The sequence below is a fragment of the Muntiacus reevesi genome, chromosome 20 (assembly GCF_963930625.1).
Source record: "Muntiacus reevesi chromosome 20, mMunRee1.1, whole genome shotgun sequence".
Classification (NCBI taxonomy): domain Eukaryota; kingdom Metazoa; phylum Chordata; class Mammalia; order Artiodactyla; family Cervidae; genus Muntiacus; species Muntiacus reevesi.
Window position 1 is genome coordinate 50,585,231 of NC_089268.1, and position 139,018 is coordinate 50,724,248.

A 139,018-nucleotide genomic window follows, 5' to 3' on the forward strand; every position below is an offset into this window, starting at 1 on the left:
TGATCATGATCTTTTCCTGTTGCTCTTTTTAAACAAAACGACTTTTCCTGTCGTCTCAGGAGTAACAGAAAGGCCAGGGCAGTTTCAGGGCTGCATGTCTCTATAGCTCCCCACCACATTGCTCTCCCAAAGTGATTTTTTTAATGGCTTACTTGCTGAGGTCTGCTTCAGTCCATCTCCCTACCCCATTTTCACCCGGACCTTCTTGTTCCTTTGCTGCCGTCAATCCCGTATTCCATACTTTGGATTCCAAAACGGAGTTTTGTTTGCTTTGTTTTGGCCACGTGGTGTAGCATGCGGGATCTTAGCTCCCGGCCAGGGATGGAACCCGCGGCCCTGCAGTGGGAGCTCAGAGCCCGGACCACTGGGCCCTCAAGGAAGTGCGTGAGTGGGAGTTTTGACTTTTCAGTTTGATAGGGTTAGTTTCTTGGCCTGTTTTTTGGGGGGTGGGGTGGGGGCGAGAGGAAGATGATTGAGGGAGCCTCAGGGCTGTGGTCCCACCGCCCCTACCTTCCAAGGATCCTGGAACCAGTCACTTCAAACGTCTCAGTCTTCACGCTTCAGGCTCACTATCTGTTTACGTCAGAAAGTATTCATCAGGCACCTGCCCCGTCCGTGACTCTGTGCTGAGAAGGCAAACAGGAGCGAACACACCCCAGGCTTCAAGGAGCTTCCGCGCCGGGGTGGGGCTGGGAGTCGGGGCGGAGAGAAACAGCAACACAGCCAAGCGCCCAGGCTGCGGGAGATGCCATGGAGACAGTCACGCTGCCTCCTTGGTTTGAAATCAGGCCAGCTTCCCCAGAACAGCAGCATGCTCATCCCCCAGACCGGAAGGTCTGCTGTGATTCACGTATTAATGAGAACCAACGTTCTCGGAGGAGGAGGACGGTCTGCTTTGAACAATAGCTCTTCAAACAGCCACGCTGTTATTACGGAAGAGGCGGCTGTGTAATTATTGCGCCCCCTTCACGGAGCTGGGTGCCGCTCTCCATCCCCGTCAGCTGGGTCTCTTTTGTCTTGATCTGTTTTCCTCTCCCCGCTGGCAATCCTGACAGGTCTCTGGGAGGAGGCAGGACAGCTGGGCCTGCTGCAGATTCTAGCTCGTTCTCTTCGGGGGAGACACCCCCACTGCAGTTTTCCGTCCCTCCACAGAAAGAGCTGCACTGTGCTCTCTGCATTCCTGCCCTGTGACGCTCCTCCTGCCAGCAGTTTGCACCATCGTGCCCCTGTGTCTGGACGCCCCCCTGAAAGGCCAGGGGGTGGTGTGTGCTGCCTGGGGCGAGGGTAGAGGCTGCCTTCCGCCTGGCCCCACCCGGAGCCGCCTCGTGGGCAGCACCACGTGCGTGCCTTGCTTCTCTTCATAAGAGTGAACTTTTGTTTCCTTGAGTAGAATCCAACATTCAGCTGTGCAAAGCTCACGTTAGAGACTGTAAAGAGACGTGGAAGGCGTGGGCATCCCTGGGGACAGGTGGCCTCTCCTGGGCCCATCTGTGATGTCTCCCTACAGATCCGGGGGCTCGGAAGGGAGTCCTGAGCCCGGGAGGCCAGAGGAAGACGGTGTGAGCGAGGCCCGCCCCGCGCCAGCCCCGCACCTGCCCCGGGGGAGCCCGCCCGCAGTGGGCACAGCGCGGGGCTGCCGAGCAGAGGAGGGGCGGGCAGGGGCCGGGAGTGCTGGCTGACCCCGCTGCCCCTGAAGAGGCACAGGCCTCACACCGCGCCGCGGGCACCTGCAGACGCAGCCCCAGAGCCGCGCCTGGGCTCCGCAGCGCCCGGTAGCACTCCCAGTGGCTGTCGTCCTTGACGACACCCGAGGCAGGGAGAACCGTCACCTCCCGAACGCGAACGCGGCGCCCCTCGGGGGAAGCCCCCGCCCCCTCTCCTCAGGAGGCGCAGCCGGTGCCCAGGTCAGCGAGCAGGCGCTGGCGACTCCTCGGAGGCTAGGGGGGCTGTGGACACCCTCTGGACCCCCTCCCGACGTGTGAGCCTGCAGCCTGTGAGATGACTGGGGTCTGGAGAGAAAACCCCGGATTCTGGGTGACGTGGCCGCGACTCTGTCCCCAGGCAGCGGGGTCTCAGGCTGCTGGCTTCCCTCCAGGTCCTCCTGACAGCCCAGCACAGGGACCGGGGCGCTCCACCCCGGGGACCTCGGGAAAGGCCGGCTCTGACTCAGGCCAGCTGGGGTGGGGCCGCAAGTCCGACCTTTCTAGCCAGAGCCCAGGGATGTGCTGCTGAGCCGCTGGCCCGGGAGGGGCAGGCACGCGGGGCCATGTCGGTGGGCTTGAGGTCTAGCTCCCAAGGGCCGGGGTAAGGGTTTTCCTGTGGCATCAGCATATGGAACACGAGGTAAAACAAGGGGGCCGTGGAGCCTCTGACACCCCAGCGGTGTTCCCGCAGCCCCCCTGCCTGCAGGCTTCGTAGCCTGCCCTTATCGCTGCCAGCCCACGAAGCCTGTTCATGATGCTTTCCTGGACTTCCTTGGCGATCCAGTGGTTAAGACTCTGTGCTCCCAACGCAGGGGACAGCGGCTCAAGCCCTGCTCAAGGAACTAAGATCCTGCATGCTGCACGGTGCAGCCTTAAAAAAAGTTATATTTAATATAAAATTTTTTTAAATAATGCTTTTCTTCCCTCTCTTCATTCACTGAACAGATACTAAGGGCTCCTCGGAAAGAGGCTGGGTGCCGAGTGTGGGAAAACGTCGCTGGCCGTCAACGCCTTTTTGCTGAGCCGGGTTTGGGCGCGAGCTCTCCGGAACCTGGCAGGGACTCCTGCCTGTGGAGACGCCCGTGGAGGCGCCCTGCTGCCAGGCCCTCCGTCCTGGCCGCCCTGCCCTGGCTAGAGACGGCTGAGGACTGGAAATGCTCCGGGGGCCCGGGCGTCATCCAGGGAGGTGACCTTGCCCAGCCCAGCTGTCGGGACAAGGACGCCGGGCAGGCAGAGGTGGGGATGGGACCTCGCCCCGCACACAGAGGCGGCCGGCCAGGACCTCAGATCCGCTTCCTCCTGGAAGCCCTCAGCTTCGGGTTGGTGAGGTGAAAAGGCAATTCAGATGCTCCAGGGCCTCTGAAACAAGTTCTGTCTTGCTGCATCTCCTGTCTGGAGCAGCTGATCCTTCCTCATTTGGCAGCTTGGTAACCATTTCATTTTTGCCATTAAATTGCTAAAAAAAAAAGAAAAGAAAAGAAAAATCTGTTCTTTCTATGGGAAAAGCGTTTTGGAAAATATTTTATTTTCTTGCACTTTTCTTGACATCCTCCCTTCACACCCTCCTGTTCAGATAACTGGGGATATTTTTCTTTGACAGTACACCAAAAACTTAATAGTTGGTAGTTCTTCAAAGGTTATTTCTGATGTAGAATCTAAGATTATCTCCAGAAATGTTTTGTGTTCTATTAAAGGGGCAGATGGGCTTCCCAGGTGGTGCTAGTGGTAAAGAACCTGCCAGCCAATGCAGGAGACAGACGCAGGTTTGATTCTTGGGTCGGGAAGATCCCCTCGAGGAGGAAACGGCAACCCACTCCGGTATTCTTGCCTGGGAAACCCCATGGACAGAGGAGCCTGGGGCGGCGGGCTACAGTCCACAGGGTCACAAGGTCAGACAGGACTGGAATGACTTAGCACAGCACCAAGGGCCAGATAGCAGATGTTTTCCCCTTTACAGGCCGTGCAGTTTCTGTCACAACCGCTCAGCTCTGCCAGGGTGTCACAGAAGCAGCAAAAGACATAAACAAGTGCAGCTGTGTGCCTGTCAAAAATTGACAGAAGCTTATTTGTAATAAACTTTTTGTAAGTAACTGCTGACGTCTGCTCCATTACATTACAACCCTGCTGGGCTGTCTTGCACTTGGAATGAATGATTTTGACCATGCAGATGCCCTGGAGGGGTTTCAGGGACCCCCGGGGCTCACTGGACCACACTTGGAGAACCGCTGCTCCAATATTCTTGTCCTACAAGGTAATAAGCCTCTTAACAGGAGGGCTACTTTCAGTTCACGTTTGTTTCTTACAGCCAAAAGCATCTTAACTGATGAACTCCTGGGTGTCTTCTCGTCAGAAGTCAATACCAGCTTCTGTCTTGGGCCCTGGGAAGTTGTGGATTGACCATATTCCCTCCACCAGTTTACATGCCAGCAGGAGAGGAGAAATAGCAGACTCATGTCCAGACCTGAGAGCCCCGAGAATCCCCAGCAAACTCGCTGGGCCCCAGAACCTTGTCAGAGAGCTTCAGGAAGCGTCCATGTTTGCCCTGGGAAGGGCAGGGTCAGCGGGGAGAAGGCCAGGAGAACTGAAGAGATGTTGTTTAGACAACAGGTGTATTAGTGGGCGTCCTCCAGAGAAACAGAACCAATAAGGAGATTTGTCACCAGGAATTGGGAGCTGGGGAAGCCCCACCACCCTCCATCCTCAAGCTCCGGGAGCAGGGGAGCCGCTGAGGTGGCTGCAGTGTGAGCCCCAAGCCTGAGGATCTGGAGAGACGATGGTGCAAGTCCCAGGCTGAGGGTGGAAGACTGAGGTTCCAGCTCGAACAGTCGGGCAGAGATAGCAGGTGTCTCCTTCCTCCGTCTTTCTGTTCTACTCGGAGCTCGGTGCATCCGGGGATGCCCAGCACACTGGGAAAAGCAACCCACTTCACTGGGTTTGCTGATTCAAGTGCCGACCTCACCCAGGATCTCAATTACAGACCCTCCTGGCATCACGTCTAACCAGCGATCTGGGCCTGCCACGGTCCAGACAAGGGGACCCATATGGTGCACACACAGGTAACTATCATAACGGGACCAGGCAGGATAAGTCAGCACCAAACCTCTCCTGGGAGACAGCAGGGGACGTGGGTACCAAGAGGTGTGATCTCCGGTGGATGACGGTGAAGGGGGGGTGAGAGCCCCTCTCCGGACGTGGGTACCAAGAGGTGTGAGCTCCGGTGAATGACGGTGAAGGGGGTAAGAGCCCCTCTCTGGGATGCTCTGGTATCACATTCACCGCCTCTAACTTAGAACCAGCCTCAGGGAGGAGAGGGGAGGGTGAAACCCCGAGTTGACAGATGGTCTCCTGAATTGACAAAGATGAACCCACACTGACTAAGCTGAGGTGGTTGTTCCAGCCAACAGAACAGGGGGCTCTTGAGATAGAATTTAAGGTTGATTTTAGAAAACTTAGGACATTTAAAAAATTTTTAATAAATGTACATTTTAAATTTATGTGCTAAAAATTAATCTTCTCTAACAATGGACAAATTCAAAAATTTTGCCACCCTGAAGAAAAATGATGTATTGTGATCATTTTACTTATATTTCCTAATTATCACTGAGGATAGATATCATCCGTGTGTTACTGGCAGCATTATTTTCGAATCCACCACAGTGCTTTTGAATCATATGCAATTAACGTTCACGAAACAGGACACTGTAGGTTCTGAAGGGGAACCCAAGGCCCAGAAGTGGGTGCCACTGTTCTTACCCTTCAACTGAGATTTACAGTTTGTCCAGCAACAAAGAGAGCCAGCTAAGGCATGAACACCTCTCGTTCAAGCTGCCCTTGTGCCTTTTCACGCGTGTGCTGTTTGCCGTGCACACCCTTCTGCCTTTTCACGTGTGTGCTGTTTGCCGTGCACACCCTTCTGCCTTTTCATGCGTGTGCTGTTTGCCGTGCACACCCTCCTGCCTTTTCACGCGTGTGCACTCTTTGCCGTGCACACCCTTCTGCCTTTTCACGCGTGTGCTGTTTGCCGTGCACACCCTTCTGCCTTTTCATGCGTGTGCTGTTTGCCGTGCACACCCTCCTGCCTTTTCACGCGTGTGCTGTTTGCCGTGCACACCCTCCTGCCTTTTCACGCGTGTGCTGTTTGCCGTGCACACCCTTCTGCCTTTTCACGTGCGTGCTCTGTTCACACGGACACTGCACTCTGCTCTCACGCGCACACCTTCCTGCTCGTCCCATCAGCGGCTGCTGGAACCAAGGCCAGGCGTCAGGCTGAGTGTGCTCAGACTCTGGACTTCCGGCCTCTCCTCCCTCAGATATTCTCATAAGGTCAACAGGCACATCTTAGGATCTAGAGGCCACACGGGCCAAGGCTCGTAGTTCTCCAAGTGCTATTTCTTTTCTATGTTAAACAGCTTCAGTTTGCACGCCTGCGGGCGTCATCAGCATTTATGCGTCACTTTTATTAAAAACAAGATGGAACACGGGATAAAGAAGGCAGCCTCAAATCTCACCACGCTAAAGCAAGAGCATCCTCCTCGTTTTTCTTCTGAGTATCTGATCCTTCCTCAATAACACAGACTCACAATACTGATAGAACTGTATCATTACCTAAGCTCCTCCCCTGTGAGCACGGTGCATCCCTCTGCTACAAACAGGATAAGTCAGGAAAACACAAGTGTTACGGATTTGCATGATCCTTGGCTGTTGTAGAATTCAGATATCATCATATCTCTTTCTCCTTTCTTCATTTCTTTATTCGTTTATTTATCGGTGAATATTTAGGTGCTGGGTAGTGGGGTCCACACATTAATAACACAGACACAGTCCTGCCCTTACGAACCTCACAGTCCAGGAGGAGAGGCAGATCCATTGTGCATTTACCCATCTGAGCCAGGCACTCATCTCTGCATGAGCATCAAAATAGAGAAAACTAGCTTATTAAAATGGTTCACGAGCTACGTACAAGGGGCCAGCTGTGCCGCGGTTCCGCCTGTGTTTCGGCTGATGGAGTTGTTTCCTCGAGGCGATACAACAGAACCACGAGGAGGACCAGAAGATTCGCCCTCCACTCCCGGGGCTCCATCTCCAGACACCACTCCCCACTCTGCCTGCCGCAGGACAGTCAGCGGATACAAATGCTCTTTTGAAAGAAGAAAACAATTAAGCATTGAAAATGTGAGGACAAGAAAGCGCAAGATAAAAATAGAACTCCCCAGCCTGCTTTGAGAGCCGCATTTCTCACAGCTGGGTTTGAAGGCAGCGTTCTCACTAGAGTCCATCCTGTCTGGACTCTTCTTCCTTAATAAGGAGGAAGTCACCAAAACAGTAAGAAATCACCACTTTTCCAAGGGTGTCCCTCTAGGCCTGTTACAAGGAAATCTGTTTCATGTTTCACTGTTGTTTAGCTGCTCAGTCGTGTCCAACTCTTTTGCTCCCTCACAGATTGTAGCCTGCCAGGCTCCTCTGTCCATGGGATTTTGCAGGCAAGAATACTGGAGTGGGTAGCCATTCCATTCTCCAGGGGATCTTTCCGACCCAGGGAGTGAACCCACGTCTCCTGTGCAAGAGGCATCTCCTGAATTGCAGGTGGATTCTTTATCACTGAGCCACCAAGGAATCCCCAGAACTAATCATTGGTCCTTAAAGTAACTTACTTATAAAATAAAACTTGAAACCTACAAGTTGCAAGAATATCATCCAGCATGTCTTCCTCAAATTTCAACAGCCACTGATGTTTTTGCCCATCGTGCAGCCCTGGTGCGCGCGCACGTGTGTGTGTGTGTTTGCTGAATTATTTGAACACAGACCACGGATGTCACCATCCTGAGTCAGAGCACAGCTTCTGAGGACAAAGACACCCTCTCCCAGGGCCGCAAAGCTGCTTCCACACCCAGGAAGCGTGTCGTTAATGCACAGGACCCCCCAGCATCCCGCTGCACCACCCAGGGGTTGTATGCCAGCTGGACCTGATGCCAGCTTGGCTGCCGGGCACCGAGCCCTGCCCCCACTCTGCCTCCTGCCATCCAGGGTGAAAAGCCTGACTCGGGGATCTCACGGTCCAGAGAAGCACCAGGCACCTTCACTGGCAGCTCAGATCCCTGATGCGGACATCTTCTCACAGAGGCCACAGCCCTGAGCTTGCGGACCGCCAAGGGCCAGGCTGACGCCTGCCTGTCCCGCCCGGGGCCCAGCTGCGGCTGTGGGTGTTTCCAATGGCTGGTGAAGATGGCGATCGAGCATCACGGGACTGGACCCAGGCGTTCCGACTCATTCCCGCGTAAGACCCTGCCAACAAAAATGGCTCCCAGCAGCAAGGCGCGGGAGTGTGCCTTTCATTAAAATTTATGTCAGAAGAGAGGTGCTTGTAACAGCAAATGCACTTCAGCTTCTCAGAAAAGCGCAGGAGATGCTCTGGAGGCAGCGAGATCAGACCATTGCTGGTGGGGAGGAGGCTCTGCTCTGGCTCCTGCCCTTCCTCCAAGCCCTCCACCCCAAGCCTGCCTCGGGGTCAGGGCAGGGGTCAGACTCCTGAGGTCCCCACAGCCACCTGCAGGGACCACCATGGGGCAGATGATGATGAAGACAGAGCCCCAGGGTGGCCAGGCCCCACGGCACAGACGGTCGCTGGCCCTGGACCCTGTCGCGGTCACGAGAAGGTCAGGGCAGGATGGGCTTTGCAGAGCCTCCGCCCGTGGGGAAGATGGCCTGGGGTCAAGGGCACAGGCTCCTGGACGGCGGGTTCTCGGGCTGCGCACCCTGAAGGGAGCCTGCCGTGGAGGCAGAGCCTGCGGGAAAGAGAAAGGCAGGGAGGGGAACGAACGGGATCGGGCTCACTGCTCTGACCCGCGAGAGCCTCAGTGAACCCGGCCCTGCGGCCAGCACAGACATCTCGCTGGAAATGTAATCCCAGCAGCAGGCTCTGGGCACTCTGTTGTCGTCACATTAACGCCCTGACAAAGGGCCGCAGCGTCGCTGATGCAGGAAAAGAGGGAATGAGTGGACCCCGGATGGACCAGCCCCCGCTTCCATGCAGACAGTCCTGTGGGCTGTGTGATGGTTTCCTAGGAAACAGCATGGATGCGGAACTCAAGGAAATGTGCAGTCAGGCAGCAGGAGATAAAGCAGCTGATTTATTTTTTTGCTGGTACTGTGTGATTCTAGGCCATCTTCTTAACCCCTCTGCAGCAGTCTCCTTGTGTCCGAGGAGGAGATCTGATCTACCTCATGGGAGGGGGTGGGGGGGTGGTGTGTGTGTGTGTGTGTGTGTGTGTGTGTGTGTGTGTGTGTGTGTGTGTGTGTGTGTGTGTGTGTGTGTGTGTGTGTGTGTGTGTGTGTGTGTGTGTGTGTGTGTGTGTGTGTGTGTGCGCGTGTGCGTAAGCGCCTTGGCTGGCTGGAGGACACAGGGGAGCTCAGTGTGGATTTTCTCCTCCTTTCTACGCCCACTCAGCAGGCATCACTGAATAACTGGGATGCAGATTGGATAGAGCAGCAGCTTAGGTGACGGACGTGAAGAGACGCCTGTGCACTGGGGCCTGCCCTCTCCACCGCGGGGTACCTCTGGCCACCACATGAAGGAGCGTGACTAACCTGATGGGTGACTTCAAGCCAACGGTCAGACAGATGGTGAATCCTTCACTGGACCAACACGCCTGGCCACCACTGGCCCTCGGGAAGCTGCCCGGGACATGGAACCTCAGAGAGGCTGGTCCTAGACAAAATGCATTCACCTAGCCCTTGCATCTGTGCTTAATAATAAATGCTTTGTCTTAATCAAATTTGGGGGGTTTACATAGCAAACGATGGCAAAATAATCACTCTATGAGGGCATTCTTCCCGAGATGACCCACACTATCCTCACCCATATCCTGCTCCCCACTCTGAGAGCCGAGGAGAAGCCGGGTGATTTCAGCTTCAGGAGTAAATACTCACCATGTCCCCTGAGCAAGGCTTCCCCAATGGCTCAGTGATAAAGAATCCACCTGCAATGCAGGAGATACCTCTTGGCAGGAGACTCAGGTTCGATCTCTAGATTGGGAAGATCCCCCAGAGAAGGGAATGGCAACCCATTCCATTATTCTTGCCTGGAGAATTCTGTGGACAAAGGAGGCTGGAGGGCTACAGTCCATGGCGTTGCAAAGCGTCGGACACAACTGAGCGACCTAAGTACCTAAACTGAAGAGGGAGATCGCGCCTGGCGCCTCATGGCCCAGAGCCCCAGCCACAAGCCCCGCTAGAGATGGCCGGCACTCACAGTCAGACGGGCCGCACCTGATAGCTGGGGGCAGCGCCTCCCCCTGCAGCCGCCACCCCGGCCACCTGCTCCCTCGGTCCGTCTGCGAGCCGACTGTACCGCTGGCCTCAAGACAAACACGTCTCAAGCCAGCCCTTCTCTGCGCGGCTGCGGTGCCCACACGTCCACTGACTCTGTGGACCCCAGAGGCCACCTCACGGATGCCCACTTGCCAATCCAGCCCCTCCCAATCCCAGAGCGGGTTCTTCTCATGGCAGAGACGGGCCCTGCGTCAACGTCAACCTCTCAGACCCCCAGACCGGCCTCCACAGGGCTGTGCCGCACGTGGGCACCCCTTGAACAGCCCAGTCTTCACTGCCCATCTGCCTGACCCTAGGGCCAGGCCATTGCCCACAGCCTGTGAGTCACTGAAAGCCCAAACACAGAGGCAAATAGCTTGCATTCCGTCCACTGAGCTGACTGCCTTCCACCTCCTGCAATGAGGGTGGCTGCCCTCCAGGCAGTATGCCAGCCGCAAACCGGGCCGCTCTCATGGTCAACAGAGCGCTTTCTGCAGCAAAACCCAGGCAGCTGCAGGCCCGGGGTGCCTCAAGTGCTCCAGAACCGGTCCGCCCCCAGCAGACTGAAGACCCTCAAGGTGGGGGGACCAGCAGGGCCCATGGGCCCCCCGACTTCAGAGAGCACCGCAGGAGGACCTTCATTCCGATCCCATCGGTGTCTGCTTTATTTACCCACTAACAACTGCTCCCAGATTTGAACCCCACTGGACTTACCCTGGAGTCTCGTGGACCTTGGCTTTCTGCGCCTCTGCTTGACTATCCCCCTCGGAGGCAGCCCTGTGCAGGCTTGGCTCCGTTCAAGCTCCATCCTAACACCTGCTTTCACTTCGGTCATTTCAGACAGCCGCCGCCCAGGGACCACCCAGGGACAGACAGCCGCCTGTTACTCTGCACTTTCTGAGGCATCCAGGGAGCAGGCTCCCCAGGAGCTGGGGCCGTCATTTCGCAATTCCCTTGGTGACTTTTACCTCCAATAACTAACGGCAGCGTGGCTCCAGTTCCACACCTTAGCTGCCTTGAGGTCCCCTAGGAACCCCAGGTTCATCACCCCACCCTGTCACCCTCCCTCTTACCTTTCCGTGAGTCAGGGTCACGTGAGCAAATGCCACTGCTGGCACCAACCGTGAAGCATCGGGGCCAACGGTGAAGTCAGAGGGAACGGTCTCCAGGACTAGGCTTACTTCTGACACCAGCTGCAAGGGCAGAGGTCCCCAAGACGGCCCTTAGGCTGGACGGTTCACTGGGAGGCCTCGCAGAACTGACTGACTGCTGTTACACCCACAGTTCCGTTTGTTTACAGGGAAGGACGCAGACGGGAATCAGCCAGGGGCGCGCGCGAAGGGCCGAGCCTGGAGAGTGACCCGACGCCGTCTCCGTGGCCGTCCCACGGGGTCTCTTGGGCACATTTGAGGATGGCCCTGCCCACCCACCCGAGCCCGTCCCCGCCTCACCACACGCTGCAGGCCTCCTTTCACACTAGGTTCAATCACCTGCCCTCACAGAGACCCCGGGGGAGAGGCTAGAAGCAGGCCTGGAGCCGCTGGGGCAGGACACTCAGACACCCTAGGATCTGGGACGTGGTGCCAGGTTTGGGCGATAGACGTCAGGGTTCTACAAGACTCCCCTCCGGCAGGGCGTGGCCAACACAGGGAAGACCACGCCTGCACGTGGAACAGACCGTCACTCATTCGGCTTATTTATTGGCCCTTATCTAATCTTTGGCTTCCCTGGTGGCTCAGACGGCAAAGCGTCTGCCTACAATGCCGGAGACCCGGGTTTGATCCCTGGGTCAGGAAGATCTCCTGGAGGAGGAAATGGCAACCCACTCTGGTATTCTTGCCTGGGAAATCTCAAGGACAGAAGAGCCGTGTGGGCTACAGTTCATGGGGTCGCAAAGAGTCAGACATGACTGAGCGACTTCACTATCTAATCTTTAACCAAACGGCCTTCTTTTATCAGCAGGACCACTGTTACCTCTGATTTCGGATTCCAGGCACTAGACGACCCGAAAGCTCTCTGTGGCCGACTTTACGGAACTCGAGCAAACTACAGCTACGAGCCGCAGTGCAGAGTCAGGCCGCAGGAACAGGCTTTGACCTTCCTTCCTCGCCAGGTTCTCAAGAAGCCTCAGAGCAAGAGACTAAGGGATTCGGGGACCTGCCTGGTGGTCCAGCAGCTAAGACTCCATGCTCCCAGGGGCCCAGGTTCGGTCCCTGGTCAGGGAAACAAATCCCAGAGGCCACGACGAAGAGCTCCCATGCCGCAGTCAGACCTGGCGCAGCACCAAATAAAATGGTTTTACGCACAAGACTCAGGGCTCCGGGGGCTCTCACAGACACCTGAGTCTGGAGCCACTCAGCCGAGGGCCAGAAGCCCACACCTCCCACTCTCTGCTTCAGGACGCGGCCAGCACAGAGGACAGTCTCACCACAGATGTTCACGTCGTCACCAGAGAGCTCCAGGGACTCAGCAAACGGCCCTCCACGGTGGGCCGGCACTGGATGTGGTCCCGGCTGGCCCCGGGGGCCCTGGAGCAGAGGTCAGGAGTGACGACCATGCGTGTGTTCTCACGGATGTCTGTGCTGCCACCCGAAATACTGCAGGCGGAGCGATCAGCTCGTCGCCACTGCCCTTCTGTCTCTGCCCCTGAAATACCCTCAGGCCCAATATCCCAGAGTCTTCTCAGCAGCTCCCTTCCTGCGTTTTCCTCCCTAGTTAACCTAGGGTATTTGTTAAAATAACACGCCTGAGCACCCCTCTTGGGAAAGCCGCAGTCTCTAAACCCCTCCAGCAGCATCAGCTCAGGAACCGGATCAGCAGACGGCGAACAGCAGGGCCGACGAGAAACCGGAAGTGCGCCCAGCCCTGAAAACCAGCCGGACCCGTGTCAACCTCACACTGACCGTAACTCGTCCCTCGGAGCGTCTGACCACAGATGTGATCCGTACGAAACAGCAGGAGGAACGGCCAGGTCTTCACAGCTGCCCACGTCCTACCAGATAGCGGCCAGCCTCCCGCCTGCACCGGGCGCAGGCTGAAACAAGCGCACAGGTGAAGACTGTACCCTTGACGGCTCGGGCTGCTGATCTGCTGACGACAGAAAACACTTTCCTGCTGTAGCCAGTTGATTTGACACCGGCTTGGTCTCCCTGCCTCTCTCCCTGGCCACAAAGCTCCTGCTGGCCCTGTTCACACCTCCCATCAGAAAAAAACAGCCTATTCTCTGTGATTTTGGATGCTTGCAGATTTCTGAGATCAATTCTCCCTACAGTGATAGTCTTTTTTATTAATCTTGCTCCATACCTAAGAATGAATGTGCTTTATCTGACAACAGGGTCCTAGCTCTGGCCACTGCCCCAGAGGTGAGTGTCCATCTGCTGGGATGCTGACGCTCAGCCCTGCCTGGGGGCCAGCCTCCCAAGCTTCTGCAGCTGTGCCCCCCTCCTTCTCCAGGGCCCCTCCCCGATTCCCAGTCTGTCTCCCTGACATAGCTGATGCTCTGCGCATCCCCGAGCCCCTCCGCAGAAGCTGCTGGAGGAGCAGGGCGGCAGCTGCGGGCCTGTCTGCGGCTCCCCGCCTGTCTGACCACAGTGCCGCTATTCCAAGGACAGGAGAGGAAGGGAAGGGCCATCGTGCTGACACCTAGGATGCCAGTCCATCACGCGCTTCTTTCTCTGTCTCCAGTTTTGGGAAGTCATCAGCGATGAGCACGGCATCGACCCCACTGGCAGTTACCATGGCGACAGTGACTTGCAGCTGGAGAGAATCAACGTGTACTACAACGAGGCCGCCGGTGAGGACCCCGCACGCCCGGCCCCCTCTCCCCGTGTTCCGCTCTCTGGCAGCCCCAGTGTAGCAGGAACACACACACACGACAAAGAAAGGCTTCCTGCATGCATTTAAATGTCAGCTGCTCAGAAATACCCTCAGAGCCGCTGAAGTCCCCTGCATGCGGGTCATAACCAGGCGGGCCCTCACCTCCCTTTGTAGAACAGAAACCTCCTCTAATCTCCTCTTTGCCTCTTGCTCGAATTTTCTGGGATGAGCTCTGCCTGGAGAGGCACAGAGAGCAGGGTGGTGTTGTCTGACTGCTCTGCCTGCAGGTCTGAGTCCTGCTCTGTCCCCGCAGGTAACAAGTATGTGCCTCGGGCCATCCTCGTGGACCTGGAGCCGGGCACCATGGACTCTGTCAGGTCTGGACCCTTCGGCCAGATCTTCAGGCCTGACAGCTTCGTGTTTGGTACGTAGGGGTGATGTGTGGGCCCTGGCTCAGTGGGTCCCCTTCCTCCTGACCCCATGGGGATCTCTGCTGAGTGCCTGGGGGAGGCTGTGTGTCCACAGAGGCCCTGAGTCCCAGCCTCACTGTCCCTGGTCCATGGACTGTCAGCCCTCTGACGCCTGTCCACGCAGCTCAAAGGCCAGGGTCAGCCTGCAGAGGCTGCCGCAGCCCTCCCCCTACAAAGCAGAACAAAGAGCGAAGGGGAGCTTCCAGCAGCAGCTCACAGACCACCAGTCATTTCAGAGGACCCGTGACACGGGCAAGCCCTTCAAGGAGCCGAGGTCAAAGGTGCAGGTTGTGAGCAGAAGCCAAGCCGGCCCTCTGACCACGGGCGCCTCTGCCCTGCTGTCTGCTTGCAGCTGATTTAAGGGCTTTAAATACTGAACAAAGGCCTGAGCAAGCTGGCCGTGAACACGGGGCCCTTCCTTCAGAACCAGGTCCGGGCTCAGCCAGTAATGAAACGCCTTCCCCTGCAGTCCTGGCGCTATGGGCAGTGGGGCAGGAAGGGCGTGGTGCCTCTCCACAAAGACAGCCTCACGTGAGTCAGCAGAGTGAGGCGGCTGCCAAGAAGATGGTGCGCTTGGAGCCACGCTCGTTACAGCTCTCAACCAGAATCATCGACCCAGGTTCCTCCGCACCCAAACTGTAAAGGACCCAGCGTCCTGGGTCACGGGTCCAGGAAGAGCGTGGAGGTGTTCGTCCAGTGATAAGACACCTGGGCAGTGTGAAAACGGCAGGGGCTGACGAGCGTGAGGAGCAGAGCCTCCAGCTTAGCGGCCGGACCAGGACCCTAGGCTCCAGGGCCCGTGTCACCCGATGGGGGGAGAGTCCTAACGAGCATCCCTGCAGCTGACACCATCCCTTCAGGCCCCCTCACACGCCCCTCTGGAAGGAGGACCCGTCAAGGACACGCTGGAGACTAAGGAACCCAGCTTCCCCGACTCGGGCTTCCCTCATAGCTCAGCTGGTAAAGAATCCACCTGCAATGTGGGAGACCTGGGTTTGATCCCTAGGTCAGGAAGATCCCCTGGAGAAGGGAAAGGCTACCCACTCTAGTATTCTGGCCTGGAGAACTCCAAGGACTGTATAGTCCATGTGGCCCCCAAGAGTCAGACACGACTGAGCCACTTTCCCCAACTCGGGGCGGGGGCAGCCCAGGTGAGGAGCGCTCAGACCCCGGGCGGAACTCAACTTCCTTCCTTCCCCGCTCAGGCCCCGCTTCCTGGGATCAGCCCCCAACAAACTTCCACTCAAATCCTCGTCGCAGGCCCAGAAATAAATCCAATCTCCTACAGTCAGTTAGCCTCCGACAAGAGAGGAAAGAATATACGATGGAGAAAAGACAGTCTCTTCAGCAAGCGGGAAAGCTGGGCAACTGCGTGTAAATCAATGAAGTCAGCACAAACCCTCATGTCATTCACCAAGTAAACGCGAAATGGCTTAAAGGCTCAAACGTGAGACGTGATACCATAAAACTCCATAAAAATACCATAGAAGAGAACACAGGCAAAGCACTCTCTGACGTAAATCGTAGAAATATTTTCTCAGGTCTCCCAAGGCAATAGAAACAGAAGCAAAACCGAACAAATGGGACCTAATCAAACTTAAAAGCTTTTTCACAGCAGAGGAAACAAAAAACAAAATGAAAAGACACTCTACGAACTGGAAGAAAACATAGGCAAATAATGTAATCAACAAGGGGTTAATTTCCAAAATATATAATCTCTCCTATAGCTCAACATCAAAAAGACAAACAACAAAAAATGCAACTCAATCAAAAAATGGGCAGAAAACCTAAACAGACATTTCTCCAAAGAAGACACACAGCTGGCCAACAGGCGCACGACAAGATGCGTAACATCACTAATTGTTAGAAAAATGCAAGCGGTACCACCTCTCACCAGCCAGAATGGCATCATCAGAAAGCCTACAAATAATAAATGCTGGAGAGGCCATGGAGAAAAGGGAACGCTCGTCCACTGCGACGGGAATGTAAATCAGTGCAGCTACTGCAGAAAACATGTCGCTGACCACCTGAAACGATTCTGTAAATCGTGTGGCACGTCAATAAGCACACTAAATGTTTAAAAGAGCGCGTTGCAATCACACATTAACGAAATCCTCGCCTCAGGCCCGGGGGACTGACCCCAGACCCAAGGGCAGGCAGTGTTCACTCTTCTGCTGCAGAGTATATGACATGTTGCCCCCAGCCCAGAGGGGTGGCCTCCGTGACACGCTCATGGCGTCGAGCGGGGTACGGCAGGCCCTCTGCCCGGCCGCTCCACCCACAGCTCCATCCACAGCTGACCATCCCGGCCGCTCCATCCGCATCTCAGGGCCCTCGGGGCCCCCAGGAGGTCATCAGCGCCCAGTTCCCTGCAGTCCTGGCTCTGGTGTCCCTATTGGCCGGAGGCCATTCTGGGCTCCGGGGTGCCTGCCAACCCCGCCACGAGGCCCCCAGCACGGCCACCTGCAGAGGGTCTCCACTGGGTGGAAACTCGGGAGGCTTCTGCCGCCAGCTGGAGAAAATTCCCTCCTTAGAGGGTTCCTGTGATTAGGGAAGGCCAACCCTTCCTAAAGTCAGGTGATCTCCTGATTTCAAGGGGAACTGATCTGGGCCCCTGATGACACCTGCAGAGACATTAGCGCCTGATTGAACAACTGGGAACAGGTGTGTGCAGTCCGGACAGCGACCCGGGGGCCTTGGCGTTCTGCCTGCCACCAACGGGCAGCTGGGGGGTGAGCAGACGTGGCCTCTGGACGCTCTGGTTCCGACACCTGGACCTGTGCTCCCAGGATGTACTTTTCTGCTTACCTGCTGTGTGGCTTTGGGCACGTCTTTGTCTCTCTGGGCCTCTGTCCATTCAGGACAGGCTCTGGCTTCTTGTCAGGAGTCCCGTGCCGGTCCAGACAGGCCAGAGTAGGGGCGCCGTCTACTGTGCGTGTTGGGTCTTCAGGTCCCTGTGATCACAGGCGTCGGTGACTCTCTGGGCTCATGCTTGGAAGAGTTAACCCACTTGCTCATCAGAGTGAGGCCTCCTTTGATTGGTATTAAGATATTTCCCGGGCCCTGATTTTCATGAGCGGTGGGGATTTTGTGCTCAAGTTGGTGGAAGAGTCCCAAGAGGTGGGAAAAGCGAAAAGGGAAGCTGAGTCACCCTTGCAACTTCCCTCGACTGGCTCCGACACAGCGGTTTAAGTCTGCAAGTGCAGGAAGTCGGAATGGAAATTTCTGTCTCCCAAAGGCTGGACTGGGATCAGCAGCCCCGCAGGGGGAGGTCCCACTCAAACTCCCTCCTGAGCTTCCTGGTCCTGCCTTGCCGGCCCATCCTCCCGGCCCGGCGGGGAGGCTGGACAGCAGGTCTGGGCCTGTGCGAGCATCGCCTCTGGCGGACCCGCGGCTGACTTGCGGGCCGCCGTGTCCCCCACCGGGGCCAGCCTCAGCCTGCACCCCGTCCTTGCTCCATTCCTCCGACCTCGGTCCGGCATCTCAGGGGGATCCAAGTGCCGGGTGACTTATAAACCTACCCAGTCTCAACAGTCACCTGAGAGTCTGCGCGGTAGTCACGCCTCCCATGATTACAGAAGCCTGACTGTGGACGCCCAGCACACAGCGAGTCTGCCTGCCCCGTACTTCGCGCCTCCTTCCCGGACACTCAGCAACCAGGCGGGCCTCGGCCAGCCGCCCCCTGCTGGCCAGCGCGGGGAAGGGACTGGCCCACGACCTCTGGTTTCCTCCGTGGCCAAGTGCACACGTGTGCCTCCCCCCCTCCCTTTCAGAATCCACGGCTCGGTTAAATCTCCCTCGGACCTCCCCTTTCCTACCCGTCTCCATCTTCTTTAACCTCCTCCTCCCTTCTCGTTACCAAAAGAGTTTAAATTATTTCATTGTATCCAGACAGTGATACAGACTGTGAGGGACAGGCAAAGCCAATTTAAGAGTTTTGTGCATAGAAGATACTCCTCCTTCTGGAGGCACCACTCACATCATATCAAAAATATTTTTTTGAATTTCTATCGAGAGAACCCTGGCAGCAAGGGACACGGCATCAGCCTAGAGTGTGCTGCAAAATTTGTATAATCGATAATACATTTAACAAAATCGATCCATGTATTTGAAATGCTTCCCATTACTATTTTTCTAGCACATGCCAACCACGCATAGATAAAAACTGGTTATAAACAAGTAGAAATATTCCTTCACGATCAGATCAAGTATGTCTGGGACTTCATCAGCAAAGACGGGAACCGTGAGCAGGAAACCGTCTGGGGTTTCTCTGAAGACTCCTGGCTGCACAGCTGACGTGCTCCTGGCACCTGGACTTTTCCAGAACTTAAGACCTTCAGGTTGTGAGACAGATGGACACAGTGCCCGCTGCATCAGGAGGGCAGGTCGTGTTCTTCCATAGCTCGAACACTCAAAGGTCCAATAAACACTTCTAAACTGTACCTCAGTGTGATTTTTATAGTTAAAAAGGCGCTTCATATTTCAGTCACATCTTCCCTGGTGGATTTTACAAGTTGGGCGGTAGGTTGTTGTTGCTCCCACTGCAAAGACTATTCTAGAGAAAGCTGTGCAGACCACGGGTGGGGGGATAGCAGGGGGCTCCTCTGTCACAGGTGAGAACCCTGGCAGTGGGGAGGGGGTGCTGGCGAGCCAGGGAGCCCCCAGAGGGCAGCAGGCAGTGGTGGAGAAGCGGACGGGCAGCTGGCTGAATGCTAGCCCACTTGCTCCGCCTCTGCCCCGCACACCTGCTGCAGAGGACAGAGTCCGAGGCTCCGCGGGAACTCCTGGCCTCCTCACCTCAAGGAGGGGAACGCCGACGGCAATCTTTCCACGTCTGCCCTGAAACTGAAACAGAGCGAACCGTGAGCCTGGAGCTCCCGAGAAAGTGACCAGCACCCTTTCTGCACCCGGCTTGGCCCCATGGTCATCAGCACGGCTGGCCTCACCCCAAGTCTCTGGCAACTGAGATTTTGGCACAAGAAAGCCTGCCTTCAGAAGACAGGTGTGAGGGGGCCAGGAAGCTGGGAAGCGGCGGGAACAGCTCTCTTGGTCCCAGCCTCCAGGCCAGTCTGTGCCCTGGCCTCGGGGGCTCAGGCTCAGAACTGTCCGCACGGTGCCGGGACCCCAGCTGACCTCCAGACGCTCAGGGTTTGGGGGGAAGAGCAGCCAGTGGGGCGTCAGCTCACTCAGGAGTCCCATGACTCCCCATTCCCACGGCCCCTTCCTGCTGTGGACAGCCTCGTGGACTAGGGGCCCGGACGGCCGCGTGGAGGGGTGAGAGTACTACGAGGCACACAGGAGCGGCATCGCGGACACGGGCAGTGGACTGAGCCCTGATCCACGCAGAAGCGCCCCCTGGAAGAAAGGAGCAGCAATGCCAACTTCAACAGCTGATAGAACACTTATCCCCACTCTACAGACGATGCAACTGAGGCACAGAGAGAGTAAGCGACTTGCCCGAGGTCACACAGCCCGCAAGCGGTGGAGTCCGGATTCGCACCCACTCCAACCATCCGGGGCCTGTGCTGCTAACCCCTCAGGGAGTGTGGGGGTGGGCTGAGTGGGGGGACATTCAGCCCGGTCACGTGGACAGCCTTGGCCGTGGGAAGCAGAATTTCTTCAGAGAACTTGGTATGATCCAGGGATGCTAGGTTACAGGGAAAACGGTAGCAGTTGGAAAAAGGTAACATCATTTGATAATTTGTGGGTTTATGTATCATTTAAGTCATAGTGTAAAAATAACAGTATTTTTCATTCTTAATGCCCAAGGCAAAAATGATTGAAGTCATGATTAAAAGGAATAAAAACATCTAAATAACCCATGAAAGGGGGAAAAAGGAAAATATCAAACATCAAAATAGAACTAGAGGAGAGTGGGAAGACATACATCTCTTCTTTAGTATTTTATAAACTTTTAAAATTTTATACTCAGAAAATATGTGTATATGAAAGATATATTTACCACAAAAACATATATAATGTGTGTGCATATTACACATAGACAGTATACTGTAGATTTTTTACAGTTAAGAAAAGTCCAGATTGACAATTCTAGTAAAAATAATTCATACTGGGACATGAAACATTCCAGAAAGTAGTTGAAAACATTATTATATATTTACTCCAAATTATTATTGTGCAAAAATTTATAAACTTTGGTTGAGCTGACTATCTTCAAACTGGGGTTCAGACTCTTTATGTTTTAGGCAGTCACACTTCAAATGTTTTAAGCAAAATTCCCCCATCTTCATAAAGAGACACTTTTATTAAAAACCTGAACATGTGTGTATAAAAGAGCAGACAGGGCTGTTTTAGATGTTTCAGGGGAAAGAGATTGAGGAGCCCATCTCCTGGGCCTTCTCTGAGGTCACAAAGAGAGTGTTCCAGAATAACTGATACCATTCTCCTGCTTGGACGGTTCTCGGGTTCTCGCTACTCAGAGGACGCTGATGCTTGACACACAGTTCCCCTGGACCACATCTGTCCCTTACTGATGCACCTGCCAAGGGCAGCGGCCGCCCTCACAGGACCAGGGACTCAGGGCAGGTCCGCTGCAAGGCTCGCAGGGAGGCCGAGCGGGAGGGGACGGCGGAGCCTGCAGGAAGACGCAGGCCCAGCCTTGCGCAGGGAATGCGTGTCTTCCCTCTCCCGCCTGAGTTTTGTCTTGTCATCCGAGGGGCCTTAGGGGTGGGGGTGGCTCTAACACCGGTGACATCAGCCCAAGACAGGAACCGACTCGGGGCGGGAGGAGGTGGCTCCCCGCCCCCGTCGCCCTGCCCAGGCCCGGAGGAGCCCTTCTCTAACACAGGGGGACGTGGGGACCTTCTCCCCAGGCCTCGTCAAAGCCCGTCCTGGCGGGGGGAGGCTCGGGGCCCCACTTCCTCCTGCAGTCTCGGGGGGGCCGGGTCCACACGGCCGACTGCAGCTGGCGCGGAGTCCCCGGATGAGTCACCTGCGGTCGGGCAGGCGTCCTTTCTGCCCGTGTGCGTCTCTGACTGCCCGGCCCAGACACGGGCGGGGCTGGCACAGGCGGGCCGGGGGCACGCTGGGTGCAGAGGAGACGGCCTTTGCTGCCAGGGACGCCCGCGGCCTGGGCCTGCTGGAGCCAGCGCTGTCATTCATTCCCTGTCCCCAGACAGCCTCTCTCGTCTTCACAGTGCGACGAAGCCAGTTTCCAGGTTTCGGAGCCGGGGGCTGGGCACTCAGGTGACTTGCTTAACTGCCTGACTAGGAGGCAGGAGAGCGGACCCCGCCCCTCGCGGGAGATGCCCACCTGTTACCCAGTACCTCCCCTTCCTGGCTCCCAACCCCCCACCTTGGATGAAACAGCACAGGCCAAGGGGCAGTCAGCTCCAGAAGCCCTCTGTGAACCGTGCGGCCGCGGAAGCTACGTGGAGCAGGCCTGTCCTCTGCACAGGTTCTGGAAAGGCCCCGCTGGTCGTGAAGCGCCCAGGGCACGGCAGCTGGGGGCAGCGCTGGTGAGAAGCTGGAGGCCACACCCTCAGCACGCGGGTGCAGCACCAGCTGGGGGCTGAACGGTGGGCGCCCCGAGCTGCCCCTCCCCCGCGAGAGGGCGCCAGGCTCCTGCCTGGGCAGGGGGGGACCCCGAGGACTGGCTTCCTGGGGCAGGGGAGACAGAGCCGTGACTTTGCCCACCATTAACACGGCAAATGGGCCTAATATTTGTAACGACAGCATCACCTTGGGTTTTACAGGGGCATTTTTGCTCCATAAACTCGACCCGCTTTCATATAGAGCCTCTCATTTCCTACTCACAAAGCTGGCTGCAGGGCACCTGTAATTATCACTTTAAAGCTGGAGAAACTGGCCCCAGAGAGGAAAAGAGACGTCCTGGGAAACAGCAACCCCTGGTCTCTGCTGCCCTGGCCCCCAGTTCAGGACTGTCCCTAGGGATGATGAAGGCTGGGTCTTAACCTCATCCTGGCCAAGCCTTTAAAACTCCCCTGTGCTTTTGCTTTGTAGAAGGAAGTTCTATGCCTTCACTCACAAGCTTTGTGGCTGGTCAACCATGAGCCTCCTTTTTGAAGCTGTTAACTTGGGATGGTAATAATGTTTACTCCGGAACTGTAGAAATACCCTGTGAGCCACATAGGTAATTTAAATTTTTCCAGTAGTCACTGTGAATGTAGCAGTCATTTAAAAAACAGAAACAAGTGAAATTAATTTGAAAAATATGTCCAAGATAATATATTGATTAGTAATCAATATACAAAATTAGTAATGGAATCTCTTCCATTCTTTTAATTTCCTGAGTCCATGGAACTGGATGAGCATTTACATCAAAGCACATCTCAAGGCAGACTCCCGGGGCTCAGAGGCCACACGTGGCTGCTGGCCTGCAGCTGGACGTCCCCCTCCATAAGGTGGGCATGGGGACGAGGTGACATAATGCGCGGAAGGCACACGCGCCACACACACACACACTGGCCGCCAAGTTCCACGAGGAGGTGATGAGGACACAAACACACAGAGACACAGACACACACAGACACACACAGACACACACACAGACACAGACACACACACACAGACACACACAGACACACACACAGACACACACAGACACACACACAGACACACAGACACACACACACACACACACACAGACACACACACACACAGAGACACACACAGAGACACAGACACACACAGACACACACAGACACACACACAGACACAGACACACACACACAGACACACACAGACACACACACAGACACACAGAGACACACAGAGACACACACACACACAGACACAGACACAGACACACACACACAGAGACAAACACAGAGACACAGACACACACACAGACACACACACTGGCCGCCGAGCTCCACGAAGAGGCGATGGGGACACACACACACAGACACACACAGAAACACAGACACACACAGACACACACAGACACAGACACACAGACACACACACACACACAGACACACACACACAGACACACAGACACACACACAGACACACACACAGACACACACAGACACACACACAGAGACACACACAGAGACACACACACAGACACAGACACACACAGACACAAACAGAGACACACACAGACACACACACAGAGACACACACAGAGACACAGACACACACAGACACACACAGAGACACAGACACACAGACACACACACACACACAGACACACACACACACAGAGACACACACAGACACACGGACACACACACCGTCACAGAGACACACACAGACACACACAGACAGACACACAGACACACACACACGTAAACATAGACACAGACACATAGAGACACACAGACACACACTCACACACACACTCACAGACACATACGCAGACACACACACAGACACGCACACAGACACACAGACACACAAAGACACACAGAGACACACACAGACAGACACAGACACAGACATACACAGACAGAGACACACACATGTCAAGCTCCATAAGGCCGCCATGGGGACACACATACAGACACACACGTGTCAAGCTCCATAAAGAGGCCGTGGGGACACAGACACACACACACACACACACACACTCACAGACACACACAAAGAGACACACATGCAGACACGCACACAGACACACAGACACACAAAGACATACAGAGACACACATACAGACAGACACAGACACAGACATACACAGACACAGACACACACTCACCGACACACACAAAGAGACACACACGCAGACACAGGCACAGACACGCACACAGACACAGACACACAGACACACAGACACACAAAGACATACAGAGACACACATACAGACAGACACAGACACAGACATACACAGACACAGACACACACTCACCGACACACACAAAGAGACACACACGCAGACACAGGCACAGACACGCACACAGACACAGACACACAGACACACAAAGACACACAGAGACACACACACAGACAGACACAGACACAGACATACACAGACACAGACACACACATGTCAAGCTCCATAAGGAGGCCATGGAGACACACACACACACACACGTCATGCTCCATAAGGCCGCCATGGGGACACACAGACAGACACACACTTGTCAAGCTCCATAAAGAGGCCATGGGAACACAGACACACACACACACACACGCACAGACTCACGTACGCGCACAGACACACAGACACAGACACACAGACACACAGACACACACAGACACAGACACACACACAGACACACACAGACACAGACACACACACAGACACACACCTGTCAAGCTCCATAAGGGGGCCATGGGGACACAGACACACAGACACACACACACACACGCACAGACTCACGTATGCGCACAGACACACAGACACAGACACACAGACACACACACAGACACACACCTGTCAAGCTCCATAAGGGGGCCATGGGGACACAGACACACAGACACACACAGATACACGCACGCACGCACAGACTCACGTACGCGCACAGACACACAGACACATACACCCACACACAGAGTTTTCGGCGGTCGAGCTCTGTAAGGAGGCCTTGGAGACACACACAAGGAGTTTTCCACATTAAGCGCCCTAGGCAGGACAGCCAGCGCCCGGTGCCTTTTCCTAGTTCCTCCCAACTGGGCCCCTTCCTAACGCGGGCAGGGGCGAGAGGGCCCCCCAGCAGCCCCGCGCCGCTCGGCCCCGCCGGGGACCCCCACTCCCCCGCCCTGCACCCCCTCCCGGCTTCACAGCCGCCGCGATCCCCACGCCGTGAAGACAGAGCCGAGGCCGCCGGGCCGGGACGGCCCCGGGACGGGAGCGCGCCCCGGGGACCCCGCGCGCCGCGGCGGGCGGCCGGCACCTCGCGCCGCGCCCCGGCTCCCCCTCGCGGTGCCGCAGTCCCCGCGCCGCCCCCGCCGTGACGTCACCGGGGCGGGGCCCCCGCCTTAAAAGGCGCGGCGCGGGCGGCGGCGGGGTCTGCGCCGAGTCCGCCGGTCCGCGCTCAGTCCAGGCCCGCGCCTCCACCCGCTCCGCAGCCGGCACCATGCGCGAGATCGTGCACATCCAGGCGGGCCAGTGCGGCAACCAGATCGGCGCCAAGGTGGGCGCGGCGCGTGGGGCCGGGAGGCGGCGGGGCCCGAGGGCGGGGGTCCCGGAGGGACGGGGAGGGGGCGGCGGGGCCCCAGGGTGTGCCTGCGGCCGGAGAGGGACCGGGGCGGGAGCTGACCCCCGGGGAGGGGCCGGCGGGGCCGGAGGGACGGAGAGGGGGCGGCGGGGCCCCAGGGTGTGCCTGCGGCCGGAGAGGGACCGGGGCGGGAGCTGACCCCCGGGGAGGGGCCGGCGGGGCCGGAGGGCGGGGGTCCCGGAGGGACGGAGAGGGGGCGGCGCGGCCCCAGGGAGGAGACCAAGGAGGGGGCGGGGAGGGGCGGCGGGGCCCCAGGATGCCCGCCCTGGCCGCAGCGGGAGCGCGGAGGGAGCGGACCCCCGGGAGGAGCTCGGGCGCGGGGCGAGGAGGGGGCGGCGGGGCCCGAGGGCGGGGGTCCCGGGGGGCCGAGGAGGGGGCCGCGGGTGAGAACCCCGGAGGGACGGAGAGGGGGCGGCGGGGCCCCAGGGAGGAGACCAAGGAGGGGGCGGGGAGGGGCGGCGGGGCCCCAGGGTGTGCCTGGGGCCGGAGAGGGACCGGGGCGGGAGCTGACCCCCGGGGAGGGGCCGGCGGAGCCGGAGGGCGGGGGTCCCGGAGGGACGGAGAGGGGGCGGCGGGGCCCCAGGGTGTGCCTGGGGCCGGAGAGGGACCGGGGCGGGAGCTGACCCCCGGGGAGGGGCCGGCGGAGCCGGAGGGCGGGGGTCCCGGAGGGACGGAGAGGGGGCGGCGGGGCTCCAGGGTGCCCGCCGGGGCCGCAGCGGGAGCGGGGAGGGAGCGGACCCCGGGAGGAGGTCGGGCGCGGGGCGGGGCCGGGCGCCTCACAGCCGGCCCTGGCGCTCGGGGCTACTCAGCTGTGGGAGTTTAATTACGGCTCCGGACCCGGCCCTTGTGAGGGACGCGGTTGGTACCTCCCCGGTAAATTAGCCTCTGAGATTCGAGTGGGGGCTTTGGTGGTGAAAATCCCGCGGCCTCCTGCGGAATTTATTTTGCATATATTGTCTGCAGTGCGAATGAAAAAACTGCAGTGTCATTGGGTGACAGATGCTCTGGAGGGCTCCCGGGATCCGATAGACGGGGCGCGCCCTCCAGACGGGGTGGCGGGTGACGCCGGAGTCTGGCTGCCGCGGGCGCGGCGGCAGGTGGCCGCCCCGGCCGAGCCGCCGCAGTGGGCGAGGCCCCGCGGGCCGGGTGCCCGGTGTGGGCGGGCGCCCGCACAAGGACGTGGTCTCTTTCACAACCGCCATATTGCCCACCCGCCCCCCGCCTTTCCCGATGCAGACGCACGCTGCACCCTGCCCCTCACCCCCCATTCCGCCTCTGCAGTCAGTGGCCCAGGAGCCCCGCGGATGCCCCTGCCTCACGCGGCGCTGCTTGGGGGGCCGGGTCGGGTTTGCGCCAGGACAGGGCGATCCCTGCAGGCAGCCGCAGGGCGGGGTCCACCTGTCCTGGGTCCTGCCAGGACCCGTCTGTCCGCTGGGATGCTGACGCTCAGCCCTGCCTGGGGGCCCAGCCTCCCAAGCTTCCGCAGCTGTGCCCCCTCCTCCTCCAGGGCCCCTCCCCGCTTCCCAGTCTGTCTCCCTGACATAGCTGATGCTCTGCGCATCCCCGAGCCCCTCCGCAGAAGCTGCTGGAGGAGCAGGGCGGCAGCTGCGGGCCTGTCTGCGGCTCCCCGCCTGTCTGACCACAGTGCCGCTGTTCCAAGGACAGGAGAGGAAGGGAAGGGCCATCGTGCTGACACCTAGGATGCCAGTCCATCACGCGCTTCTTTCTCTGTCTCCAGTTTTGGGAAGTCATCAGCGATGAGCACGGCATCGACCCCACTGGCAGTTACCATGGCGACAGTGACTTGCAGCTGGAGAGAATCAACGTGTACTACAACGAGGCCGCCGGTGAGGACCCCGCACGCCCGGCCCCCTCTCCCAGTGTTCCGCTCTCTGGCAGCCCCAGTGTAGCAGGAACACACACACACGACAAAGAAAGGCTTCCTGCATGCATTTAAATGTCAGCTGCTCAGAAATACCCTCAGAGCCGCTGAAGTCCCCTGCATGCGGGTCATAACCAGGCGGGCCCTCACCTCCCTTTGTAGAACAGAAACCTCCTCTAATCTCCTCTTGGCCTCTTGCTCGAATTTTCTGGGATGAGCTCTGCCTGGAGAGGCACAGAGAGCAGGGTGTTGTTGTCTGACTGCTCTGCCTGCAGGTCTGAGTCCTGCTCTGTCCCCGCAGGTAACAAGTATGTGCCTCGGGCCATCCTCGTGGACCTGGAGCCGGGCACCATGGACTCTGTCAGGTCTGGACCCTTTGGCCAGATCTTCAGGCCTGACAACTTCGTGTTTGGTACGTAGGGGTGATGTGTGGGCCCTGGCTCAGTGGGTCCCCTTCCTCCTGACCCCGTGGGGATCTCTGCTGAGTGCCTGGGGGAGGCTGTGTGTCCACAGAGGCCCTGAACCCCGGCCTCACTGTCCCTGGTCCATGGGCTGTCAGCCCTCTGGCCCCTGTCCACACAGCTCAAAGGCCAGGGTCAGCCTGCAGAGGCTGCCGCAGCCCTCCCCCTACAAAGCAGAACAAAGAGCGAAGGGGAGCTTCCAGCAGCAGCTCACAGACCACCAGTCATTTCAGAGGAGCCGTGACACAGGCAAGCCCTTCAAAGAGCCGAGGCCAAAGGTGCAGGTTGGGAGCAGAAGCCAAGCCGGCCCTCTGACCACGGGCGCCTCCGCCTTGCCAGCTCACAGCAATTGATTTATCAATGAGAATTTACAGAAGGTTCTTAGTTTTAAACCAGTTGGGTTTTGTTAAACTACTTTCTTAATTAATAACATGATATGAACTAAATGTTTTGTTGTATTAGATCTTCAGTGTTTCTGAGGATCACTGATATATAGAAAACTTTTCTGTAGGTAGAAAGTCTTTCTGAAAAAGAAGGATCTTTCATCTCTAAAACTAATCCAGAGTTAGGAAGATAGAATCTGGAATTCCTTACTGAAGTGTTAGCCTCTGACACTGTCCTCTCCCTCTGGCAGGCCAGAGCGGCGCCGGGAACAACTGGGCCAAGGGCCACTACACAGAAGGCGCCGAGCTGGTGGACTCCGTCCTGGACGTGGTCAGGAAGGAGTCCGAGAGCTGTGACTGTCTGCAGGGCTTCCAGCTGACCCACTCGCTGGGGGGCGGCACGGGGTCTGGGATGGGGACCCTCCTCATCAGTAAGATCCGCGAGGAGTACCCCGACCGCATCATGAACACCTTCAGCGTCATGCCCTCGCCCAAGGTGTCGGACACGGTGGTCGAGCCCTACAACGCCACCCTGTCCGTGCACCAGCTGGTGGAAAACACGGATGAGACCTACTCGATCGACAACGAGGCGCTGTACGACATCTGCTTCCGCACCCTGAAACTGACCACCCCCACCTACGGGGACCTCAACCACCTGGTGTCGGCCACCATGAGCGGGGTCACCACCTGCCTGCGCTTCCCGGGCCAGCTCAACGCCGACCTGCGCAAGCTGGCCGTGAACATGGTGCCCTTCCCGCGCCTGCACTTCTTCATGCCCGGCTTCGCCCCGCTCACCAGCCGCGGCAGCCAGCAGTACCGGGCGCTGACGGTGCCCGAGCTGACCCAGCAGATGTTCGACTCCAAGAACATGATGGCCGCGTGCGACCCGCGCCACGGCCGCTACCTGACCGTGGCCGCTATCTTCCGGGGCCGCATGTCCATGAAGGAGGTGGACGAGCAGATGCTGAACGTGCAGAACAAGAACAGCAGCTACTTCGTGGAGTGGATCCCCAACAACGTGAAGACGGCCGTGTGCGACATCCCGCCCCGCGGCCTGAAGATGTCGGCCACCTTCATCGGCAACAGCACGGCCATCCAGGAGCTGTTCAAGCGCATCTCGGAGCAGTTCACGGCCATGTTCCGGCGCAAGGCCTTCCTGCACTGGTACACGGGCGAGGGCATGGACGAGATGGAGTTCACCGAGGCCGAGAGCAACATGAACGACCTGGTGTCCGAGTACCAGCAGTACCAGGACGCCACGGCCGACGAGCAGGGCGAGTTCGAGGAGGAGGAGGGCGAGGACGAGGCCTGAGAACTTGTCAGATAAATCGTGCATCCTTAGTGACTTCTGTTGTCCTCAATCAAGCATGGTCTTTCTATTCGTATACTATGGTGCTCAGTTTTGCCTCTGTCAGAAATTCACTGTTGATGTAATAACGTGGAACTCCTCTGGAAATTGCAGTATTGTCTAAGATATCTATACTAATAAAAAAGCATGTGTCCAAAATCTGTGGTCTCTCTTTATTGCAAATAATTTTTATTCTTTCACTAAATGCTTCCTTTCTAAGTATGTTTCTGGGTTTAGTAACTTTTAATAGGATTTTTATTTTCATATTTTTAATTAATAGCCTTTCTGCTCTTTTAGTAAAGACAGGCAAGTGTTGAACGTGTTAAATCACTCAGTCATGTCTAACTCTGAGACCCCACGGACTGTAGCCCTCCCCGGCTCCTCTGTTCTTGGGATTTGCCAGGCAATAATACTGGAGTAGGTTGCCATTCACTTCTCCAGGGGATCTTCCCAAACCGGAGATTTAACTTGGGTCTCTCCTGCATTGCAGGTGAATTCTTTACCATCTGAGACACCAGGGAAAGAGGCAAGCAAGCAAATTTATTTCCACTGGCCCCACGTACTCAGGGACGAGCACGCAGGAGTGTGAAGGCAGAGTGGGAGGAGGTGCCACGCTGACCTTCTCCCCCGGTTTGCTCTGATCCCAGCAACCCCGTGAACACGTGGGATCCAGGGCCCTGGGCGGGGGCCGTCTTCAGCTTCCTCATCTCTGTGGACAACATGGTGACTCCAGAGGCCAGTGCACGCCTGCACCCCTCCGACAAAGGGCACCACGTACATTCAGCTCATCTTAGAGCAGCAGTCGTGAACACTACACATGCTTATCCTCACCTGAACGGAAAGTAAATCACGACAGGCATTTATTTAAGACAATGGGAGAAAATCACAGTATGAAAAGGTCAGATTCAAGCTCTGTAGCTATGAAAGAGGACGCTATGTCCTCAGTGGTACTGGCTTAGGAGCCGTCTGGGGGGGAGCACAGGGAGCCTGGTAGGCCGGTGAGCTGAGGGCTGACCCGCGGGCCCAGACCTCAGCAGACCACGCGTCCTGGGACACGGTCACCGGAGGAAGTCTTCCGCTAACTTGTTGAATTCGTCTGCGAAGCGTAAATGCAGGTTGTGCTTGCCTTCTGGCATCAGATGGAACCTGCAGGAAACGCTGACGATTAGCGGTGCATCATTAGAAACCCGCCGCCCTCCCTGACATTTCACGAACACCTCACTGGGCAACTGCCCCGTTTTCTTTTCCCTGCGACCTCCATCAGGGGAGAGTGTGAGGTCCATCTTAAGGGATGGTCCTAGAAAAGAAACTCAGGAGTGAAGGCCCGAGGCTGCCTTAACAGGGAAGGGGCGCACGCTCTGCATCCGGAGCCGAATCAGGTGAGGAGTGGTTTGACTGGAAACCTGACTGAGGAGCGCGTGCGATCTGGTGGTTACCGAAGGGAAAAAGTGTCTTAATCAGACTGGTTTTAAGAGGATTGGAAAGACAGTAAAAAATACGAAGTGTCCAGCATCCACCGGCCTGGAGCTCCCTGGAGTGTCTGGGTGGTGGGAAAATGCGTCAGAAGGCGCCGCCCGAGCAGGCCGTGCTGAGTGCTGGAGGACTGGGTGAGTCCGCCCACGGCCGGCCCCACGCAGGGCAGCGCCCCCCGAGGCTGCGGGTGGGGGTGGCCGGAGCCCCCACCGGCCACACCCTGGATCTGCGGCCCTCAGGACACCCCGCCCGCCTCGGGAGGCGCTTCCTTTCAACGGGGCTCCTCAGGTGTGGATGGGCTGCACTTTCCTTCATAAAGGCAGGCTCTGAGGTCTAGGCTGCATTGCTGCCTGTAACAGTGCAGACAGTGAGCTTTATAGAGGCTCCACGATACACGTGCAGCTCTGACGTGCTCTGTCCGCTGGCAGTGGATGTTGAAAGGGCTGTATTCAGGCAGAATGCCAGTTAGCACATGGCCTGCTTCTCTGCATTCCACAGCAGGGGGCTGGGAGCTCCGGGACCTCGGTGAACGCCAGGGAAGACTCACGGGTTGCGGGCGGGGGAGGCTCGGAACAGAGCCGTCCCTGGGCGATGCCGGGTCTCTGGCAACTGAGCACATGGGGCAGGGGGGTGAGGGGGTACCCACGCTGTCCAGATCGCCGGCTTGCAAGGAGGGTCTGCGGTCGGTCTTTCTGAGGCCCCGGGGAAGGTTGGTGATGCCATCAGCAGTAGCCGAGGCCTTCCCCAGTCAAGGTCAGTGCTGCTCAAAGAGAAGAATGAGCTGTCCTCTAGACGGACAGGGCTCTCAGGAGGCTCATGGCCTCCACCCTCAAGGGACAGCAAGAGCCAGCCACCAAGCGTGCTGGCAGGCAAGGGGGCACTGGGCCGCCCCAGGTCTCCCAGCGTGGACCGAGCTAGACCTTGACGCGGAGCCCCGCTTTGAGGGGGCCAGCCCTCTTCCGTCCTTTGTGGAGACTCCCGAGCAGGCCCGAGGGCGCCATGCCACTGCCCGCCCGCCGCGATCCCCGCGGCCGTCTCGGGCCCTGACCACCTGTGCCCACACCAGCGTCCCGTCCACAAGGGCGGCTGCTCTGTGCTGAGTCCCTGCTGTGCTGAGTCCCTCGGCTGTGCCCGTACGGCCCCCTTCATTCCGCAAGAAGAGAGCGGGCGGGCTGGTAGACACCACTGAGCCCATCCAGGAAGCGGACACAGAAGCCCGCACGACTGTTTCTGGGCGCGGTTCTGGGAGACAAAGGCGTTGGTTTCACAGCTGGTATCTGTTTGCAGGTAAAACCTCTGAGGGGACAGACTGTGTCTTTGTTTCTGGCAAGGAAATGAAGCCCCAAGTTCATGGGAAGCACCCTGCACTTAAGTGGCTCCCTAGGGGTCAGGCGGCCTGTGAGCACAGTCGGAGGAGGACCTTGGTGCTCAAGGAATCAACCCTCTTGTGGGTCCAAAATGAACCACCATGTTTTAGCTTCTTGCCTAACCTACAAGGCTCCCCTGGCAGCGGAAGGGCGCAAGCGTAACATGCCGGCCAGTTTCAGACAATCATCGCAGCAACACTTTCCTCTCGACTCAGCTGTTCCAAAGAATCCTGCTCTGAGAAAACGACCTTCCATAAACGAATGTACTGAAACCACGAACATCTGAACGGTAAGGGAATATTTTTCTCCCATATTGATGTATTCAGTTGCTAGGAGATGGGTCTGGAACAGAATTCCTAAATTAAACTTTCTTGCAGACTTTTACTGAACCTGGCTCTCTAAGGGAACACACGTCATTTATCGTGAGTGTCAGTGTGCAAAAACTTGTCGTTTCTGAAGAGAGAAGACACTTAACCAGGTCAGAAAGTGTGTGATTCAGCCCTCTCACCATCACATTAAAATAAGAGCACGTCTGTGAGAGGCAGCCGTGTTGGGGAAGGGAAGCAATATATTACAAGGGAAAAAAAAAAAGATCCAGGACTTGTCATTTACTAGCTATGTAACCTTGGAAGATGACCTAACGTGTCTCAGCCTTGATTTTACCCCATCTGTAAAATGGGGACAATATTTTTTTCCATGATTTTGCTGTAAAGTATAATTAGATATTATAGTAAAATAAGATGCCTTCTGAAATATGAAATGCTGTTTGCAAACAGAAATTATACAAGTTTATACTAATGATATTTTATTGCAGAATAATAAGCATGTTTCCCACATTTAAAAACTCTTTGTTAAAAAAATCTGTTTGTTAAAATCTCTTGGGGAATAAAGCACACAATTAGGAAGTGGAGGGCCTGTGTCCGAGTCTGCTCCTGGCTCGGGGCCGTCCAGGCAGGCTGGCCTGCTGTGGGCGCTGGGAGTGGCTCACGCTGGGGAGGAGGAGGATGTCCTTAGGCCACTTAGGATGAGGCCATTTTCAGAAGAATTCTATACAACTCCAAAGACGTCCTGGGGAATGACGACAGTGTCTCTGGAGTGAATCGCAGGCTCTCAATGGGTCAAGGCTCCCTGGGTGTTAATTGTGAGCCACGATCTCCCAGCCAGACCTTACTTTCTCCTTCAGGATGTGCATCACTGCATATCGGGGAAACATCAGGTTTATTCAACATGGAATATTCATCTTGAAGTAAGTACCAGCAGAAGCTGGCTCTCACATCAGCTCGAGTATTTAAACGATAAATTCTGCTCCATACAGAAATGATCGAGACTGAAGACCAGACTCCGCTGACACGTCTCGTTAGGCTTGCCAGCGTGCCTGGGGCCGGCGGGCAGACCCTGCTCCCCTGTGGTTCTGAGGAACGGGTTCTCCTATGATGTGTACATGTTTAAGGCTTAACGTGAAAAGTGTCCAACATGATTTTAAGCAGGAAAAAACAGGAATCAAAGCTGAAGACAGAATACGACTGTATCTATGTTAAAAAATACTAGAAAAGAGGAACACACAAAAGTGCTAGTGATGAAAGTATTTAAGTGGACGGCAAGCGGCAGGCGATTTGCTTCCCTGATTTGATTTTATGGACTTGCTGGGCAGGTGGTGATTTTACAGTGAGAACTTCCGAGGGGCGGATGGCTGTTTGGGTTGGTGCCACCAGGGCGGGAGCTTCCAATCCTGCTGCCAAAACCCAGGGGACCTGGGTCCCTGTTCCCAAATGGGGTGGAGTACACCCTGAAAGCCCAGCCCTCAGCCTTTGCCTCCTGCAGTGCCTCCCGTTTGCCTCCCAAGGCCCTGGCGCAGAGCACTGGCTGCAGCCGGACTCACCGTGACCCTCTCACGTGTCTGTGTAAGAAGTCGGCATGGAAACGTGGGACCAGAGGATCCTTCTCGCCGTGCATGATTAAGGTGGGGCACTGGACCAGGGGGAGCAGGTCCCGACAGATGCTCCCTGCAAGACACGAGACAGCTCTCCTGAGGCCCGGGGCGGACCCCCACCCCGCCAGCATCTGGCCTGGATCAGACGGCCCGAGTGCTTCCAGCTCCGCCAGGCTCCAGGTTTCCCTCTGCTGGCCTTTTTCCTTTAAGCTCTACTAGTGAACAAGGAGTCCTGGCTGATTTAGATTCATAATTCATATAAAACAGCAGTTAAACAAAAAACCTGCAAATCTTTGTATTATATGAGGCATCTGAAAAACTTCTCCCTTGAAATACAGGGGCCTCGGCTGGCCCTCCAAGTCCGTGTTCCTCACGGCAAAGCCACAGCTTCAGTAGGACGGAAGCTGCCTTCCACCCTGACTGCCCCCCGCCCGCCCTGGGGAGACCCCAGGCCCTGCCCCGAGGGACGACAGCGTTCCTGGGCAGCAAGGCACAGGCCGGGCTCCAGGTCCTGACCTGCTGTTTCCCTGAATCCACTTGGACTGCAGCCACGTGGCCAAGCCAGAGCACACACCCAGGCCTGTCTGACGCCAAACCCGCGATGCATCCCCACGCTACGCTGAGCGACCGCAACCCCGAGGACTGGACAAGGGGCTGGGGTCCACGGAACCGGCCCCGCAGGGAGAGAAGTCGTTTACTGTCAGCCTTGCCGTAAGATGATTCCTGCGGTGCTGGATTCTCCGTGATGCCTTCTCCCTCCCTTTCTCTTTTGCAGTAGACCTCCTTCTTTAGAGTTTGAGGTTTACGGCAGAATCGCGAGGCAGGCACGGGCACACGCCCTGTCTCCCGCCGCCCCCATCACCAACGCCCCATCAGACATCTGTCACAGCAGACACGTCACCACCACCCCGCGTCTGCGGTTCTCACGCCGTGGGTTTGGACAAACGCAGGATGACACGGATACGGCACAGTGATACTACACAGAGAGCTTTCATTGCCCTGAAGTTCTTCTGTGTGGTTGTTCTAAGAGGTGTATAGTGGGATCTCGCTGTTTGGTCTCTATTTTAATCAGGTTGTTTTCTTACTGTTCAGTTTTAAGAGTTTTTTTGCAGGGACTTCCCTGACAGTCCAGAGGTTAGGACTCTGCGCCTCCACTGTGGAGTTCCATCCCAGGTCGGGGAACGAAGACCCCACAAGCCTTGAGTCCTGGACCCCCGTCCTTCGGGAAATAGTCACTCCTGTCTGTGGCTTGTCTTTCCAGCCTCCTGAAACATATTTCGGCCCTTTCTGTGGGTGGACACTGCTTTTGAACAGGATATACTTGTTTTGAACTTATGGCAACAAAGTAACATTTCCAAATGTCCTTATTATGCAAGTTCTGACTCTGATGGATGACTCATTCTGGAAATGACTACTGGGGGGACAAAACTGGGCCCCAAACCGTAACTGTTTGGTAACTTGATGTGTTTCAAGGTCAGATCCCACCTACTCTCTACTCTTTTGGCAATTAGAAAAATGAGAGCTTAGAAATGAAACCAGCTCTAAGAACAGACTTTAATTCAGAGCTTCTCTCAAGGGTGCCAGTTCTTGTTATCAGAACACACCTGTCACGGCTGAAACGACACAGCTTAGCTCGGAAGACAGGAAAGGACTGAATCCTTTTTCCTCGTCCTGACTCCACTGGGGCCGAAGGTTGTGACAGAGACCCCCCTCCCCTGCCGGGTAACAGAGGCGGCAGTGGGCTGATGCCTCTAGATGTGAAAAGGGGGAAGTCTACGTTGCCATTGTTTGTTTTTGAGCAACCATCCTGGAGTTAGAAGAGTGTGTGAGACTTCTGGAGACAAAGGGGAAAAGACCAGCGTGCTACGAGAGTCAACAACGTGAACTCTGTACACACGTCTGTCTCTGATGCCAGGAGGGTGTGCGGCACAAGAACTTGCCTTTGTACACAATCACCCTCTGTTCACGCGTGAGTGTGGAAGGATGGTGGGCGAGTGTGTCAATCCCCAAGGGATTTGCGAGCATTAGGGGGACTCAGCCTCTCTAACCGGCAAAGGGACCGTTAAGTGGCTCGTGTGACCTACCGTCTGGAAGATGCTTAAATTGCTCTATGCCATCCACCCACTTTTCACAGGTTCTGGCAAAGTAGTCGAACCCATAGAGGGCTTCCAGAGGCTTTCTCGTCCTCTCACTCCACTTAGAAACATCCCGGATACCTGGAAGACAGACAGACATGTGGGCAAGGATGGGTTTAGCCTCAGACTAGAGCTCATCTGTGAAAAGCCCAGGCGCGGTGCGCCTGGAGCCGTGGCGCTGGCTGCCTGTCGGTGGGCACGCTGCCCGTCCCCGTGTGGCTCGCCAGGCTCCACCCCGGTCGGCCGGCCTTCCCTGACCTCCCGCGTCACTGCCCAGCATGGTCGCCTCCGCTGGCTTCTGCAGCCGCGGTGAATGCCGAGCGCTGTCAGGGCTCCGCTGTGTTCTGTCCCCCACGGCGGCCCTTGGGCAGCAGCAGATTCTGACTGAGGGAATGAAATCAGATCTAAAATAATGGCTTCTACTAAAGGTATAAGACAGAAGCGGATATTCCCCTAACTGGGGTCATCAGCGTAAAAATGACATTACTTATAACAGAGATTTTCTGAATTGCATTTAAACACACTGAGAAATGCATAAACATCATTTGCTCCAAGTTCTACCACTGGAGAAACTGTAACTACTAACTACAAGCTGTCTCACAGATGACTCTCTGATGGGAAAGGAAATGATGGCTTCAGAATGGATAAGCGAATTCAATCCCTTAGCCCAGTTTCTCCATTTTTCTGTAAAACACGGTGACTGTGGAGATTCTGAAGCTCCGGAGCACAGTGAACAGTGCTCACTCGGAAGGAGGAGCGAGTGAAGTGGAGGACTGGGAGGGGGGCAAGCGGTGGAGGAGGAGGATGGAGCAGGCGGTGGAGGAGGAGGGTGGGGAGGGGGAGAGGGAGAGAGCGCCGGGAGTGGGGGAGATGGGGAGGACGAAGAGGAGAGAGTGTGCGGTGGAGGAGGATGGGAAGGGGAGAGCAGGGAGGGGAGAGCGCACAGTGGAAGAGGACGGGGAGGGGAGAGGGGGAGAGCGCCGGCGAGGACGGGGCGGGCTGGGGGGGAGGACGGAGAGGAGAGAGTGCTGTGTGGTGGAGGAGGACTGGGAAGGAGAGAGTGCATGGTGTAGGAGGAGGGCAGGGAGGGGGGGAGGGGGAGAGGGGGAGAGGGGGAGAGGGGGAGAGGGGGAGAGTGAGCTGGAGGAGGACGGAGGACGGGAAGGGGAGAGCCGGGAGGAGAGAATGCACAGTGGAGGAGGACGGGGGTGGGGTGGGGGGAGGACGGAGAGGAGAGAGTGCACGGTGGAGGAGAAGGACGAGGAAGGGGAGAGTGCGCGGTGTAGGAGGAAGGCGGGGAGGGGGAGAGAGGGAGACCGAGCTGGAGGACGGGAAGGGGAGAGCCGGGAGGAGAGAGTGCACGGTGGAGGACGAGGATGGAGAAGGGGAGAGTGCGCGGTGGGGGAGGACGGGGCGGGGGGGGGGGGGGGAGAGCGCACAGTGGAGGAGGGGGGGTGGGGGGGAGGACGAGGAGGAGAGAGTGCGCGGTGGAGGACAAGGACGAGGAAGGGGAGAGTGCGCGGTGGAGGAGGAGGGCGGGGAGGGGGAGAGGGAGCTGGAGGACGGGAAGGGGAGAGCAGGGAGGGGAGAGCGCACAGTGGAGGAGGACGGGGGGGGGGGGGGAGGACGAGGAGGAGTGCGCGGTGGGGGAGGACTGCGAGAGGGGAGCGCGCAGCGCGGTGCGGGAAGACGAGCAGGAGGGGAGAGCAGGCATGCGGACGGCCAGCCCAGGACCGTGGCTCTGCCCTTGGCCGTGGAGTGGACCACACCCGCTGCAGGCCCTTTTGTGGTGGACAACTGGCTCTGTCATAACATATAATTTCTGCTGCATTGCTGGAGTCTGCAGTAATTGATGAAAACGAGTATGAGCGTGTGTGTGCGTAAAAGACAGGCACCCTGAAAACACAGCAAAGACTGGTAGGACCACTCCAAGGCAGGGCTGCCTCCAGGGAGGGTGGCTGTTCGCTGCGGGACGGTGGGCACGGCTGAACCGGGGCCCACCTGACACCATCCATGGTTCCCAGGGGCAGCAAGTGGACAGCTCTGAAGGAAAGCATTCTTGAGTTATGCTTACCATTTATTCTGTTTGTTTTCAGACTAAGGGTAAGCAATTATTTGCTGCTAATCAGAAAACCACAAAGCAATCAGAATCTTTATAAAGCTAGTGAAACAACTAGAAAAATGAAAGAAAAAGCTTAAGAAATTATGCAGAATCCTACACACAGCAACGAGGAGATGGAGATGAACAGAAACAGGGAAGTGGAGATGGTCTACAAAGTTCAACCAGTCCCTGGAAGGGCAGGGAGGAGGGGGGAGGAGGGGGGAGGAGGGGGGGAGGAGGGGGAGCAGAAGTAAGTGGTGGACACCTGCTCAGCGAGGAGACCCCCATTCCCCGAAGGAGGGTTTTTTGTGTTTTGTTAAACTCTGACAAACTGGGGAAACGGTTTGGGAGAGGAGGGGCAGCCGTGGGGCGGGGCTGGGGTCACCGAGGCAGGTGCAGCTGCTGGAGGCCCAGCAGCTCCCGAGCTGGCAGCTGGACGCCCTGACTGGGGGCCTGGTGGGCGAGCCAGCTGCCTGCACGGGGCCTGGGCAGGGACGCCAGCCTGTGCCCGGCCCCCACGGCGCCAGCCGCGTCCACTGGAGCCTCAGCCGGACACAGACAGGCGGTGGCCAGGCCCGCGGGCTGCAGTCTGCCAGCTCTTGCTCGGGCTCTGAAGTCCTCACAGGTAGCCTGAAGGACCACCTTAGCACGTGTAAGCAGCACAAGGGTTCTTCATCAAAACTAAGGTTTCCCACCTGAGTACAATGTTCCCTTCCACACTCAGGGAACCTGAGATGAGGCTGTAGGTAACATTCATGTCAACCCCCCTCCTTCCCAGGTCCCTAGCACAGCAGGAAACGTAAGTACTTATCAGCCTTTTCCTGAGTGTCACTTCTGGAAACAGGAAACTTTAAAATGCAGACTAGTTAAAGTGCACGGCTCTGCTGAGAAGGCTTCATCCTTCCATGACCTGTCAGCCCATGCCCAAGCAGCGCCAAGCGGAGGGACCTACCCTGGTAAATCTCCGTGTCCTGCTCGGTCACGTAGGCGTTGGCCCCCCAGATCACCATCTTGCTGACATACGAGGGGTACCGTGCGGCCGCGATGAGGGCTGTTATCCCCCCGTCGCTCCACCCCAGCAAAGAGACCTTCTTAAAATTCAGCGTCTGTGGCAAACAGCAAAACGCAGAGCACGGTTAGGGCCCCTAGCTGCAGAGAGAGCCTGAGATCAAGAACGCCTGGGATCGAGACAGCTGTGGCGTGTCCGCAGGTGTCAGAGAGCAACCCTGGAGCCCGCCGTCCGTGACACAAACGGCTCCTCTGGGTCTGCTGTGGCGAGAACACGACTTTCACGGACGCCTGAGCGTGCGTACAGCATCCAGTACTGTTCCGAATCGGGAGGGAGCTGCATCTTCAGGGGGCATAGTATCTCCTGGAAAAGGACACGGTGGGAAGCAGCTCTACTTGGTCGTGACAATGTGTGTGTGTCCGCACAGGCCTGAGTGAAGATGCTGAGGACAGGTCTGCAGATCAGAGAGGGACTCCTGCGAGCTGCTAGAGGGCTGGGGCCACTGCATCTGGCCAAGTCACTGACTGCAGCGTTGGGAAGAACCGGCCGCAGGACGCCTGGGATAGAGGAGACACAGCAGTGAGGGTGCGGGGTGCTACTCAATCTTTGGGTGAGCTGGCCAGGCTCCAAGAATGCGCTTGACTGGGTGAATGGACAGAGGTTACACCTGAGAGATGCTCCCGAGCAGTTAAGAACTGAATGACTGGGAAAGTAAATTACCAAGTATTAGTCCGAGACATCTGTCGACGGGACTGTAGACTGGCGTGACTCCTGTGGGGTAAACTTTGGCTCCATCCTGTATCTTCCATCACGCAGGAAGTCATCTCCTAAACGTGCACGGAACTCACACACACGCACCAGGGCAGGCCCACAAAATCCACAGCAGCGCTATTTACAGCAGAAAATAAGGGCCACAATGTCCACGCACAAGTGCTCAATGCGCTTCCTGTATAATCTCACACACACACACATACACACACACACACACACACACACACACACAGCAGCTTAGGAATAATGCATCTACCATCAGAAGACAAAGGAATTAAGACACAGTGTGTCCACACAATGGAATGGATGCTAAGTGCCTATTACAAACTGAAGTATATCTGTCCTTATTAACCTGGAAGTGTCTCTGTGATAAAGTGTCCAATGAAACAGTAAGCTGACTTTTGGACTCTGGGAGAAGGCGAGGGTGGGATGTGTTGAGAGAACAGCATGTATATTATCTATAGGGAAACAGATCACCAGCCCAGGTGGGATGCACGAGACAAATGCTCGGGCCTGGTGCACTGGGAAGACACAGAGGAATCGGGTGGAGAGGGAGGTGGGAGGGGGGATCGGGATGGGGAATACATGTAACTCCATGGCTGATTCATGTCAATGTATGACAAAACCCACTGCAATGTCGTGAAGTAATTAGCCTCCAACGAATAAAAATAAATGAAAAAAAAAAAGAAAAAGAAACAGTAAGCTGGAAAACCATTAGGCATAGAAGGATGCCATCAATACAAAGTGTGTATCTATATATGTCCTAGGACCACCCACAAAGGCAGAGCCTCAAAGCCATGGTAGCGGTGTCTCTAAAATCTTTCCTCTCTGTATCTATCTGAACCCTCTGAGTGTCTATAGGAGTTACCCTCCAAGAGACAACAAATAGAAACAAAATAAATGAAGACAGGCCCAGCCTCCTTCCTCCCAGCTCTCCCCCAGGAGACCCACCTTCATCAAATCAATGGCATCTTTTGCGTCTCGCTCAAAGAAGTCCACTGGGAAATCCCGATCCGGGGGTCGGGAGTGTCCGTATCCGCGGGGGTCCCAGGCAACCACCGTGAAGAGCTTCTTATTCAGGTTCTCAATCTGAGGTCCGAAATCTGTCTCTCCACTGCCTATCAATAAAAGTGGTCATCCGGTTACACTCCAGTGAACGCTGTCACTGCTTCAAACACACCGCAGCAAAGGCAGGAACAAGGGACGCGGAACTGGTTTCCAGTCAAAACAGCAGCACATTTGCAACCGGCCGCGCAGCCTGGCAGAGAGGGAACCCGCGCCCTCTCCTGCGGGAGCTCGGGCCTGCCCCTGCCTCCCCCTGGCGGCCACGCTGAGGACGCACTTCTTCCCTAGGTCCTGTATCACAAATATTCCAGCACGCCTGGTATCTTTTCAGTTTAACTGTCCTTTTTATTTAAAAAAAAACAACAACTCATGAAACTGCGTGGAAATAAACCTACTGATACAACGTACTTATGGGTCATTTTTTTTAACATGACTGTTGCAAATGAGAGAGATCTTAATAGTATCTGTAGACACATTAATGAGATTTGATCCAAATTATTCAAAGCCAAATTCTAAAATCCCAGATGTCTTTTACTAAGCTAATGAGAACAGCCTTGGAGATTTTATTTTCAGGTCATAACTAGAAACCAGAAAATTAAACTAAAACTCTGAAATGACGGAGGGCAGGATGTGGAGGGAATAAATCAGTGTGCTTCACGACAACAGTATGTGAATATCAGCAAGTAGAACAGTGTTCTCAAGCCGGTGGCGGACTTGACTGGCAGGCAGAGTTGCCCGGTGAGGTCCACACAGCGGAAGGCCAGACTCCCAAGAAGCCCAGTCCAGGGGCAAGTCAGCGTCTCATTTCTAAGCTCTGCTTGGTTTCTGTGGACTCACAGCCATGGTCACACCTTGCTTCAGAAACTGGCGATTGTTAGAAAATGTCTTTCAAGATACTGTAGGATCATTTAACATCATCAAGGACCATCACGTTCCCTGACAAACTGTACCTTCTCAACCCCAGGTAAACCATCCAGAAAACCCAACCCAAGAACAAACTGGAGTTCCGTGCGAACCTAGTGCTCTGACCTCGGAGGCTGCTCCCGTGAGCCCTGAACTGGGGGGACTCCCAGGGAACTGCCTGCAGGAGCGGCAGAGAAGGTGTGAGGGGGCAGCAGCGGGCCCAACACCACTGTCGGAAACACGACACACGCTTCCTGGCACACACCTGGAGACCAGTGCCAAGAGCGCTAAAACCGCAAAAAGCGACTTTAAAGAGTAGCTCCAATACACATACCTGAGAGGGAAACACGTCAGCACCGGCTGCCCGTGGGAGGGGAATGGGTGCTGGGGGACAGAGGTTCAGGGCAGAGACTTGCTGCTTGATGTCTGAATCAGGTTAATGTTTTACACAAGCAAACATTAAAATTGCCAAAAGCTTTTTATACCAGGATAATGGCAGCAGTATTGAACCAAGGGCCATCTATGCTGGCAAACTTCATCGCTTTGGCTCGGGATCAACCACCGGAGCAAACGTCCTCCTGTACTACACTAGCTCGAGGGAAAGACATCACTAAACACTGGACACAGATGCCGCAACAGCTGCAACCATCAGCTGAGGCTACGTCAACGGGAACCACCGGGCAACTGAAAAGTGTTAGCATTTTACTATTAGGATAAAGAAGCAAATCATAAGGAAATAAGCATATGATGGGATTATTTAACTAAATAAAAAATAAAACAGTAACAGAAACCTTAAAAGCAAATTTGACATGCTCTGGGATCACTGGAAACTCCCCTCTTGAACTTTCTACACCTAAACTTCTTACCCGCAGGAGGCGATGGTGATCCATCTGGCTTTTACCATGCTCTGTTCACGCCAAACTAATTCTGACCTTCATGTAGGCTGTGAAAGCCCAGCTTTGTTCTTACCTTGACTGAACACATAGTCACGCACAGCAGGGAGATCAACCCAACTTTCAGCAGCAGAAGTCTCACATCCTGGAACCCTTCAATTCTAGGCAAACTGGGCCAGCTGGACACCCACTCATTGCCTGCCTTCCCCCACCTATTCCTTGACTTGTCATCCCCAGACTGTAGGAAGGGGTTTCCCGGATAGCTCAGCTGATAAAAAATCCACCTGCAATGCAGGAGACCTGGTTTGATTCCTGGGTCGGGAAGATCTGCTGGAGAAGGGATAGGCTACCCATTCCAGTATTCCTGGGCTTCCCTCGTGGCTCAGCTGATAACGAATCTGCCTGAATGTGGGAGACCTGGGTTTGATCCCTGGGTTGGGAAGATCCTCTGGAGAAGGGAAAGGCTACTCACTCGACTATTCTGGCCTGGAGAATTCCATGGACTGTATAGTCCATGGGGTCGCAAAGAGTCAGACACAACTAAGCGACTTTCACTTTCAGGCTGCAGGAAACTACACAGTGTTGGACTTCCATGGAGAAAAGCGGGTATTTAAAGGTATGAAAACTGCATAAGGTAGAAAGGTATTCTCGGGGCTTCCCTGATGGCTCAGTGGTAAAGAGCCCGCCTGCTAATGCAGAAGACACGGGTTCGATCCCTGAGCCGCAAAGATCCCACATGCTGCGGAGCAGCTAAGCTCGTGAACCGAAACTCAAGCCTGTGCTCTGCACCAAGAGAAGCGCCACAATGAGAAGCGCAAGCGCTGCGACTAGACAGCAGCCATCGCTCACTGCATTAGAGAAAAGCCGCCACAGCAGTGAAGACCCAGCACAGCCAGAAATGACTAAATAAGTAAAATTTTAAAAGAAAGGTAGCTTTCTGGATCACCTAAAGTTGACTGCAGCAAATATTACAGAAAGCATCTCAGCAAAGCGCTAAGGCTGCGCATCGAGCCCGGGCATCTGGGACTGGGGGCCGAGCAGAGGGCAGCGTGAGGGCCGCCGGGGGAAGCTGCGCACCCAGCACCCCCGGGAGCAGCAGGGCGGCGTGCGGGCCGCCGGGGGAACCTGCGCACCCAGCATCCCCGGGAGCAGAGGGCAGCGTGCGGGCCGCCGGGGGAACCTGCGCACCCAGCACCCCCGGGAGCAGCAGGGCGGCGTGCGGGCCGCCGGGGGAACCTGCGCACCCAGCATCCCCGGGAGCAGCAGGACGGCGTGCTCTCCGCCTCCGGTGCGCAGGTAGTGCAGGTGGACGCCGTTCACCGCCGCCTTGGCAGAGGTCACGGAGGAGCTGCAAGACAGAAGCCCCGACCCCAGGGGTGACTGAGCTTGCGCGCCAGCCAGCCCCAGCACCCTCCCCGGCCCCTGGTCACCCGGCTTCGCGCTTCAGTGTCCCAAAGGAAAGGGCGGGCCACTGCAGCACCAACTCCAGGCCCACCCACGGGAGCACTGATGTCAACGGGCCCACAGCCCCGCAGTGCTCCCACCGCGGTGGGAGGCCCGGTGGGCGGGGCGCCGGCACAGAGCCTGGAGCCCCTGGTCGAGGCCCGGGCAGGTCCAGAGGAGCCACCCGGACCTTTGGCTGCACAGGCAGCAATTCCAAGGGTGACGCCGGCTGTGGGGTCCACAGGCTGACCTTCTGGCCCCTGGCCTCTCTGTTCTCTAGGCAGCCGCACAAGCGCCCTGGTCAAGAAAGCCTGTCTGCTCTGATGTGGCCAGATCTGTTTGTAAGATGCTGAGATGTCTGCGCTGACTGTTAAGTAGCCAGTCTGTTTTTATAGAGTCCCACACTCCGCCCCCTCCTTGGCCCAAGACCACCCACGCTGCAGCATCTAACCATGTGTCGTCCTGGGGGCCCTGCGCAGGGCAACCCCCTCAGCGACTGTCCCAGAAGCTCCAGAACCTGGACCTGGACCACGGCACCGGGACCCCGAGCAACAGCGCACACTGGGCCCGGCCTCAGGCTCTGAGAGCCTCCCAGCAGCTCCTCAGACGGCCGGGTGACACGCAGGAGGGACATGAAGGCATACCAGGGCAGATGCTGGCAGGCGCAGCGAGTCAAAGAACACACAGACCTGGGTGGTAGTAAGGCTGACCTAACTACAGGCTCATGGTCCACAGAAATGTCACAGGAGGGGTAATAACAGGACCCTTGAGCCGATGTCTGTCTCAGGGACCCTGCTGTTGGCTTGTTATTAACATCCTGCATCCTTGGAGGGCTCCAGGACAAGATAAAACCGCCTAACGCTCTACTCCTAGAGTCAACTCAGAAACGAGGGTTTACAGACGTTTCCTTTGGCCCCAGCCATCTGCAGAGAGGCGTCTGCACACCCTCAGGGAGGGGAGGGTCGTGACAGGAGAGAAGCGTCAGACTCCTGTCCAGCACAGGAACAGGCGGCTCCCCAGACAGACACCCAGCACTTGCTCAGCTCAGGGACTGCTCCTGCTACTCGTCGGGCCTGCGAGGTTCTCCAGGGCCCCTGCCCTGCAGCGTGAAGGACGTCTTGTAAAGGCGTTCTGCACCAGGAAGGCATCACATATGAGGTGCCCCCGCCATCTCTCGCTATCTCCGAGCCCAGGGCTTTCACGACCTGGAGTTGCGAGCTCTCAGGCCGGGGAGCCAGCCGCCTGGGGCCTGGCTCACACCCACTTTCCTTTTGTGGTCTGTCTGATGTCTCTCCTGCCAAAAGCCTCTCACTTGCCTGTGCCTTGCCCTATCTGTAGATTCCCCAATGCCTAAGCACACAGATAAAACCAGGCCGTCTAGACCTGGGCGTGATGGGCGCTAGGTGTCACGGGAGGGTTGCGGAGGCCGAGGACTTTGAGGGTGGTCTCAGAGGTGAGAGGCCCTGTGGGTGTTGGGGAGAGGCACCTGGGGAAGAGCGGAGAAGTGACTTTTGAGATGAAATTCCAAGATGGGTAAAATGCTGGAGAGAAAATGGGGTGGGGAGGGTGCTTCAGAAGAACTGGGACCCTCAAGGGCCCGGGAGTCAGGGACACACCTGGGGAAGGCAGGTCAGGTGGGGCCGGCAGTACTGTGGGCTCAGAGGAGCAAAGGTCAGGCTAGACGGCAAAAGGCTTGCGGCTGCGCTGTCAGGGCAGGGAGCACGCCTGGGGCTTTGTCACCGCTGATGGGACCTGCCCTTGTCACTTCAGCCTGCCCCCGGGGCAATGGAGGCTCCCAGAACCTCGCCTCCATCTCCAGGCTGGAGAAACGGGACAGAAAACTGGACAAAAGCAAATTAACTTAAAAAGAAAAAAGTTTCCTTTTAAAAAATATTTATTCAATGACTTTCCACATCAATACACTTGAGTGTGCATTCTGCCTCCAGATTATCAAAGGGCTCTTGGATGGTGGTCAGGCCCCTGAAAAAGCTAGAAAACTTAAAAGAGCAAAAACGAGCCTCTCTCTCTTGGGCTTTGCTCCTCCAGCACCTTCTCCCTCCTGTCAATCGCTTCTCTAACCTGGGTGTTCTTAAGCAGGTGTGTTCATCAGAATCACCTGAGGAGTTAAACTGCACTTGCCCAGGGCAGTCCCGGGAGACCCACCGGCGACTCTGGCGTAGAGCCCCGGCACATGCTTTCTGAAACATTGCCGTGTTATTCACCCATTCATGTACATCCGGAACCCCGACTGTGTGCTGGGCACCCCATGTTGCCTAGGGGCTGGCAGAGAAGACCAGTCTGCCAACTACTGATATTGTGACAGAAGCTGCGGAGAGAGGAGACCCGGGGGTGCACACAGCAGACACAGGTTCATGCCTTCCGTACCCCAACATACCTGCCCACTCAGCCCCCTTGTGGATGAGACCACTTCCTGCCCCCACAAACCCTGGGTGGCGGTCGCAAGCTTAATTTGAATCTTCTGGCAAACCTTTACATCTCCAGATGCCCAGGCTGCACTAAATGAAAATCTCTGGGATGGGATCTAGGCATCTGCATTTTTTAAATTCCCCAAGAGAATCCAATAGACAACCAAGGATAAGAAAGGTTATACTGAATTCATTTTGGAGAACAAAAAAAATTCAGTCTCCTTTTTAAACACAGTCTGGAAAGCCATCCATCTCATATCTGTCCTGTCCCTCCTTCTGGGAGGCTGGACGAACAAGTCTGTGGGGGGGGGGGCGGGGGGGCGGCACGGGGCAGGAGCGATAGGGCAGCAAACCCCCTCAACGAGGGAGAGCTGACCGCAGGGCCGGCAAGAACAGAACAGTTTGGGGCAGTAACTACAGTAGAACTGGTCAGTGTATTACACTAGGTAATGTCCTCTGATGATGCACATTAGACTGTGCCTAATTCTACCACCGAGGAAGCTGAGTGTTAAGAGTTTAGGTAACCGGCTCCAGTTACCCCGCTCGCAATTTGCAAAGTCGAAGTGAGCACCTGAATGTCACTCTCTGCTCAGAAATAAAAACAGGAGCCACCTCATAAGATACGTCCTCATTTTGAAAGTCCAACATATTCTCTGTACCTTGTATGTTCAGCTATTTCTTTTGTATATTTTTTTCTATTCATTTATTTTTAAAAAATTAATTTATTTTAATTGGAGGCTAATTACTTTACAATATTGTAGTGGTTTTTGCCATACATTGACGTGAATCAGCCATGGGTTGTGTATTTTTTTCTAAAGGGACTGTTAGCTACAATGAAGTATTAGCAACATAAGCATGAATTTTGATGACTTATTTTTATACCTTTCATACACTGTATTATCTAGATAGTCATATTTGTATTATTAACTGTAACTGCTAATTACTTAGTATGGGGGCTTCCCAGGTGGCACAGAGGTAAAGAATCTGCCTGCCAACGCAGGAGACGAAAGAGATGCAGGTTCGATCCCTGGGTTGGGAAGATTCCCTGGAGCAGGAAATGGCAACCCACTCCAGTATTCTTGCCTGAAAAATCCCATGGACAGGGGAGCCTGACAGGCTACAGTCCATGGGGTCGCAAACAGCTGGACGTGACTGAGTGCCCAGGCCTTTAAAATTCACTGTCTCAAATCCTTAGGACAATTCTGCAAGGCGTGAGGCTCAGAGAGGTTACATAACTTGACTGTGTACATGCTTTTTCTGTAACCGCACTGCCAAATAGAGTCCCCTGCAGGGCTAGACACCAGGCCAGCAACTCACCCTGACTGCTGGACAGAGGCTGGGGCAGGTGCCAGGGGCAGGCATGTCTCTTCCCCTCAGGCAGAGTATCCCCAGATTGAACCGGAAAACATCTGTCTTCAGGTGGGCTGTTAGGCTTCCTTAAGTTATTAATACTGTAACTGCACATAACATACAACTTCAGATAGAAAAGGCTTGGGGTGGAAGAGGGCGGACGTACAGAGAAGCTTCTGGAACACAACTCAATCGTGAGTTGGGGCACCCACTCTTCTGAAGCCATGGTCTTAAGAGTGCTCTCCTCTACTTACACAAGCTGCACTCTTGTTTCAGGATTAGTCAACACACTGCATGTTTGGCCCATCACAGGTCAGATCAATTTCAACTGCATTTACAACATGGCGGTTCAAAATCCAGAGAAACCTGTTTCCCAGGGATATTTTAGAATGAATGATCTGCACTGCTAAGTGGATGAGACCTTCTTGCAACCATTAACCAACAGTAACAGATACTGGTGCTATCACAGTAACCTCATTTCAATTCCTTTCTGTAAACAGGAAACCGGATAGACAGGCATTTTTCAGTGGACTTACAGAGGCGGCAGACACTGACATTATTTTCCCATCTGTATGAAAACAGTTCTGAAAATCTTAATAGACCTAAAATGGTAACAAAATAAAATCCTAAACTCAAGACCCAACGAATCACAAAACGAAAGCGAAAAGCTGGTCAGACTGCTCCTTACGCCTTCGGAATGGATGCTTCCCCATCAGGTACAGTGCAGCTCTGAAGGCCAAGTACCCGCCGAGCTAGTGCGCAGACACTTTCCTCGTCAAGAGCGGAACTGACTCGCCAGCAGTGAGCGGCGACCACCCCGCGCGCGCCCCCATGACCGGCCACTATCACTTGGAACCAAGGGCGCCCACTTTGGGACTGGGGGTCAGAAGTTAATCCAGGGGCTGTCTTCTCTCAAGGTATGTGCAGGTGGTAAGGAAAGAAAGGCAGACTCTCGGGCGTCTCCACGGCCTGCACCCCTCGGGGAGCCGGGCCCAGGAACCCGCATCCCCCGATCCCCGGGTGGGTCTCCCGCACGTCCCAGCTCGAGGTCCAGCCCGCGGCTCCGAGAGCTGACGCGGCGCGAACACTGCAGGCTGGCTCAGGAGCCAGGGTCCGGGGTTCAAGCGCGCCTCCTCCCTGGCCTCCGTCCGCACGGCCGCCCCGAGGCCGAGCGCGGCGCCCCCTCAGCCGCGCCCGGGTCACGACTTGACGGGCAAGGGGTCGGCGAGGCGGCGACCACTCGCGGCCCCGTACCGGTCGCTGGCCCCTGCCCCCTTCCCGCCGCCCCGAGCGCGCGGAGGAGGATACGGGGGCCTCTGGAGGGGAGCGGCGTCATTACCCGAACGCGGCGACGGGCCTGACCCGGGGGACTTGGATCCCGGGCTTCAGCGCTGAGAGCAGGAGCCTCAGCCGCCGCGCGGCCCGACCGCCCAGCGATACCGCCATGGTGGGTGCGTGTGACGGCCCGGGGAGTGCGCATGCGCCGCGTCTCCCAGCAGCCCGGAGCGCGCATCGCCGCGAGCACGCATGCGCCGGGACGCCGGTCGCCCCGAGCTCGCCCGCTTCCGTCCCGAGCACGCATGCGCCGGGACGCCGGTCTCCCCGAGCCCGCCCCCATCCGCCCAGAGCTCGCCCGCTTCCGTCCCGAGCACGCATGCGCCGGGACGCCGGTCTCCCCGAGCCCGCCCCCATCCGCCCCGAGCTCGCCCGCTTCCGTCCAGAGCACGCATGCGCCGGGACGCCGGTCTCCCCGAGCCCGCCCCCATCCGCCCCGAGCTCGCCCGCTTCTGTCCCGCGCACGCATGCGCCGGGACGCCGGTCTCCCCGAGCCCGCCCCCATCCGCCCCGAGCTCGCCCGCTTCTGTCCCGCGCACGCATGCGCGGGGCGGTCTGGCCGCTGAGCCGGAGACCCAGGGTTTCTAGGCGGTGCCTTGCCGCACCTGTGCTCGCGGTTCACGCGGACATCGGCACACAGCGTCTCCCCTGGGTGTCAACTCTCGCCTAACGGTGACCGGCGTCCCGCCCTCGCGGAGGGGTGGGCTCGGGGCCGCCGGCCTGACAGCTGGCGGAGACTGGGGTTTGCCCTGTGCGTTCTTGCACCGGCCCACGCCCGCTAGGGCACCTGCTGCCGGAGATCCCGGGATCAGGGAGGGGCCGGCGGCGGCCGGAGAGCGGTGCGGGCGGGGGGCGGGCCTCGAGAGTTAAGCCGGAGCCCCCGAAGGATCCCGCAGACAGGCCGGGGCTACCGCCTCTCGGCGCTGTGGCGGGAGCAGAGGGGGGCGCCGGGTGCGGAGGATGGGGGTTGTGTCCGCGTGGGGCCCCTGGCCGCCCCCGGGGCGGGGGAGCGGCGAGGACGGCAGGCATGGTCGGAAAAGGAGCGGCGTGTGAGTCCAGGTCACTGAGGCCCAAGCGGCCCAGGTGGGTGTCGGGCTGGCCGGGAACAGGGTTAATGTCTAATGGGGGCAGAGCTTCAGTTTTGCAGGAACGTGGCAGCAGACAGTGTGAATGCGCTTAGGGCTGTACACTTAAAGACGGGTAAGATGGCAAATTTTATGTGTATTTCACCACTGTTGAGTGTGTGTGCTTCTTAAGACCAGTTCAGTCTTTAAAGATTATAAATAGCATTTGCAGCTGAAGGTTCCATAGGGAAAATAAAAAACAATACCCTTTGATTGTGGGTACTCTCTCCCTTAACAGAAAACAACTACACATCGGTGGCTGCTGTTTAGCCTTGTTTTGAATTGGAGATTCCAGCAGCTTCTTTTCATTTTATATTACTTCTTCTCCCAGAGACCCTTCCATTGTAAGAATCCTCTGTGCACAGTGCTTCTTGGTGTTACAGCCATGGAACGTTGTATTGCCTGCAGTGTCCTCCCTGACTCATGGGAGCTTCTTGAGCAGTAAACTGAGGTTTGATTTAAATACCGACTATGATAAAATGTTCTTTCAACATAAAGCTGTCACATCAATTTCCTACAGAGAAGGAAAGAGAAATATGTGATGTTCCAGCTACTATTGTTTGACTTTCAGAATCTTGGGTGGGGTCAACATTTCCTTATTTTTTTATGAAACATTGATTGGGATTTCTTGTCAGAGATGATGAGGGTTAAAAATTATTGTACAATTTTATCACTAGTTATCCTACTGGGCAGCAAAAATGGTAAGGCTGAGGTCTTAGGCTATTGGTGTCAACTAATAAAAACCTACTGGATAACACAGGGAACTCAATACTCTATAATGACCTAAAGAATCTATAAAAGAATGTAAAAAAGAGTGGATATGACATTCGCTTTGCTGTACGCCTGAAACTAACAAGGCATTATAAATCAACTAGACTCCAGCAAAAATTAATTTTAAAAATACTACTTTTAGGGACTTCCCTGGTGGTCCCGTGGTTAGGACTTTGCCTTCCAATGCAAAGGGGTGTGGGTTCAACCCCTGATCTGGGAGATAGGATCCCACATGCCTCTACACCAAAACATAAAAACAGAAGCAATACCGTAACAAAGTCAATAAAGACTTTAAACATGGTCTACATCAAAAAACATCTTAAATAACATCTTTGTGCCAGGCACCTAAAAATGAGATGCATCATCTTATTTTAATCCTCACACCTACCTTATGTCCTAGCACCCTATTTATAGATGAGGAAACTGAGGCCGGCAAAGGTCAGAAAGCAGGCCCCAGGTGCACAGCCAGAGTGGAACTTATGCCTGCTTGATTTCAGAGGCCTTGTGTCTGGATTATACTATAGAACTAGTCCTTCAGTGATTTCTTTGTAATCAGATGCTTCTAACACCTTGACCGTATACAGACGTATTTATAGGATTACTGTAATTAGAAAAGCTTTTTAAACTGTTTAAAATGCCTTGTGAGAAAAACTCCTTTTCATGTTGCTGAAGATCTAACTTCATCTTCTGGACCCACAGCAAAGATTATCACGACAACGACAAGCGGGGACTCTGCTAAGCAGGGTCTGCAGTCTGGGAGCGGGTCTCACCAGTATCAACCTCAGGGTCTGGATACCTTTCTCGGAGCCAAGAACGGGTCACCTTCTTTCTCATATTGTAGTCTGTGTCGTCCCACTTCGTTGATTCCTGCCCCAGACGAGTGTTTTTGTGGTGTTTGCACCTAGCATCGAAACTCCTCAGATGTAAACTTGGTCCTCTTCGGTCCAGCGTTCAGACAGCGGGGGCTGAAGGAAAGGTCCCTGAGCCAGGTGTGAAGGACAGCAGGGCTTAGACTCTCGGGCCTGTGGGTTTTTCATCTTGAAAGTCAAAATGCACCGTCAGGAAAGCTCTTTTCTGCCCAGCGTCCCCTCTCCTGCCAGTAGCCGGGGTGAAATGGAAACACCAGCCCACGTGGCAAAGGCACCATGGAGAATCTCACGCTGTTTCGTTTATACAAACACAGCATTTCAGTGGCTTCTATTTGAGGTACAAAATTTTATTTTAATTAGTCCATTAAAATATTGTCTGCTTTTTGCCTTTGACACTGATTAGTTAACCTGTTTGGAATTTAGAGAACAGTGATCACAACTGATGCATCTGGAAAAGAAATCACCCCGCCCCTTCCCACAGCTGGGGGCCATCTCCCCCTCCAGTTTTCCACTATCTGACTGGATGAGAACTTTTTTTTTTTTTACTTTGGTTATAACAGGCACTTATGTGGAGAAGACAGTGTAAAATTAGAAAGCTGACTTAGGTTATGTTCTCTGAATTTTTTTTTTCCCTTGCTCAAACAAAACTCCCAGAAACCAGAATGAATAGCATGAAGATTATGGGATAATATGAAAGAAAAAAAAAGGTCTTTCTCAAATCTCTCTTCTCTCCTTTTCAAAGCCCAGTTAGGCTTCTTGTTGGCTTGGGCCTCGGCCACGAATAGGTCGTCCTGCGAAGTGGGTGGTTTGCTGTAGGTTCCTTTTTCCACACTCCAGCTGTGAAAGGCAGGAAGTGATTTCTATGCAGACACAGTACCCCCTGTATCAGGGAGAAAAGAAGTCCTAGTCACCGCAGGCAGCAGGCGGCCTCCGGCTGTGGGAGCGCCTGGGGGCTTAGTTCTGGCTGATGCGGATCAAGCAGTTGACCAGGTCTATCCGCGAGCACAGGTAGAGCGCGAAGGCCAGCTTCCCCACCGTGGCCCCCTTGCTGCCTTCGCGCATCAGCCACTTTTGCAGCATCTGGTAAACCTTCTCTTTGAGTCCATCTCGCTCGTAGTCGTGGTCGATTTCATCGATCTGAGACTCAGAGAAACCCAGCTTACGGGCACAGTTTTTCCAGTGTTTCCCCAGATTCTCCCTGACCGGATCCAGGTGTTTATCAGTCAGACTGGTGGTGTTATCTGCCGAACAGAAAAGAGGAGAAAGCGTTGCGCTATGGCCAATGAGCACTGGCTTCAAACACCTGTATAAAGTACAGAGCACAGGAGTCAGTAGACAAGGTAACTTCCCAGGCTCTGGCTGTGGCTCCCTGGATGATCCTCACCTACCTACCAGCCCACGCGAGGACCTGCTTCCTCCTGGGAGCTGCCCCCTGAGCCTGCAGCCTCTGTTTACACGACACCTTCATGACGTCAAGGGGAAAACACCGTTTTTGTTCCTTTTGGGCCTTTCCTGCTTACATCTGGCCAGAGTTAAGGTCACTCAACTCAGGATACCTTCACCCAGTGGTGTGCATTCCTCTTACCTGGTCAAGGAAGCTGAGGCCACCGCGTGGAAACTGTTTTGAGTGCACCGTCTCTTCATGGGTGCCGTATTTCTGGGCTCATCCCTCCCCCGACCCGCTGAGTCCTCCTCTCTCCTAGACCTCTCTCTCCTTCCTGGCTCCTTCCTCTCAGGCTTTCGTAAAAATAATAAAATGAAGCAAATAAAAGTATAAACCCACCACAAACAAGCCATATTCCATGATGTTCAGTAAGGGGAGTAATAAAAAGACACCTCATCCCCCCTGCAGATCACCCATTCTTTCCTCGGCTCCCACAGCGCAGCTCCGGCCGTCACCACCAGATGTCAGCCTCCCGGCAGAGTCTGTCAGTGCTTCACCAGGAGAGGGGCCCTGTCACCCCAAAAGTTAGGAACCGCTGCTCTAGTATACTAAAGACTAGCTTTGAGAGGGCCTGATGGGTTGGCCAACTAAGGCCGAGAGCCACACGTGGCCGCCTGCTCGTTTTTGTAGACCAGGTCACTGGAACCTGGCCACACCCCTTCGAGCGCACACTGCCCGTGGCCCCTGGCACTGCAGTGTCACCCGTGCGTGTGCTCCGATTAGTCGCTCAGTCGTGGCCGACTCTGCGGCCCCGGGGCTGTAGCCCACCAGGCGCCTCTGTCCATGCGATTCTCCAGGCGAGAAGACTGGAGTGGGTTGCCATGCCCTCCTCCAGGGGACCTTCCCTACCCAGGGATCCAGCCCAGTCCCCCACACTGCAGGCGGATTCTTTACTATCTGGGCCAGCAGGGAGGCCCACAAGGAAGCAGTGTCAACGGAGCAGCTACAACAGAGATGGCAGGGCCCTTGATTAAAAAAAAAAGAATGCCAATCCTGGGGTTAATTAGAAAGCTGGGTTCTTAAGTCACCCTGTTTTTCCCAAGTTGTGTTTTGGGATTAATGTTATGAGGCTGTATAGTGGAACCCCATAAGAGAAAGCCCTCTAATTTTTATTATGCAAGTGCAGCTGAGGGCATAGTCTTCTGTCTTTTACGGAATCCCTCTTGATGAGGGCCTGATGAGCTCCTGGGTCTGGGTGGTCCTATTGATGATGATGTGTTTAACACTTTTATAGATCTTACTATGTGCCAGACAGTGTATAAGTGCTTTATTTGTATTGACTCATTTCACTTTCACAGCAAACCCATGAATTGGATATTCTAATTACGTCCTCGGTACACATAAATAAGTTACACAGTAATTCTATGGAAATTACATGAGGAGCAATAGGGCATCTGCAGGGAGAATAATCAGAAATATTAGGTGAGAAAGTTCAAGGTTGCTGCAGATGCGTCCTTGAAGGGCATCTTACCAAAGATAGCTTGGTACTTAGAAGCCGGCTCTTCTTTCAAGTTCATGTACGTGCTGTCCAGTACCGATGAACTCATGCCACCAATCTCCATGTAATTGCTGTCGCCAATCTGAATGCCAGAACTGTTGTATATGGTATACTTTGCAGACTCATCTAGTTAGAAAGAAACGCAGAGATAAGTAGTAAATCTAGACTGCAAGGAAGAGAAAAAAGTACAGCCTGGTAAAAGGGGTGGGACTCGACTCTAAATGCTTAAGTTAAATTATTTATCCTCCGCCACCACTTGAAATTTTCTTCTTTAAAAGTTGGCTGAATCATCTCATATCCATTAGGTTGGAAACTATCAAAAACACAGAAAACAACCAGTGTCAGCGAGGGTGTGGAGAAACTGGAACCTCTGTGCGCTGCTGGTATATAAAATGATGCGGCCACTGTGGTAACCAGTGGTGGTTCCTCAAAAACTTTAAAAAACTGCCATACGATGCAGGAATTCTACTCATATATGCCCCAAAGAACTGAAAGCAGGGTCTTAATCAGATATCTATACACGCGTGTTCATAGCATTATTCCTAACAGCCAAAAAGTGGAAGCACCCAAGTGTCCATCAACAGATGAACAGATAAACAAAATGTGGTCCATTCTGGATGGACCACATAATAGTAACACATTACTATTTCGCCTTAAAATAAGGGAATTCTGGCACAGGATGTAGCATGGATGAACCTCGAGGACACTGTCTCCAGTGAAGTAAGCCAGTCACAAAAGGAGAAATGCCATACACCTCTACTTATCTGAGGTCCCTAGAGTCATCAGATTCGTAGAGACAGAAAGTGGAAGGTTGGCTGCCTGGGGCTGGGAAGGAGGGAGAAAGGGGTGTTAGTGTCTGATGGGGACAGGTTCAGGTTGGGAAGAAGGAAGAGTTCTGGAGGGATGGTTGCCCAACAATGTTTTCATCACAAACGGTAGTCTCTGGCCTGGATGAGATAAAGGATGAACATGTCTGAGGCTTACTTCTTACCCTTCAGAAAACAGCAAGCAAGTGAAAGAATACAGGCAGTTACTTCCCCTTACATCAGAGCCTGGACACGGTGGACCACTGAGACTGGGCTTAGAGCGGAGGATCCCCCCCCTGGAGGCCAGGCTCTGTCACCCCGCACGTGTGGGTAGCTGCCTGAAGCCCACCGGAACAAACAGCCTAGGCTGAGGGATCTGATGAGACTGTTCTGGGGTGGCCAGGTGCATCTGGCAGCCGAAGACTCCAAACGGCTTGACCTCTGTCACCTTCTAGTTTATGACAGAGCTAGTGGCTGGCTTTATTTTCAGGAAAATTTAACAGAACAGTGTGACTGCAAGGCCTGTTTACCTCTTGATGGCAAGGAGGTGAATGGAATGGTGGGTGTGTTCCCCAGGAGGTTGGTCTCAGGCACCGGAGTTTTATATAGGCTTGGCACGTGGCCAGGGTTTGGCCCATACCAAACTCGTGGACTCATGGTCCCTAGGTCCACTGGTCTCACTCTAAGCTCAAGCGGACGGAATGATCCATCTCTGCAGTATGGTGACTGGGGTTGGCCGCTCAGCCCTGCAGGCTGCTGGGCTGCGCTGGTGAGATTCGTCACACCGGGGTAGGCGAGGCCTTTTACCCCTGGGCCCTGAGCGCTCTCATAAGGTCTCTGTTGCGCGAAAGGGTCGTGGGAGACCCTGCGCCGCCTCTCCTCGCTGCTGTAGGCTGCGCTCGGTCCGGGCTGCTCTTTCGTCCGCCTGTCCATGCGGCTGCCGTAGAGGTGGTAGTTGGCCTCCTCCTGGAGTTTACTGTGCAGCAGGAAGTCGTCCTCCTCCGGCTGGTGATCCGGGGCGGGGGCAAACCAGGACTCCTCCACGGGGCCTATCCCAAAGCCCTGCGAGCTGTGCAGAGAGCCGGGCTGTTCCGTGGCTGGAAAGGAATGACCAGAATCGGAAAGAGCATCACGGAACACGAAGAAGTGAAACAGACCCCGGGCACCATTAGGGATCTGTGCCTTGGGTAACAGACTGAAAACTCTCAGAACAAATAAAAAGTATTTACTCGCTGGTCTTCCTCCTGCAAGCTGCATAGGTGGTAAGTGGCCACCCCTGCTGCTGGTGAGAGAGGACAAGAAAAGTGATAACCAAGCAGCAGAAAAGTGGGTGTTGCAGGAATGACTAAGGAAGAAAGGGACTTGTGCTGGAGCAGAGCAGTTGTCTCCCTGGTGTGATGAAGGCTGGAAGATAAGAACGGCAGCAGCTCTGAGCTAAGCATTGCCGTGGATTCTTTTCTTCTTTAAAAGCCTTGTAAGACTAGGAGTGGGCTTCCCGGGTGGTACTGGTGGTAAAGAACCCGCCTGCCAGTGCAGGAGATGCAGGAGACGTGGGTTCGATCCCTGGGTCAGGAAGATCCCCTGGAGGAGGAAATGGCAACCCACTCCAGCATACTTGCCTGGAGAATCCCATGGACAGAGGAGCCTGGCAGACTACAGTCCACAGGGTTGCAGAGTCAGACACGACTGAAGTGACTTAGCACAAAACACCAGGAGCAATTATTACCGTGATGATGGATGAGGCTCACAGTAAGTTGGGTAATTTGCCCCAGAACAGACAACTGATGAGTGGCTTTAATTTCTGAAACTCTGCTCTGCCTTTTGTTATAATGAGGAAAGTACCCCTGCTCGACTCCGAAGCCAGCCTCCCTGCACGCCCTGCTCGCCCCCAACCTTCTCGAGGGCTTTGCTCCTACCTGTGTTCCTATCTTTTTCATGAACTGTCACTCCCTCCCTATCCGGTATATTAGGCCTCTTGTGTTCGGATACTTTATGATTTTGATGAACCTGTTGTTACCTAGTATTTCAAATATATGTATCTTGAAAGTGAAAGTTGCTCAGTCGTGTCCGACTCTTGGCGACCCCATAGACTATACGGTCCATGGAATTCTCCAGGCCAGAATAATGCAGTGGGTAGCCTTTCCCTTCTCCAGGGGATCTTTCCAATCCAGGGATCAAACCCAGGTCTCCCACATTGCAGGCAGATTCTTTACCAGTTGAGCCACAAGGGAAACCCATATGTATCTTATGTACATAAGATGTGTATCTTAACTCCAAGTATGTTATAAATTCCTTTAAGACAGGCATTAAATTTTACAGCTTCTGTTTCTCATACAACTGTAAATAGCATTTTATGCAGTTGTGTGAGTGAATGAGCAAACAAGTATATAAATAGATTTTCAATCACAATATAAGTTACCTGAATTTGACCTGCTTGGCGCTACTGCCACACAGTCAATTTGGAGAGACTTCATTCTCTTTACAATTTCATTTTGGCCTGGAAACTCTTTCTAGAATTAAGAGCATAACAACATACTTTAGGTAAACAGCAGAAAATAGTTCCCCAAAAAATTGTTACGAGAATGAATTTTTCAGAAGCTAGAAATTTCACATAGTTCTTACAAGCAGTAAATATTAAAAAAATATATAGACTTTTTTTCCTAAATAGCCACAACAATCTTAATAAAGATTCCTGATTTCAAAACTCACTACATGGCTACAGTAATCAAAACAGTGTGGTACTGGACTAAGGAAAGACATACAGACCAATGAATATAATGAAACCAAAATAAACCCTTGCATATAAAGCCAATTGATTTTTTTTTTTAATTTCTTTTTATTATTTATCACGACTGAGCAGCTGAGAGCTCTCATGCACAAAGAGTCACACTCTGTGGTTTTGCGATTTTTCACTTACAATAAGTCTTGAAGATCTTTCCGTATCATTTGTTAGTTTCCACCACTCCTAAATGATTATATAGTTACTAACCATAACTTAGTATATCTTCTTAGAAACATCTGGGTGATTTCCAAATTTATATATTTCCAAATTTTAAGTCTCACAAAGGTGCAAACATCTGAGGCTAAATCTTTGAGCATGAACAGGATAGATTACCATGTAGAGCTGCAGCAAAAGTTCATGCTTAAAAGTCTGATAAATACTTCACATTTCAATAAACTTCACCAACTTACACTTTTACTAATACTGCCTGAAAGTGTCTACTACTTTGCATTTTCACCAACACTTGATATATCAGTCTTTCAAAACTGTTGTTGATCTAATGGATGAAAAATTATAATGAATTCACTTTGCTTTTCTGTTAGTGAAATCACATATCTTTTCCAATCTTTATCGTCCATTGGCGGATTCAGCTTCTTTGTATTTTATTCAGGATTTTCAAAACCATGTTGTTAAGTGAAATCATTGTGTAGTTTTCCTTTCTTGTATCTGCCTTTCAGGTTTGGGAATCAAAATTATGCTCATCTCATAAAATGAGCTTAGGAGAGTTCCCTCTTCTGTTATCCAGACAAGTTGTATAACATCGGGGTAACTTCACTGAATATTTGATAGAAATTGCTGATGAAGCTATGTGGTTGTGGAATTTTCTTGTGAGACTGCTTAACTCTTTTTTTTTTTTTTTCAATTTGTCATTTGTCTTTTTATTTTGCTTTTAGTAAGTTTTAAATTTTTATATAAGCAAATCTGTCTCTCTTTCTTCAGCAGTTTCTGGATTTTAATAGGAAAACAGTTACAGGAGTATTCAGGTTTTCTGTCTCTAGTTGAGCCGCTTTAGCTAAATTATACAGCTGATCCTTGAACAGCACAGGAGTGGAGCACTCACCTCACTCACAGTCGAAAATCCAAACCTATGTTGACAGCCGGCCCTCTGTATTTGTGGTGCCATGTCACAAATTCGACCAAGTGACGATCATGTATTTATTGAGAAAAATCTGAGTATAAATGGACCTATGCAGTTCAAATCTGTGTTGTTCAAAGGCCAGCAGACTCAGGCTGCTCTCCTTCTGGTGAAGTGAGGCTTTTGTCACAGTGAGAGAGCCCTGAGCGCTTCGCTCATGCCTTCCTGCTTTAGCGACTGTCTTCCATGGTGTTTTCACTTTGATGTGATTGCTCCCTTGGTTTGCACCGGATACCTCTCTGTTGCAGTGTAGGCGTCCCTCAAAAGCCTGGCAGTTCTTGACTGTCTGTCTGTCTTTAAAATCTCTTGTTTCCTGCCTGTTTCATTTACCACAGTCTGTCTTTCATGATTAGAGCAATATGTTAAGACTTAGGACGATAGCTTGTTTCCTGAGCATGTGAGTGGGGAAGGTCCCTGCTCCTCTTGGCTGGTTAGCTGGCTGCGGTCTCTGACATACCATTCTGATCCTGGGCAGGGTCTATTCCCATCTGCTGCTCAGCACGGTGGAGCTGGGGGAAGAGCCAACTTCTAAAACAAACACAAGCATGGCTCCCGGGTGACAATGCCCACCAGCGCGCCACGTGACATTTGTTCTTCTGTACGTTGACCCAAGACTTCCTCCTCCAGTATTTCTTGAGTATTATATTTGGGTTAACCTTTTGAAACTCTTTTCCTGTTATATATCTCAAAAGAGAATTCTGTTGGCTTTTTAATCTTTCAAGAATTCTTCAAAATGACTGATCCACCTATGGTTATTTTCCATCCTATTCCAGTAATGCTGTGCTTATCTTTTTCCATATTGCTAGATATATTTTCCTCTCATTTCATTTGTTTTGACAGAGGAGTGGGTTCAGTAATGCTGACTTGATGATATCTGCATTAAACTGCTAATTTTGCTTTTCTGTGGTTACCAAGCCGTGCCGTGTGTTGCTCTTGGTCACTCGGTCATGTCCGACTCTGGAACCTCATGGACTGTAGCCCCCCAGGCGCCTCTGTCCATGAGGATCCTCCAGGTGAGGGTACTGAAGTGGGTTGCCATGCCCTCCTCCAGGGGACCTTCCCGTTACCCAGCGGCTTACCGCACATCTCGGTAGTGACGTGTCATGCTGTGGTTTCATGACTGATGCGGTATATGCTTTAATATGTTGTCATTTTCAGCACCTACTGTGTTACCTACCTTTAAACTCTTCACGTCCTCTTCTACATGTTCTTCTAATTTACTTGAATAAAAAGGCCTAAATTTTTCTTCAATGCCTATACATTAAAAAAAAAAAAGCACTTTAAAATTTCTTAAGTATTTTATAAAAATTAAAATATTAACAGTCTACTATCTTTGAATTACGTGCCTTAATCTGTGGGCAAAGCAATAGAATAAAAATTTAAATGCCGAATCACTTTCATAAATAGACAAACAAGACTAATTTCTATGCAGACAGAACGAAGGCTGGGATACCACTGGAAAGAAACCAAGGGCTCCTGGCTAACAGAATGCAGTTTTATGTAGTTGCTCTGCTGCAGCACGAAGCCCTGCCTAAGAGGGTTAACATCCAAATGAAAAAGGAAGGGTGGGCTCCTTGTTTCTGTCCCTCTGGCGTCAGAGGTGATAACAGGATGGAACACTCAGGGTAGGGATCTGGTATAAAGACTCGGAGAAACAAGGTACCGGAAGAGGGTTCAACAAATGGCGGTGGAACAAGGCAAAAAAGAGAAAACAAAATTCAACCTAAGTATCACACCTCGTGCAAAAATTAACTCGACATGGATCATGGTATTTTCCCAATAAGACATAAACTAAATAAATGGCAAGAAAGACAACCTAACATTTAGTTCTGTGCTGTCATTCTTTTGTTGGCAATAATGAATTTTCTTTGACAATCATTAAAAAAAGAACACAGACTTAAATGTAAAACTCTTAAGATTTTCAGAAAAAAAGGAAGAAAGTATTTTGGGTCTAATCCTGACAGTGTCCTCAGACTTGACACCAAAATCATCATCCACAACAGGAGCGGTTAATGAATAAGACTTCATCAAAATAGAAACTTTCAGTCTGTGAAAGATCCAGAGAAGAGAATGGAAAAAAAAAACAAGTGCCAGGCTGGGAGAAGATAACTGAGAATCACATGTCCAAGGAAGGAACACTGTATGTAATATACAGAGAACACTCTACATTCAACAGTGAAAAGACAAACTCCAATTAGAAAGTAGGCAAAGGACATGGGGTGACGCTGCACGGTGGAAGAGACACAGATGGCAAACACACGCCTGAGATGCTCACCAGCGTGAGCCCCCGGAGAAGGGAAACCAGGCCACAGTGAGCTATCGCTCCATACCTGCCAGAGGGGCTAAATTACAAAGTGGCAACACCGCCAAGGGTGGTAAGGATGCAGAGAAACTGGATCACTTGTACGTAGCTGGTGAGAATATAAAATGGCACAGCCACTCTGGAAAACAGTTTGGCAGGGTGTTTTCTTTTGGCCACGCTGCATGGCTTTTGGGATCTTACTTAGGTCCCCAGCCAGGGATTGAACCTGGACCTCGGCACTGACAGCATGGAGTCCTAACCACTGGACAGCCAGGGGATTCCCAGATTGGCAGTTTCTTTTAAGAAAAAACTAAACATGAAACTACCTGCTGCTGCTGAGTCGCTTCAGTCGTGTCTGACTCTGTGCGACCCCACAGACGGCAGCCCACCAGGCTCCCAGTCCCTGGGATTCTCCAGGCAAGAACACTGGAGTGGGTTGCCATTTCCTTCTCCAACGCATGAAGGTGAAACCTGAAAGTGAAGTCGCTCAGTCGTGTCTGACTCTTAGCGACCCCATGCACTGCAGCCTACCAGGCTCCTCCATCCATGGGATTTTCCAGGCAAGAGTACTGGAGTGGGGTGCCATTGCCTTCTCTGTGAAACTATCTATGACTTACTTATTTAACTCCTGGGTACTTATTCTAGAGAAATATTTACATTCACACAAAAACCTGTAACGTGAGTATCCATGGCAGCTTTACTCCTGTGAATAGCAGCAGGAGGGACCCTTGTGGAGATGGTGGTGTGTTGTATCTGACTGTGTCAGGGTCAGTATTCCAGCTGTGGTCTGTACTGAGTCTGGCCAGATTGTGATCTTTGGAGGAAGCTAGGTAAAAGGGTACACGGGATGTCTGCATTATTTCTTACAACTGCATGTAGATCTACAATTATCTCAGAAGAAGAATTTTAGTTTAAAAAAGTGAAAAAGGCACGAGAAGAAACCAGGCCGGGACAAGATGCAGGCTGAGTGAGTGAGAAAGCAGGCAGCGAGTCAGTCATCCCTGCAGCCCTCTGGTGGGAGTGGCTGGTGGGGTTTCCATTCTGTTTCCTCAGAGCAGGAATACAAGTGCAGAACCCCCTGCAGGCTCCTAAGTTCCTTCCTGCTCTTTATTTCTTCCTAACCCAATTTTTTCTTTTCCTCTGCCTCCAGGACCTTAGCAAGGTCCTAGGGGACCCAGGGGGATGAGAAGAGGTACACAGATGTGACAAACCCCAGTCCCTTTTCTTCTCCTCTTGCTCTCAGCCCAATGCAGATGGCAAATAATGCTCCCAGAGATGCCAGCCACACACAGGGAGGAAACGAGATCAAAGAAGCTAGGAAGTCAGACGGCCGGGAAGCACCCCAGCATCCGGCAGCAGGTGACTGGACAGACACGGTGCGGTCCTCACACCGTAGAACACCGCTCAGCAGGAAACAGGAGGAGATCCTGATGGGCTATGACCTGGAGGAGCCCTGAAGACACTGCGCAGTGAACCAGGACAAACACTAGGATTCTACCTCCATGGGGGACCCCGTGTAGCCAAGTTCACAGAGACAGACAGGAGGATGGCAGCTGCCAGGGGCAGGGGGGTGGGGAGTCAGTGTTGAACAGGTACGGTTTCAGGTGGGGAAGGTGAAGACACTGAATGTGCTAAATGCTGCTGAACTGTGGTGTTGGAGAAGACTCTTCAGAGTCCCTTGAACAGAAAGGAGATTAAACCAGTCAGTCCTAAAGGAAATCAACCCTGAATATTCACTGGAAGGACTGGTGCTGAAGCTAAAGCTCCAGTACTTTGGCCACCTGATGGGAAGAGTTGACTCACTGGAAAAGACCCTGATGCTGGGAAAGATTGAAGGTAGGAGGACAAGGGGACGACAGAGGATGAATGAAGGTAGGAGGACAAGGGGACGACAGAGGATGAGATGGCTGGATGGCATCACCGACTTGATGGACATGACTTTGAGCAAGCTTCAGAAGTTGGTGATGGACAGGGAGGCCTGGTGTGCTGCAGTCTGTGGGTTTGCAAAGAGTCGGACACAACTGAACTGGACTGAACACCTAAAAATGATTACAGTGGTAAATTATGTGTCACGTATATTTTAATACAATTTAAAAAATTTAACTATGGGGAAAAATACCACCAGGAAACAAGAGGACCTTATATGCCTTCATGTTTGGGAGAGGGATGGCAGCTTTTCTTCAAACAAAGACTTTGGAATCTAGAAAATCAGTTTGAAATCAGGAGTGGAACCTGCTTTCCTAAAAACTCCAAGTACTGCCTGTCAGCCTCACTAGGAAGCCGGCCACGTGGGAGGGGGCGGTGCCGGCGTGGGGGGACTCACCCGCAAACGTGGGTCGGTTGTCCGGGTTCACCTCCCAGCACTGCTTCATGATGTCGATGACCTCCCGTGGGCAGAACTCTATGATGTCCTCCACATCCGGCCTGTTCCCAGACTTGATGCACAGTATCAGCTGCTGCTCACAGATGGCATCTACAGAGCAAACGGGAAGGAGAGCTGAGGCTTTCAGGTCCCGCTCCTCTCGGGCAGGGAGGTGACAGAACCTGGACCAAGCCACTGATCTCTCATGGTTACATCAGGGAGGGGCAGGATGCCCTGGGACGATGAGCGGACCTATTTCTCTGCAGAGATGATCAAACAGGTGAAAGATTCATGGCAGAGCTGACTCCTGGCAGACGACTGAATGTGTAAATAAAGCCAGTGCCACACTCCAGATTTTAATACAGAGACAGATAGGGGACAGCTCAGTTGAATAAGGGTGACTTAAAATACAGAGCGATACTGGCTATTCAAGAAGTGAGCACAAAGGGTTCTGGTGACAGGACCACCACTGGAAGGTCAGAGAAGGCTTTGCTGAGTCCAAAAGAATAAACAGGAGTTATCCAGGTAAGGAACTGGGAAGGAGGATTCACAGAGGAAGATTTCAGGCCAAGAATGCAGGATCTGAACAGATTGGGAGTTGCAGAAATCAAGATGTGTCTGGAAATTATGACTGGCTCAGCGTAACTGGGCATGTTGGCTGAAGCGAGTGAGGGAACAGTTTAGCCAAATCAGAAAGGACCCTGTGCTCCATACTGAGGGGTTTAACTTGATCCTGAATGTCAAGAGTGTCTTGGAAGGATTTTAAACATGATTGAGAGGTTTGATCGGCCTGTTTGACAGCAGTGTGAACAGCAGCGGCACGAGGAGCCTGCCACAGAGGGTTTGAACTGGACAGGATCCTCTGGAGACAGACACGGATGTATCTTGAATCTGATACACCTGGAGGTCACAGTTTTTTGTTTGTTTCTGGCCATGCTGTGCAGTTTGCAGGATCTTAGTTCCCTAACCAGGGACTGAATCCCAGCCCTTAGCAATGGAAGTGCGAGTTCCAACCAGTGGACCGCCAGGGACTCCCAAATTCACAAGTTTCAATGTCTGAGTGGATGTGGGAGGGCAAGGCTGAGTCTGGCGACTGAGGTTCTTGGTTGGGCAGCTTGGTTGGTGGATGGTGACACCATTTTCTGGATGTAAGAGCAGAGCTGAGTGAGCCACTCGGGCAGTGTGGAGAACATGGATTTGTTTTGGGGGATACTGCTTTGGCGGTCCTCTGGTACGTGGACACGATCTAACAGACAGGAGGATGTCCAGGCCACCACTGGAGGTTTGAGTGGCATCAGCAAAGAGGGGATTGAACCCTGGGAGCTGACAATCACCCAGGAAGAGCAGGCAGGAAGAGGGCCATTAGTTCAGGTTCTTAACACACTGACCTAGAGAAGGAAATGGCAACCCAGTCCAGTATTCTTGCCTGGAAAACCCCATGGACGGAGGAGCCTGGCAGGAGGAGCCTACAGGCAGGACGGGGTCGCAAAGAGTTGGACATGACTGAGCGACTTCACTTTAAGACACTGAAGAACAGCTACTTATGCACCTGTTCCCCTGCACAGATGCTGTCGTTCTCATCTTTACAGACTCAGTCTGAGTAGAGAGCCCATAGTAAGTACTGAAAAGAAACAATTCCTGAACGAAGGAGTGAGTGGATGGATGAAAGTACAGAGTGTATGCCCTGAAAGTCCTCATAAGGAGAACCAAGCAAGCCTTCCTGTCTGGAAGGAAGCCTAGATTGTTGAGCACCTCGCAAGCTGAGATGCACTGTCCAAGCTCCGATCTGTCCTATGACCCCCGATTCCTAAATCGAGATTATGTATCCATTCCACAAACACTTGCCGAGTACCCACTACGTTCTGTGTGTAGATACCGGGGGAAGAGCAGTGAATGGATGAGATGTGGTCCCGGCCTCCGTGGAGCTCACAGTCCGGTGGGTGATACAGACATTGAACAAACAGTGATAAACCTCCACGACCTCACTGCAGGCTGTTACCCCACTGAACAATCCCCGTCGGGCCCCAGCCCCCCTCTTCTATCGACGCCTTACTCTCGTATGGCTCCTTGTTGGCGAAGATGGCCCAGAGCACGATGGCGAAGCTGAAGATGTCGGACTTCTCGGAGGGCCTGGAGTTGACGTCGTTCAGGTGCTCGGGGGCCATGTAGTGCAGCGTGCCGCCCTTCCCGGCGCCGCCGCCCGCCTTCCTCTGCTCGTTGTGCTCCTCCTTCGTCAGCTTGCTCCAGGTCTTGAAGGAAGCGACGCCGAGGTCAGCTATCTGCAGGAGAGCAAGGCAGCGGGATGCTTCTGTGACGGCAGCAGGCAAATCAGATCTGTCTTTACATCGGGGCTTATCCAAGAGATGAAGGGACTCTAACACTGGCAGATATGGCTGCACCAGACAGGTTTAAAACAGCTACCTCAAAAAAAAAAAACAAAAAAAAAAACACAGCTACCTCAAAAAAAAAATAGCTACCTCTGAACAGACTAATAGAAACCATATGTCCTCAGCCATCTGGAAAATCTCGCATAAGAAAAGCCTGTGTGAAATTCTGGTGTCTCGATTCTTATGCAATATCTGGGTGGGGGGGGGGGTGGTTGATGGGGAGAAAAGCAGAAGATATTCCTGAGAAGAACAACCAGACATGTTTATTCTGACTCCTCACACCCCTCATTTATTCTGCATGTTTTCGACTGTTTGAGGCTAGGGAAAACAGGTGGTCTCCTGTCAGCAGGTTTGTATAGCAGGCGGTACTGCACCTTCCGTTTCCCCCAAAGGTGTCCAGAAGCCCACGGGTGTGCATTTCCAAGGATCCCAAAGACACACTGAGGATAAGGACTGTGGCGCTACTGCTGCTGAGTTGGGAGCCTGAACCTGAGAGAAGATGGGATGTGGAGGACGGGAAAGACAGACAAAAAGGCAAAGAAAAAATACCCAGGTCAGACACAGAACACAGAGGGGGGCGGCAGGGCAGAACAACAGAACAATACAGTTAAGACACCAGAAGCGGCAGTTTCACTTTTGCTTCAGGGAATCCAAGCATTTGGGGATGATTTCTGGCATGTGATTGTCTAAAATCCTCAAATTCTAACCCACATCATAAGAGGTAAGTTATTAACGTAAAGAACCTTCTTTTAAAGACACAGGGGGAAAAGAAAACCCCAAAAAACAAACCCTGTCCAGGGCTGGAACAGAGCGCTAGAAGCAGAATCTTCTGGTAAAGGGATGCCTGGGTAAGCAGTTCCTGCCTCCTCCCCCCAGTTCCACTTCCCCTTTCAGACCCTCGTGCTCGGCTGGGATTCCTGCTGCCAAAGCTGACCTGACTTGACGCTGCGCCTAGAGGACAAAAGAAAACCCTCCCTCTTTTTCCTTTGACTACAGTGGACAGAGTTTGCAAAAGGAAACGGATTTTTAAAAGGACACATAAGTAAAGGAGTAAATGAAGATAGCCACCTCCGCCAAGTCTCTCTCCATTCCCTGGCAGAGCACCGTCACCAGGGAGGAGTTGGGCGGGCTCTGCTCTTGGCACACGTCGTGTCCAGAAGAAGGACTTACACTGAGAATCAGAACCGCGCCGATCCCCCAGAAGCCCTGCCTGAGGTTTACCTTGATGTGGAAGTCACTGTCAACGAGGATATTTTCTGGCTTGAGGTCCTTGTGTATCACCCCTTCTCCGTGTAAGTAGCGCATCCCTTCGATGGTCTCCATGATGATCCTCCCTTTCACGGACAGGGGGATGCTGATCTGAAACGAGTGACAGCGTGGGAGACGGAAAGGGGCTCAAAGCGGCCAGAGCACCAGTTTCCTTCAAGAGCGGTGGATCCGGACCTGAGGACGTAGACGGCAGCTTCCCCTCCGTCAGGCCCCGAAGATGCGTCCCGACCACCTCGCAGGCTGAGCGCGCCTCCCCTGCTCCCACAGCTCTGTGGGCGTGTCTGTCAACACACCACCACACCGGACATTCACATCCCGACCTGCGCCGCGTTATCCGTCTGTGTCATACTTGCTATTGCTTCCTGAGCAAACAGCACAGGCCTTGCCCTTAACAGGTACATACACTCGTTTTTTTGACCGCCCCACAGGGCAGGCAGGGATCTTAGTTCCCCGACCGGGGATCAAACCCGTGCCCCCGGGAAGTGGAGGCAGGGAGTCTCAACCACTGGACCACCGGGAAAGTCCAGGCACCTACACTTTCTAAAATCGCGTTAAAGTTATTTGGCTGTGGCAAACAGGATGAATCTTGCTGTTGGAAACCTTCCTCATCCAGTGTTGCTCTTCCTGAGAAAACCCAAAGCACCAGCCGCTCACACAGGACTCCGAGGCCCAGGGGCTGGCGGCCGGGCGCGGCGTACCTGGGCCTTGAGCACGCGCATGAGGTCGCCCTGCTCCATGTACTCCATCACCAGCGAGTAGCTGCCCTCCTCCATGATGACGCCCAGCAGCTTGACCACGCGGCGGTGCCGCAGCCGGTGCATCATGCGGCCCTCCTCCAGGAGGGCCTCGTTGTACCTGGGGGCGGGGCGGGGGTCAGGCCGCGCGAGCCTGGGGCTGCCCCTGCTTCCGGGGCACCGCGGCCCGGGCGCCGGAAGCGCGGCCCAAGGGCCAATCAGCGCGAAGCTGGTGACGCGCCGCGAGGAAGGGCGGCCGGGAAACGAGGGCCGCGCTGGACAGGGAACTAACCCGCGGCCTCTCTCAGCCACTGGCGAGAACAGAGGGAATAAACCAGCTTCACCGACTGCCTCAGAGAGAGCGTTCCTGGACGCTGTGACTCCTGGACCAGGGCTTCGCCCCGTCCTCGGGGCTGGTCCTCACCCACCGTGGAGCGGGGCCCTCGCTCCCTCCTGCCTGCTCCTCCCATCCTCTTCCCAGCGCCCCTGCGTCGCCCGGGGCCGCCTCCTCTCTGTTCCCTCCTCTTCGGTTTTCTGTTATTTACCAGCTCGGAGCTCTCCCCTAGCCCGCGTCTGAATGCTCATGAGTCAGGGATGTCAATGACCGCCCTGCAGGGTCTTCCGACGCGAAGCCTCAGGGCTGACCCTTGCACCCAGGTCCGTCTCGTCAAGGCTGTGCCGCCCGATCCCACCGCCCTGGCACATCGCGTGGCCCGCCCAGCGCTGCCCCGACTCACTCGGTGCGCTTGGGGCCCGTGTACACCTTCTTCAGGATCACGAGGCCGTGGGTTCTGTGTAAACACAGGCACACCTTCCCGAAGCCCCCACTGTCCAGGTCTGCCTGCTCCAGGAAGTCCGTAGAGCTCATCTTAATGTCGTCCAGGGACATGGCTGCTTTCCTTCTGAAGGGTCAGAACGCCCGGAAACACACGATCCTGAGAAGAGACGAGTCAGTACAGTCAGCACAGACAAGTCTCACTCAAACGGTGTCTATAAAGCTCCGCCACCTGCTCGGTGCGCCTTTATTTTTTGAAGGCAGATTTACAGTCTCTAAGATGAATGTTTTTCCTATCTCCAGGAATCACAGAAGACCACAACCTTTCTTCCTTAGACTTTCATTTCTACCAACATGGAAGATTAAGAAAATCTAAAAACGCCTCTTAGAAAGGGCCCGTGTATATTGGGTACAGTAACGCAAACATCCGATCCTGCACAGGTAGGCTCAGCAGAAAGGAAAAGGGCTCTGGGGACTGAAGGCCAGCAGTCCGTGGGCAGGGCCGTGTGGTGGCTGCTGTGGGCCCAGTGTGTGCGTCTCCCCAGATTCGCGGGGTCCAGCCCAAATTCCAGTGTGATGGCATGGAGGACGTGGGGCCGGGCGGTGACTGGGTCTGTGAAGGCGCCCTCATGAATGAGATCAGAGTCCTTACAACAGACCCGACAGAGCTTGCTTCCTGCCTCTGTCTCTCCACCCCGTGAGTACAAGAGGACGGCCAGCATCTGCAAACCAGGAAGCGGGCTGTCACCAGACACTCCAGACTCCAGAACAGTGAGAAACCACTGTCTCCTATTTAAGCCACCCCATCTGTGGGAATTTGTTACAGCAGCTGAACTGACTAAGACAGTGGCCTGATGGGGCACGCCAGCCTCAACATCCAAAGGTCAGGGTTTGAAACTCAGCCGGAGGCAGGAGCTGAGGTCAGGACATGCAAGAAGAGGGCTGGAACAAAGACTCCCCCCAACACTGCACTTCGCAGTGCGCCCCCTACCCCACAGCGAAAGGGTGGATGACAGAAAAAGCAACTCACCAGCAGAACTTTTGTCTTAGACTGGGATTGGGGAATGAAAAAAAAATTCTGTGTCAGTTCATAGCCTTGGGCCTCTCTTCTAATAGATTTGGGCTTTAAATTTATACTCCTCTTAGCTCTCATGGTCAAGATCCCCCAAATTAAGAACTTTTATATAGAAAGTGGTCACAGGCTGATGACATCTCTGGGTTATAAGGCTAAGGAAAACAAAACACCTCCAAGCCAGACAAGAGTCCCACAAATAAAGCCTAACTTAACATGAGCTCCCTTTACAAAATTATAAAACAACAAAAAAAGCAAACGAAAAAAGTTCACAATGAGTGAAGTCCCACAGGTATTACAAAAAGCTGTATTAGGCACCAAAGAAGTTCAGGCAATTAAAACTAGTGAATAGCTTTAGAAATAAACAGGCTTAAAAGTAATTATGAACAACAACAAAAATAAATTTGAAGGCTATGAAAAGAACAGTGCATGATCTAAAAAGGACAGGAAGATGGGGAAAGGGTGAGGAACTGGCCATCAAGTGTACAGTATATAGACTCTCAAATGCAACTATTTGCCTCATCCTTCTCCCCTTCTTCTTTGGTTCATTTATTTTCCCCAGACTGAAACGGAGAATAAAAATCCCTGGGGTCCAACGTGTGACAGCACTGCACCCCTACCAGAGTGTCCAGAGTGAAAAACGTCACCACCACATGCCAGGGAACAGGATTTCACACATCGGTGGTGGGAACACAAAATGGTACCAGCACTTGGAGAAAAGCTCCGGCAGTTTCTTATAAAACATGTACTTACACGATGACCAAGCAAGTCACCCTAAGTTGGGGCCATCTGTGTTCTTGGCTCCTTTGTAAGTTAATTGATCATATATGTGTGGGTTTATTTCTGGGCTCTATTCAGGTCCCTTGATCTACATGTGTGTGTCCATGCTGGCAGCATACTGTTTGGATTACTGTAGCTTTGTAAGACAGTTTGAAACTGGGAAGTGTGGCATCTCCAGCTTTGTTTTCTCAAGATTGCTTTGATGACTTGGGGTCTTTGTGGTTCCATACAAATTTTAGGATTATCTGTTCAATTTCTGTGAAAAATGTCATCGGAATTTTTACAGGAACTGCACTCAAATCTGTAGAATGGACTGTATAACAATATTAATGCTCCCTATTCTAATAGTCCATATTTCCATTTATTTGTATCTGCAGTTTCTTTTCTTAATATCTGATAGTTTTCAGTTACATCTTTTACCTCTCTGGTTAACATAATTTCTAGGTATCTTATTCTTTTTGATGTAATTATAAATGGAATTGTTTTTTCAATTTCTCTGATAGCACATTTTATTAGTATATAGAAATGCAAAATACTTTTGTATACTGATTTCCCTGGTGGCTTATATGGTAATGTCTGCAATGTGGGAAATCCAGGTTCAATCCCTGGGTCGGAAAGATCCCCTGGAGAAGGGAATGGTTACCCCTCCAGTATTCTTGCCTGGAGAATCCCATGGACAGAGGATCCTGGCGGGCTATAGCCCATGGGGTTCCAAAGAGACAGATATGACTAAGCGACTAACATTTACTTACTTAGTGACTTTGTATCCTACAACATTGCTGAAATTGTTCATTAGTTCTAACAGCTTTTTGATGGAGTGTTTTAGAGTTTTCTATGTATCTCACATGATCTGCAAACAGTGACAGCTTTATTTCTTCCTTTCCCATTCACATGCCTTTTCTTGCCTAATGGATCTGGTTAGAACTTCTAATACTATGTTGAATAAAACTGCCAAGAGTGGGCACCCTTGTCTTGTTCCTGATTTGTTTTGTTTGGCAGCACCACACATGTGGTTTGTGGGATCTTAGTTCCTGGACCAGGGATTCTACTCAGGCCCTCAACAGTGGGAGCAGAGTCCTAACCACTGGGCCACCAAGGAATTCCCCTTTTATTCCTGATCTTAAGAAGCTTTCAGTTTTTGTCGAGCATGATGTTAGCTGTGGGTGTTAAAACCTAACTTGGCACTTTGAAATTTTTCGTACAATGTTGGGATGGGAAGCTTTTTTTTTAAGTGGCTGAAGGGGTTTCTGAAATGCCCAGGCTGAGGGCAGCTGTCGGCGGCCCGCTGCAGTCTGGCTCAGGTAACCAGCCTTCTACATCCCGCACAGTCTTCTGTGGGCCCCGCCACTCCCACAGAGCTCACGTGTCAGCACGGCAGACGACACTCGGAGCCCTTTTCCCGTAACGGAGGCATTCCCAAGTAAGAGGAAGTAGCCTCTGGAAAGCAGCACATCTTCGGGGCAGAGACACGGGTTGCGGGGAGGCTGCCCAGTGAAGGGCGTGACCATGGCGGGCGGGAGGCAGGGCCCGAAGGCGAGGAGCTAGAGCTGGCACAACGGTGAGGAGCGCACGGGCTTTGCTCGCGGTGAACGCTACCGCTAATTTGTCAGTCCCTGGGTAACTTACACAAGCCCCGATTTCCTCATTTGCAAAAGGAAACAATAATGACTGCCTCACAGACTGGTAAGAAGTATATGAGAAGAAACGTGCACACACACTGGCCGCCTGCGGTGTGGGTCCGGCTATGACTGGCCCACCCGTCTACCCCTACTCGTCATGTTCACACTGTTTCCCGGGCTGTGAGAATGGGGGTGAGCAGCTGGGATCCACTCTTCTCAGCAGCTCTCTATGGCCCAGTCCTTGCGAAACAGGGTGGGGGTGTCCACTCTCCCCTACAAGCTTCTGTGGGCACATTCTTCTCCTGGCTAAAAGCTGTTCCTCCTTCAGGTCTCAGAAACGTCATTTCCTCAGAGGAGCCATCCTATGTCTTCCCATTAGACATTTTCACAGTGCCCAGTACTTTGAAACAGACAGCTATAATTTGGGAGTTATTTCAATTAAGCTCACAGAAGGCAGGAAACTGTCTTATGCACTATCTACAGTGCCCAGCACATAACCTGGCATAAGGCAGTTGGTCATTAAATGCATAATTTTTTTTTTAAAAAGAGAACTATTTAATCATCCAAAAATAAATGAATTATAGCACATTCATAAAATGTAGTATTATATAGTCAATACATGAACAGGTAGATGGCTAGGTACACATATAGCTATATGTACAGGAAAAAAAGACACAGTGAAAGACACCTAAATGTTAGCAAGGATATCTGGATGGTCAGGTGACTTTTATTTCTTCTTTACACATTTATTACATTTTGCAATTTTTATACAAATTACCTTTATAATAAAATTTCCTTTTTAAAAGGGAGTTAAGTTCCTCCCTCAGTAATTCTTTATCCTAAGGAATCAAATCAGAGACACTGATACAGATTATGTACAAGGATATTCCCAGGAACATTAGATAGAACAGCAAAACCACATAATACATACAACTGACCTATACATAACATGGGAGAGTAAGTTATGCCTCACTCACACTATGAAAGTCATCTAGCAGTTTTCAAAAATGATGTCATGTGTGAATGTTTAGTGGGCTTCCCCAGTAGCTCAGCTGGTAAAGAATCTGCCTGCAATGCAGGAGACCCTGGTTCGATTCCTGGGTCAGGAAGTTCCCCTGGAGAAGGGACAGGCTACCCACTCCAGTATTCTTAGGCTTTCCTGGTGACTTAGCTGGTAAAAAAAATCTGCCTGCCATGTGGGAGACCTGGGTTCCATCCCTGGGTCGGGAAGATCCCCTGGAGGAGGGCATGGCAACCCACTCCAGTATTCTTGCCTGGAGAATCCCATGGACAGAGGAGCCTGGTGGGCTACAGTCCACGGGGTCGCAAAGAGTCGGACATTACTGGGTGGCTAAGCACAGCATGAATGTTTAGTAAGATTAAAACAGGCTCCCAGACAGCACAGAAACAGGCAGGAGTTATAACCGTGCCCTGAACTACGACCACAGGGCGTTAAGACTCAGTAGATGAGGACTTCTGCCCGCTCTCTGTCCTCTGGCCGGGTCTCCTCTCTCCAGAGCTGCCAAGACCAACTGGGACCTGCTGCGGCTCCCGCAGGAGCAGCGCAGCTCCAGGCGGAGGGGCCTCCAGGTGCCCTCAGCTCTGTGAGGCTGGCTCCTGACCCCAGCCAGCCCTCCTCGCCTGTGGTTTGCTGGTTTAGCCTGGTCTTACTTCACCTTGTGCACCTTTTGCATGGTTTCCAAGGACTTCTTTTGTTTTTATTGCCCCCCCCCCCCATTTCCCCATGAATGATTCAACTCTATAAGCACTGAATATCTTAGGAGGGACTGATGAGTGGCTTAGATACCCAAGAGTCACAGAAACTCTGAAAGTAGGCAAGTAGAAAGTCACACTGTAAAGTCACGTTACAGAGTAATTAATGAACACACGCTAACCTGTCATATCATCCTATGATCAAGTACTTTCAACAGAGAATATAATGGTCCATTTTAATGGATTTTCAAAATGTTTTCTGCATAAGTGTACTTAATTCAGGGATTTAAGGAAGGAAATCTCCACTGAAATTAATTGAAAATTCCAAGAACCTCACAAATTATCTGTAAGTCTATATATAAAAACATTCATATCTACATTCAATTTTGTCAGCTATACTTCAGTAAAACTGGGGGAAAATACAAATTACTAACAATATATAACATCAAAAAGCCAGGCAAAATTAATCTACAATATTAACAGTCAGGGTAGTAGTTAAAACAAGGTGGAAGCAGGAGGCAGGGAAGGGGAGGAAGTGCGGGGGAGTGATGGCAACTCTTGTTTCTTCTTAATGTTCACTTTAGGACACTTAAAGAGAGTCAAACAGTTAGGATGTGTGTTCTTTTCTGTGTAGCGCAATAAATAAATTTTTTAAAAGTTAAAAAATTTCGTATTTACCTTTTAAGTGGTTGACAGCGATTTTTTCAATTTTTCAGTGAGGACCATACATGATGAGTCTGACAGAAAATACTGGCTACCCAACTATCATGCCCCCCTTTTCCTCTGCAGATGGATCTCTGTTTTTACTCAGGCATCCAATGGGAATCTCTCCAGGTTCTTTTATTTTAACTGCTTGATGCTTTGCCTCAGATAAACAAGAGCTCTGAGCAAGAGAGAAGACTGCAAGAGTTCAACCCAGTGTTATCTTGCACATGATGACCCTCTGAAGTACCAACTTATTAATACATCGGCTCCAAGTTACAAATTAAGAAACTAAAATTTGGAGTTTAATGATTCACCTAGAGTAACAGATCCCAGAACTGAGCCTTAATGTCTTCACTCAAATTTCCACTATCAGTTCACTGACACATGCTACTTCTCCAGAGAGCAAACAATAATTTATCTTCATTAAAATCAGATGCAAAGACCTAATCTTACAATTCTGCTCACCTATACTAAATAAGTATGCTACAGTCAGAAACATAGGGAAAGTACAAACTAAAATTTAAAAACATATGAAAACATGTGGTTCAAAATCAGTATTCTACAGGTTAACACGATCATTTTTGCCAAAGTATAACATCCAACCAAAGCATGGGAAGCTGTGTTTTTTCAAATCCCCAGATCATACTGGTGGTATTACCACGTTGTCGATTAATAAGCATCCAAGAAAAATTTTCAATTTTGGAAACTGTTATTTAGGGATTTTTCTTTATTCTCATGAATATTCTGAAAGAGCAATGTATCTGTGGTGCTCAATACAGCTCAGTGAGAGAAACATGCAAATTACAGTTAATCGTTATAGCTGTTTTATCAGTAATAATAATTACAATGATGAGATACCTCAATGTTTTAAACAAGCTTCCTCTCTACCTTTTGTGTTTAGAAGGGTGCAGTTTCCCAAATTTATAATTGACTACAATTTCCTCCCCACTCTTGCACCTACGTACCTGATGGTTACAAAATGCAGATCAAGTAAGAAGTCACGCCTGCCTTGATTTCTTCATGTGTGAATGGAGGGAGAAGTAATAGCGGTTCTACTGCAAAGCCGGTTGAGTGTAACGGGCCTCGGGCTTTGTCCAGGACACACAAGAGCTCCGAGCAAGGAAGAGCCGAGGGAACAGCGAAAGACAAAAAAATGAACAGCCAACCCCGCCTCTGTGGGAGGCTGTCCAGTGTGAGGAAAAAGGGTGGTGCTGACCCTCTTCAAAACTCTGAAGAGGCTACGAGAGCGTGTGTGCGCTCGGTCACTTCGTAAAAGCACGCGCCACCGGGTGACGACGCCCTTCCCGCCGTGCCCGTCCACCCTTCTTTTCCAGCTCTCGTCGAAGACGGCGCAGGAAGGCGTCTGACGGCGTCGCGAGCAGCGGCGGCCCCGGCGCCCCCGTCAGAGGCCCTGCCCCAGGGCGGGCGCTGAGGCCTGGCCCCAGGGCGCCCGCGTGACCCGGGGCGGCAAGAGCTCGTAACGACATCGCAGGGAAGACCCGCCACCTCCCCCGACACCACAGCGCAGACCACGTGACGGGCCGTCTCCACGTCACGCAGTTATCGCGCCGGAGCCAAATCTCCTCCCGGTCCCGCCAGACCCAAATTCCCGGCGAGACGAGACCACGCCGGCACCGCCGACAGTGGGCAGTTGGGCGCCCGACTTCCGGGAACTCGCGGGCCACACCCACCACTCTACGGGCCCACCATTTGACTTCCGGGAAGTCGCGGGCCACGCCCACCACCCTGCAGGCCCACCACCCGACCTCCAGGAACATCGCGGGCCACGCCCACCGCCCGACCTCCAGGAACATCGCGGGCCACGCCCACCGCCCGAACTCCCGGAGCCGCGTCGCCCGCCCTCCACCCACCGGAAGCAGAAGCCCCGCCCCCTGCCGGAAGCCAGCCCGAGAGACTGGTCCGGGCCCGGCGGTCCCGCGCTGACGCACCGAGAGATTTGCTTTCGCTTCCGCGGGAGACTTCCTGAGGCCCCAGGCCGGGTGAGGACGGAGGCGGCGGGGCAGCCTGGAGTTGCTCCGACGCCCGGCAGCCTGGCCGGCGCAGGCCGGGGTGGCACGCCGGGCCCGATAAGGGGTCTCCGGGGCGGAGCCGTAGGCTGGGAGGCGGGCGGGGGCCGCCCCGCCCTGCCTTCACCGTGCTCGGCTCCGCGGGCCAGCCGTCCGTCGCGTGCTGTCTGGCGGTCGGCGCGCTCGGAATCCTCGCGGAGTGGGCCCACTGGGGCCCCGCGCTCCGGGTTCGGCGCTCCGGGACGCCGGTCCGGTGTCCGCGCCGCCCGCGCTTCGACTGAGGGAGCCCGACCGGCGGAGGGCGTGGACTGCTCGCTCCGCCTCCGCTCCTGCCCTGGAGGAGGGTGGGGAGAGCGCCCGCCCCGCGGCCGGAGAGACCTCCGGGCCGGTTCTGAAACCCCGGGGCGCGCTCAGATTGAGGATCGCGCTCTCAGGGCGGTTTGGGAGGCCGAGAGACGGAGGAAATGCGCCGAGTCACAGAAACCTGCCGGGCGCGGCAGGCAGGGCCGGAGGCAATGGGCTGCTTCCCCGGGGGATTCTGATCTCTGCAGGTCAGCAGCGCGGGAACCCTAGGCAGCAAGCTCCCAGGCATTTATCTCCTTCACCTGCAAAGTGGGTGTAATCTCTTCTGTGGGACTGCGGAGGAAGCAGCATCATACGAGGATGGTTGGGAAATCTGACGCAAAATGGGAAAGGGTTGCTATAGTGTTATGAGGAAAAGTGAATTATATATATAGCATGATTACATACTATAAAAAGATATCTGGAGATAATGAGATGCCGCAAACTAAGAAAATATTTTCAGAAAGCATAACTGATAAAATATTGTTATCCAAAATATACTAAAAATGCAAGAAAAGGAAAAATGCAGTTGAGAATAGGCAAAAGATCTCAACAGACACCTCACCATACAAATAACAAGTAAGTATATGAAAAGATGCTCAATGTTATAGGATATTAGGAAACTGTAACTTTGTAAAACCAATGAGATGCCAGCACATATTGTCTGCCTAAAATAAATTGACTGCCAACTATTTCTCTAGCATAAACAAGTTTATTATGAAAAGAACTGCAATTTGAGCTCTGCCACCCTGGGAACTCCCAGCAGAAATGGAGAGAACACCTTTATGGGGGAAAAGGAAGTTGGAGGGATGTAGTTTTAAAAGTTCATTGCTTTTCATTGGCTGAATCGTTGCCAGGGAAAAAGAAAAAGATTTCTGTTAGAAAAGATTCTCCAGCCTTTCTGATCGCCTGACTCTTTGAGATTTGTTTTTTTTTGTCTGTGTTTGTTTTTTACATTTCCCCCTTTTGATCAGAATTTCTCAGAAAGCAGTGCTGATCCAAGTGTGAGATTTTTTGTGTGTCAGTGACTATATCTCAGTGCCAGGGAGGACCTTTCCTTTGTACAATCTCACATCCAAGGGAAAGTGTGGATTGCAAACCTATTGAGGTTACATTTGAGTGAGAAGGAGTAGCAGAACTGTGAAACACTTTTTGCCTAAAATTCATACGTTTCCAGGATAATAGACAGTGGCGATCTTCTGAAGTGTCATCATCAAAGGTGTGGTGACAAACTCCAACAGGCCTGTTCTGAACATTTTGGGCTAACTGTCTCATTAGAAGCCATCTGCTTGGAATTTGAGAAATCTTTCCCTCCAGGTCACCAGACGAAGTGCAGGTCTAGTGAGGGTGTGGCGCTCTCTTTAAGTGTGTCCTGTGAATCCGAGAGTCAGTTCCTTAGAATCTGTGTCACAAGAGTTGGTTAGGAGTACTTGATAGGGGCCTTTCTAGGAAGGCTGAAGAGAGTTTTTCTGGAGGTATCTATTCTAGTAGATAAAATCTCCAGGTTGCAAGGTGTGATGCTTTAGGTCTTCATTTTCTGGGAGACACTAAAAAAACAGTGAAAAGACTCCTCTACCAAAACACAGTTATTTTTAAGTAATTATCATCAGGCCTTTACAGTATTGGAGTATCTCTCCTTTTATCATTTCTGGGTCAAAAGAAACAGGAGCTAAGTGCATTGAGTGTCTTGTGACTGTCTCAAAGGAAAATTTATGAATTTAAGAAGGAATAGATCAGTAATTCACTGGCATTTCAGTGGTTAGGACTTAATGCTTTCACTTCGGAGGGCCTGGGTTTGATCCCTTGTTAGGGGAACTAAGATCCTGCAGGCCATGGATGTAGTCAAAAAAATAATAATAAAAAATAAAGAGGGATGGATGTAAGATTCAGAAGGACCAATGACAGTGCTTTTAACCAAAGTATGTGGAGGGCCTCTGCAAATTTTGCTAATTGAGTCTTAATAGCACCATCAGTGGGAGAAGGCAATGGCACCCCACTCCAGTACTCATGCCTGGAAAATACCATGGACAGAGGAGCCTGGTAGGCTGCGGTCCATGGGGTCGCTAAGAGTCGGACACGACTGAGCGACTTCACTTTCACTTTTCACTTTCATGCATTGGAGAAGGAAATGGCAACCCACTCCAGTGTTCTTGTCTGGAGAATCCCAGGGATGGGGAGCCTGGTGGGCTGCCGTCTATGGGGTTGCACAGAGTCGGACACGACTGACGTGACTTAGCAGCAGCAGCAGCAGCACCATCAGTGCATTCAACTTAATCAAAGGATTGAGGGCGGTAAGTGCATGAAAGTGTAAAACTGGCCATACAGTGCACACTTGTTGGAAGTACCTCTCCAGTAAAATGGGCTCCTTGATCACTTTGACATTTGAGAGTTGTTTCCCAGATAGGAATAATGTTTTCCAAAAGAACTTTTACCACACAATGGGGTAGTAGCCTTTCTGCAAGGGAAAGTTTCAGTCCAGTGAGAAAACATGCAGACCATAACAAAATACATCCATGAGAAGTTTTTTTTGCAAGAACTGGAATGGTCCATTAGGCAGTTAAAAATATCACTGAAGATGGTGTGGACACTAGGAAGGCCGGTTAGAAGGCTCAGTTCATTCGTGTCCAACTCTTTGTGATCCCATGGACTGCAGCATTCCAGGTTTCCCTGTCCATCACCACCTCCCGGATATTGCTCAAACTCATGTCCATTGATTCAGTGATGCTATCCAACCATCTCAACTCTCCGTCGTTGCCTTCTCCTGCCTTCAATCTTTCCCAGCACTGGGTTCTTTTCTAGTGAGTCAGTTCTTCACATCAGATGGTCAGAGTATTGGAGTTTCAGCTTCAGCATCAGTCCTTCCAATGAATATTCAGGACTGATTTCCTTTAGGATTGACTAGCTGGATCTCCTTGCAGTCCAAGGGACTCTGAAGAGTCTTCTCCAACACCACGGTTCAAAAACAATTCTTGGGCGCTCAGCTTTCTTTATAGTCCAACTTTCAGATCCCTACATGACTATTGGAAAAACCATAGCTTTGACTAGAGGGACCTCTGTTGGCAAAGTAATGTCTCTGCTTTTTAATATGCCATCTACATTGGTCCATAGCATTTCTTCCAAGGAGCAAGCGTCTTTTAACTTCATGGCTGCAGTCACATCTGCAGTGATTTTGGAACCCCAAAAATAAAGTCTGTCACTGTTTCCATTGTTTCCCCATCTATTTGCCATGGAGTCATAGGACCAGATGCCATGATCTTAGTTTTCTGAATGTTTTGAGTTTTAAGTCAACTTTTTCACTCCCCTCTTTTTCTTCAAGACACTCTTGTTCTTTGCTTTCTGCCATAAGGGTGGTGTCATCTGCATGTCTGAGGTTATTGATATTTCTCCCGGCAGTCTTAGGTTAGAATGCTGAAGGTACCTAAAGCATTTGAAGCTGTAATAATCTGTTTTCTAACAACTTGACTGTTAGAAAGAATGGCAGAAATGGTTTTATTTAGGAGCCTTCCATTTCGGAAGTTAAAGGTAAGGAATCTGATAGTCTGCCTTTGTGGTGCCTCATCTAGAGTGTGAGACAGCAGAGTGACTAGATCTGGAGTGGGTACAGTTTTCCAGTCTGTTGTGGTCCTTTTGAATAGAAGGGACAGATTCCAGTTCTGCCCATTGATAAACATAGAGTTAAAAGCTACCTCAGTGGAATCAACATCTGCAGAAAGATTAGAATTTTCTTTAAAAATAATCTGGAATGGATTCTAATAATCATGAACTGGTTCATCAGATTTTTGTGCAAAAGTGTGAATTTTGTTCTAATCAACAGGCTTTGGAAAAGCACCAGGAACTGGCTGGTTAAGTCACTGAGTGACTGGCAAAGCCTGATCATATAAGTCAGTGGTCAGGTACTGTGCTGTTCTAACTTGCCTCAATTGTGTCCAACCCTTTGCAACTCTATGGACAATAAATAGCCCACCAGGCTCCTTTGTCCATGGGGATTCTCCAGGCAAGAAAACTGGAGTGGGTTGCCATGTCCTCGTCCAGGGACTGGCCAAGTGTTGCAGTAGTAATCCTAGGTACCTTTCAGGATTTTGCCAATTAGTGCTGGGCCTGGCTTCACTGACAAGCATACGAACTAGTTGATATAAACCAGAGAAACCAGGTTAATAGGTTGAGTGCCTGTATGAAATTCTTCAGCAAATATGTGAGGGTCTTAAGTTACTTTAGGAAAATCCTTGATTATGGCTCATAGTTCAGCTTTAGTCCATGTGTTACAGGGAATTAAAGAGTTCAGTCTCTGGATCCACAGAGGCTTAATTTTAAAAGGACAGGTTGTGATAAGTTCAGAAGAAACGGGGAAGTTCGGTGAGAGAATTAGCATGGAGAAGATGAAGGTGGCCTAGAAGGGGAGGAGGAAGATGGTACTGGTGGTGGGCCCTGGGCAGGAGGAGCAGGAGAGAGACAAGGTGGTGCCCGGGGTTGAGTCTGATACAAAGAAGCCAAGGAAGAAGAACTTGATGTGTGGGGAACTATTTTATCTTTCTTTTAATTGCCTGCCTCAGTTAAAATCTTACTTTGCAGAGAGGCAATTTGAGGCTCCTGATAATGTTTGGAAGTCTGAAAATACCAATCAAAATAGGCATTCTGTTTTGCAAATTTTTGAACTACTGTTGTGGATTTAAGTAAATTAAGTTTGGGGACTTCAAAAATTCCCCATAATATTACAATGGCCATTGATATTCTAAACTGCCTTTAGTTGGGTCATTCCATTTAGTTATAAATGCACATGAGGAAGGATCAAGCAATGTTAGCCTAAAGATAGAAGAAAAAGAGAAATAATAAAAATTAGAGGTAAATCTAATGGCATTGAAATAAAAAATCAGAGAAAATCAATGAAATCAAAAGTTGTTCTTTGAAAAGATCATCAATCAGTAAACCACTAACCAAGGGGGGAAAAAGAAATCACAAATTAATTTCAGAATTCAACGAGAGGTCATCACAACTGATTTTGTGGATGTGAAAAGTGTACTAGATCAGTTCAGTCGCTCAGTCATGTCCAACTCTGCGACTCCATGGACTGCAGCACACCAGGCTTCCCTGTCCATCACCAACTCCTGAAGCTTGCTCAAACTCATGTCCATCGAAAAGTGTAGTAAACAAAAACTAAAAAACCCTATGCCTGCAAACTTAATCACTCAGATGACATGGACTAATTTCTTGAAAGACAAACTATTGGAACACAAAAATTTAAATAATCTGAGTAGGCATATATCAATTCTCAATAATCTCCAGAAAACAAAAGCAAAGAGATTACTTCTTATCATTTTATGATGTCAGCATTACCCTAACACCAAAATCAGCTGAAGACATTATAAGAAAAAGAAAACTATATCTTTTAAACATAAATACAAAATAACTCAAAAAATATTTGCAAATCTCAATCCAACAACGTGTATAAAAAATTATACATCATGATCAATTGGGAATTTATTCCAGGCACGCATGGGTTATTCAAATTAGAAACTCAATTAAGTAATCTATCACATCCATAAACTAAAGAAAAATGATACATCAATAGATGCAGAATAGCATTTGAGAAAATCCAACACCCAATCATGATAAAGTCTCAGCAAACTATGAATACAGAAGAACTTCCTTAACTTGACATGGACAGAGGAGCCTGGTGGGCTGCAGTCCATAGGGTTGCATAGAGTTGGACACAACTGAAGCAACTAAACACACACACAAAATCTTCAGATAACATCGTATTTAACTGTAAGAAACTGGATGCTTTTCCTCTAAGAACAAAAGCAGGGCCAGTTTCCTCTCACCATTCCTAGTCAGCATTGTACCACAAGTCTTAGCAAGTGCAGTAGGACAAAAAAAGAATACAAATTGGGGAGGGAGAGATAGAAACATCTTTGCTCACAGATGACATGATTTTGTATTTGGAATATCCCGAAGAACTAGAAATGCCAACCAAAAAAACTCCCTGAACTAATTAGTGATTTTAATAAGGTTGCACAACACAAGATTCATAGACAAAAATTAATCACCTTATTTCAGCAATGAACAACTGAAACTTTTTTTTTAACTGAAACTTAATATCATTTATATCAGCATCAAAAAATGAAATAGGTATAAATCTAAGAAAATACGCATAAAGTTTGAACATGAAAAATGACAAAATTCTGATGAATGAAATCAAAGATCTAAATAAATGGAAAGATATTTCAAATTCATGGATTGGAAGAATATATATTCTTAAAATGTCAGTTCTTCTAACTGATGTACAGGTTTAATGTAGATACCAACAAAAGCCTGGGAAGTTATTCTGTTGATATTGACTAATTCTATATGAAAACTATGTTATGAAAATGCAGAAAACCTCAGAATAGCCAACACAATACTGTAGAAGGAGAATAAAGTTGGAGGACTGACATTACCCGACCTCGAAACTCTACAGAGGTACAAAGGTCAGGACAGTATTGTGCTGATGAAAGAAAACACACACAGATCACTGGAACAGAATAGAACACCCAGGAAAAGACCCACTTACATTGACCTATTATATAGTCAACTCATCTTTGACAATGAAGCAAAGGTAATTCCATAGAGAAATGATACTCTTTTCAACAAATGATATTGGAATAATTAGAATGATATTCCCCCTAAAATGTAAACATAGACCTTATACCTTTCACAAAAACTAAGCAATCACAGTCATACATTTGAAATGCAAAACTATTAAACTTTTAGAGAAAACAGGAAATGTAGGTGACCCTGGGTTTGGCAATGAATTTTTAGATATAATACCAAAAATGTGACCTATGATAGAGAAATTGATAAATTAGACTTTTTTTTAATGAAATAATTCTGTTTTGGAAAGAGACTATTAAGAAAATGAAGAGGTTTCACATCTTGTGAGAAAATATTTGCAAAGCATGTGTCTGATAGAGGATTTCTATTCAAATATTCTGTAAAAACTCTTAAAACTCAATAGTATAAAACCAAACTACCATATTAAAAATGTGCAAAATATCTGGACAGCTCACTGAGAAAATATGGAGCTGGCAAAAAAATAAGAAAAGGTGCTTAGTATCATTTGTCATAAAGGAATTAAAGCAGCAACTGAGCTGTTTATTGTAGCCATCACTACACACCTTTTAGAATGGCTAAAATTAAAAACATAAAATGTAACAATACCAATTACTGAAAAGGATGTGGAAAATAAGTAACTTTTTCATCACTGCTGGAAATGTCAAATGCTACAGCTACTGTGGAAAAAGTTTGGCAGTTTCTTAAAAAGCTAAACACGGTCTTAGCATTAATTGCATTCTTACTTGTTTACCCAAATGGATTGAAAAGTCAAGTCTACACAGAAACCTGAAGATGGATGTTTATAGCAGCTTTATTCATAATTGCCCCAAACTGGAAGCAACCAAGATGTCCTTTAATAGGTGAAGGATAAACTATGCTACATCCATGCAATGGACTAATACTCAGCAATAGGAAGAAATGAGCTATCAAGCTACAGAAACACATGGATGAAGCTTAAATGACTATTTCTCAGTAAAAGGCCTGTCTGAAAAGGCCACATACTGTTTTTTATTCCATTCTATGAAATTCTGGAAAAGGCAAACTATACATGCAATAAAAAGATCAGTGTTTTTTTAAAAAAAATATCGGTGGTTGTCAGAAGTGTGGGCCTGGAAGGGGAGGAATGAACAGGTGAGGCACAGGGAATTTCAGTCGAGTGAAGCTATATGATACTGTCATGATGAGTACATAAGATCAGACGTGTCAAACCCACAGAACTTGACTACACCAAGAATGAACTGTAATGTATGCTCCTAATAATTTAGGAGGTCTAGAGAATTAAAAAAGGTAGACTAACAAGAGAGCTTAACTATCACAAAAGTAGAAAACGACCACACCAAGGAGAGCTAGGGGTGGGGAAGTGCTAGTCTCGGTCTCTGTGGAGAGGAGAGGAGTCCCTAACACTAAAGCAGACGGAGCTGCACTCAGGACAGCGCGTCAGGGGACAAACTCAGTTCCCATGATGCACCGGTGCACTCAGGACAGCGCGTCAGGGGACAAAGTCAGTTCCCATGATGCACCGGTGCACACAGGACAGCGCGTCAGGGGACAAAATCGGTTCCCATGGTGCACCGGTGCACTCAGGACAGCGCTTCAGGGGACAAAGTCGGTTCCCATGGTGCACCGGTGCACTCAGGACAGCGCTTCAGGGGACAAAGTCGGTTCCCGTGGTGCACCGGTGCACTCAGGACAGCGTGTCAGGGGACAAAGTCGGTTCCCATGATGCACCGGTGCACACAGGACAGCGCGTCAGGGGACAAAGTCGGTTCCCATGGTGCACCGGTGCACTCAGGACAGCGCGTCAGGGGACAAAGTCAGTTCCCATGGTGCACCGGTGCACTCAGGACAGCGCTTCAGGGGACAAAATCGGTTCCCATGATGCACCGGTGCATGCAGGACAGCGCGTCAGGGGGTAAAGTCAGTTCCCATGATGCACCGGTGCACTCAGGACAGTGCTTCAGGGGACAAAGTCAGTTCCCATGGTGCACCGGTGCACTCAGGACAGTGCTTCAGGGGACAAAGTCAGTTCCCGTGGTGCACCGGTGCACACAGGACAGCGCGTCAGGGGACAAAGTCGGTTCCCATGGTGCACCGGTGCACTCAGGACAGCGCGTCAGGGGACAAAGTCAGTTCCCATGGTGCACCGGTGCACTCAGGACAGCGCTTCAGGGGACAAAGTCGGTTCCCATGATGCACCGGTGCATGCAGGACAGCGCGTCAGGGGGTAAAGTCAGTTCCCATGATGCACCGGTGCACTCAGGACAGTGCTTCAGGGGACAAAGTCAGTTCCCATGGTGCACCGGTGCACTCAGGACAGTGCTTCAGGGGACAAAGTCAGTTCCCATGGTGCACCGGTGCACTCAGGACAGTGCTTCAGGGGACAAAGTCAGTTCCCATGATGCACCGGTGCACTCAGAACAGCGTGTCAGGGGACAAAGTCAGTTCCCATGGTGCACCGGTGCACTCAGGACAGTGCTTCAGGGGACAAAGTCAGTTCCCATGGTGCACCGGTGCACTCAGGACAGTGCTTCAGGGGACAAAGTCAGTTCCCATGGTGCACCGGTGCACTCAGGACAGCGCGTCAGGGGACAAAGTCAGTTCCCATGGTGCACCGGTTTCACAGTTCTGACACCATTATGCATGTTTGCTGGCCTGAACAATTGAGCAGATGGATGGTAAATGGTGGGAGCCAGGTTTCTTGTCAGAGAATTTACAGATAAGAAGTGGGGGGCAGCTAGAATAATCCACATGGAAGGGACAGATTAGACGATGGTAAGAACTTAATGTGGATACAGATGGCTGCACAGAGAAATATTTACAGATACAGGCATACACATAGGTTGGCTTCACACATACATTTCTTTACTCTGCGAGCTGAAGGAGCCCGAAAGAAATCACCATTGCAACCAGCAGTCCCAGTGACCAGAACTTGTTTCCAAAATGGTTCTCAGTGGCCAAAGCTGGAAGACATTGAGCAAGATAACTTAAAAGTTGCACTGGGGCTTCCCTGGTAGCTCAGTTGTAAAGAATCCACCTGCCAGTGCAGGGACATGGGTTCCATCCCCAGTTGGGGAAGATGCCACATGCCAAGGAGCAGCCCAGCCTGTCTGCCACAACTGCTGAGTCTGTGCTTGGCAGCCTGGGGGCGGCAACTGCTGAAGCCCACGTGCCCTGCGGCCTGTACTCCAGAGCAAGAGGGGCCACCGCGAGGAGCCTGGGCACTGCAGCAGAGAGTACCCCTGCTCTCTGCAGCCAGAGGAAAGCCCACACGGCAACCAAAATCCAGCAGCCAAAAATAAGTAAATAAAATTGCTTTTTTTAAAGTAGCATTGGATTATAACCTAAAGTAGAAAATAACACACATGAGTGCATACTAATACAAATAAATTACTAAATGGGAAGAAATAAACCTATGCAGAAGAATTCCAAATTATATATTTATAATTATAAATTCCAAGTAAATTATTTACAAACTTAATGTATTTACATACATTAGCCCCCTAGACTAGCCAAGGGGGAGCATGACTCCCACTCTGTAAGTGTAGCCTCCACAAGGTGACTTCTTTCCAAAGCACAAACCATGGAAAGGGGGCATACAGAATACAATGGCTTCAGCCAGCTCGGGTTCAACACCAGTCATCATAAATCATATTGTGAGTATGTACCCTCAACATATGATGAAAATGGCACTCTCCCTCTGATCTTCCCAAAATGGTAACTCCAGTCTAATGACTAGAAAAGAAAATCAGGCACATTCAATTAGAGGGACATCCAATATAGCAGACTAACATTCTTCAAAACCGTTAAGGTCATTGAAAGAGAATCTCAGCATTATCACAGATAAAAGAAGCCTAAGAAGACATGACAGCTAAATACAACATGGTATCATGAATGGAACCCTCGACCAGAAGAAAAGACATTAGAAAAAAACCAAGATCATCTGAATAAACTATGGACTTTTAAAAATAATAAGGTATCACAATTAGTTCATTAATTGTAACATGCCATATTAATGTAAGATAATAAAGGGGAAACTGTATCCATGGGCATGCAGAAATTCTACCCTTTCTTTCAATTAGTCTATAAATCTAAACTGTTCTTTAAAATGGTCTATTAATTTTTAAAATGCTAAAAAAGATCAGTTGGCTGTACTTGTGTGGGTCTATCCCTCTCTCCTCTAGTTGATCTTGTGTTCATTACTGCAGCTTTAGGGTGAGTCTTCAAGCTGGGCAGTGTGGATCCAAATGTATGCTTTCTCAAAGCTGTTTTAACTCTTCCAGCTTCTTTGCCTTTCTCTATACCTTTGAGTGTCAACTTCTTTGTATTTACCAAAAATCCTCTAGGATTTTGACTGGAACTGTATTAAATGGACATATAAGGGGGTGGCTGGGGAGAATTGATTTACTATTGATTCTTCCAATCCACAATTACAGTGTGTTTCTATATTTAAAAGTCTACTCTAATTTTTTGTTATCAGTTTGTAGTTTTCAGCATAGAGACAATGTAGATGTTTTGTTAGATTATTTCATTTTTCTATCATAAATATTTTAGTTTCAGTTTCCAACTGTATATTGCTAGTATAGCAAGAAATACAGCTTGCTATTGTGTCTTGTGACCTCACTAATTTGTTCTAGAAGTTTTTTTGTGTATTCTTCAAATTTTTCTATGTAAGCAATCATATAATCTGCAAGTAGGGACAGTTTAGTTTTCCCTTTGCTGTGTGTGTAGCTTCATTGTCTTTTCCTTGCCTTGTTGCCCTGACTAGCTCTTCCAGTGTGATGTGGACTAGGAGTGGCGGGTGGGTATCCTTGTCCTAGTCTTTATCAGAAAACGTTTAACATTAGCTGTAGGTTTTTGTAAAAGTGAAAGTCACCCAGTCGTGTCCGACTCTTTGTGACCCCATGGACTATACATATACAGTCCATGGAACTCTCCAGGCCAGAATACTGGAGTGGGTAGCCTTTCCCTTCTCCAGGGGATATTCCCAAACCAGGGATCAAACCCAGGTCTCCCGAGTGCTCTGTGTCAGGTTAGGGACGTTTCTTTCTATCCAAGTTTGCTGAGAAAGTTTTGTTTTTGTTTGTCATGAAGGCTTTACTGTACTAATTAACATGATCATTTACTTTTTCTGCATTAATGTATAATGGATCACATTGATTTTTAATTACTGAACTGCCTTGCATGCCTGGTATATATACCTACATTGTCATGCTATTTATAAATTTGGCCTTGGAGTACAAAATGAAGCAGGTCCAAGGCTAACAGTTTTGCAAAGAGAATGCACTGGTCGTAGCAAACACCCTCTTCCAACACAAGAAAAGACTACACATGGACATCACCAGATGGTCAATATCAAAATCAGACTGATTATATTCTTTGCAGCCAAAGATGGAGAAGTTCTATACAGTTAGCAAAAACAAAACTGGACTCTGACCGTGGCTCAGATCATGAACTCCTTATTGCCAAATTCAGACTTAACTGAAGAAAGTAGGGAAAACCACTAGACCATTCAGGTACGACCTAAATCAAATCCCTTATGATTATACAATGGAAGTAACAAATGGATTCATGGGATTAGATCTGATAGAGTGCCTGAAGAACTATGGATGGAGGTTTGTGACATTGTACAGGAGGCAGGGATCAAGATCATCCTCAAGAAAAAGAAAAGCAAAAAGCCAAAATGGCTGTCTGAGGAGGCCTTACAAATAGCTGAGAAAAGAAGAGATGTGAAAGGCAAAGGAGAAAAGGAAAGATAAACCCATTTGAATGCAGAGTTCCAAAGAATAGCAAGGAGAGATAAGAAAGCCTTCCTCAGTGATCAATGCAAAGAACTAGAGGAAAACAATAGGATGGGAAAGACTAGAGATCTCCTCAAGAAAATTCGAGATACCAAGGGAACATTTCATGCGAAGACGAGCACAATAAAGGACAGAAATGGTATGGACCTAACAGAAGCAGAAGATGTTAAGAAACAGCAAGAATGCACAGAAGAACTATACAAAAAAGATCTTCATGACCCAGGTAATCACAGTGACGTGATCACTCACCTAGAGCCAGACATCCTGGAATGCAAAGTCAAGTGAGCCTTAGGAAGCATCACTACCAACAAAGCTAGTGGAGGTGATGGAATTCCAGTTGAGCTATTTCAAATCCTAAAGGATGATGCTGTGAAAGTGTTGCACCCAATGCCAGCAAATCTGGAAAACTCAGCAGTGGCCACAGGACTGGAAAAGGTCAGTTTTCATTCCAATCCCAAAGAAAGGCAATGCTAAAGAATGTTCAGACTATCACACAACTGCACTCATCTCACATGCTGGCAAAGTAATGCTTAAAATTCTCCAACCCAGGCTTCAGCAATACATGAACTATGAACTTCCAGATGTTCAAGCTGGATTTAGAAAAGGCAGAGGGAACCAGAGATGAAATTGCTAACACCCATTGGGTCATCGAAAAAGCAAGAGTTACAGAAAAACATGTACTTCTGCTTTATTGACTATGCCAAAGCCTTTGACTGTGTGGATCACAACAAACTGTGGAAAATTCTTCAAGAGATGGGAATACCAAACCACCTGACCTGCCTCTTGAGAAATCTGTATGCAGGTCAAGAAGCAACAGTTAAAATTGGACATGGAACAACAGACTGGTTCCAAATTGGGAAAGGAATACGTCAAGGTTATATATTGTCACCTTGCTTATTTAATTTACATGCAGAGTACGTCATGAGAAACACTGGGCTAGATGAAACACAAGCTGGAATCAGGATTGCTGGGAGAAACCGCAATAACCTCAGATATGCTAGGAGAAGCAAATGGCCACTCCAGTATTCTTGCTTGGAGAATCCCATGGACAGAGGAGCCTGGCAGGCCTTGGTCCATAGGGTCGCAGAGAGTCAAACACCACTGAAGCGACTAAGCATGCATGCAGGTATGCAGATGACAGCACCCTTAGGGCAGAAAGCAGAGAAGAACTAAGTCTCTTGATGAAAGTGAAAGAGGAGAGTGAAAAAGTTGTCTTACAATTCAACATTCAGAAAACTAAGATCATGACATCCGGTCCCATCACTTTATGGCTAATAAATGGGGAAACAATGGAGACAGTGACAGATTTCATTTTGGGGGGCTCCAAAATCACTGCAGGTGGTGACTGCAGCCATGAAATTAAAAGACGCTTACTCCTTGGAAGAAAAGTTATGACCAACATAGGCAGCATATTAAAAAGCAGAGACATTACTTTGCTAACAAAGGTCGGTCTAGTCAAAGCTATGATTTTTCCAGTAGTCATGTATGGATGTGAGAATTGGACTATAAAAAAGCTGAATGCCTAAGAATTGATGCTTTTGAACTGTGGTGTTGGAGAAGACTCTTGAGAGGCCCTTGGACTGCAAGGAGATCCAACCAGTCCATCCTAAAGGAAATCCGTCCTGAATAGTCATTGGAAGGATTGAAGGTGAAGCTGAAACTCCAATACTTTGGCCTCGTGATGCGAAAAACTGACTCATTTGAAAAGACCCTGATGCTGGGAAAGATTGAAGGCAGGAGAAGAAGGGGACGACAAAGGATGAGATGGTTGGATGGCATCACCAACTCGATGGACATGAGTTTGAATAAGCTCCAGCAGTTGGTGATAGACAGGGAAGCCTGGTGTGCTACAGTCCATGAGGTCACAAAGAGTCGGACATGACTGAGCGACTGAACTGATACGTCACTGGGTCTGATTTGCAAGCTTTTTGCTGAGAATTTTTCCTTTTATGTTAAAAACACACAGTGGTATAGTGATATGCCACAGGTATAGTGAAATAGAATTATTCATGTACTTAATTGCTGTTATGGTAATGTTAGCTTCATAAAAGGAGTTGGGAAATATTCTCTCTTTTATTTTCTGGACCTGATTGTGTAGAATTGATTTTTTTCCTCATTTAAATAGTTGGTAGAACTCATCAGTAAAACTATATGGACTTAGAGACTTCTTTTTTGAAAGGTTATAAATTCAGTTTCTTCAGTAATCATAGGACTATTAATTCGGTCTACTGCAACTTGGGCACATTTTAGTGGTTTGTAGTTTTCAAGGAATTGGTCCGTTTCATCTAAAGTTTATGTGTGTAAAGATGTTTACAGTATTATTGGCATCTTAGTTTTTTTATTGTCTGCAGGTTTGTAGTGATATCCTGTCTTCAATAATTATATCAATAATCTGTGTCTTTTCCTTTGTTGCTTTCTCAGTCTTTCTAGAGGTTTATCAATTTCACTATTGTTTTAGAGAACCAGCTTTGAATTTAATTGATTTTCTCCATTGTTTTGTTTTTTTATGTCACTTCTCCTATCTTTATTATTTCCTCCCTTTTGTTTATGTTGGCTGTATGTAGCTCTTTTTATTATTGCTTCTTAAGGTGAATGCTTAGATTGATTCAAGACCTTCTTTTCTAATATAAGCACTGAATGCTATAAATTTCTCTAGGCACTTCTCTAGCCGCATCTCACGAATTTTCATGTTGTATCTTCATTTTCACTTAGTTCAAAATGCTTTCTAATTTCTCTCAAGCCTTCCCCTTTGACCCGTGACTTATTAGTGTGTTTGCTTATTTTGGCTGTCCTGGGTCTCTGGTTGTGCCGAGCGGGGCCTGCTCTTCACTGCAGTCCGCAGGCCTCACTGTGGTGGCTTCTCTCGCTGCAGGCACAGGCTGGCGGGCGGGGCTTCAGCAGCTGGGCTCCCGGCTCCAGAGCAGAGGCTCAGCAGTTGTGGCTCAGCAGTTGTGGCTCATGGGCTTAGTTGCCCTGCAGCATGTGGGATCTTCCCCAGGTGCAGTCTGTGTGTCAGCTCGTCCTCACACCTGCGTCCTCTTAGTGTTAGCGTCTCTTGATTTTCTTTCCCATGCAATTTGAGATCTTCCTGGTTCTTTGAATGCCAAGCAGTTAGTTCTGAACTGTGTTCTAGCTACGTTTCATATTATGCCGTGAAACCTTGGGTCTTATTGAAATCCCATGGAGAATGCTGTGTTTTTTTTTTTTTAAGCAGGTAACCAACGTGCCATGAGCGAGGCCTGGGTTCGATCCCTGGGTTGGGAAGACCCCCTGGAGGGAAAGGTTACCGACTCCAGTATTCTGGCCTGGAGAAGTCCGTGGACTGTGTAGTCCATGGGGTCGCAAAGAGTCAGACACGACTGAGCGACTTTCACTTTCCCTTTAAACCTGGTTGGGTTCAGCCGGGTAGTCCCAGACACCGTCAGTGGGCTGTGCTTCCAGGCAGTGCGGGCCTTAAAACCTTGGCCGGGCTGCTCCGACCCAGCGTGTGTGTGCCACCGAGTGTCCAGTCTGGAACCTGAGCCGTTCCTGGCTCTCGGTCCTGGGTCAGCGGATGGGGGTCAGAGCTACACGTCAGCAGCTTGCAGGTGAGCCCAGCAGTTCACGGGCAACCCGAGGGCATGAATTTCCTGTGCTCCTCTCTCTGCCTCTCCATGGTCTCCCCAGTGGTACTACAGGACCTTATTTCCCGTGTGCAGACAGGAAGCTGGGCGTTTAATTTTCACAGGCTCTGACACATGCCCCACTAAGTGCACCCGTCTGGCGTCGAGAGATGGAAGGAGACAGACGGGAAGAGAGTCACAGGATATGAGCGCAGCGTCTTGGGGCCATGGTGTCACTGACTGGAGAGGAAGGCCTTGGGATATCACAGGCTTCATTAATTGCCACGGCAGGATTACTTGCAATCTGGATTGCCAAAATTAAAAAAGAATAGAAGATTCACACTTTCCCTGAAAAGGAGCAATTCTCATTCTTGCCATTCAAGCCAGAACCAGAGGGCTTCTCCTGGAGATGTTCTGTCTTCAACCTACACCTACCTCAGGGTCTGGGGCTGCGCTGAGTTCAGGGAATTCTGGAGGGAAACAATGGTAAACCCATTGCCAGGCTGGTAGGACTTCGAGTTCTGGCCGGTCCCAGTCCGTCTGCAGCTTCACTTGCTACCCTCCTGTAACAGCTTCTCTGAGCATCTCTCCAGGCGTTACAGCTGCACTCAGCCCGAGAGACTGGGTGGAAGACTGTGCCTTTCTTACCGAATTCAGAACCAAAAAATCAAGTCAAAACTTCCCATCCAGATGGTTTTACAGGACAGTTCTACCAAACATTCAAGGAACAAACAATTTCACTCTTAAGTTAATCCAGAATACAGAGAGAGGCTGCACTCTCAACTCATTTTTTTTGAGGTTAAGTTTCATATTAAAATCTGACAAGGAAAGAGGAGAGAAAATTACAGGCTAATCTTAACTCATCAACATAAATGCAAAATCCACTATTAGCAAACGTAATTCATGGAGATATAAAAAAGATAATACACAATGGCCCAAGTAGGTTTCCCAAGAAAGCATGGTTAGTTTACAATCAGGAAAGCAATCACTAAAATTTACTGAGCCAACAGATTGACGTTTAAAACATGCTTACCATAATACATGCATACAAATAATGGAGAAATTCATCAATGATTCCTCATACTAATGGTGAATCCTTCAAAGCATTCACATTAAGATTAGCAACGAGATAAGGATGTCCAGCTATGGTATAGGAAGTTTCCCTAAAAATGCAAGAAGGCAAAAGCGGACAAGAGTTGGGAAAGAAGAAACAAGACCGTCCCGCGCAAGGATGGACAATGCCTCAGGGCGGGGGCAGCCCAGAGCTGCGCTCACGGGGCGCCCCCGGGAGGTGCACAGCCTGGCACCGCGTGGGGCGAGGGGACATGACGGGTCCTCCCGGTGGTCGGCAGCGAGGACAGCGACAACCCGCGCGCACCGCTGGCGGAGGGGAGAGGCAGAGGTGGCGGCGGCAGGAATGACTCTCTTCCTTGGTTTTCTGAAAACAGACATCGGACAGTGTTTGTTGCCAGGTCCTCATACACAAATATGCTTACACACACGTGTACACATATATGTAGGTAGCAAGCACAAAGAACAGTGCCAAAGGAAGCAGTACCACGTCAACAGAACTAGTTTTTCATGGCTTTTTCCTCCTGTCTCCGTGCTTCATGCCTAGTTTTCACTCTGCTGTTGGGAAGGGCGAGGCCCCGAGGCACTGAGCCCGCTGAGCATTCAGGGAGCGCTCAAGTTCCTTCTCTTCACCCAGGGGCTTCCCAGGGCCGCCAGGGAGGTGCTAGCATCCTTGCCCAGGAAACGGCAGGCTTGCCTTGGTGTCCTCTAAACGCAGTGACTTCTAGAGCTAGGGTTCCGCTCCTGTAGAGCTGCCGTCTATGATGAAGGCACCCGCGGGGGCCCTCGGGGCTGTGGGGGGAGGCGGACCCGCCACAGAAGAAGGGGATACGCTCTAGCATCGCTCTCACTGTGGGCCACAGCGTCCTGTCTTTTGCCCAGAGTCTCATGACTTCTGCCAGGCCCCCGAAATAGGATGTGACAGGTTGGCTTGCCAGCCTGTGTGTAGTGAGGTCCTAGGGGCTTCCCCCTCTTGTGAGAAAAAGGAAAAAAAGTGAAAGTGTTAGTCACTCAGTTGTGTCTGACTCTGCAAACCCATGGACTGTAGCCCGTCAGGATTCTCTGTCCATGGAGTTTTCCAGGCAAGAATGCTGGAGTGGGGTGCCACTCCTTTGCTCCAGGGGATCCTACTGACCCGGGGATTGAACCTGGGTCTCCTGCATTGTAGGCGGATTCTTTACTGTCTGAGCCACCAGGGAAGCCCATTCTTCTTCATCTTTTTAAAAAAATGTATTTCTTTTTCACTGAAGGAAAATTGCTTTACAGTATTGTGTTGGTTCCTACATCAACATGAAGCCCATTCTTGATGATTGCATAATCCTGCTTCACCTGATTCCAACTCATAGTGAGCAGGTTTCTAGGTCATGAGTAACACCATGTATTTTTCCTCTCAGTTTATGCAGTTATGTCAGCGTGATACAATGAAACTTGCTTCATCAAATAATACTTAGAATTTTCTTCATTAAAAAAATATGTAACTTGGTGATTTTTAAGCAATTTTCTTCAGATAAGTCCTCAAGAATGAATTTAAAATATTAAATGTAATTAATATTTTCTTCATAAATTCTCATTACTTCCGGAAAGGAGAAACAGCAAGGGTAGAAGAAAACACGGCTCCATGCACATCTCTGTGACGAAAAATCACGGTAGTGGAGAATGAACTCTGAAAGCACGAGACAGCATCATGGGGCGTGAATCCAGGCGTCTCCGGAACTGCCTCTGAAGATGTGGAGAGGCTTGACGTGACTGGAAACTATCAGTCACCCTAATTCATGCAAGTCCCTGACCCTGTGGGTTACTGATCACGAAGCCTTTACGTGGAACATGAAATGGGGCCGTCCTGGTGCTGCCAGGACAGCTGGGCCGTAAAGAAAGCTGAGCGCCGAAGAATTGGTGCTTTTCAACTGTGGTGCTGGAGAAGGCTCTTGAGAGTCCCTTGAACTGCAACGAGATCCAACCAGTCCATCCTAAAGGAGATCAGTCCTGAATATTCGTTGGAAGGACTGATGCTGAAGCTGAAACTCCAATACGTTGGCCACCTGATGTGAAGAACTGACTCACTAGAAGAGACCCTGATGCTGGGGAAGATTGAAGGCAGGAGGAGAAGGGGACGGAGGATGAGATGGTTGGTGGCACCACTGACTTGATGGACATGAATTTGAGTAAACTCTGGGAGATGGTGGAGGACAGGGGGTTGGGGGTCTGGCGTGCTGCTGTTCATAGACACGACTGAGCCACTGAACTGAAATGAACTGAGGAGGCAGAAGGCACATAGCAGGTTAAATAGGAGTTTAACATAAGGAATATATTAAAGGAGCAATAAAAGAGTGAATGGAAGACCTCGGTCAACTCTCCAGGTGCCCCCGGGCCGAGGGACACAGCCCACCAGAGCAGAGCTGGTGGGGGTTCAGACCCGGTGGAGAAGGTACCCCTCAGGCTGGAGTGGGTCTGGAGCTGCTGGGCAGCAAGAGGCCACCCTGGGGAGCAGCACCCGAAACCCCAGGTGAACAGGGGCCAGGCCTCCAAGCACAGGGGCTGCACAGACCCTCCCTCCCAGCCGCAGATGGCTGGGTGTGGCCGGGGGTCTGGTTCCCCTGCAGAGGGGGCTGTGCTGGCGGCGTGTTTGGCCCCCTGCTGGGTAGGATCCAGTGGGGGTCCTGACACCAGGCCATGGACCCCTGGCCTCCCTGGAGACTGCCCCAGAGGCAGTGGCCCCCTCCGTGGGCTCAGCGCCTGGCTGGTTACTGCCCAGGTTACTGGTGATCGTCCTCAGAGCACTGCCAGCCCCTGGGCCCAGAGTGCCTGTCACTCTCCTTTCTCTGAGGCAGCCTCGGGAACAAAACTCAGCTGACAGCAAGGACCTCAGATGCACAGATGTGCAGCCCACAGCACAGACATCACACAGAGGACCATCAGCTGGGCCCCGTCCCTGCCCCCACTGCCACGTTCACTCAGAGAAACGAGCATCCCAAGGCCCCTTCCAGACAGACTAAATGCCCTTAAGCTCAAAACAGACCTCCTTATGCAGCCTCGCCAAGCAGACCCCGAGCAGGGTCAGGCCCAGTGCGCAGGATGTCCTGGAGTGACACCTGCGACTTTTCTGCCTTCTGCCTGCGGCCGAGACCAGCCGGTCCAGGTCCCACAGAGCGAGAAGGCGGTTCCCGTGGCGGCCATCACACTTCAGAATTCCGTTAGGCTCCCCCTTTCTGAGCAGACAGGCTTCCTCCTGGAGACGCTCTTCCCTTCGGCCTTTGCTCCATGTAGACACCCTGCGTCCTGCACGAAGCAGCACGAGCGGCTGCAGCTGGTTCCAGACGCCCCAGGACACAATGCTGGCGCGCGTCACCCACTGCAGCCTCAGCCTGGGGGTGCCTGGTGCACCGCATGTTGGAGAACGTGGCCAGAAGGGCTGCCCCAGGCTCCGTCCCAAGGATTCATGGGGTCAGCGCTCAGCAGGTGTCGCTGGAAGGCGCTGTTGTTCATTAGGACAACAGTCCCCAACCTTGCTGGCACCAGGGACTGGTTTCGTGGAAGACAAACTTTCCCATGGATGGTGCGGGCAGGGGATGGTTTCCAGATGATTTAAGTGTATTATATTTATTGTGCACTTCATTATTACTACATCAGCTCCAGCTCCAATCATCAGGCATTGGACCCCAGCGATTGGGGACCCCTGCTTTAGCACAAAGCTTCAAACAGCGCCAGAGAGGGGGTCACGAGGGCAAAGTAGGTGATCACGTCCCCGCGGAGTTTGGTCTCTATGTTCAGATTCAGCTCTTCAAGCTGACGACTGATCGTCCAGGCTGGCTGACTGTCAAGGCTGATGGAGGAGGGCAGGTCAGAGCCCGGACGTGCCCTCTGGGGGACTGCCCAGCTCACACCCCTGTCTTGGGGAGCGGGGCCGGGAGGAGGTGAGCTCAGTGGGACCTGCTTGGGCTGGGGTGTCTCTGTCATGCTGCACCCCTGGGAATGAAGGAAGGGAAAGGAAAGAGGGTGAAGAGCCGGGTGAAGAGCCGTGGTGACAGCCAGCATGGGGTGTTCATAGTAGACTGGGGTGGGGGGAACCCGGGGGGTGGGGGAGAGTCATGGAGCCCCTCCAGGGAGCCCACCTGGTCCCCGCTGCCTCCAGCACCCACCACCAGAGGGAAGCAAGCACCCAGCCCAGCCCGTCCCCCTCGGCGCTGGGGGCAGGTCAGAGGGCCAGGCTCAGGGCTTCCCTTGCTCTGAGTCACTGGAGACCCAGACGCCCTGGGGCCCGACTGCTCTTCCACAAGCCTGAGGCCAGGGCGTGTGGTAGGGGCCCACAGCGGGGCTCCACGGTTCGGGGTGGGCCGCTCCTCAGATGAGAGTCGATACACGGGCAGGCGCTGACTCTCGGGCGAGTGTCCACATGTGGAGAACACGAGCAGGGACAGGCGTCAGGGCGAACAGAGACAGGGGGGGCTCTCCTCCACCCGCCAGCCTTGCCGGCCAGGGGCCTGGGAGCCCAGGGACGCGGCAGTGGTGGCAGGGCCGGGTCCAAGCTGGCCACAGCTGGGTGGAAGGGATGCGGCTGACTGAAAAGCCCAGCTGTGTTTGGCCTGGAGACTCAGTACATCGAGTTTGTGCTCCTTGCGGTTCTGACTGCGCCCCCAGGACCACCTCCCCGTGGCCTCGGACATCAGTCACAACTCCTGAGTACAGAACGCGTGCGAGGTACCAGATGGTGTACGACATGAACGCCCGTGGCAGGGAGACATTTTTACTGTAAAATACACAAGCCTGAGGCTTGTTCTCTCCATCCTACAGACACTGACCCCGAGCTGCCGGGAAGATGGCCCTCTCGACACCCCAGACTCAGCATCTGGCAGAACCAGGACTGCAGAGTCAGAGATCAGAGCCGTCAGTGGTGGAGCACGTGCCTAAGAGTTTACGAGCATGCTTTGTCTTGAGCGGAGAAAGTCAGAACCTGTTCTGATGTCCTAAGTTTAAAACTCTGCTCTTTTTTTTTGGACCTATTATTTGGATAGGAAAGAGAGAAGGGAGAACAACGGAACATGAGGCCTTGTATTTACGAGAAAAGCTCCCTGCGTGAGAGCTTCAAGTCACTTGTGACTTACAGGCAGTGCTGCATTAATCAACAGTGTTGTGTGCGCAGGCACACTCCATGCAGAGGTCCATGCTAGCTGCTCCACCTTTTGTTTTTTGGGGTTTTTTTTATTTTTTATTTTTTAAATTTTTTATTTTTCAGTGGGTTTTGTCATACATTGATATGAATCAGCCATAGAAATGCAAGGGAACATGAGGCATCTGTGCTAACTGCAGCCTGCCAGGCTCCTCTGTCCGTGGGGTTCTCCAGCCAAGAATACTGGAGTGGGTCGCCGTTTCCTTCTCCAGGGGATCTTCCCGACCCAGGGATCAAACCCACGACTCCTTTGTTTCCTGCATTGGCAGGAGGGTTCTTTACCACTAACGCCACCTAGGAAGCCCTCCACCTTTTGAGGACAGCAAACAGAACCACTACACGCTGTCGGGTCAAACGGGACTGGCCTACTAGTCCCAGTAGTGCTGAAAGCCCATCTCAGGCCCGTGAGCTTGGCCAGTCGGTAGCTCAAAGAGCTCACCTGTCTGCACTTGGACTGGAAATGGATGTTCATGGCTTTGAAATGATAAGGGGGTACCACCAGCTCCTTTCCCCAAACCCCAGTCCCGGACCTTGTTTTGCCGTTCAACACGTGGTCACAGCAGGATAATTTCTTACGAAGAAAAAGAAGGGAAACCTTTAGAGACTGGGTGTAAATATCAACCGTAAACTCACCATCTTCCCCGCAGCCCTCAGCTCAACGTCCACTACACAGAGATGGCACGGTGCGGCCGCAGCCCTGCCGGCTCAGTTCAGCCACCTCCGGGGCGCTTCAGGGATCCACTGAAGGACACAGACAGTGACCACCTTCTTACCTAAATCCGGACAAGAAAGAAATCCTCCTGGGGAAGAAATCCCTCTCGGTGGTAATTCAAGGAAGAAGAAAAGCATCAGTGGCATCACCGCAGCCCAGCTGAGCAGGGAGGCTTGCACACTCTTTAAACACAGATCATTCACACTCGGCGGTAACTCGCACGGTTCACTGTCCCTCGATTTTGCAACACATACAACTGGAAAACAGGACAGAGTAAATCGTGTCCTCTCATGAAGAAACAAGCAAACTACTAGAAATCTCACCTAACTTTGTTATTTTAGGTGATCGGCTTTGTGCTCTTCTGAAAATAAAAGAAGTTCACGTTGTAGACCCAGGCTAACGGGGTACTCATTCGGCCCTCAGCCACAGCCACACCCCAAGTATCGACCTTATTGTAAGAATGGAATTTTATTTTCTTCTCTTCCAGTCCTGGACTCACCCCACAGCGGGAAGGGCTGGCCTAAGCTCCCCGAGACTGAGACCCATTACCCTCAGATGGCAGGTGACCACAGAGGCTCACGGCCTGGGGAGGCCTGCAGGCTCGCTCGTCCTGTGCCTCGCTGTCCCGGTCAGGAGCGCCGGCCTCGCGGACGGCCCGTGAGGAAGCTCGTCCTCGTGAGAGGTGGAATGGGAAATACCCCCTGTGCCAGGGGGCAGCACCAGAGGCCAAACGCTGGGCTGGGGGCAGAGCAACGCAATTACATCATCAGTTCTTGTTCTGCGTCAGACCTTAAAAAGATAATACATAACACGAAAATGTTTTAGGTCATTCTTCCAAGGAGTTTCAGAATCAAGCAAAATTCTTGTCAAAGCTTTTCATCCTCATCTCCGACAGCCCGTGTTTCTAAATCTGCCACCTCTTGGGAAGATGGTTTTCTTCTTCCTGAAGAATTTATTTAGGGCTCCCATATGGCTGTTGCAAAAGGGATGCCTCTGTGAGCTCTAGCTTGTCTGCCAGCCTGACCCCTTTCTCCTGAGGGGTCGTGGGCCAGAAGAGGACGGTCCTCAGAGGAGGGGCGGACAGAAAGGCCCGGGCTGGCAGGATCCTGCTGCAGCAGCAGCTCGGGCCACCTGCAGCAGCAGCTTCAGGAACGAAGCCTTCGTGTTCCTCCAGTTAATCCCGTGAGTCCCTAAGTGCCCTTACTCGCTGGGCTCCCCACTTCTACCCAAACTGCACAAAATTCTTGGTGGTTTTCTTGGGGCTTTCACTTATAACCCCAAAGAGGTGAGGGGCTGAGGAGGTCTGAACTGCCCACCAGCACCGTGCCTCTGACCCGGCCATCCAGGGCGCACCGTCGGGTTTACGTCCTGCACGGCCTCTGCCCTTAGTCCACTGAGACAGTCCCGTCTTAGATGGTTCGGAGCCCACCCGGCCCCCGGGGCCCCCAGGGCAGGCTCCGAAAAAGCAACTCTCTCAGCTCACTCCCTCAGAAGGCTTTACAACAGTAAATACCTAGACAGACTCTACAGTTACTTTCTTAAATGATTTTGAACATATAGCTATCATAGACTGATTCTCAAAGGACAGTAAAGACCTGAGTGCCCCTCCCATCACACTCCTATTCTGAATATTTCATTATCATCCTACCACCTCAGTAGAATCTCCAGATGAGTTTGTGGTGTGTTTGTACATTTAGTCAAGTGGTCTGTGACATTCAGCATCATGACTGTGAAGTGCATACATCCATTCTCTCTGTATCTGTGTCTAACCTACTGTTTCACTTCTTCACTGAGCTATTTTTTCAAATCCATTTGGTCACTTTTGAGTGTCTCTTGTCTGCTGCTCAGGTTTGATTCCATTTCCATTTCTTCACATACTTTATATGCCGTTACTCTGCGTTATCTATCTCATAGCAGCGATATCTGAAGCTCCTGGGTGGTAAAATCTACCACCTGGTGTTTCTGCTGATTCTCGTTGTGTGCGGTCTCTGCCTGTGTTTGGCCATTTGGGGGTTTCTGTGAGGCTGACTTGCTCAGGGAGCATCCTCACAGGCATAAGATGATGTTTTTCTCTGGAGCAAATCTGTCAACTTCTTCCTCTACTGAGCACTGTCATTGTGAAGTGAAAGTCGCTCAGTTGTGTCTCTTTGGGAGTCTATGAACTATACAGTCCATGGACTTCTCCAGGCCAGAATACTGGAGTGGGTAGCCTTTCCCTTCTCCAGGGAATCTTCCCAACCCAGGGATTGAACTCAGGTCTGCTGCATTGCAGGCAGATTCTTTACCAGCTGAGGCTCAAGGGAAGCCCAATACTGGAGTAGGTAGGCTGTCCCTTCTCCAGAGGATCTTCCCAATCCAGGAATCGAACCGGGGTCTCTTGCATTGCAGGTGGATTCTTTACTAGCTGAGCCACACGGGAAGCCCAAGAAGACTGGAGTGGGGAGCCTTTCCCTTCTCCAGGGGATCTTCCCGACCCAGGAATAGAATCAGGGTCTCCGGCACTCCAGGCAGAGTCTTTACTAACTGAGCTATCATTCGGGGCCACTTGATTTCTTTAGATTTCCCCTTGCTCTGTAGATGCGGGCGGAATTAGTCTCACTCCAGGACCCCACAGTGCAGGAGACAGACTCTTCTACCCAGAGCCGAGACGCAACAGCTCAGCTTCCTGCCTTCCTGTGAGAAGGGCCTCCTCAGACGGGCGGCCCTCCCTGCACAGGCCTCACCTGAGCTGCCCACAGCGCACAAACCCAGGGTCTGATCTCTCGCTTCTTTCTGTGCTGGAATACCGACATCGTGAAGTCGCTCAGTCGTGTCTGACTCTCTGCGACCCTGTGGACTGTAGGCCGCCAGGCTCCTCCGTCCATGGGATTCTCCAGGCAAGAACACTGGAGTGGGCTGCCATTTCCTTCTCCAGGGGATCTTCCCGACCCAGGGGTCGAACCTAGCTTTCCCGCACTGCAGGCAGACGCTTTAACCTCTGAGCCACCAGGGAAGCCCAACTGGTATCATAGAGCACTGCTAATAGAGTACCCATAACACAAGGTATTGGTGTCAGCATGTGACCTGGAAGGTCCGTATTTCTGTCCATTCTGCCGCCAGCAGCTCGTTAGGTGTTTGTTGTTATGGGGCAAGGCTGCTGTGAGTGTGTGTGTGTGGGGGGGGGGGGTAGGGGAGACAGAGCTGGGGATACACTTGGACATTTCCCTGTTTCCCACGATGTGTTTTTAGAAGTGTGTCTCTTGCGACTTAAATGGCCTCTGGGGGCAGTGCTGCAGGAGGCCTCTTGAGAAATTCATCTGCCATCTGCCAAGAGCAGGAACTGGAAGTCTCAGCAGGGTTTCAGTCTCAACCAGAAACTCTGCAGAAGCACCCGTGTGACCCACAAACACAGGGCCCTTGCTGAGCCGGGCACGGCTCAGATTTCTTCTTTCCCCATGATGGATTCACTGTGGGGTCTTCCCCATGATGAACTCGCTGTGGGATCTCTGCACGTCATTTCTCAAAAAGGGCCTGTTTGTGCTGCCCCAACCTCTGCCAGGTTTCTGAACCTGAGTGGTTGTGAGCCCAGGTGCCCTGCTGTGAGCCCAGGCGATCCCGGCAGAGAAACCAATCTTCTGGGCAGCAGCCAATGACACCCCCGGAAAGAAGGCTGGTTCCCCGACATTGCTGAAGATGTCAGCTCCGCACATCAGGCTAACTGGCTTCTCCGTGGTGGCACGTCAGTCACGTTCCTCTGCACACACACACGATGGCGCTAGCAAAGCCGAGACACCTCTGCTGAGAAAACCCCGAACCCCCAACCTCAGAAGCAGGGGAGCTGGAGAGAAAGGCCCCGGGTTGATGACTGGCTTGTCCCCAGACACCACAGCGAAGTCATCCACCCTTTCTATCTAACGCAGCATGACCACCAAGGAGATGATCTTACAGGAGATGGCGCTGCAGTTTTCTGAAGAGGGGATCTGTGGATCATGCGTGAACATCTCTGCATGGAGAAGAAATCAGAAGCTAGAGCCTGGATGCTGAAGGGGAGAACGAGGCTCAGGAGAGGTGCAAGTTCCCCAGGAAGTGGCCTCTCAATAAAAGCCACAGGACTGTCCCGAGCGAGCTGTGACTGAGCCAGTGTCACCAAAGATGCTTCGTCGTGTGGGTTTTGAGGATGGTCCACGGGTGCTGAAGGGGGCAGAGGAAGCCTCCAAGGAGCGTGTCCAAGCCCTGGGCCAGTTAGGAGGCTCCTCTCGGACAGGTGTCCAGATACGACCTGTGTCCCAAGACACAGAGGAGACTGGTGGCTAGATTCAAACCCTCCACGGGAAGGACGTTTGGTTGTTCTCACACCTCTGTCCCAGGGTGGGACCGGGCTGAGGAGACCCCAAGAGAACCAGGGTTGCTTCAGTGTCCTGGGGCCACAAGGGCGGTCACTGTTCAAACCCCGTCTTTGCTTCAAAGCGCAGGGTCTCCTATGTAAGGCCCTGCCTGAACACCGGCATGAAGGCTGAAGAAGCTGCAGCAGGCACAGCATTTAAAGAACTGACATGTGAAAAATACAAAACATAGGAGATGGAGGAGGTTTTGAAGAAGATGCGTCTGAAAAAGTTGCCCAAGAACAGGGCCCGAAGAGCGTCTGAAGAAACCAGTTCTAACGGTCTGGACAGAACGATCTCGAGAGAACCGAGGCTCAAAGGAGATGATGAAGACAGTCTGGAGGGGACCCTGAGAAGGCACCTGGGGCGACGGCCCCAGAGACGGTCTGGGAAGGTGGCGCTGCAAGAGAACGGGGGGACGCTCTGAAAAAGCTTGAAGAAAACGGAGTCGAGAGAGAAAGTCAAAGAAATGACCCTGAAAAACCCATCTGATTTGAAGATGACAGCTCTGAGAGAGGGATGAAGATGCAAAGGGGAACTAAGAACATGAAACACTAGCTGGTGGTGGATCGGGTGAAGAGGAGGAAGAAAATGAGCGTGGAGAAGGGTCTGAAGACGCCTGGGGGGCGGAGGGGAGGAGGACAGGGAGGAGGCAGGTGAGGGTGTGTGAGCGGGAGGTGCGTGACGGGGGTGGTGGTGGGACTGCTGAGGAGAAGGGCCCCGTCCTGGGCAGTGACGGCGACCATGAAGAGCAGGGGCAGGGGGTGGGGAGGGGACAGTCCAGCGACACGTGCCCGCACCTCGGGTCGCGGTCAGCCTTGTCCCGGGACTCGTGCACATGGGCGGGACGCCGTCTCACTAAGGCCGCCACCTCTCTGTGACCGGCCCTCAGGGACTGTAAAGATAGGCTGAGTAGCTGCCCAGTTAACACTTAACACTCACGACATAAAAAAAAAAGACACAAGAAGTGCAGAGAGAGCAGCACAACGCAAGCTGCGGACAGATTCCATTTTCCTCTGAAAACAGGAATCCAAGTCGAGTTGCAGAAAAAGACAAATATCTCACAAATCCGGTTTTGTGCCAAAACTACAAACACCACCTGCGAAGGCTGAATAAAGGAGAAGGAAAAGTATTAGAAACGAAAGGCAAGCCTGGGAGACGGACCCCTCAGGAGAGATCTGGGACAGCCAGTGGGGGACAGGAGCCGGCGCGCAGGACCCTGGAGACACAGTCACACCCTGGCTGTCGTGACACCCTTTATTACCCGCGCCTGCGTGGCATTACTCGTGCCACACCTCCCGCGTGGCCCCCAGTGTGGCATGGCCCCCATCACTGCCCGAAGTACCACGAGGGCGAGCAGTCGATGGGCTCCTCCTCCCAGAGGGTCTTCAGCCTCTGCGCCCAGGCGGCCACCATCCTCTCTCTTTCTTCTTCGGACGCCGTTTCAGGACCAAAACTGATCTGAGGGGCGAGGACCTTAAATCCACAGAAGTGCAGCGTGCCGTGCTACAGCCGCGGAGAGAGGAGAGCGGTGAGGGGCCGCCCGAGGGGAAACGCGGGCAGCGGGCCTCCGGGGAGTGCAGAGAGCCTCTCCCGCTACTGGGGAGCCGGGAATGAGGGCGCTGCCCCGGAGCCCCAGGACGCGGCCACTCCTGGGAGCGGGGAATGCTGGGCGGCTCTGACTGACGGGCTCTCATCTCTGCTGCTGAGTCACACGCTAAGTTTTATGGTTTTGATTGGTTAGGTAAATTATGGCAACTCATGAAAGTGAAAATCACTCAGTCGTGCCAGACTCTGCGACCCCATGGACTATACAGGCCAGAATACTGGAGTGGGTAGCCTATTCCTTTTCCAGTGGATCTTCCCAACGCATGGATTAAATCCAGGTTTCCCACATTGCAGGCAGATTCTTTACCAGCTGAGCCAAAAGGGAAGTCCAAGAATATTAGAGTGGGTAGATGTTCCCTTTTCCCTGGGATCTTTCTGACCCAGGAATCGAACCAGGGTTTCCTGCATTGCAGGTGGATTCTTTCCCAACTGAGCCACCACGGAGCCCTGGATGAGGTTATTCCAGCTAAATGTGCCACCATGGAAGGCTGCTCAAGATACGCATTGGGTGTAAACAATGAGAAATGTGAAGCAGTTGGATGCATGAGACAAGCGCTCGGGGCTGGTGCACTGGGATGACCCAGAGGGATGGCATGGGGAGGAGGTGGGAGGGAACACATGTAAATCCATGGCTGATTCATGTCGATGTATGGCAGAAAACACTACAATGCTGTAATTAGCCTCCAACTAATAAAAATAAATGAAAAAAATGTGAAGCAGTATCTGTGGTGCACCGTTCATGTAAAAAAAGAAATACGCTAAGCCGAGTCCTAAAGTGTACACGTGTAAGAACACGGGGCCCTCCCTGGCCCCGCCGGCCCTCCGCGCTCCCCGTGCAGGGCCTCTGGGCGCGAGCCCTGCGGTGAGCGTGCCACGGCTGAGGAGTCTGCATGCCCTGGCGGAGTCCTGGCTCAGCCAAATAAATATGTGGGTACATGTTTTTTAAAAAGAATATACGTGTGCTGTAAGGAAATACATTAAATCATTGAAAGTGACTGTAAGGGGGATTAAGAGGACATAGAGTCGGACACGACTGAAGTGACTTAGCAGCAGCAGCAGCAAGAGAACAGAGTTTCTATTTTTTATAGTCTCTTTGTTCCCATACGTACTTTTGCAAAACTGAAACAAAGGTGAAGAGCTTTTAAAAGCAGGGAGCTTATGACACGCATGGAGCCACCTGAGGGCTCCTGTTCACCCAGAGCGGACACCGGCCAAAGGGTTCGGCCTGGCCTCTGGCCAAACAGCATCAAAGGTCCTCATAATCACAGCGTTTTCTCCATCAGTCAGCCTTTCCAGGGCTGCCAAGTAAAACATCTAAAAGGCTAAGAGGTTATGATATCCTGTTTTCAGGGGAGTCAGCATGGCCTGGCCTTCAGGACCCCCTCAAACTCGGGAGGAGCTAGGAGAGCTGTGTGTGTGTGGGGAGGGAGGAGCTAGGAGAGCTGTGTGTGTGTGGGGAGGAGCTAGGAGAGCTGTGTGTGTGGGGAGGAGCTAGGAGAGCTGTGTGCGCAGGGAGGAGCTAGGAGAGCTGTGTGTGTGTGGGGAGGAGCTAAGAGCTGTGTGTGCAGGGAGGAGCTAGGAGAGCTGTGTGTGTGTGGGGAGGAGCTGAGAGCTGTGTGTGTGTGGGGAGGAGCTAAGAGCTGTGTGTGTGGGGAGGAGCTAGGAGAGCTGTGTGTGTGGGGAGGAGTTGGAGAGCTGTGTGTGCGGGGAGGAGCTAGGAGAGCTGTGTGTGTGTGGGGAGGAGCTAGGAGAGCTGTGTGTGTGTGGGGAGGAGCTAGGAGAGCTGTGTGTGTGTGGGGAGGAGCTAGGAGAGCTGTGTGTGTGTGGGGAGGAGCTAGGAGAGCTGTGTGTGTGTGGGGAGGAGCTAGGAGAGCTGTGTGTGGGGAGGAGCTAGGAGAGCTCTGTGTGTGTGGGGAGGAGCTAGGAGAGCTGTGTGTGTGTGGGGAGGAGCTAGGAGAGCTGTGCGTGGGGAGGAGCTAGGAGAGCTGTGCGTGGGGAGGAGCTAGGAGAGCTGGTGTCTGTGGGGAGGAGTTGGAGAGCTGTGTGTGTGTGGGGAGGAGCTAGGAGAGCTGTGTGTGTGTGGGGAGGAGCTAGGAGAGCTGTGTGTGGGGAGGAGCTAGGAGAGCTGTGTGTGGGGAGGAGCTAGGAGAGCTGTGTGTGTGGGGAGGAGCTAGGAGAGCTGTGTGTGGGGAGGAGCTAGGAGAGCTGTGCGTGGGGAGGAGCTAGGAGAGCTGTGTGTGTGGGGAGGAGCTAGGAGAGCTGTGTGTGTGTGGGGAGGAGCTAGGAGAGCTGTGTGTGTGTGGGGAGGAGCTAGGAGAGCTGTGTGTGTGTGGGGAGGAGCTAGGAGAGCTGTGTGTGTGTGGGGAGGAGCTAGGAGAGCTGTGCGTGGGGAGGAGCTAGGAGAGCTGGTGTCTGTGGGGAGGAGTTGGAGAGCTGTGTGTGTGTGGGGAGGAGCTAGGAGAGCTGTGTGTGTGTGGGGAGGAGCTAGGAGAGCTGTGTGTGTGTGGGGAGGAGCTAGGAGAGCTGTGTGTGTGGGGGGAGGAGCTAGGAGAGCTGTGTGTGGGGAGGAGCTAGGAGAGCTGTGCGTGGGGAGGAGCTAGGAGAGCTGGTGTCTGTGGGGAGGAGTTGGAGAGCTGTGTGTGTGTGGGGAGGAGCTAGGAGAGCTGTGTGTGTGTGGGGAGGAGCTAGGAGAGCTGTGTGTGGGGAGGAGCTAGGAGAGCTGTGTGTGTGTGGGGAGGAGCTAGGAGAGCTGTGTGTGTGTGGGGAGGAGCTAGGAGAGCTGTGTGTGTGTGGGGAGGAGCTAGGAGAGCTGTGTGTGTGGGGAGGAGCTAGGAGAGCTGGTGTCTGTGGGGAGGAGTTGGAGAGCTGTGTGTGTGTGGGGAGGAGCTAGGAGAGCTGTGTGTGTGTGGGGAGGAGCTAGGAGAGCTGTGTGTGTGGGGAGGAGCTAGGAGAGCTGTGTGTGTGGGGAGGAGCTAGGAGAGCTGTGTGTGTGGGGGGAGGAGCTAGGAGAGCTGTGTGTGGGGAGGAGCTAGGAGAGCTGTGCGTGGGGAGGAGCTAGGAGAGCTGGTGTCTGTGGGGAGGAGTTGGAGAGCTGTGTGTGTGTGGGGAGGAGCTAGGAGAGCTGTGTGTGTGTGGGGAGGAGCTAGGAGAGCTGTGTGTGGGGAGGAGCTAGGAGAGCTGTGTGTGTGTGGGGAGGAGCTAGGAGAGCTGTGTGTGTGTGGGGAGGAGCTAGGAGAGCTGTGTGTGTGGGGAGGAGCTAGGAGAGCTGTGTGTGTGTGGGGAGGAGCTAGGAGAGCTGTGTGTGTGGGGAGGAGCTAGGAGAGCTGGTGTCTGTGGGGAGGAGTTGGAGAGCTGTGTGTGTGTGGGGAGGAGCTAGGAGAGCTGTGTGTGTGTGGGGAGGAGCTAGGAGAGCTGTGTGTGTGGGGAGGAGCTAGGAGAGCTGTGTGTGTGGGGAGGAGCTAGGAGAGCTGTGTGTGTGGGGAGGAGCTAGGAGAGCTGTGTGTGTGTGGGGAGGAGCTAGGAGAGCTGTGTGTGTGGGGAGGAGCTAGGAGAGCTGTGTGTGTGGGGGGCGTACCTGGAGGGGCCACAGGAAGTAGCGGAAGTCTCCGTTGACGCCAGTCTTGGAGTACATGCTGGCTGTGCCGGCCGTGGTCAAGGACAGGATGGCCAGTTTACCCTGCGGAGGACAGCACGGGATCGGGCGTGGACCCCAGGAGGGGTCGTCTATAGTGACTGGAAGGAAACCGAGGCCAGCTCCCCCACCCCTCCCCAAACGGACAGACACACACTCCCATCTCTGTCCGGCCCAGCGGCAGGCGACAGCAACATCCAACGGGGCAGGGGAGGGACAGCTAGAGCGAGTGGGCCGGATGGACAGTGCCGACAGGCCCGATGCTGGGGGAGTGGGCTTCGGGGGCGCAGGTGCAGGGGGGCGGCTGGGAGGGTGCACGACGCCTGCGGCCAGCAGGGCCGGGCAGCAAAGGGCGGCGTCTCTGCACAGCCTGAGACCCGTCTCACGTCCCAGCGCTTGGTTTGTGCACGCTTGTCTTCTGAGGCTTTTGGACCTTGAACATCGTCTGCTTGCATGGGAAATCCACAGCTACCACATCCTGTAAAGCGGCTGGCTCCACCAGCCGCTGACATTATCCTGCTTTCAAGGTGCGTCTGGGCGCTCAGAGGCGAGCAGGCGCGCAGCCAGGCTCGAGTCCGCACTGTTGAGCAGGCACCCCCCCCCAGACGAGCACGCCGCCCCCAGGCCCCCCCGCCGAGCAAGACGCCGGATGTGGACACCCTGCAGCCTTCGCTGGAGCAAAGGGCTGTGACCCCAGAACCATGCTTTCTCGCCAGTGTAGCCTTGCACACGGATGGTCCTCCATGGGAGTTTGGTTAAAAAGGCAAACCAGAGGTGACTTGCTGAGATGCCCCTTCCTTCCCTGACGGACAGGGTCCCTCATCCTGGGGGGTGGGGGTCGTACCTTGAGGAGGCCGTCGTCGTAGGAGCCCGGGAAGTCGAAGGCAAAGCCCTGGCAGAGCACCCGGTCCATCCAGCCTTTCAGCACAGCCGGCACGCTGAACCAGTACAGTGGGAACTGTGGGGGAGCAGGAGGGGCGCTGGGGTGTTCGCCCGCCAGGGATTCGGGGGTGCCGCCTCCTCCCCGGCCGGGGCCGCACGTGTGGGCAGCTTCTCCCCCTGCTCTGAGGCGTGTGCAGTGGCGGTGGCAGCGGGCTGGGCAGGCAGGGCTGACAGCATCCTGGTGGCTGTCGCGGGTGCATCTGGGTCCCCGTGACGGGACTGTGGGCCACTGACCGAGCCTGCTCTGGGGCAGCAGAACCGTGACCCCAACACGGGGCCGCGGGGAGGCTGTGGGAAGGAGCCTGCCCCTCTCCCGCCTGGGGTGAGACGTGGCACCCGGAGTCGGGCCCGGGGGCTCCGAGGAGCTGAGCCTGACTCCACACAGAAGCAGGGAGGTCTCCCCGGAGACTGTGGTCCCCACAGAAGCCCCAACACCATGTCCAACGGCAGCGTCAGGGAAGAGAGACAGACACAGGCAACGATCCGCTCCCAAGGGGGATGGGAGCCCGCGCTGAGGGCCGCACACGTGGCCAGCAGCATCTCGGGCGCGGGTCTGCACACAGAGCCAGTACCGCAGTGAGAGGGAGAACCAACCTGGAATATCACCAGGTCGGCCTCCTGAAGCTTCTTCTGCTCCTCGATGATGTCGCTGCTCAGAGACCGCTTCTTGTAGGCCTCGTGGGTCTCCACGCCGTAGTTGAAGAAGCCGGGGTTGGAGAGGCTGCCTGGGGGGGCAGGACAAAGGCTCCCGCTCAGGACGGACGTCCACGGCCCAGCAATCCTGCAGTCACTGCGGCCTGGACGCCCCCAGCAGGCCAAGGCACCGAGACCTGACCGGGGGCCGGGCCCCGGGGTCGGCCTGTGGACACAGAGGAGCAGCGAGGGTCCTCGCCGTCAAGGGGCAGAGTCCAGGAGGGACAGATGACCACACGATTAACAGAGCACGACAGGGCACGGGCTCAGGGCAGCCCTGTGGCACACGGGCCTCGCGGCCTGGACGCCGGGGCCGCGCCCGCGTGTGCAGCAGGTGAGCAGGGCGCCCGGGGTCCGACCATGGAGCAGGAGCTCCGCTGGGGTCCAGAGGACTGGAAGGGAGGGGCGCTCTGGCGGACGATGCGGAGGGGACCGCCGGGCTGGCCCGGGGAGGGCCTCGGGGAGCTGCCGAGGGCCAGGGGCGGGAGGCCGGGGCCGTGGGTGACCTGCAGGGCTGCAGCTCCACCACGGGCGCTCAGCTCTGCGTGCACGTGGGTTGCGGTGGGGGCACATGGTCTCGATTTGGCTCTTCTGAAAAAGCTGTGGCCTCAGCGATTCCGGAGCAGGCCTGGTGGAGGGGGGCGCTCAGGCAGCAGCAGGGCTGAGCCCTGAGGCAGGGCGCCCACAGGTAATGGAAAGACGAGGCCTGTGGTGGGTTCCCGTCCAGCAGCGCGACTTGCCCTAAGCACTGCCCCGTGTTAACAGCGGTCACCGGCAGTTGAGGGTCTCCTCGTACCTCGCTGCGCTCTGACCTCATCATAACAGGCTGTTTCTACCTTTCATAACAACACGAGGGGCTGGGTAATTCCCAAGCGACCAGAGAGGAGTGGGGGGCTCAGGGTGGCCCCCAGCACACAGGCCTGCAGGGCGGCCCGAGGAGAGCCGGCCCCGCCCTTGGGTGCCACGGCCGAGAGCATCCCACGGCCTAACCTCCCTGGAACTCGCCTTCACTCGGAAGCTCGGCTGGGACCCTTCCGTGCGTGAGGTTGTGTGCCAACCAGAGACCCCGCGGAGGAGAGCCTGTGTCTCAGGCAGGCTGCCACCTCCTGGGTGTGGAGCCCACCGCGGACTCTGCGTGCTTCTGAGAGTGGTAAACAGACAGTACGTGTGGATGGGCCACGTGTAGTCTAGATAATATTTAAAAGTACATAGCAAAGGTATGCAAATATCGGGGAAATGGGAATATTTTTGTAAGTGTGGGTGTGGATGCACTTTTTTAGTAAGACAGGAAATCCAGAGTCATGCAGACAGACTGACTCATAGAGTGAAACAGAAGATGGAGACGAAGCTACATCACCACGGGAACTGGTGGGTTAAAACACGTACCGTGAAGTGACACTGTCGCTGACAAGACTCCTGAAAGCGCCAGTGAACGGAGCACGTCCCCACCTGCACTTGTATCTACAGGGCTCCTAAGCCCACAGGAATGTGCGCTTTGCTAACATCTGGAGTGAGGTCTACGATGAGCCACACCAAAGAGCTCTGCCTGCTTGTCCCTGGGGCCGCAGGACAAGGAGGGCGTGTGAAGGGGCTCTTAGCGCTCACCCTCTGCCCACTGCTCACCACACTTAAAATGCTGTTTGCACGGAGCCTGTGTCTTACCTGATTCCCTGAAAATCCAGTGGCTTCATCACACAATACTCTCTACCTCCCCAGTTCCCACTCTGTTGCTTTTTCAGTGAAAAGAGCTGTTTGGTTTATTAAAAGAGAAGAAAGACAAGGAGAGGCAAAGATACAACCATCACCACCAGTACTAAATACTAAATCTGGGGTCTTGCTAACACAATTGCAAACAGGAGGAACCTAAAGGTGTTTAATTTACTGGGAATTACTGGAAAGGCATAGGTGAAATTATTACCTGCAGATGGTCTGACTGTATATGAGGAAAGATCCAGAGAATCAGCTTAAAACTACAAACAGTAAGAAAGTCAGTAGCAGCCGCATGCACGTGTGCACACAGACATGCACAGATTAGTCCTCTTCACGAAGAGGAACAAAACCTAATAAATAAGGTTTATGCAAGATCTGCATGAAGAAAACTCGTAAATACACCTGGAAGGTTGTAAAAGAACGTGAACACGTGGGGACCACGCCTGTTGCTGGAACACAAAGCAGCGGCACTCAAAGTTCCGCTGTAAACTTAACCCGTCACCTTGAGAATCCTGCCAACTAAAGGCTGGAACTTGCCCTCTGCCTCTATCGGGATTAGGTCGCAAGCTGCTGTAGCCACTGACCTTCAGCAGCCCCTGAAAGGAGTTCAGGGTGGAGATCAGGAATGAGGCGCTCTGTGCTCCGGGAAAAACTAGAAGAACATGCCTTCAGGTAGGTATTTTCACAAGAAGATTTTATGAGCCCAATTCTTGTAAGTCCTCATGTCTTTAAAGCACTAAAATCATTAATGGTGACATCTGCACCTTATGACTAGCAGCAACCTGCCAAAATGTGTGCCTGATTACGTGAACCCTCTTCACCTAAGCCCCAGATATGCTGACCTTCCCTCTACGTCTCTGGAGCAGTTTCAGAGCCAGCTGAGAGGCTGTCTCCCGGGCTATAGTCCTCACTTTATCCCAAACAAAACGTAACTCACAACCGTCTTTCCTGGTCGCTCAGACAATAAAGAATCTGCCCACAATGCGGGAGACCTGGATTTGATCCTTGGGTTGGGAGGACCCCCTGGAGGAGGGCATGGCAACCCACTCCAGTATTCTTGCCTGGCGAATCCCATGGACAGAGGAGCCTGGCGGGCGACAGTCCACAGGGTCGCAGAGTCGGGCACGACTGAGCGACTAGGCCCAGCAGAACTGGCGTGTTGTGCTTTTTATTTTTTCAGTCAACAATCTGGAAAGCTAATTCAAAGAATCTTTATGGAAAAGTCAAAGTAGCTGTAAAAAATAGTAAGACAAATGAAGGTGACCTAACTCTATGAGATGTTAAACGATTTGCCAAAATAGTGAAAGCCATGTGGTACTGAGTCATAGACAGGAAAACAAAACCAAAGTAGAAAGCGCAGAAGAGAATAAAACATGTGGGAATTCAGGTCACAACAAAGGTGGCTTCTTAAGTCAAGGCAAATAGCTAGATAATGTAATAAATGGGGATGAGAGCTGGGTACGTACTTGGGAAAAAGTGGACCCACACCTCACATCGAAATAAATTCTGAGTAGAGAAAGTATTTAACTTTAAAAAGTGGAAGCTGCCAAATACTATAACACCTTTAAAAAAATAAGCTTAGAGTTTATATGACCCAAAATGAACAGGTCCAAAGACAACTAAGCAAAAGTAAATGAAGAGAAGCCACCACGGCAAAGCCAAAACTAAAAATGAATCAGCTAAAAACGTATTTACAAGTCATACTTCAAACCCTACACCAGAGGCCATTTCCCACCTGCCTGGCTGGCAATCATCAAGCGCTCGGTAAAACAAGGGCACGCGCACTCGCGAGCACCGTGGGCTGGAGAGTGCCCTGGTGCGGCGCACACGGGAAGCAGTTTGATGTTGTCTATGAAGATTCAAAACACACGCTCCCTCTGCCCAGCAGCTCCACTCTGGACAGCTCGCACATGTGGGAAAGCGCGGCCGCCGCTCTTGCTGCAGTCCTGGGATCACAGCAGCAGCGGGCAACAACCACGGCTGCGTGAGTGGGGACTACTGCAGCCTCGGCGCCTCCAGACGGCGGGGGTTCTGAGAAGGCTGGGGGGGTTCTGAGGCGGCTGGGGGGGTTCTGAGACGGTGGGGGGGGGTTCTGAGACGGCGGGGGGGGGGTTCTGAGACGGCGGGGGTTCTGAGACAGCGGCGGGGGGGGGTTCTGAGGCAGCGGGGGGTGGTTCTGAGACAGAAAAAGAGAAAGCAACACGCAAAGCAACACATGGGAATGCATATTCCCATGTTTAAAAGGCAGAGAGAAGAGTCATTAGACTGTTGACTGCTTTAGGTACACCCAGAGACAGCACAAAGTCACCCCAGAAAGATGCAGAGGTGGCGGGAGACCCTGGTTCCTTTGGGAGCAGAGAAACCAGGTGGCTGGGGGTGCAAGAAAAGCCATGCACCGCAGACCTTTTTGACATGAGAACTGTACATCACGCGCAGTGATGAGTTTTGTTTATAAACACTTTTTTTTAATTAAAAAAAATTCCAAGAAGGCAAAAAAACTCCTAACAATCTGATTTTAAAACGGGCAGAGGATTCCATCCAACTGGTGTCTTTCTGAGAAAACACAGATGGCCAACAGGCACGTGAACAGATGCGCAACATCACTGGCCATCAGGGACCAGAGCAGGGCCAACGGCCGCCAGTGAGACCAGGCAGCCAGCGCTGGGGAGGACGTGGGCGAGGGCGGACCCGCGTGCGGCTGGTGCAAAGTGCAGCCCCCGTGGGAAACAGTGTGGAGGGTCCCCCCAGGCTGGAAACGGAGCTACCATCCAGCAATCCCACTTTTGGGTATTTACCCAAAGCAAAGGGACACAGTCGTTCAAAAAGGAACCTGCACCCCTGTGTTCACTGCAGCATTACTCACAATAGCCAAGAGATGAAAACAACCTAAATGCCCGTCGGTGGATAAGGAATGTGATTTGCACAGCGGGCCCGTCGGTGGATAAGGAATGTGATACATGCACAGTGGGATTATCGTTCAGTCGTAAAGAAGGAAGCCCTGCCATGTGCCACAACATGGACAGACGTGGAGGGCGTTTCTAAATGAAATACGCAGAAAAAGAAAAATACTGTATGATCTCACACATGGGAGAGTGGTGGAATCTTAATAAGCAAATGGCCACTTCCGCCACCAAACTAAATGAAAAGCAAGTGAGCTCGGGAATACAGAAAGCAGACAGGTGGCTGCTGAGCTGGCGGCTGGGCGACATGGATGAAGAGGGTCAGAAGAGCAAAGTGTGGGCCCCAGGCTGTCACGCGCAGTGCGCTGACTGCAGTTAAGACCACGACATGTCCCAACGACGGGATCGTGAAAGTCCTCATCAAGAGGGAAAAGGAGCGGAACTGTGTGCGGTGACGGTGACGAGCGTCAACTGGACTTACTGTGATCATTGTGCAATGGATACAAACCTCATATCCTTACATTACACATCTGAAACAATACAAAGTGATGTCAAGGGTACCTCAGAGAAAAGACACACAAGAAGAAGAAAGTTTAAAAAAACCCCAAAAGCCACAGAGCATCTATGACTCACCAGTGATGTCCTTCCCCGTGGCCCTGGGCTCAAAGTTCAGGGCATAGAGGTCAGAAACGGTGACGCTGCAGCCTTGCTGGCTCAGTTCAGCCACCGCCACGTCCTTCAGGGCCCCGTTGAAAGACCTGGGCTCTTGGTGTGCGTAGACGATGAGCACTTTCTTACCTAAATCCAGACAAGAAACCATTTCTCTTGAAGAATAACTCCCCTCTGTCAAAGCTGAACAAGGACCAAGCTGACAACAGGAGGCACACAAGGGCTGAGGCTAAGTGAGAAAGACCAACGCTTTTTACGGGAGACAGCTGCAAAACAATGCGCATTCTAAGAACCTAGCTCTATCAGTTCACCACTACTTGGGTTTACGGACACAGGAGTCGAGTTATGATTCCCCAAGAATAACACGACTGCATTCTTTTAAAGCCCAATCTGTTCTGGTTATCCACTATGAGACGTTTTAGCCGTGTTGCCTAAGATCAGAATTAGAAACTGCTGTGACTCATCTTTCGTGCTAACCCCTTGTTGGCAGGTCGGTCGCTGACACACAGCTCTGCTTCCTTCCTCTCCACTGAAAACTGACACATAAGATATATTAAAAAAAAAATCAGATATGAGTCCCCGGGGGACGCAGGGTCTGCATGAAGCCCGGCTTCGGTGGAGAGCCTGACAAGAGGCCCCACCCAGTGCCATTCATACCAACAGTCTCTGAAGCCACACGGTCCTCCAGGACATTCTCCGAGGTCATGTACCAGTTCCTTCCAGAAGGCAGCTGTGGGGATGTGTTTAAATTTTCCGTGGGAACCTCTTAAGACCAAAATATTTAAACTCTTGATCTATATTATTCTGTTCAGGCCCTTGAGAAAATATAAATGTTTGAAGCAAACAGCTTTGGGGCACTCAGCAGGGTGTAAAGGTTGAACTGCACGAGTGAAATTAATGATTAACAGTTTTAACTTCTCAGGCTCATTTGTTATAAAGGAACTTGGGGGCTTAACAGGAAACAGGATACAAATGAAATAGCCACACTGATGGTTCTAAACCAGGGAGACTGCTACCTCCCAGGGAGTGTTTCACAACATCTGGAGACATTTCTCGGTTGTGGCATCCGGAGGGAGCGCTGCTGGGATGTGGGAGACAGAGAGCCAGGCTGCAGGACACAGCACAGGAGAGGCCCCCCGACAGAGCGCGCTCTGGCCCCAGACGTCAGCAGTGCCGCAGTTGAGAAGCCCTAATGTACAGCATATGCATAAAATAACATGAATTTTTATCTTATGAAATGCAAGGATTTTCATGTTATAGTGTTGAACAAAAAGACGTCACAGCGGGATGCATGTGTCATGCGGTATTTCTAACTATGGTCACTCTCGGGGCTCACTCAGTATCTATTGATCGAGCAGCTATTATGTCCCAGGGGGTCATCCCAGAGGCTGGAGGCAAAGCAAAGACAAGATAAGCATTCTATTTTGTCGGGGCTGAAATGAACAATAAAACAAGTAAGAAAATACAAAACAAGATAATTCCAGGTTGCAGTCCACATTATAAACAAGTTTTATACAGGAGTGTTGTCTGGAGTTTTTATAAAAAAGTATTCAATTTCTAATAAATTTTTCATTTAACAAAGTTTTACTCCCCCATAGCTAATAGTTACCTGCCATGTCCCAGGAAGATGGGTATTTTTCTCTCTGAATCCTGTTGGGAGGAGGGTGTGCTGTTAGTCCTGGGTGCAGGGGGCCCTGAGCTCTCAGGCACGGTCACTCTCAGTGATGCCAACGACCTAGAAGAGGAAACAAATGCTGAGGGAGGTAGGCAGACTCGGTGGGCAGCAGTGGGCAGGATGAGGCAGGGGGAACGGCAAGCGCGAGGCAGCGTTGGGACTGGCCTGGGGTGCTCAGAGAGCCGACAGAGCGGACATGCGGATACAACAGAGCTGGGTGGTGCGGAATTTGGTCCAAGGGGTGGGTGGGTCAGTAGTGCGGGGGTGAAGACTTTATCCTGAGCCTAGCAGAAGCCCCCGGAACATGTCTGGAGAGTGATGGGCTGCAGACTCAGGGAGCATCTGGTCCTGAGATCTCCGGGGTCAGGGCCCAAAGACACTCTGGTTTGGGAAGAAAAGCTTTCATTTCAGTGACCACAGCAGGGGAGGCATCCCCTTACCGCTCTGCCTGGTCCAGGGTACCTAGTTACATCGCCTGCCAGGCCACTGCAGGCCTTGGAGTTCTGACTCCTCAGGGGGCCCAAGTCTGCTAGTTGTACGGAATGAGCCACTGAGGCCCAAGAAGCAGGCCACTTGTCCAGCACTTCCCTACTGACCTTGCTCCACAGCAGGGAGAGCCGTCTCCTTCCGTGGAGAGAGCGCTCTTACCAGGCCGGCAGGAAACAGAAGCGGGCGGCTGTTAAACTACATATATCATGCCACACCAACCCGGCTGACACCTTTTATGCACTCTATCTCGTTCCATCCTCCTCGACTGCTCCTCTCCTTGTCTTCCCTCCGTCCCCCCTGCTCCATACACAGCAGCGCAGGAAGCACACACCGAATACCCGTCCCTCTTCTGGATTTTCTGGCTGAGACCCTCAGGGACTAAGGTTGGAGAAGCAGAGTTTCGGGTCCTGGCACCCGGGGCAAAGGCCGAGCCGGAGCCCCGCGGGCCCAGGCCGGGTCTCCGCGCCGCCCGCTCGCTGACCCCAGGCGGCCCGCTCCCCGTCCGCGCGTGGGGTCAGCGCGGGCCGAGTCCAGGGCGGAGGGCAGCGGCCGGGGACAGCGCCGGGCCTGCGCACACCTGCGCCCCAGGCCTCGCACGTGCAGGGGGGAAGCTCGGGCAGGCGGGGGTGGGAGCCCGCGGAGACCCTGGCCCTGGGGAGCGGCCCCCAGCGAGCGCGGACACTCACCTCGGCCAACTCGCCCGAGAGGAGCGGCAGGACGAGGCTGAACGCCCGGCGTCCACGCCACGTTCCGCCGCGCGGACTACGCACTCGCAGGCGTCGCGAGCGGACAATGCGGCCGCGCTCCGCGGGGCTGGACGCTGGGACTCGGCGGGGGCCCCGCCCACGGCCCGCCCACGGCCCGCCCACGAGCGCCGAGGCCACGCCCACCCCGCCTCTCCCCGGAGCGCAGCCCCGCCCCCGACCTGTCTGGACCTCTCCTCGCGCTCGGCGGACCGCCCGGCATAGCCCCGCCCACAGCCCTTCGCCCCGCCCCTGCCCTGTCCCGGCCCCTCGGAGCCGGCCCGGGGGCTCCGCGCCGCGGCGGCTGAAGGGATGGCAGTTCTGGGAAGGGGGCCGCCGCGTCCGCCCCTAGGCCCACCGAGGGTCAGAACACTCAGCCGTAAAAAGGATGAGCGATCGGGGTCCCAGCAGCCGGGGCGAATCTGCAGAGAATCACGCTGCATGAAAATCGCCAGTCCTCGAGGGTTCCCCCGAACGATCACGTTTAGGCAGCACTCTTGAGATGAGATTCTAGAGGCGGAGAACAGGTTAGCGGTTGCCAGGTTTCTGGTGGGGGGGTGTGATTCTAAGAGGGACCTTGTGCTGATGGGAATGTGCGGTGTGTGACCGTTCCGGCGGTGGCGTTGTTCTGTGGTCTGGCCCGACGTTCTTATTGGGCAGGCTGGGGGTGAAGGGCACACCGGCAGCTTCAAGGCCAAGGAGATCCCCGGAGGGCAGAGAGGCACCGAACTGGAGCCTGCAGACGTGTGGGGGAGGGCTGCTGGTGGGCACTTTGGGCCGATTGTCTCTTTCCCCTCTTCCCAGCACTTTCTGGCCTGCGCCACCTCACTTGTAGACCCCCTGCCATTGGGACTCACTCGAGGACCCTCCCAAACTCTGCCTTGATTTCTGGTGTCCCGGGATGGCCCTTGGGGCTCTCCTGGTGGCTCAGATGGTAAAGAATCAGCTTGAAATGCAGGAGACCCAGGTTTGATCCCTGGGTCGGGAGGATACTCTGGAGATGTTCATGGCAACCCACTCCAGTATGCTTACCTGGAGAATTCCATGGACTGAAGGTCCATGGGGTTGCAAAGAGTTGGACACCACTGAGCGACTAACTCTTTCACCTTCAGGATGGGCCCAGAGAGCGAAGGCTGGTTCCCCTTCGAGCATAACTTTCCTGATGCAAACAGCTGCAGCTGCGGTTCCCACATCAGCGTTGGGGCGGTCTGTCCGAGGCTGCTGTCTTTCTTGGGTTCATGGTGAGGACACGGCCTCTCTATGCGTGCCGTGCCCTTGTGCCAGCAGTGGACAGGCCCCTTGTCTTGTGAGCCTGGGAGGCGCTGGGGCCATTGTCATTTTAGAATGACCTTTAGCTGGGGGAAAAGTTGTAGAGGCATTTCCAAATGTACCAGAATGTCCTCAAAGGTGAGATCTGGTTTAAGTTTTCTTCCCTCTTTGTTGTCAGACTGAGATGATGTCCGCAAATCATCTTTGAGTCACGTGAAATGATTGCAACTAAGAAAGGCGGATGCAGGGACTCTGGGGTAACCTTCCAAGGAGGGTGACTGACGCTGTTGTCCCTTGGGAGGGGGGTGGTTCACGTCTTTGGTGCCCTGAGGTTGTGGTTGTTTATGCTGTCCTGTTTCACTCTTGCAACCTCATGAACTGTGTAGCCTGCCAGCCTCCTCTGGGATGTCCCAGGCAAGAATACTGGATTGGCTTGCCATTTCCTCCTCCAGAGGATCTTCCCAACCCAGGGATGGAACCTGCATCTCCCACTTGACAGGCAGATTCTTTACCACTGAGCCTCCAGGATGCTGTGAGGACCAATGAGGAAGACAGCCAGACCTCCCGGTGGTGGTGGTGGGAAGACCCGGTGACCGTGAAGCCGCAGGGAACCAGCCCGGGAGCCGTCTAGTCCCTGGTGTGGGGGTGGAAGTGCTGGGCCGGAAGGGAGACCAAGGTGCGACCCCGCCTCTGAAAATTCAGGTGCGGGGAGCTTCTGGGTCCAGCCCCGCTTTGATCCTAGTCCGCGACGCGGCAGCACCATCTGGCGGCCGCGCGCGGGAATCGCAGGTGCGGAGGGGACGTCGCCCTTCCGGCAAGGTCAGCTAGCCGGCCCTCGCCTGGGTCTTGAGGATGGTGAAAGCGCCAGCGGTGGACTGGCGAAGAGAAATATGATTCCCTGCTAATCTGGCATTTACTGCAAACAAGAGATTCCTACTGTGAGCCTAAGGAGGAGGCGGTGCTATTAAAACGAGATATGTAGATATAGCATCGACAGCAAGCATGACCTCTAAGGGTCATGGGTGGAGCGTTCATTTCGCCCCTTGCAGTGGAGAAATAGGCTTAGGCTTTCCGGGGGGTGAGACAGTTAAGCCAGCTGCATACTTCTTTCCCCCAGCTGCCCCTTGTTTTGTGTTTCAGATGAAAATTAGTATCGAGGGTCACCTTAAGACTATCGAAGCAGCTTGAACGTTTTCCTAGAGAAGTAGTTCCTTTTGGCTTTATTTAATGGCTTTTCTTTCCTCTACGAACAGCATCCACCTTCTTTTGGGAAACAAACTTCCTGAGAACTCAGATTGTGTTTATAAATATATTTATCCACCTCTCGGTCTGGCCGCATTGGGTCTTGGCTGGGCATGTGGGATCTAAGTCTCCCACCAGGGACCAAACCCTGGCCCCCTTCATTGGGAATGTGGAATCCTATGCCCTGATCACCAGGGAAGTCCGTCTATTTAATCTTTTTTTTTTTATGGTGGTAAAATCTGTGTAACAAAAGATCTGTCATTTCAACCATTGTAAATGGCATTAATTATATTCAGTGGCATTAATTACATTCATAGTGCTATGCAATGTCACTATTGTTATTTCTGAAAATTTTTCATCACCCCAAACAGAAACTCACTAATCCTTAAGCAGTAACTCCAAACTCCCCACTCCACCCAGGTTCTGTACTGATAATCTTTCTTCTTTCTATGAATTTGCCTATTCTAGATATTTCATACAAGTGGAATCATACAACAGGGGGCCTTTTGTGTCTGGGTTTCTTAGCTTAGCATAATGTTTTCAAGGTTCATCCGTATCATAACATGTAACAGAACTTCATTCCTTTTTACTGCTGAGTAATATTCCATTTTATGCTTATACCACACTTTATCCTTTCATATGTTGTTTTAACCTTTCACAGGTGGATGGACACTTGGGTCATTTGGCTGTTGTGAATAATGTTGAAGTAATTGTTTGTGCACAAGTGTCTGAGTCCCTTCTAAAAAATCTTTTGGGCGTATACCAAGGAGTGAAATCGCTGCGTCATATAGTAACTGTTTTGCTTTTTAAGGAACTGCCAAATTGGTTTTCACAGTGGTTGCACTGTTTTGGAGAAGGAAACAGCAATCCACTCCAGTATTCTTGCCTGGAGAATTCCGTGGACTGGCTACAGTCCATGAAGCCGAAGAGTGAGACACGAGCCTGAGAGAATAACACGCCACGTCCACTGTTTTACATTCCGATTGATTGCTCTGCATTCTCGTCAGCATTTGTTATGTTGCTTTTTTTTTAGTTATTGTTTTAGCTGTCCTAATGTTTTTCCTGATGTCTCATTTTGGTTTTGTTATGCATTACTGCATTTCCCTAATGGTGACTAATGATGTTCAGAATCTTTTCTTGGGCTCACTGGCCATTTGTTTACCTTTGATGAAATAGCTATACAAATCCCTTGTCCATTATTTAATTGGGTTGTTTGTCTATTTGTTGTTGAATACTAGGAATTCTTGATATATTCTGGATGTTATCAGATATATAATTTGCAAGTATTTTCTCCCATTCTGTAGGTTGCCTTTCACTTTTGGGGGGGAGGGTCCTATTCCTCTAAAAGCAATTAACCAGAGTTTTTCTTAGTTCCCTCCTGTACTTTCTTCTAGCTTGCTGCTGAGTTCCCAAGGAAAAGACTTGGAAGATGGTTTGGAGGCATTGTCTTTGCTCAGGGAACAGGCTGGCTGGCTGAGTCTTTTCAGGTCTCTTTGGACATTTCAGGGTGAGCAGATGTCTTGTGTTTTCAGGTGTCCCTTGTCTCCCTTTGAAGATCATCCAAACCCTGAAATCTCAAGAAGCAATCTAGTGGCTTTTCTCAAATGTAGCTGGAAGACATTGGCCCGGGCAGTTTTGTTAGGAAATTAGCTATTATGATGATTTCCTTACAAAGCCCCTGGTTTCTGAGAACTTTCACTTCCTGTGGTATTTTGGGAAGACCTGCTGCTTGTCAAGAGTCATCGATCTTGATTCCTTAAAAGCTGTGGCTGGAATTCTAATGGCAACATGTCATGAACTGGCTTTTTCATTGATAAATTGTAAGTGGATAATGTCCCAACAAAATGGTAATCTAGAGACCAGATTCAAGCAAGAAACTCTGTGACTAAATAGGTTTTTGATGTTAAGTGGCCAGTCATGCCATGAATAATTGACTCATTGAAAAATGAGAATGCAGGCATCTCATATTTTAACTTATTTTAAATCATCGACTCAGTGGACATGAGTTTGAGCAAACTCTAGGAGAGAGTAAAGGATAGGGAAGCCTGGCATGCTGCAGTCCATGGAATCGCAAAGAGTGGGGCATGACTGAGCAACTGAACAATTCAGCAGTTAGTTGACAACCAAATACTGACAAATTCGACATGCTTTTTGAAATTACTTTTGCATGTACTTGGACCCAAGCAAATCTTAAACTCCCTGTTTATAGCCCAAACCAATCAGAGGGTTTTTACATCTGTGGGAATAGAGATATTAGGTTCTCGCGGTACACAGTGATCTATGGTGGGAGAAAGTTTGATTAAAAATTAGAAGTAAAGGGTACTTTCAAGACTGTACCCCTGGAATTGCAAATACATTTAAGCAGAATTCTGTTCCATGACTTGTCTTCCTACTTCATGACTCCGTGATGAATGTTGGATGAGAGGATGTGAGTTGAGTAAGTCTCTGCTATTGAAGGGCAAGCTAGAAGGACACTTGGTATTTTTGGGTAACGACCAGAAACAAGAACAGTGTGGGGTCGTGCCGTTAGCACGACACGGCGCTTACCTACTGCTCGCGGCGCGCTGCGGGCTTTGTGTGGATCAGCTGACTCAGTCCCAGCAGCAGCACCATAATGCAGTTTTCTATTGTTAGTTCCATTTCACAGATGAGGAAACTGAGGCCCAAAGAGTCTAGTAAATAAAGATGCAGAGCAGCCTGGCTCCAGAGCCCACCTTACACTCTGATAATGAATTAAAGATAAGTGTCCCCAGTGATAGGGCTGAAAGGGGGTGCAGGGATGTGGCAGGTTGTTCATTTCTCTTAAGGTTAAAAAAAAGAACATAAGCCAAAACCACGTTCCCTGTAACAGTAGAGTCTGTCTCTAGAGGAGCTGAGCACCGAACGTGTGCCGAGACGTGCCGTCCTCTACCTGCTCAGCGCTGCAGACAGCAGCGAACAGCGGGAGAACCGCAGGAAGCGTTCCGCCACCCCCGGGCCGGAGCAGCCTGGGACCCGTGAGCGTGCCTCAGAGCAGTGCGCCTGCGCGCTCCCGCGCCTGTCTGCACCGCGGTCGGCCCTCAACTCAAGCTGGGCTTCCGGTGTCTCTTACTCTCTTGATAATGCCCTTAGACACATACATGTTTCAGTTTTGGTGAAATCCAATTTATCTATTTTTTTCTTTTTGTCTTGATTTTTGGTGTCATATCTAACAGCCCATTGCCAAGTCCAAAGGTCCTGGACGTTTACTCCTATGTTTTCTTCTAAAAGTTTTATAGTTTAGTTTTTATATTTAGGTTTTTGATCAATTTTGAGTTATTTTTGTAAGGGGAGAACTTCATCCTTGGGTGTGGAAATCCAGTCGTCCAGAATCTCCTGCGGAGGAGAACATTCATTCCCCACTGAATGAAATCAGTTGACCATAGATGTTTTAGATGAGGTTTCATTTGTTTTCACAAAATGATCATGTGTTTTCTTTTCTCCTTCATAGTATTCATTTGATGTGTTACTGTGATACTTTCTTACATTGAGTCACCATTGTATTCTTGAACTAAGTCCCTCTTGGTCATGATGTGTAATCCTTTTAATACCTTGTTGGATGCAATTTGCTAGTATCTTGCTGAGGCTTTTGCATCAATATTCATAAGGAATATTGTCCTATAATTTTATTTTCCCATGATGTCTATGTCTTGCTTTGGTATTGGCCTATGAGTTCACAAGTCCTCCCTCCTCTAATTTCTTGTAAAAATTTGAGAAGGGTTAGTGTGAGAATTCACCAATGGGCTGCCTGGTCCTGGAATTTGTTGGGAGGTTTTCCTTTTTAAAAAAACTTAACATTAAAGTGAGATATTTGGTTTGTGGGGAGTCAGTGGGGGAACTTGAGGAGTTAAGAATTATGTATAATTTAATTCAGGCCCATACTACCCCAGAATGATGTAACACTTTCTTAATTTATTTCCTGCGATAGACTTTCCCATAGTCTGGTCATTCCAAATATTATGGCAATTATGTTTTCTAAATCATTGCTTTTCCTTGTCACACAATACTCCAAAAGTACGAATGTCTTCCTGTCACTTGTAGAATTATTAATAATTTTAAAAACTTCATGAATTTTAAACTGATAACTTATTAATTTAAATTAATAGTTTTAAAAGTGTAAATAATTGTAGAACTATTATTTCAAAAAATTTTAGCATTCTATTCAACCTTCCTTTTGACTCTTTCTCACCTAAGCTCTGAATTAGCTGCTTCTCCTGCCCTTATGGGAACTATGTTCCAGGGAGACTGGTTCATTCATTCTCACTTCCGTAACTACTTCTTTCTGGTTAAACCTGAAATAAGGAAGTGGTTAAGAGCAAAGCCCTACCAATTATAAGCCATGATCTTGAGCAGTCTCAACACTGCTCAAAATAAAATATGTGTGCATTTTTAATTCATGTTGGGCTTTTTAGATAAAGAGGCTTTAAGTGGAGACTCTTACGCTGATGTTGCATGTTCTGCCTCAGTGCAAGTGTACGTTGCCTGTGTTTTTCCTCAGTGGCCTTAGGAACAGAAGATAAGGATCAGGCTCTGCTGATGCCTTTTGTTCCCAGGGAGAAGTGAGACACGTTCGTGTAGTGTCTCCGACATTCATCTGATGGAGTGTCAGCAGTCTGAACGTCCCGCTGGAGCCTCCTTCCCCTCCCTCCCTCTCCTTCCAGGCCCCGAGCCCGAGGCACGGCCCTGCGCACCGCCGGCTGCCTTTCCTCTGAAGCATCGCTGCGCGGATGCCCCGGGACGGCCCGGACCCCGGGGGGAAACCTCCGCCCCCCCCCTGCGCTGCTGCAGAGTCATCTTCCTGACGCCCCACTCCGCTGGGTGACCCCCGCACTCGGGGTTCCCCGGGGACTCCCGCAGCCGGTCAGATGAAGCGCACAGGTGCAGGCCCGACAGGCGAGGCCCTGCGTGGAGGTCCGGCCGGAGTAACTTGTGTGTCTCCCGGTCACGTGCGCTGGCCTGGCAGTCCGTCCTCCCGTGGTCTTCTGGGCTCCTCCTCCCCACGGCTGAGGGCCGTGCTTTGGGACCCCTCGCTGAGCCTCCAGCTAGGCTGCTTGCTGTGTCTGCTCACACAGCCCCCAAACGCAGCGTCATCACAGCACTGCGGTTTAGTTGCTAAGTCACACCACGTCACATGCCATTTATTTGCATGTCTGTGAGAGGAAAAACCTCAGTTCAGTCTTTCCCCAAATGGAGGAGAGCCCAGTTCCTCCCTCCCGGGTCTCTCTTCCTTATTCCTCACACAAAGCGCCTCCCTGCTGACTCTTCTGGTGACGGAATGTGTGGGAGGCTTTCCCATTCCAGTCAGTTCTCACCACACCAGCTGGGCATCCTTGTTTCAGTCGACTGCGATGCTTCGTACCTGGAGACAGGGTCGGATCCCAGAGGCTAAGGGCTCAGTCCCACAAGGCCGCTCCCTTGTCCCACAAGTGCCAGCCTGTCGCAGATGACCCAGAACTTCTGTCTGGTATGACGACACATCAGAGGCTCCCACGACCCCCTCCTCAGGTTTGATTGACTTGCTAGAATGGCTCCTCGAGCTCAGTGAAAGGCTGACTCATCTTTACCTGTTGACTGAAGGACACTCACAAAGAGCCACCCAGGGCGCCGTCCTGAGAGTCTCTGTCCCCGTGGACTCAGGGTGCGATCCCTCCCGGTGAGGATGTGTCCGCCCACCTGGAAGCTCTCCAGGCCCCACACTATTCGGATTTTACGTACAGAGGCTTGATCAATTATTAACTCCATTTTCAGACCTTGTCCCTTCTCAAGAGAATGGAGGGGTGAGGCTGAAGTTTCCAAGCTTCTCATCGCGGCTTGGTCTTTCTGGGGAGCAGCCCTCATACGGGAGCTCCACCCAGAGTCATCTCATGAGAACCGAAGACACTCCCATCACACAGGAAATTACACGGGTTTCAGGAGCTCCATGTCAGCATATGGGGTCAGAGACCAAATTCTAGAACAAAAGACACTCCCAGTTTCTTATCACTTAGAAGATTACCGGGGTTTCAGGGACTTTGTGCCAGGGGCTGGTGGCAGACACGAATCACATTTTTTTCTACTATCTCACAATATCTACCTGGTATCCCGAGGTCGGGACTGTGTCTCCTACCGTGACGTCCCCAGACCCCAGCGCAGCTCCTGGCCTGCAGCAGGTGCTCCATAGCAGGCTGTGGAAGAGGGCCTTCCCTGGGGGTCCAGTGGTGAAGAATCTGCCTTCCAATGCAGAGGACGCACGTTCAATCCCTGGCTGAGGAACTAAGATCCCACACACCTCAGGGGCAACCCTGCACACAGCAAGGAAGACTCCATGCGGCTGAGTAAATAAATAAATGAAATGAAAAAGAATACAAGAGAAGTTCTGTAAGTTACACATTAAAAAAAAAAAGTCTGTGGAATGAATGAAATAATTAACCATCTCAGCGGCTGGTGGTGTCGCCGTGGCCGACTCATGAATTCTGGGTGGTCAGGTAAGAAGTCGTTAAAGCTGCCGAGAATGCTCTGCAGAGGAGCCCCCGGCTTGGCCGGCCGCCTGGCCCAGACGGCTCGCGGGAGCAGCGGCCCAGGCCCTGGGCAGGCCTCACGTCGCCTGGGCGCAGGGCGGCTCCGGAGGGGCGCAGTGTGGCGCCGCAGGGCCCGAGGCGGGAGGCAGGGCACCCCCCTCCCCCGCTGCGCGCTGTCCCCTCCAGACGAGGGCTGGCGCGTGGACACCCAGAATGTGCTGAGACTGCCTGCTTCCTTTAGAAAGAAGGGAAGTGTTCTGAGCGCCCCCCGAAGCAGGGGGAAGGAACAGTGCGCATCTCGTGTCCCTCTCGGCCTTCCTCCGGAGGCCGCGGAGCGTTAACGGAGGGAGCCCCGGGTGAGCCGCCAGGGGACCAGCAGGGGGCGCGCTCGCCCTGCAGCCCCGCGGAGCCCCAGGGGCGGCAGGGTCCCCTTGCCTCCCGCCAGGACGCGGCCAGCTCTGCTGAGCAGCCCGGCCCGGCGGGGCCCCCTCCGAGAGCTGGTCCTTCCCTCGCCGGCTGGGGACTTGCCTGTGCCGCCACGGCGGAGAGCCGTAACCGCAGTCCGCTGCTGACCCCGAACGGAATAAGCCCGACTTTGCTGCAGAAACCCCCGCGGTCTGCTTCCTTCAGGCGCGCGGTTTGGAATGTAACTCCGGCCCTTCGCGGGAAGCCCAGCACGTCCTGCAGGCCTCCGCGCTCCCGGACCACCAGGCCTGGCCGGGGAGGCCCCCTCCTAAGCCTCCAAGGCCGTGCCCTGCCGAGCGGCTCCTGCTTCAGCCCATCCCCCGGGGACCGCCCGCCGGTGGCAGCAGCTGCGCGGTCCTGGGCGACCCAGCAGGACAGACCCGGGCACGCCGCCCCGAAGCAGCTGAGCCCTGCTGGCCACAGTGCTGTTTGTCCCGTTGTGGCAGCTTCCTTGCCACAGGGTCCAGTGAGGACTGTTCTGATCAAGCACTCGGGCTCTCTTGGCATTTGAGGAGGCAGCTCCTGGAGCTTCTCACGAAGATTGACCCCGCTCCCTTCCGTGCCGCTGCGCGGTGGCGGCCCGTCCCGGACGGCAGGCCCTGGCTCATCCTGCTCTTCGTTTCCTGTGACGTGAGTCACCCAGGTGATTCCAGAGAAAGTGAGTGTCTCTACATGAGAAAAGGAAAGAGAAAAAACTAAGGGTGGGGAACTTCTATTCAGTTATTTCACTATTTCTTAAAATTTTATGATCAGCAATGTTAAAAAATCTTGAGTAACAAGATTCCCTTAATTTAACTCGGATTTTAAGTGAGAGCATAACTGCAAAATAAATAACAACAGATGGTGATTGCAGCCATGAAATTAAAAGATGCTTACTCCTTGGAAGGAAAGTTATGGCCAACCTAGACAGCATATTAAAAAGCAGAGACATTACTTTGCCAACAAAGGTCCACCTTGTCAAGGCTATGGTTTTTCCAGTGGTCATGTATGGATGTGAGAGTTGGACTATAAAGAAAGCTGAGTGCCGAGGAATTGGTGCTTTTGAACTGTGGTGTTGGAGAAGACTCTTGAGAGTCCCTTGGACTGCAAGGAGATCCAACCAGTCCATCCTAAAGGAGATTAGTCCTGGGTGTTCGTTGGAAGGACTGATGCTGAAGCTGAAACTCCAATACTTTGGCCATCTGATGTGGAGAGCTGACTCATTGGAAAAGACCCTGATGCTGGGAGGGATTGGGAGCAGGAGGAGAAGGGGAAGACAGAGGATGAGATGGTTGGATGGCATCATCAACTCGATGGACATGGGTTTGGTTGGACTCCGGGAGTTGGTGATGGACAGGGAAGCCTGGCGTGCTGCAGTCCATGGGGTCGCAAAGAGTTGGGCACGACTGAGAGACTGAACTGAACTGAACTGAGATAACTGGATCCAGTAGAATGACTGAGACCCAGATTCTGAAGAACATCTTCCAGGGTTCAGGTGATTCAGTCCTAGATGAAGCCCCTCTGTGCCTCGCAGGCCTTACCTGTAGGGACCTGTCTTTCAGGGGCTGGGTTGACATGTACAGCTGCAAAGTAAAATTTCATCTGAGCCACTAGATTAAAGACCTAAAATAATAACAAATACTTACCAAGCTAGAAGAAGCAGCGTTACTTTGCTTCGCTCTTGTGAAAGTGGAAGTTACTCGGTCGTGTCTAACTCTTTGTGACCCCATGCATTGTAGCCAGCCAGGTTCCTCTGTCCATGGAATTCTCCAGGCCAGAATACTGCAGTGGGTAACCACTCCCTTCTCCAGGGGATCTTCCCAGCCCAGGGATGGAACCTAGGTCTCCCACATTGCAGGTGGATTCTTCACCAGCGGAGCCTCCAGGGAAGCCCAAGAATACTGGAGTGGGTAGCCTATCCCTTCTCCAGGGGGTCTTCCCAACCCAGGAATCAGACCCTGGGGTCTGCTGCATTGCAGGCAGATTCTTTACCAGCTAAGCTACCAGGGAACCCTCGCTCTTGTACTCTTGACAAAATAATCATTTTCCGGTTTAGATATTCCTAATATTTTACAGTTGTTTCTGATTGTCACCATTCAGAAAGCAAGTGACATGCTCATCTCCATTCTGTCCTTAGGACACAACTTTCCTTCCAGTTTCTGCGACTCCGGCCAGCACGCTCCTCTCCCTCCTCCCTCTCCCTCCTTCCTCTCCCTCCTCCCTCTCCCCTCCCACTGACTCGGGTTTGTCAGCGCAGTGTTGGTCTGTGGTGAGGAGCAGCCCCTCACCTCCTACCTCTCCACTTCCTCCTCAATCAGCAGCGGAGAGTGCCGGCCCCTTGTGGACATTGTGTCTGGCTTCCACCTGCCTATCTCCTCCTCACTCTTCCTGGCTAGGTGCCCTTTTTGTTTTTAAGTGCTGATCGGCTCAGCTGATAAAGAATCCGCCTGCAATGTGGGAGACCTGGCTTCAATCCCTGGGTTGGCAAGATTCCCCTGGAGAAGGGAAAGGCTACCCACTCCAGCATTCTGGCCTGCAGGATTCTATACATGATCCATACAGTCCATGGGGTCGCAGAGCCAGGCATGACTGAGTGGCTTTCACTCTCACCCTGCCGTGGCCCCAGCTTCTGTCCTCAGCTATGACTCTTGACAGACAGTCGCGGCTGGGCGTGAACCCCGCATGCGGCTCCCAGCACCTACGTCCCATATCCTGCTCTGTTCCTGCTTGTCTCCTGGACACCTTCACCTAATGCTCCTCAGACAGCGTGAGTCCTCTTGGACAGGAGATGCGCGCTTGACCCCTGGGTCGGGAAGTTCTGCTGGTGCAGGAAGTGAAAAGCCTACGAGTGGATTTTCAGTCCATGGTGGGCTACAGTCCACGGTGTCTCAAGGAGGCCGACACGACTGACGACTCAGCTCAGCAATTCTGCACTAGAGCCCTGACGCGCCCCTTCCCCGCAGGCCCCCTCAGTTAACACGTCACAACGAGCACAGTCACCTGAGGCAGACGAGTAATGGCACCTGCATCTCCAGGCCTTCCCTGGCCCCTTGCCCCCAGTGCACCTGGCCCTCACATCCTGTGATGCCCGCCGTCTCATCAGCTCCGGGCAGCACCCCGTCACTGCGGCACTGCCCAGGCTCAGGCCCGCCAGGCTCTGCCCTGGTCCCCAGAACCGCGTCCTCAGGGCCCCTGGGGCCTGTCCCGCGGCACCCAGTCCCTCCACGGGGCCGGAGCTGGAGTCAGAAAGGACACGGGAGGGAGGGATGGAGGAAACGGATGAAAGCAGGAATCATGTCGCTCGTCCAGTCTGAATCTCACAATGGTTCCCCATGCTGTGGTTCAGCCCCTCAGTCTTGTCCGACTCTTTGCGACACCGTGGACTGCAGCCTGCCAGGATTCCCTGTCCATCATCAATCCCAGAGCTTGCTCAAACTCATGTCCATGGAGTCAATGATGCCATCCAACCATCACATCCTCTGTCGTCGCCTTCTCCTCCTGCCTGCAATCTTACCCGGAATCAGGGTCTTTTCCAATGAACCAGCTCTTCATATCAGGTGTACAAAGCATTGGAGCTTCAGCTTCAGCATCAGTCCTTCCAATGAACACTCAGGACTGATTTCCTTTGGGATGCACTGGCTGAAACCTTAGCCGCCTCTTTTTCTCCAGTACCAGCGGCAGGATGGAAGGTCACCCGGCATGCATCCATGACGTGGTCTGAAGGCCTCCTTCTCCTGAACAGGAACTGTCTGCTCATCACTGACCCCTGGGGACAACTGAATATGCTCAGGGAGTGTGGACGTCAAGCACTTGAACAGGCCTCTAACCATAGACCCTCCAATGCAAACACAGTGGCTCGGGGACAGACTTCTCCCGGTCAGGTTCCACGGCCCTCCCCTCTTCTGCTGGTTTGTGGAGGGCTCAGGTTCGGGGGTCTCTGAGGCCTGCTCCCCCTACCTGCGGCTGCTGTAGCCTCTGCTTCACTCTGTTCTCAGGGGGAGGCCACTGTGCAGAGGAGACAGGGAAGCCCCGCTCATCCTTCCAGGCCCGGAGCAGACAGCACTCTCCCCGAGGGCCTGGACGGGGCAGGTGGAGGGTGGACCCAGAGAGCAGGCAGCCAGTGCTCCCTGACGGCATGACCAGCGAGCACCCGCCTGACGGCATGACCAGCGAGCGCCCGCCTCCATGGCGGCTGCAGCTCCGAGAAGGCGCAGGACACGAGACCACACAGGCACGCACACACACACACAGGCGGTCTCCATCAGCCCTTTATTTGTGGACCTTCCCCAAGGTCACTGGGGTTGCAGCTCTTCCACATCGGGGAGAGCGGTGAGGAGCACCGGGGCGCCTCCACCCCATCACGGCGAGCAGAAGCGGCCGCAGAACAGGATGGCCCCTGTCTTGCCGTGCTGGATGAAGAAGAGGAAGGGCCGGTCGGCATGGAACCGGTATACGACCCTCAGGCATTTCAGCATGATCCTGGCCCCCGTGGCGGCCGCGGCCTCCGTGCCCTCCTCGGTGACCTCCACGAAGGACTTGTGCACGACCTTGGACAGGTGCAGGCCTCGCCCGGACGACATCCCACTGAAGTTGGCGCAGGCCTCGTCGAAAGCGTCAGTCATGCCCAGTTTCCGGAGGACGCCCTCCATGTCGTAACTCTCCTCCAACGTGAACCGGGGCAGGAACACCTCCACCTCCTCCTCCGCGAGCACATCCGGCTTCGTCCAAGCGATGAATTTCTCGTAGGTCAGGGCCTTCTCCACCTGGAGGAGAAGGTAGAAGATCTCAGGGTCTGCAGCAGCGCTGCCCCGGGGACCGTCCCCCATGACCACACTCTGCGCCCTGCGGGCCCGGGGCGGCCTGCCGGCTGCACACGAGTTCCCGAGCCCAGTGACCGGCAGGGATCCAGACGAGACCCCGGGCCCTGGGGCCAAGGATGCCCGGTTACCGTGTTCAAGTCGGTGCTTTCACTGGGCAGCAGGATGACCATGTTCAGCTCTTGGCCGACGTAGGGAAGCACCAGAATCCGGCTGCAGATTTCTGCAATGTACGTCGTTTTAAAGTTGGACTTCATGAACATCATTGGCACATGTTTCTGCAAGTTCTATAAAGGAAAAGGATAAACCTTGAGTTGAAACCAGACCCGTGGACACTCTGGACGAGTCATCAGAGCCGGCCACCTCCCCACACACACTCTGTCTTGTCTTCCAGACCCAGCCCAGCTCCGAGTCGTCAGCTATCTGCTCAGCTCCAGCTCCCACCCCGGGGTTCCCAGCTCTCAGGCATCAGGCTTCTCGTCTCCTGCTGGCCCAGGAGGGCTCCACACGGACATTCCGAGCAGGACCTCACCCCGGCTCCTGCCTACCTGACATCTGCATCTGGACGCCAAGGAGCCTCCATGTCAGCTCCCACACTGGCGGCTTGGTTCCCCTCCACACCTGCTCCATCTATACTTTCCCATCTCTGCTCATGGCGACACCACTCATCCCGCAGTCAAACCCTGGGGTGTCCTGGGCCCCTGTCCGCCCACCACACAGCTCACCCATGAACAAACCATGTTGGCTCTATTTTAAAGACATCAGGGCTTCCTTGGTGGCTTGGGGTAAATAATCCGCCTTCCAATGCTGGAGACACAGGCTCCATCCCTGGTCTGGGAAGACCCCGCAGCCCAGGGGCTTCTAAGCCCTCAGGCCACAACTACTGAGCCTGGGCTGAGAGCCCAGGACCGCAGCTCCTGAGGTCACGGGCCTGGAGCCCGAGCTCGGCCCCAAGAGAAGCGCCAGTGGAAGGAGCCCGAGCACTGAGCCCAGAGGGCCTCCGCCACGGAGCTGCAGGAGAGGCTGCGGCCAGGAGACCCGGCACGGCCGAGAATAAACACATGCAATTAATGAAACATACAATACAGTCTGACTTGTGCTTCCTACCCCACCTCGCTCAGCCCAGCCTGGGTCATCAGGAGAACTTCCAAGTAACCTCCCTGGTCCTGCACCCGGGCCCGGGGGGCTCTGGGAGATCAGAGCCACTGTGAGAAGCCCCAGGCTCTGCGAGAGCTCAGAGGAGGGACACAGGAACCAGAACCCGGGCTGGGGAGACCGCTAGGGAGGCTTCTGGACGGCCCTGCAGAGAAAGGCGTCTGTGCTGGTAGCTACTGACGGGATGGGGACGGACGGTAGGATCTAGGTCCACAGAGCTTCATAGCCACAGTCTCGAGTTTGACCTGGATTTCAGGAGTTCTAGGAGGCCCAGAGACCTGTGAGCTGCCCCGGGGGGTGTGTGATACAAGACGGAACACCCCCGGCATGAACGGCCCCTGATAATACAGCAGAGGAGGAACAGGGGGAGAGGAAGCCAGGGTTTGCCCAGATCCACATCTGGGCCTCCAAGGCCACAGATGTTCAAGTTCTCTGAGGTCAGCCTGCTCGCATTCTCCGAAAAGCTAGGGGACCCCAGGGACCATTTCCAAGAACCTCCTTTGCTCTCTGAAACATTCCTGTTCACCTTGGTGACGTGGAATGGCCTTTCCACGGTGTACTCTTTGTTAAACTGTTTAGCCCAGTTTCCTTTGAAGTAGATGGCATTCACAAGAACCAGACGTGTCATGGGGTCAACTGAATTTGCAGCGAGCAAATCTCTAATTTTACCTGCAAAGCAGAATTAAAGAGCCAGTGAGCCAGCAGGGTTTCCCGGGGGAGGTGTGGGCACAGAGTTTACTGGCCCGTCCCCTGGAGGAGTCAGGCACTGAGCAGAGGGTTCACTGTCGCCCAGACAACCACGGACAGCGAGTTGTCTGCTCACCCGCTAAGCTGAGTCCGACTCTCTGTGACCCCATGGACTGCAGCCCACCAGGCTCCTGCGTCCATCGGATTCCCCGGGGAAGTAAGTATACTGGAGCAGGTTGCCATTTCCTTCTCCAGAGATCTTTCTCAGCCAGGGATCCAACCCGCCTCTCTTGCATTGGCAGGTGGATTCTTTACCGTCGGACCCACCAGGGAAACCCGTACAGGCAGCCTGGCCCCTAAAGCAGAATCAGTGACCCAAACCTTAAAATCTCTGCTCAGAAAGAACCCAAGGGTTGCATAAAACACATAAAATGAGCAAAAAATAAGGGCAGGATAATTCACAGTGACAGAAAAAGGAATGTTCGGTCTACAACATGAGGGGACTGTCCTGAAGGGGAGAGGTCGAAGCCAGCATGGTGAGCACGAGAACGAAGAACCGCAGGTGGACCGGGGCTTGACCGAGTGTCCTGCAGCGATGCTCAGCGACCCGCAGAGCATGAGCTCCTCTGGACAGGCAGGGGGTGGAGCCCGCATCCAGAGTTTCCCTTCCGCCCTTTGTGAAAAGGCAGACGATATGAACATTAACTGCACCAGCAAAAAATCAAAGTGTGTTTGCTCTGGAAGAGGTGCACCAAATACTGATGCTGCTGCTAAGTCGCTTCAGTCGTGTCCGACTCTGTGTGACCCCATAGATGGCAGACCATCAGGCTCCCCCGTCCCTGGGATTCTCCAGGCAAGAACACTGGAGTGGGTTGCCATTTCCTTCTCCAATGCATGAAAGTGAAAAGTGAGAGTGGTCGTTCAGTGGTGTCCGTCTTTTATTGACCCTGTAGACTGCAGCGTACCAGGCTCCTCCGTCCATGGGATTTTCCAGGCAAGACTACTGTAGTGGGGTGCCATTGCCTTCTCTGAAATACTGATGACGAGGGGGGAAAGCTAGAGAAATTGATTCCTGATTATATTTCAGGAGTGGATTTTGAAAGTTTATAGTTCTTTACAGAAAAAAGCCATTCCTGTTTACATTTGATGGTCTTGGGAAGGAACTGATGGATAATAAGACTGATTCAAATACTATGCAAACAGAAGTACTGACATGTTCTCACCTTCTGTCTTTTCAGCTACCCAGGTATTTATGTGCTTTATGGACTCCTTCGTAGCACTGACAAAGTCCAGCTCTTCCATCTCTGCTTGGTAGAATATGCGGCAGGCATCTTTGAAATACTAGGAGAGACGGAGTGACAGAATCACATGGCTACAGAAACAGACCACGCCAGCAGCTCACTTCTTCATGGTGCCAAACCTCAACACTGACCATTTGACGGTTTCTTGTGGAATGTACAAAGGATGTGAGGAATTAACCTTCAATCCGGTTTCTCAGTTTTCAGCTAACTTGAATAAATAACAGTAAAATCACAGGCATCCCAGGTGGCACAGTGGTAAACAATCCACCTGGCAATGTTGGAGACGAGGGTTTGATCTCTCCGTGGGGAAGATCCCCTGGAGAAGGACATGGCAACCCACTCCAGTATTCTTGCCTGGAGAATCCCATGGACAGAGGAGCCTGGTGGGCTACAGCCCATGGGGTCGCAAAGAGTCAGACACGACTGAGCCACTAAACAGCAACCCAACCACTGAGGAGAGGCCATGTGGCAACTCTGCCGGCAGCACAAGCTCCGGGCTTCCCTCCCGTGTGACCCTGGGAAGGCTGCTGCGTCTCTCTGACTCCCTTGCCCCCTGGCAGCAAGGACGCAGCAGTAGCTACATCTCAGAGGTGCTCTGAGACCAGAGAACCTGGCTCTGTCCGATGTCACGTGGCTGAGCTCTCTACACACCGGGGACCCTCTATCTCGTGGTCCAGGTGCCTCATTTCAGAGAACGCTGACATCATTCAGGCTCTGCCAGCCCTCTGCTCCACTTCTTCATCGGGGCTTTGGAGAAAGATGGCAGTCTCTCAGTCTAAGGAATTAGTCAGGAAGCAAAGTGGTCACCAGCAAGCCGATACCTCATCATACCCTTGGTGATTTCAAGAGCTTTTAAGCACATCTGAAAAGAAGTCCCTGCTTCTTAAATTACTATTTAGTAAGTAATGACCAGTCAAAAAACAAACTAAAGGAATATCTAATTATACATTGCAATTGGTATTGGATTGTTGGAATCCTCGATCACTGTGAAATAACCG

General features: G+C 52.5%; 5 protein-coding genes and 3 long non-coding RNA genes across 15 annotated transcripts; 3 read left to right on the forward strand and 5 right to left on the reverse strand.

Moving 5' to 3' along the window:
- Positions 1-3,050: 3,050 nt before the first annotated feature.
- Positions 3,051-17,877, reverse strand: LOC136151401 (uncharacterized). 2 transcript variants are annotated; one of them, XR_010660024.1, is made up of 5 exons: positions 17,105-17,877; positions 12,439-13,097; positions 11,084-11,203; positions 6,664-6,840; positions 3,051-3,159 (listed from the first exon to the last, which is right to left on the reverse strand). It is a non-coding gene; the product is annotated as an uncharacterized lncRNA (long non-coding RNA). The 2 variants fall into 2 exon arrangements; XR_010660023.1 differs by lacking the exon at positions 17,105-17,877 and having other exon boundaries at positions 12,439-13,446.
- LOC136151402 (uncharacterized) lies at positions 7,789-10,792 on the reverse strand. Of its 2 annotated transcripts, none has more exons than XR_010660026.1 (3): positions 9,630-10,792; positions 9,288-9,408; positions 7,789-7,985 (listed from the first exon to the last, which is right to left on the reverse strand). It is a non-coding gene; the product is annotated as an uncharacterized lncRNA (long non-coding RNA). The 2 variants fall into 2 exon arrangements; XR_010660025.1 differs by lacking the exon at positions 7,789-7,985 and adding an exon at positions 8,951-9,164.
- On the forward strand, positions 13,505-14,590 carry LOC136151823 (tubulin beta-4B chain-like). The gene is made up of 3 exons (XM_065913247.1): positions 13,505-13,600; positions 13,665-13,803; positions 14,140-14,590. The coding sequence occupies exons 1-3, from the start codon at positions 13,505-13,507 to the stop codon at positions 14,256-14,258; spliced, it is 354 nt and encodes a 117-aa protein (XP_065769319.1). The 3' UTR covers positions 14,259-14,590.
- Positions 17,878-25,203: 7,326 nt separating the features above from the next.
- Positions 25,204-29,676, forward strand: TUBB2A (tubulin beta 2A class IIa). The gene is made up of 4 exons (XM_065913343.1): positions 25,204-25,359; positions 27,182-27,290; positions 27,627-27,737; positions 28,421-29,676. Exons 1-4 carry the CDS (start codon positions 25,303-25,305, stop codon positions 29,479-29,481), a joined length of 1,338 nt encoding a protein of 445 aa, XP_065769415.1. The 5' UTR covers positions 25,204-25,302; the 3' UTR covers positions 29,482-29,676.
- A 684-nt stretch (positions 29,677-30,360) lies between these two features.
- BPHL (biphenyl hydrolase like) lies at positions 30,361-49,874 on the reverse strand. Of its 3 annotated transcripts, none has more exons than XM_065913344.1 (8): positions 49,723-49,874; positions 44,401-44,512; positions 44,298-44,344; positions 41,255-41,417; positions 39,476-39,629; positions 36,372-36,503; positions 34,237-34,360; positions 30,361-30,663 (listed from the first exon to the last, which is right to left on the reverse strand). In XM_065913344.1, the coding sequence occupies exons 1-8, from the start codon at positions 49,827-49,829 to the stop codon at positions 30,576-30,578; spliced, it is 927 nt and encodes a 308-aa protein (XP_065769416.1). In that variant the 5' UTR covers positions 49,830-49,874; the 3' UTR covers positions 30,361-30,575. The 3 variants fall into 3 exon arrangements, with proteins under 3 accessions (XP_065769416.1, XP_065769418.1, XP_065769417.1); XM_065913345.1 differs by lacking the exon at positions 30,361-30,663 and adding an exon at positions 30,712-33,551; XM_065913346.1 differs by lacking the exon at positions 44,298-44,344 and having other exon boundaries at positions 41,255-41,421; positions 44,409-44,512.
- Positions 49,875-52,808: 2,934 nt separating this feature from the next.
- RIPK1 (receptor interacting serine/threonine kinase 1) lies at positions 52,809-78,486 on the reverse strand. Of its 3 annotated transcripts, none has more exons than XM_065913404.1 (11): positions 77,815-78,486; positions 69,939-70,136; positions 69,166-69,322; positions 68,420-68,557; positions 66,865-67,090; positions 64,773-64,922; positions 61,325-61,401; positions 58,650-58,740; positions 56,761-57,327; positions 55,398-55,550; positions 52,809-53,723 (listed from the first exon to the last, which is right to left on the reverse strand). In XM_065913404.1, exons 2-11 carry the CDS (start codon positions 70,088-70,090, stop codon positions 53,437-53,439), a joined length of 1,998 nt encoding a protein of 665 aa, XP_065769476.1. In that variant the 5' UTR covers positions 70,091-70,136; positions 77,815-78,486; the 3' UTR covers positions 52,809-53,436. The 3 variants fall into 3 exon arrangements, with proteins under 3 accessions (XP_065769476.1, XP_065769475.1, XP_065769477.1); XM_065913403.1 differs by lacking the exon at positions 77,815-78,486 and adding an exon at positions 76,831-77,606; XM_065913405.1 differs by lacking the exons at positions 69,166-69,322; positions 77,815-78,486 and having other exon boundaries at positions 69,939-70,064.
- Positions 78,487-102,263: 23,777 nt separating this feature from the next.
- LOC136151943 (uncharacterized) lies at positions 102,264-129,671 on the forward strand. Its single transcript, XR_010660115.1, has 3 exons — positions 102,264-102,351; positions 124,496-124,608; positions 127,618-129,671. It is a non-coding gene; the product is annotated as an uncharacterized lncRNA (long non-coding RNA).
- Positions 106,774-120,683, reverse strand: NQO2 (N-ribosyldihydronicotinamide:quinone dehydrogenase 2). Of its 2 annotated transcripts, XM_065913408.1 has the most exons (7): positions 120,534-120,683; positions 119,293-119,418; positions 117,648-117,812; positions 112,306-112,436; positions 111,614-111,727; positions 110,713-110,814; positions 106,774-107,036 (listed from the first exon to the last, which is right to left on the reverse strand). In XM_065913408.1, the coding sequence occupies exons 2-7, from the start codon at positions 119,297-119,299 to the stop codon at positions 106,860-106,862; spliced, it is 696 nt and encodes a 231-aa protein (XP_065769480.1). In that variant the 5' UTR covers positions 119,300-119,418; positions 120,534-120,683; the 3' UTR covers positions 106,774-106,859. The 2 variants fall into 2 exon arrangements, with proteins under 2 accessions (XP_065769480.1, XP_065769479.1); XM_065913407.1 differs by lacking the exons at positions 119,293-119,418; positions 120,534-120,683 and adding an exon at positions 118,341-118,497.
- Positions 129,672-139,018: the final 9,347 nt, after the last annotated feature.

What these genes read in the sequence shown, in the direction of transcription:
- BPHL (XM_065913344.1), bottom strand. Translation starts at nt 49,829, where the DNA reads ATGGCGGTATCGCTGGGCGGTCGGGCCGCGCGGCGGCTGAGGCTCCTG. An exon ending in AGGCCCGTCGCCGCGTTCGG is followed by an intron (nt 44,513 to 49,722) that starts GTAATGACGCCG and finishes TCTGTCTTGCAG; the next exon opens with CTCCTCCGTGACCTCTGCCA. An exon ending in TCTGCTCCCGGGGATGCTGG is followed by an intron (nt 41,418 to 44,297) that starts GTGCGCAGGTTC and finishes ATTGATAGGCAG; the next exon opens with TGGAGAGACAGATTTCGGAC.
- TUBB2A (XM_065913343.1), top strand. Translation starts at nt 25,303, where the DNA reads ATGCGCGAGATCGTGCACATCCAGGCGGGCCAGTGCGGCAACCAGATC. An exon ending in GCAACCAGATCGGCGCCAAG is followed by an intron (nt 25,360 to 27,181) that starts GTGGGCGCGGCG and finishes CTCTGTCTCCAG; the next exon opens with TTTTGGGAAGTCATCAGCGA. An exon ending in GCCTGACAACTTCGTGTTTG is followed by an intron (nt 27,738 to 28,420) that starts GTACGTAGGGGT and finishes TCCCTCTGGCAG; the next exon opens with GCCAGAGCGGCGCCGGGAAC.
- RIPK1 (XM_065913404.1), bottom strand. Translation starts at nt 70,090, where the DNA reads ATGTCCCTGGACGACATTAAGATGAGCTCTACGGACTTCCTGGAGCAG. An exon ending in ACAGTGACTTCCACATCAAG is followed by an intron (nt 67,091 to 68,419) that starts GTAAACCTCAGG and finishes GCTCTCCTGCAG; the next exon opens with ATAGCTGACCTCGGCGTCGC. An exon ending in CACCTCCTTGCCATCAAGAG is followed by an intron (nt 55,551 to 56,760) that starts GTAAACAGGCCT and finishes CTTTCTAACTAG; the next exon opens with ATGAGTCTGCAAAGTATACC.
- LOC136151823 (XM_065913247.1), top strand. Translation starts at nt 13,505, where the DNA reads ATGCTCTGCGCATCCCCGAGCCCCTCCGCAGAAGCTGCTGGAGGAGCA. An exon ending in TCCCCGCCTGTCTGACCACA is followed by an intron (nt 13,601 to 13,664) that starts GTGCCGCTATTC and finishes CTAGGATGCCAG; the next exon opens with TCCATCACGCGCTTCTTTCT. An exon ending in GTACTACAACGAGGCCGCCG is followed by an intron (nt 13,804 to 14,139) that starts GTGAGGACCCCG and finishes CTGTCCCCGCAG; the next exon opens with GTAACAAGTATGTGCCTCGG.
- NQO2 (XM_065913407.1), bottom strand. Translation starts at nt 118,389, where the DNA reads ATGACCTCGGAGAATGTCCTGGAGGACCGTGTGGCTTCAGAGACTGTT. An exon ending in CACGGGGAAGGACATCACTG is followed by an intron (nt 112,437 to 117,647) that starts GTGAGTCATAGA and finishes CTGCCCCCCCAG; the next exon opens with GCAGCCTCTCCAACCCCGGC. An exon ending in CCGACCTGGTGATATTCCAG is followed by an intron (nt 111,728 to 112,305) that starts GTTGGTTCTCCC and finishes GCTCCCCCACAG; the next exon opens with TTCCCACTGTACTGGTTCAG.